This window comes from Crinia signifera, chromosome 3 (genome assembly GCF_055691185.1).
Source record: "Crinia signifera chromosome 3, ASM5569118v1, whole genome shotgun sequence".
Lineage (NCBI taxonomy): Eukaryota > Metazoa > Chordata > Amphibia > Anura > Myobatrachidae > Crinia > Crinia signifera.
Window position 1 is genome coordinate 50,433,831 of NC_139219.1, and position 114,697 is coordinate 50,548,527.

Below are 114,697 nucleotides of genomic sequence, written 5' to 3' on the forward strand. Positions count from 1 at the left end.
GCCAGGCAGGCAGCGCTGGTGTATAATGCTGGACTCAGGATACCTGCAAGTATGTGTATGTGTCTTTTAAACATAAATGTACGCATACACATAGATGCATAGAGTAAGTAATGCTAAGTACAGCTATGCGTTGCTAAGCTATAGCACGCGTTGCTTGGCGGAGCGAGGCGTCATTGGATTTGCTAAGTGCATACACACTGTGTTTTATATATATCAGATTTGTTCATTGCCATACATCAGCACTACTGTTTTGAAGGCATGCGAATTTGTCACCATTTGTGTTGGCGCAGAGACGCTGTTCATGTAAAGATGAACAATAAAGTTATTAACACAAATAACTGTGATAAACCAATGCCACCACCTGATTGGTTGATTGATGCCATTGTTAACATGGCGGAGACACGAAGGGCAGACCCGTTTTCTCCTGCGGAGCTGAGGGTTCTGGTCTCCGTCATGGAGACAAGGCTGGGCCGTGCGGGGCCCTTTATCAGCAACAGACATAAGCGGCGGGCCTATGCTGCGGCAGGGCGCTGTATTTACGCCCGCACCCGGGTGCGGAGGAGCATCGGGCAATTAGAGAGGCGCTGGTCAGACCTCCGCAGGCGCCAGCCCCAGCTGTTACAGCAAATTAGGGGCGAAATAGCTGATTGTGAGTATTTTAGCTATGAAATTTCGCACTTACAACATAGCATATAGAAACAATAAAATGTGTCTCATGATAAGTGGGTGTCCATGGGTTTAAAAGTCCATAGACTGTTATGTGTGCTTCTTCCTGGTTAACATGCAGTCATGTGGCTTTTATATTTAATGACATAGCATTGATGATTCTGATGCATACAATGTGCCAGATCTAATATGTGTTACACATTGATAAATGCCAGGGTTGTAATGTTTGAACAAATTACTAACAATCACTTAATATTTTAAATGTCACATTTTGGAGTCCATTAACAGTAAGGAGCTACTTTCCAGCATCGTTTGCCATCATTATCACCCTTCCATGTATGTCTTGTTATGGATTAATACATGTGCCCCAATGACCCGACATTGACCATGATTTTTTTTTCAACCACACAGCACGAGCCCGACAGGCACGTGAAGAGGTCGAGGCAGCCCTGGCCGAGGAGGAGGGCCAAGAGCCTGAGGAGGAGGTGGCGGCAAGGGTGGAGGAGGAGCAAGTGGAGGAGGAGGAGGAAATGTTGGAGGAGCAAGTGGAGGAGATGGTGGAGGAGATGGTGGAGAAGGTGGTGGAGGAGGAGGAGGTGCCTGAGGAGGTGGTGGTGGAGGAGGTGGAAGAGGAGTTGGTGGCAGAGGAGGAGGTGTTGGTGGCGGAGGAGGAGGTGGAGGAGGAGGTGGTGGTGGTGGAGGAGGAGGTGGAGGAGGAGGTGGTGGTGGTGGAGGAGGTGGTTGTGGCGGAGGAGGTGGACGAGGTGATGGTGGCGGAGGAGCTGGCGGAGGAGGGGGCTGAGGAGGCCACGGTTGCCCCAGAGGTGTCAGAATCCGAGGGGGAGGAGGCGTGTCAGGCCCCGGAGTCCCATCAGATCGGTATGTTTACATAATGCATCATTCATGAAGTAGTTGTACTGGTATTTGTTATGTAGCACTGGTGATTAAAAATTTTGTTACAATACTATTAATACAGACCCCAAAGTGGGTAGCTACAGATACAGGTACGGGTTAGATGGGGTGTCCAAGGCATCCCTTTCATCCAGGACACCTCTGAATTACACAGGTTTGTGGGATGGCTTGGAGCTCCATTTTGACTGCCACATAACCGTTGTAGTTAAACAGGATCCTGGAGTAAAGGGATGAGTGGATCATTTGTGGATTAAATTCACCTGCTGCAAGCGTTGATTATGACCCATCAAATAGTGGAATCTATATTGTTGGTGAATGTTATTTATAAACTATAGGATGTATGCTATAAATGGAGTATGGCCCGGCCTACCTTGGAATGGAGTCACAAGTTGCCAGTGTCCCAGGAGCCTCCTCTACCTAAACACCCCCTGTAGGTCAGATTGTTTTTTTGCCCTCCCAGAATTGGAGGTTGGTTTAGACAGAATTATGATTTTGAGGATGTGTACTGTGCATTCCTGACATTTGCATAACTCCCATGCCACGAACCATCACTGAACTTAGACTGAGGAGATTGTGACAAGTTCTTATTGACGGAGGCCATGACGTGCTTGTCATTGGTTAGTCATGGGTGGGTTGTGACTGAGAAGAAACACTATGACTGTTATGTCTTCTGCAGAGTAAAGGGTAGAGGGAAAAAAAACAGTATGTAGTAAATAAGTTTGCATGTATGTATATATGTATGTGTCATATCTATTTATCTATGTGTGTCTCTATCTCTCTACATAGATAGATATATATATATATATATATATATATATATATATATACACACACATGTCACCTAGCATTTGTGCAATTTATGTCGCAGTATGTGAAATGTATGCATGAATATCATGACTAATTTTTGCCCCTTTGACATGCCCACAGATGACACCACACCGGCAGATGAGGGGGTTCGTGGGGCCCTCCTGCGGGCGGAGCACCATTTGCGGCTATTACTAGCCGATCTGCAGGACCTGCGAGATCTACTTATGTAATTTTTTATTTTATATTTTTTTATTTAAATGTTAATTTTGGAATCTAATAAATGGTTTATGCAAGTTAACAGTTGTTGGTTTTATTTGCACATTAAACAGTATATGTGTAGATTGTTTATAATCTTTTACACAGGGTCTAATACAAACCATTGCACTTAAATTGCTGTAAGGGTTAATGTGTGCAATGCATGTGTTAGGCATGCTTGTAAGGATATATTGGCATCTAATTGATTCCAATTCAAAATAAGCAGTTTTTTATGAGGATAGGTAATTGAATAAGTGGGTCATGTGATGTATTGCAGAAGAAACATAATAGTGGGTTGTTTGGCGTAAATACTCCGCTTACGGGCGGTAGCACCGCTTGGCTCCCGTTCGGATGCGGTATTCCCGAGCATACTCTGTAATACTCTGTAATACCGTGCCGAATCTGAGTGTTTCTCCCGCACACGCATGGTTTGTATGTCGTCCGTAAACACGCCCTGTTCTTAAAGAGTGAGTCCGTCCGAATGCGGAGGACACGTGGGCGTTTCTACGGACGATGGCCGCACGCGGCAGAACACCGTGGCGTGCGGACCGCTCCGTAAGAATGCGGGAATATCCGCACCGATCAGAATAAGGGCCCTTGTGATCTCCAACTTGAGTTTATTGACCTGCAATGTGATGCTTTGCCTAAAGAGCAATTCAAATCAGATCCTCTTCCCCGGTTTTATGCCTCTCTCAATGGAAGAAACTTTCCAAAGATAAAGACTCATGCACGGAAGATGCTTGTTCTATGTGGCTCAACCTACATATGCGATCAGGCATTTTCAGTGATGAAATTTAACAAGTCAAAACTCAGATCTTCCATGAATGATGACCACCTTGCAGATGTGCTCCGTATTGCAACAACAGAGATGTTCCCCTTCTCCTCCTCCTCCTCCATTCCGGATCCTTGTACTCCGACATAGACATATACTGATTTTTTCATAATCAGTGTTAATTTTATTATTCGGTATGTTTTGTAACATGTTTATTAAAAATAATAGTGATAAAAATATTACAGCATTTTTCGTGATGCATATTGCATATACAAGATATTTTGTGTGCGGCCCTTCGAATATTTACTGGAAGTGTTAAGCGGCCCCCCAGCCAAAATAGTTGCCCACCCCTGCCCTATATGGTTAATAAACTTTATGATAAAGCTAGGGTTACCAACTCATCCCTTTTATCCGGGCCACATTTCTGTGGCTGGCTTTCACCTGGTTTTAAACTGCCACACCTCAAGACTCCATTTCACCTGGTTTTAAACTGCCACAGAACCTGTGTAATTAATATGTGTCCCGGATTACAGGGATGAGTTGGTAACCCTAGATAAAGCACAGAAATCATTACATTCCGTGGAAGAAACCAGGCAGGGTGATGCTGATGATGTCACAGACAGCCTTTGTGATGTCACAGCAGGAGTGAAAGAAAAGGCCCTGCTTGGGACAGGACAATCACTCATTGGATGAGAGTGAGCAGTGTTGGTAGCTATAACCTGTTTTAGCTGTATACACGTGTTTTCTCATTGCTTTAAAATTCAAGTTAATTCTTGGAACATTTACAGAAAATGTGGCGTAGCTGTATAAACGCATTTTCTCAGTTCTTTAAATTTAAGGTTACTCCTAAACCGGTTACTCCTAAACCGGCTACTCCTAAACTGGTTACTCTTAGACCTCCACATAAAATGTGGCTGCCTCATTTTGGGCTGACACAACAACACAGACTCAATATTCTGCAGGGCCACGGTCTGACTTTCAGCGATGTTGAAGCTGCTCAGCAAATACTGCGCCAGCAATTTGATGTACAGGGACTGCAACCTTTTATGAAAGGTGCGTATGGCTCCTTTGATGCCGTCTCTGGGCTTGCAGTACAATTACACCCAATTACAGATATCCGCCACTGCTTTATGTCTTGTTTTCGTAATGGACAGATAGAAGTTGCAGACAGTGCTACATGGTGGCTTACCCCAATGGCTAGCAGACAACTGAAAGATCTCTATGGGGCTGTCGTTCCAAATGACACCCTGAAAAACATCAAACTCCTGGATGTGGAGATACAGGACCCATACTCAGAAGACTGTGGAGTATTTGCTATAGCGAATGCTGTAGAGTTGCTCTTCACCGGGGACATACCCATCTACAGATACAGCCGTCCATTCATGAGGCTACATCTCGTACAGTGCCTGGAGGATGGAGAGTTCAAACCTTTTCCAAAAATCAGGAAAAGAAGACGACAAGAAGAGTATGGAATTAATAAGCGAGTGAGACTCAATCCGGCTTTTACTAACAGTATCGAAGAAACTGAAAAAGTGAGACCACCTAAAAAAGCCTGTAGAAGAAGATGAGTCATTCAGTAAGGACATAATAAATGGAGTAACCTGATGTGGCAGTTATTAGCTGCAGCTCCACATCAAATCCCACGTGGCATCATATTATAGAACTGAGCAAAAGGAAAAACTGGGGATTAGGGCTACTGGCGACACCCCAAAAACAAAAACGACACACAGCAGCCACCTCATGGGTGTGTTGGAAGAGCTGCTAATTATTATTTCAATGCTGTCAGTCGCATCAAACCCGGAAGCAAGCCTCAGGAGGAAATGACAGGCGGCGGAAATCCTTTCTGTGGAGTGCAATCTGGAGCGCACGCACCCGGTCTCCTCCTGAGGCTTGCTTCCGGGTCCCCGGCTCCAGCACGCCAAACGGCGTGATTCGTCCTCCTAACTCACATTTGCTATTTAGGTAAGCACGCTGCACTGTGTTTTTTTTTATTGCACATTCCACCTTGGCAAAGGGGTGACATACCCCAAAACGTTGGTATGCTGTTTTGCTAAAATATACGTTTCGTCATTTAAGACTTCATGAAGTCTTAAATGACGAAACGCGTTGGTTACTGCCTGCTGGCTCCTCCAAAATAGATACTGTAAGTTCAGCTTTTACACTTTATCTTAAAATTTTTATATATCCCCTCCTTATTTTTTAGCGATATCATATGTAGGCAATTTTTTACTGAGCTTCGCATTTTCGCTTCACAACAGCAGCTTGCAAATGCCACACTGGGAATCAACTCAGACCGTTTTCTTGCTTAAATGATTAAGAAACAACAAAAAATAATTGCTCATTCCTGTGCATGAAACAGCTTTTGAGTCAACTGTCCAATTATTTTTGGTCCCTTGAAAACAACTGGGCAACATATTAAGCAATTGTATGTCCTAAACCCTTTCTCTAATTTGGATGTAAGCATCCTAGAATTAATGTTGATTGGAGCAGATTCAAATGTTGCTTGTGCCTCCTGCTGGAGGACTATATTAATGAGCACCTATCACAGCATCAAAGTCAGAGTCATCATTTAAAAGCACTTCGCCATCGTAGCGTATCTGAGTCGCATGTCACAGCTCCAATGAGTGTGGCTTCTGCTGTATTCGATTGTAGCTCCTATCAGATGCCACTTACCTACGGCACACTTTTTTCCGCAGTGCAAAACCATGGCTTGTAAATGACTGCATCTTTAAAAGAAAAAAGTTCAGCCAGCAACCCGCATGGCTGTCAGACTCATACCACAACACATCTAAAAATTTGAGTCTCTGTGTCCAAATACATATCGGGCCTATCTGGTGAAGCGCGTCTATCGATTCAGTCTATCCCCAAGCTAAGCGCTTTAAGCAGTTGAGACTTCAATTCTGCCAGCAGACCACTCCCCTATGACCAATCCGGGAACACCACCATTAAGGAGGAACACTGCACTGGCAGCAAGTGAGGAACCAGCATTGTATGGTAACCGTACACTGTAGCACTAATACAGCACATATTGGTCCGCTGTATACCAGTTAGCTGTTTAATAGTAAACCCCCTGCCTGCAAATACATACACACAGTGTGATTCATTTTCTATTTAATCCCGATTCAATCAGGATCGTAACACATGTCGCAGTGACACATCTGACTTAGATTATATAGTACAGATCTGTACTATATAGTCTAGCCTGCAGTGTCTATTTTTCTATTCGATTTTGATGCTGCGGGGCCAGGCATCGCGTTCAAATGCGGCTGAAACTGTTTTATTTTGATTCATTATAAAAAGCAAAAATTTTTACATTTCGAATAGAAAAAGTTAGTCAATATCGAACCGTGTGTACGGGGCTGAAGATATGCACACATTAGGCTTATGTGGTGTGCGATATCGGCGTCGGCCGGTGTGCAATGAATGATGGCAGGGGAAACAGGGGTCATGCTGCATTGTGCAGCAATAGCCTGCAGAGTCTATTTCTACTTGCAACACCGATGCCGCGGATCGATTCGGCATCGGATGCAGCTAAAACGTTGCGATTTTGGCTAACTTGCTAACGATTTTGACTAAATAGTCAAAATCAATAGCCAAAATTGCACTGTGTGTACACAGGGCTGGCAACAGAAATCTTGGGGCCCTGTACAATTATATTTCTGGGGCCCCCACCTAATCCAAATCCACACAACCCTCTTCCGTACGAGTCTCATTTAAACTTTCGCTGCTCCAGATCCTGATTTCAGGTGTGGACTTCTCTCTGGCTCCTGGCTGCTGCCTTCTGCTGCCCTGCCTGTATCTACTTTGCCTGTTAATGACATCCCGGCAAATAATGTAATGTATATTTGATTGATCAAATACACTGTTTTACCAAATCCGTGGAGGCAGGAGTGAAGTGGCAGCCGTTTATCTGGACCAGCCCAAGGAAACACCAGGACTTTACCCGGGACCAGACTGGTGACTATTATACCATACCTCCCAACTTTTGACCTGAAGAAATAGGGACACTCGCGCGGCGGGGCGTATGCAAATGAGGGCGCGGCTTATGCTAATTAGCCGCGACCTCATTTTCATACGAGAATAGACGCTGTGCGCATGCGCACAGCGTCTATTCTACTAGATTGGGGGGTCTCCCAACTGCCACCCCCTGCAGCGGGACAATGCCTGCCGCGGGTTTGACAGCGGGACAGGACCCGAAAATCGGGACTGTCCCTCTAAAATCGTGACAGTTGGGAGGTATGTTATACCATGCGAATGAATTGATTAACACCCAGTTCTGATACATTTTTTGGTAAATGCACCTATGTACCTTGGCAACTGGACCTTTTATTCAAATTACATTGCTGGATTCATTATTGTATTTTTTATGTTTATGTCTGCATATGTATATTAAAAAACTGGCTTCACTATTTTAAGCCATTCCCTCTTTTGCATATACTGGAGTACATCACCTGACAGGGATACTCCACATATGGGATGTGATCATACTACACTAAGGAAGTATACTTTTGTATTATCCCTCACTGTGTCACTCATTGTTGTTTTATGATCACACTGACTCACTGGCGCCATCTGGAGTTACAAAACTTTTGTTGTATTTTGAAGGTGCATTTGGATACCCTTCTTTGTAATTTCTGTGGCAGCCTAGCGCAGAACTGAAATAGACACTCTTTGTTTCTTGTGCCATCTGTTATGTTCATCTACAACTGTGGTAAATATTTATGATTTTTCAGCAAGGTATAATGTGAATTTTGGCTTATTCTGCGTGGCATAATGTGAATTTTGGGCCTAATGCATTGGGAAGGGAATATTTTGCATAGAGTGAGATGCTGGTAGATTACCAGGAAATATGTGTACAGAGGGCCTCATTCAGATGTGATCGCAGTGCAAATTTGTTCTCAAAATGGGCAAAACCATGTGCACTGCAGGGGGGGTGGGCAGATGTAACATGTATAGAGAGAGTAAAGGTGGCCATACACACGCAGATTTATCTTCAGATCTGGCTGGTTGGAACAAAATCCTGGTTATGGATGAGAGCAAATGACAGTTGACCATTTGCTTGGAAATGCTGGAAAACTGTCAAACTGTCACTCATCCATAACCATGTTTTTGTTCCAACCAGCCAGATCTGAAGATAAATCTTACTAGTGTATGGGTACCTTTAGATTTGTGTGAGTTAATTTGTTTCTGTGCAGGGTAAATACTGGCTGCATTATTATTACACTGGCATTTAGATTTCAGTTCCCACACATCCCACCCAAATTTTAACTCTCTGCACATGTTACATCTGCCCCACCTGCAGTGCACATAGTTGTGCCCATTTTGAGAACACCTTTGTACTGCAATCAGATCTGATTAAAGGTGCCCATACACGTGCCGATATGTGTGCTGTGCAATTTGTACTTCATTTGTGCCGTTCAATTTTGGCACTTGAAAGGGGATGCGATGTGATGCGGTACTGTGCGGGTGCAATGTGATGCGATTTTAGCCTCTTTTTATTGAGTTTATAGTTAAGTAATGTACATTGCATCGCATCACATATACTAAGTGATGCGATGCAATGCAATGTAGCACAAAAAGTACTGCCGGCAGATCATTTTCGTGCTATACAATATTGTACCCGCGGGGACGTGCAACGCATCCCCGCAGGTACACGGTGCGATTCTATCCAATGCGATGCGTTTTGAACTTTAAAAGTTCAAAACGCATGCGATAATCGCAGCGTGTATGGGCACCTTAAGGGCCAAAGAGAAGATTCCGGGTTACAAATGTCACCCCTGCGGTAGGATACTGTTTTTATAGGGGATGTGTTGTAGAGGTGAGGGCAATTCTGTAGGCAACTGGGGATGAAGGCTGACTTTTTCAGTCTTTTGGATATTTTTTGCACTAATCTTGATTTTAATTTACAATATCAACAGGCCGAAAAATGAGTTCCATAAAGAAAAGAAAGGTGGACAGTGAACGCAGAAAATTCAACAAAGAATGGACTCCTAAATATTTCTTTTACCTTGTGGGTGAAAAAGCTGAGTGCTTAATCTGTAAGGAATCTGTGGCAGTAATCAAAGAATATCATTTAAATCGACATTTTGAGACAAAACATGCTTTAATGTATAAAGCGTAGAAAGCCAATGAGATGTTTGCTCGAAAAAAAATGTCACTAAATTATCATCTGCACAGGATGGAATTACTAGAGTGAGCTATATAAAAGCACACAAAATCGCCAAAAACAGTAAAACCATTCAATGAATGTATAAAGGAATGTATGGTTGACGCTGCTGCAATATTGTGCCCTGGCAAGAAAAAACAGTTTGAAAACCTAAGCTTGTCACGGCGAACTGTTGTGAGGCGCATCAAGGACATATCCGAGAATATTGAAGTGCAATAAAAAAAAAAAAAAAAAGACAACAAGATGTCATTTTTTGCATTAGCACTGGATGAAAGTTGTGATGTCAAAGACACAGCCCAGTTGATGATTTTCATACGAGGTATCAATGAAAAATTTGACCTTACAGAAGATTTGGCATCAATGCAGCCCATGAAAGATACAACAACTGGAAAGGATTTATTGGATCAGTAAATCAGTGTATGACCAAAATTGGAGTGGACTGGAAAAAATTGGCTGGTGTGACAACAGATGGAAGCCCCAATCTAACAGGAAAAAATGTTGGATTGCTAAAAAGAATTCAAGACCAAGTCACAGAAAAGAATCCAGAACACAAAATTGTCTTTCTACATTACATTATACATCAAGAGGCCCTTTGTAAAAGCATTTTAAAATTAAGCAATGTTGTGGACACTGTTACAAAAGTGGTCAACACTATCCGTGCAAGAGGATTAAATCAATTTACATCTCAAAATCAGAAAGATCATTGGTCTCATCACCTTCCAGATTTGATGCCGATGACGCTCCTTGTGATCTCCAACTTGAGTTTATTGACCTGCAATGTGATGCTTTGCCTAAAGAGCAATTCAAATCAGATCCTCTTCCCCGGTTTTATGCCTCTCTCAATGGAAGAAACTTTCCAAAGATAAAGACTCATGCACGGAAGATGCTTGTTCTATGTGGCTCAACCTACATATGCGATCAGGCATTTTCAGTGATGAAATTTAACAAGTCAAAACTCAGATCTTCCATGAATGATGACCACCTTGCAGATGTGCTCCGTATTGCAACAACAGAGATGTTCCCCTTCTCCTCCTCCATTCCGGATCCTTGTACTCCGACATAGACATATACTGATTTTTTCATAATCAGTGTTAATTTTATTATTCGGTATGTTTTGTAACATGTTTATTAAAAATATTTGTGATAAAAATATTACAGCATTTTTTGGGATGCATATTGCATATACAAGATATTTTGTGTGCGGCCCTGGAATATTTACTGGAAGTGTTAAGCGGCCCCCCAGCCAAAATAGTTGCCCACCCCTGCCCTATTTGGTTAATAAACTTTATGATAAAGCTAGGGTTACCAACTCATCCCTTTAATCCGGGACACATTTCTGTGGCTGGCTTTCACCTGGTTTTAAACTGCCACACCTCAAGACTCCATTTCACCTGGTTTTAAACTGCCACAGAACCTGTGTAATTAATATGTGTCCCGGATTAAAATAATGAGTTGGTAACCCCAGATAAAGCACAGAAATCATTACATTCAGTGGAAGAAACCAGGCAGGGTGATGCTGATGATGTCACAGACAGCCTTTGTGATGTCACAGCAGGAGTGAAAGAAAAGGCCCTGCTTGGGACAGGACAATCACTCATTAGATGAGAGTGAGCAGTGTTGGTAGCTATAACCTGTTTTAGCTGTATACACGTGTTTTCTCATTGCTTTAAAATTCAAGTTAATTCTTGGAACATTTACAGAAAATGTGGCGTAGCTGTATAAACGCATTTTCTCAGTTCTTTAAATTTAAGGTTACTCCTAAACCGGTTACTCCTAAACTGGTTACTCTTAGACCTCCACATAAAATGTGGCTGCCTCATTTTGGGCTGACACAACAACACAGACTCAATATTCTGCAGGGCCACGGTCTGACTTTCAGCGATGTTGAAGCTGCTCAGCAAATACTGCGCCAGCAATTTGATGTACAGGGACTGCAACCTTTTATGAAAGGTGCGTATGGCTCCTTTGATGCCGTCTCTGGGCTTGCAGTACAATTACACCCAATTACAGATATCCGCCACTGCTTTATGTCTTGTTTTCGTAATGGACAGATAGAAGTTGCAGACAGTGCTACATGGTGGCTTACCCCCATGGCTAGCAGACAACTGAAAGATCTCTATGGGGCTGTCGTTCCAAATGACACCCTGAAAAACATCAAACTCCTGGATGTGGAGATACAGGACCCAAACTCAGAAGACTGTGGAGTATTTGCTATAGCGAATGCTGTGGAGTTCCTCTTCACCGGTGACATACCCATCTACAGATACAGCCGTCCATTCATGAGGCTACATCTCGTACAGTGCCTGGAGAATGGAGAGTTCACACCTTTTCCAAAAATCAGGAAAAGAAGACGACAAGAAGAGTATGGAAGTAATAAGCGAGTGAGACTCAATCCGGCTTTTACTAACAGTATCGAAGAAACTGAAAAAGTGAGACCACCTAAAAAAGCCTGTAGAAGAAGATGCGTCATTCAGTAAGGACATAATAAATGGAGTAACCTGATGTGGCAGTTATTAGCTGCAGCTCCACATCAAATCCCACGTGGCATCATATTATAGAACTGAGCAAAAGGAAAAACTGGGGATTAGGGCTACTGGCGACACCCCAAAAACAAAAACGACACACAGCAGCCACCTCATGGGTGTGTTGGAAGAGCTGCTAATTATTATTTCAATGCTGTCAGTCGCATCAAACCCGGAAGCAAGCCTCAGGAGGAAATGACAGGCGGCGGAAATCCTTTCTGTGGAGTGCAATCTGAAGCGCACGCACCCGGTCTCCTCCTGAGGCTTGCTTCTGGGTCCCCGGCTCCAGCACGCCAAACGGCGTGATTCGTCCTCCTAACTCACATTTGCTATTTAGGTAAGCACGCTGCACTGTGTTTTTTGTTATTGCACATTTCACCTTGGCAAAGGGGTGACATACCCCAAAACGTTGGTATGCTGTTTTGCTAAAATATACGTTTCGTCATTTAAGACTTCATGAAGTCTTAAATGACGAAACGCGTTGGTTACTGCCTGCTGGCTCCTCCAAAATAGATACTGTAAGTTCAGCTTTTACACTTTATCTTAAAATTTTTATATATCCCCTCATTTTTTAGCGATATCATATGTAGGCAATTTTTTACTGAGCTTCGCATTTTTTAGATTGCTGTTTTTTCTATGCAATTTCCTTGTACGGTTTGTTCTTATATTCAATGCTACTGTGCATTTTTTTATATATATATATATATATATATATATATATATATATATATATATATATATATATATATATATATATATATATATAATAAATTCTTATTTGTTTAAAAAAAGAAACACGTTTCTTGTACAGGTATTCGTAGTCGCTGAGACCTCTATCCAATCCATTGATATTAATAGTGGAGATTTGGTTCATGAATTGATCAATGCATTTAAGCCTGCAGCCCCCTTCACACATTGATGTGATAGCTATGTGCATTGTAGCCATTTTGAGCAATAGTGTTAGGACCTGCAGAAAATGGTACAAACAAACCGTATTCTTGGGTGTAAAGTCCTCAGTCCAGTGAAGTAGAGATAAAGTAGTTCTACCAAATAAAAGTAGATACAGGCAATGCTAATTTTTTTCCATACTATTGCATTGTCTTTATGATACACACCTTTAGGTTGGCATTTCAAGAACCACCTGTATTGACTAAATATTTACCTTATTGTAAATGCCGTAGTTAATCCATCAACCAAACACAGAAATGAAAATAAATAAAAAGTTCAAAATGGCGAAACAAAAAGAACTACAAAGTAAAAACAAACCCAAGACAATTTAAAGTTTTTTTTTTATTCTTGTGTAAGCTAAAAGAGAATGTACACGCTTACATTTCAGAAGAACTTGGGCATGCACATGGACCTTGTTGCTACAGATCAAATTTGTATTTTTTTTTCCATAGGAATTTTCCCATTAATTTACATCCCAAAGTCTTCAATGTATGTACAGCCTAAACCATAGCAACCTATGATTATGTTCATTTTTATTTTTACACTGTGCAAATCAGAAGAAGGATAGTGGTACGACAACAGACAAACAAACTAAACAAAAACAGTAATCAAATTCTTCATAGTCACAATCATGTTAATTTTGGTCCTTCTTAACCCAAAATCTAGTCGATTAAGCCCCCAAATCACCTGCAATTTTACGGTCCACGGACAGAATGGTTACGGAGTAGGAAAGACAACCCCGGATGGACGTGAACTGATGATATGATTGTAAAATCCCTGCAAGTCCAACCTGACCTGGCTGCGCTTCCCTAACCCGTTCCACTGCCAGCAACGCGGACGCAATCGGGAAATGGATTTAACAGATTCCGCTCAACATAGGTTAGTTTTAAATTAACACAAAATGAACAAACACTTAACATTCAAATGTAACAGTACAATAACAACTTCAATGCAACTGGGAGGAAGAAGAAGAAGAAGAAAAAAAAAAGTCACCGGGACAGGCTCACAGGCAGTGAAGGTTTTGCATGTTCACTTTTGTCTCAACTTTTTTTTTTTAACGTTTTGTAAGAAAGGATCCACCAGTGTATGTACCCCCAGCACATCAAAGACAAAAAAAAAAGTTCCCGTCGCCATTATATACAAATTAAGATTTCTCATATAAATGGAGTATTCAGTGTTGAAATATACATTAGAATGTATTTACGCTTTATAGTGTTGCTCACCAACAAATCAGCTGAAGTGATTTTTGTGTGACAGCAAGAACACTTTAATCCGCTTTAAAAAGATTGGATATAAAACACCCATTGCAATTTGGATTACTCCTCGTTTTCGTGTAATCAGTCTACCTTGTGTCGAGCACTTGTTGAAGGTGTTAATGAGACTGGAAACATCAACACCTTTGCATGCATGAACGATAAGTCGGGGAGGCTGGCGATGACTTTCGCTGCCTCTTCACTAAGGTTCTCGTCCCTTCTAGGTTTCCTGTGAAGACAAAGTAAACGTAGAATGAGTGTTCATCAAAATAGAATATGCATTGCGTCTTTATAGATGGAACTAAAACAAATACATTGGGCGGGATGCTCTAACATCGCTGACATAATTATCACATATGCGCTAACATATGCGATAATTATGGCAAAGGACAGCTCTTGCTTTAAGAGCTTTCATTTGCAGTGAGGAGTCAGAGGGTCCCGGCGGCTCCCCCTCCCCTCCCTTACCGGGCACAGCCACAAACATGAGCGATGTATCGGGTCCTCATGGCCCGCTAAGTCGCAGGAGATTGTGATGATTATTTTGTGAAACTTGTATATTGTGTGTGTGACTGAGTGTCTAAAATCTGTACGCTAAGTGCTACAATTAGCGGAGGAAGCTTCTTTTCCAAAACAAGATCTGTTCTGCTCCGTATACAGACTCAGCCACACGCAATATACAAGTGTCATATAGCAAAATTAACCAGCAGTCTAGATGTGCATGCTAATTGTGTCGTGATTAAGACACACTTAACAAAACAAAAAAAGATGCCCAATGTATTGAGGTTAGATGTATAAGGTTTTACACAGCAATGGTGGTGGTATGTTATTGCACTAGGAGGAACCACATCTCTTTATTTCTTGTTTGTACAGGTTGAGTATCCCGTATCCAAACTGCTAAGGGCCAGAAGCATTTAGGATAACAGATAATTCTGTATTTCGGAATATTCTTATATTTCAATGGGGTATGTTAATGACTGGAAGCATGTACAAACACAAAATGCATTTATGTTGTATCAAACACATAATAAAATATATTTGTGCTTGAAACAAAGTTTGGGTGAAATGTAATAGGATGAGAGAATCAGAAAGTGAGAGATTTGGTAAGAAGTCTCCAGGTTTTTTTTTAAGCGGCAATCATTTACACTGCAAAACCAGGTGATTTTATCACTTTTGATAAAGCCACCATGAGTGGCGAAACGAGTCAGTGAGCTGCTGGGATACCCCCTCTTCTATGCTTTTAACCCCGGATTGCCGTCCGAACCAACCCCTGGATTTACAAAATGTATTTCCATCAAGGACTCTACCTCAGCGTGTTTTACCCAAGTGACACTCCTCTAGTACTACGCCACCTGTCTTCTACTCTTGTGGACCAACCAAGCACTACACTAAGCGAACAGTCGGTAATTTGTGCCATCTTGGACCGACCCAGTGGAAACTCGGTGGAGGACACACATACCCTATTATATACCTATTCGCTATACAAAGCCGTCCTCCCCCCGCCATCGGTGCCGGGCAGGAGGACAGCCGCTCAGTGTGTATGCACTGAGTGGCTTCCCCCCCCCAGAGATGAACGCGATCATCGCTGTCCACACACGCTGGGCATAGTCACCCAGTGTGGATGTAGATAAATCTTTTGTCAAAATGTGCTCTTGCTTAAAATCTTTTGTCCAGAACAAAAGAATTTAAGGGAAATGTATGCACACATCTGAAGATCGCAGATCAGTGTGTGTGCAACTTTATTGTGCTGCTGAGCTCACCAGTACATTCTTTTTATCTCAGAACGTACCAAACTGTTAAGGTGCGTACCCACGGTACGATTTATGTTCCGTATAATATTGTATACGATTTCCCAGGAAAGTCCCAGTGGTCAAAAGCATAAGATTTGTGCTTAAAATAACGTACAATGTGCATAAGATATCATATACGATATGACGTCACAGCTGTACTACACTATACTATCTTATGCTTTGTAGACAGATTGAGTTGCATGCTCACCCGAGCAGCTCCCTGACAGACGACCGGCGGGAGCGCGCATCGTACGTCGGATAGTGCGTACACACGGTAAGATATAGTGCACTATCTAGCATGCTATTCGAAACTAGCTAGATAGTGTGCTAGATTTTGCACTATATCTTACCGTGGGTACGCACCTTTACTCTAAAGTTCCTGCTATTGCTCAGATAAATTTATTTTGTTTTTGCAGCCTTAAAGGATGGCCTGTTTCACTTACATTGAAAGTTCCGCTGGTTATATGTTGTGGGTTCACAACAGCAGCTTGCAAATGCCACACTGGAAATCAACTCAGACCGTTTTCTTGCTTAAATGATTAAGAAACAACAAAAAATAATCGCTCATTCCTGTGCATGAAACAGCTTTTGAGTCAACTGTCCAATTATTTTTGGTCCCTTGAAAACAACTGGGCAACATATTAAGCAATTGTATGTCCTAAACCCTTTCTCTAATTTGTATGTAAGCATCCTCGAATTAATGTTGATTGGAGCAGATTCAAATGTTGCTTGTGCCTCCTGCTGGAGGACTATATTAATGAGCACCTATCACAGCATCAAAGTCAGAGTCATCATTTAAAAGCACTTCGCCATCGTAGCGTATCTGAGTCGCAGGTCACAGCTCCAATGAGTGTGGCTTCTGCTGTATTCGATTGTAGCTCCCATCAGATGCCACTTACATACGGCACACTTTTTTCCGCGGTGCAAAACCATGGCTTGTAAATGACTGAATCTTTAAAAGAAAAAAGTTCAGCCAGCAACCCGCATAGCTGTCAGTCTCATACCACAACACATCTAAAAATTTGAGTCTCTGTGTCCAAATACATATCGGGCCTATCTGGTGAAGGGCGTCTATCGATTCAGTCTATCCCCAAGCTAAGCGCTTTAAGCAGTTGAGACTTCAATTCTGCCAGCAGACCCCTCCCCTATGACCAATCCGGGAACACCACCATTAAGGAGGAACACTTCACTGGCAGCAAGTGAGGAACCAGCATTGAATGGTAACCGTACACTGTAGTACTCATACAGCACATATTTGTCCGCTGTATACCAGTTAGCTGTTTTATAGTAAACCCCCTGCCTGCAAATACATACACACAGTGAGATTCATTTTCTATTTAATCCCGATTCAATCAGGATCGTATCACGTGTCGCAGTGACACATCTGACTTAGATTATATAGTACAGATCTGTACTATATAGTCTAGCCTGCAGTGTCTATTTTTCTATTCAATTTTGATGCTGCGGGGCCAGGCATCGCGTTCAAATGCGGCTGAAACTGTTTTATTTTGATTCATTATAAAAAGCAAAAATTTTTACATTTCAAATAGAAAAAGTTAGTCACTATCGAACCGTGTGTACTGGGCTGAAGATATGCACACATTAGGCTTATGTGGTGTGCGATATCGGCGTCGGCCGGTATGCAACGAATGATAGCAGGGGAAACGGGTCATGCTGCATTGTGCAGCAATAGCCTGCAGAGTCTATTTCTACTTGCAATACCGATGCCGCGGATCGGTTCGGCATCGGATGCAGCTAAAACGTTGCAATTTTGGCTAACTTGCTAACGATTTTGACTAAATAGTCAAAATCAATAGCCAAAATTGCACTGTGTGTACACAGGGCTGGCAACAGAAATCTTGGGGCCCTGTACAATTATATTTCTGGGGCCCCCACCTAATCCCTAATCCCAAATCCACACAACCATCTTCCATACGAGTCTCATTTAAACTTTCGCTGCTCCAGATCCTGCTTTCAGGTGCGGACTTCTCTCTGGCTCCTGGCTGCTGCCTTCTGCTGCCCTGCCTGTATCTACTTTGCCTGTTAATGACATCCCGGCAAATAATGTAATGTATATTTGATTGATTGATTGATCAAATACACTGTTTTACCAAATCCGTGGAGGCAGGAGTGAAGTGGCAGCCGTTTATCTGGACCAGCCCAAGGAAACACCAGGACTTTACCCATTGGTATTCTATCCCCAGGACTGCTACCTGGGACCAGAATGGTGACTATTATACCATGCAAATGAACTGATTAACACCCAGTTCTGATACATTTTTTGGTAATTGCACCTATGTACCTTGGCAACTGGACCTTTTATTCAAATTACATTGCTGGATTCATTATTGTATTTTTCATGTTTATGTCTGTATATGTATATTAAAAAACTGGCTTCACTATTTTAAGCCTTTCCCTCTTTTGCATATACTGGAGTACATCACCTGACAGGGATACTCCACATATGGGATGTGATCATCCTACACTAAGGAAGTATACTTTTGTATTATCCCTCACTGTGTCACTCATTGTTGTTATATGATCACACTGACTCACTGGCGCCATCTGGAGTTACAAAACTTTTGTTGTTACGCTGTTCTGTATTTTGAAGGTGCATTTGGATACCCTTCTTTGTAATTTCTGTGGCAGCCTAGCGCAGAACTGAAATAGACACTCTTTGTTTCTTGTGCCATCTGTTATGTTCATCTAAAACTGTGGTAAATATTTATGATATTTCAGCAAGGTATAATGTGAATTTTGGCTTATTCTGCGTGGCATAATGTGAATTTTGGGCCTAATGCATTGGGAAGGGAATATTTTGCATAGAGTGAGATGCTGGTAGATTACCAGGAAATATGTGTCCAGAGGGCCTCATTCAGATGTGATCGCAGTGCAAATTTGTTCTCAAAATGGGCAAAAGCATGTGCACTGCAGGGGGGGGTGGGCAGATGTAACATGTATAGAGAGAGTTAGATTTGTGTGAGTTAATTTGTTTCTGTGCAGGGTAAATACTGGCTGCATTATTATTACACTGGCATTTAGATTTCAGTTCCCACACATCCCACCCAAATTTTAACTCTCTGCACATGTTACATCTGCCCCACCTGCAGTGCACATAGTTGTGCCCATTTTGAGAACACATTTGTACTGCAATCAGATCTGATTAAAGGTGCCCATACACGTGCCGATATGTGTGCTGTGCAATTTGTACTTCATTTGTGCCGTGCAATTTTGGCACTTGAAAGGGGATGCGATGTGATGCGATCTACTGTACTGTGCAGGTGCAATGTGATGCGATTTTAGCCTCTTTTTATTGAGTTTATAGTTAAGTAATGTACATTGCATCGCATAACATATACTAAGTGATGCGATGCAATGCAATGTAGCACAAAAAGTACTGCCTGCAGATCATTTTCGTGCTATACAATATTGTACCCGCGGGGACGTGCAACGCATCCCCGCAGGTACACGGTGCGATTCTATCCAATGCGATGCGTTTTGAACTTTAAAAGTTCAAAACGCATGCGATAATCGCAGCGTGTATGGGCACCTTAAGGGCCATAGAGAAGATTCCGGGTTACAAATGTCACCCCTGCGGTAGGATACTGTTTTTATAGGGGATGTGTTGTAGAGGTGAGGGCAATTCTGTAGGCAACTGGGGATGAAGGCTGACTTTTTCAGTCTTTTGTATATTTTTGCACTAATCTTGATTTTAATTTACAATATCAACAGGCCGAAAAATGAGTTCCATAAAGAAAAGAAAGGTGGACAGTGAATGCAGAAAATTCAACAAAGAATGGACTAAATATTTTTTTTACTTTGTGGGTAAAAAAGCTGTGTGCTTAATCTGTAAGGAATCTGTGGCAGTATTCAAAGAATATCATTTAAATCAGGCATGTCCAACCTGCGGCCCTCCAGATGTGCTAAAACTACACATCCCAGAATCCCTTGCCACAATTTGGCTATTAGGGAATGCTAGAATGATGGCAATGCATGCTGGGATGTGTAGTTTTAGCACATCTGGAGGGCCGCAGGTTGGACATGCCTGATTTAAATCGACATTTTGAGACAAAACATGCTTTAAAGTATAAAGCGGAGAAAGCCAATGAGATGTTTGCTCGAAAAAAAATGTCACTAAATTATCATCTGCACAGGATGGAATTACTAGAGTGAGCTATATAAAAGCACACAAAATCGCCAAAAACAGTAAAACCATTCAATGAATGTATAAAGGAATGTATGGTTGACGCTGCTGCAATATTGTGCCCTGGCAAGAAAAAACAGTTTGAAAACCTAAGCTTGTCACGGCGAACTGTTGTGAGGCGCATCAAGGACATATCCGAGAATATTGAAGTGCAATTAAAAAAAAAAAAGACAACAAGATGTCATTTTTTGCATTAGCACTGGATGAAAGTTGTGATGTCAAAGACACAGCCCAGTTGATGATTTTCATTCAAGGTATCAATGAAAAATTTGACCTTACAGAAGAATTGGCATCAATGCAGCCCATGAAAGATACAACAACTGGAAAGGATTTATTGGATCAGTAAATCAGTGTATGACCAAAATTGGAGTGGACTGGAAAAAATTGGCTGGTGTGACAACAGATGGAAGCCCCAATCTAACAGGAAAAAAATGTTGGATTGCTAAAAATAATTCAAGACCAAGTCACAGAAAAGAATCCAGAACACAAAATTGTCTTTCTACATTACATTATACATCAAGAGGCCCTTTGTAAAAGCATTTTAAAATTAAGCAATGTTGTGGACACTGTTACAAAAGTGGTCAACACTATCCGTGCAAGAGGATTAAATCAATTTACATCTCAAAATCAGAAAGATCATTGGTCTCATCACCTTCCAGATTTGATGCAGATGACGCTCCTTGTGATCTCCAACTTGAGTTTATTGACCTGCAATGTGATGCTTTGCCTAAAGACAATGTAAAGGTTAAGTGGCAGACACCAAAAGGTATCTGTCACTTTAAGAAGCGCGGTCCTGCTCAGTAATTAAATGTCCATACGTTTGTAATGAAAAAGTATAAATCAATTTATTAAAACAATATAATATATAATAATAATAATATTATTTTCCCCCCAAAACACAATTCATGAATTGCAATCACACAAAACAAATAGACAAAGACATACAACATACAACATATAGTATAAAAGCTGGATAATAGCTGGGATTGGCCGATTGGTTCAGTCACTGGATGAATGAGGCTTTATGCAGAATATATCTAGAGGCAATTTTAGAATTTTAAGTATAGTTACCAGTCCTGTACATTTAGTTCCAAGGCAATGCGCTGATAGTAGTGGTATTTAACCCTCAGGTCAGTCTCTCCATCCGATTATTTACCAGAGATTAATCCGGAATTACTGCAATGGGGACCTTTCTTGCTGGACCAGGTGGTTAAAGGTATTTGTAATCCACATATAATCGCGTGAACAGGAACACTGCACATATACGACCAGCGGTGGGTATGGGCTCAAAAACGCGTTTCTCCGCCTGTCACTGGAGTCGGCGGCTTCCTCAGTCTGAGCCCACAGTCATGAAGTAAGCAGTTATATAGCGGCGACTTTCGCGCCTTTTATTACACCCGCATTTCCGGGTTGCCTAAAGAGCAATTCAAATCAGATCCTCTTCCCCGGTTTTATGCCTCTCTCAATGGAAGAAACTTTCCAAAGATAAAGACTCATGCACGGAAGATGCTTGTTCTATGTGGCTCAACCTACATATGCGATCAGGCATTTTCAGTGATGAAATTTAACAAGTCAAAACTCAGATCTTCCATGAATGATGACCACCTTGCAGATGTGCTCCGTATTGCAACAACAGAGATGTTCCCCTTCTCCTCCTCCATTCCGGATCCTTGTACTCCGACATAGACATATACTGATTTTTTCATAATCAGTGTTAATTTTATTATTCGGTATGTTTTGTAACATGTTTATTAAAAATAATAGTGATAAAAATATTACAGCATTTTTCGTGATGCATATTGCATATACAAGATATTTTGTGTGCGGCCCTTCGAATATTTACTGGAAGTGTTAAGCGGCCCCCCAGCCAAAATAGTTGCCCACCCCTGCCCTATATGGTTAATAAACTTTATGATAAAGCTAGGGTTACCAACTCATCCCTTTTATCCGGGCCACATTTCTGTGGCTGGCTTTCACCTGGTTTTAAACTGCCACACCTCAAGACTCCATTTCACCTGGTTTTAAACTGCCACAGAACCTGTGTAATTAATATGTATCCCGGATTACAGGGATGAGTTGGTAACCCTAGATAAAGCACAGAAATCATTACATTCCGTGGAAGAAACCAGGCAGGGTGATGCTGATGATGTCACAGACAGCCTTTGTGATGTCACAGCAGGAGTGAAAGAAAAGGCCCTGCTTGGGACAGGACAATCACTCATTGGATGAGAGTGAGCAGTGTTGGTAGCTATAACCTGTTTTAGCTGTATACACGTGTTTTCTCATTGCTTTAAAATTCAAGTTAATTCTTGGAACATTTACAGAAAATGTGGCGTAGCTGTATAAACGCATTTTCTCAGTTCTTTAAATTTAAGGTTACTCCTAAACCGGTTACTCCTAAACCGGCTACTCCTAAACTGGTTACTCTTAGACCTCCACATAAAATGTGGCTGCCTCATTTTGGGCTGACACAACAAGACAGACTCAATATTCTGCAGGGCCACGGTCTGACTTTCAGCGCTGTTGAAGCTGCTCAGCAAATACTGCGCCAGCAATTTGATGTACAGGGACTGCAACCTTTTATGAAAGGTGCGTATGGCTCCTTTGATGCCGTCTCTGGGCTTGCAGTACAATTACACCCAATTACAGATATCCGCCACTGCTTTATGTCTTGTTTTCGTAATGGACAGATAGAAGTTGCAGACAGTGCTACATGGTGGCTTACCCCCATGGCTAGCAGACAACTGAAAGATCTCTATGGGGCTGTCGTTCCAAATGACACCCTGAAAAACATCAAACTCCTGGATGTGGAGATACAGGACCCATACTCAGAAGACTGTGGAGTATTTGCTATAGCGAATGCTGTAGAGTTGCTCTTCACCGGGGACATACCCATCTACAGATACAGCCGTCCATTCATGAGGCTACATCTCGTACAGTGCCTGGAGGATGGAGAGTTCAAACCTTTTCCAAAAATCAGGAAAAGAAGACGACAAGAAGAGTATGGAAGTAATAAGCGAGTGAGACTCAATCCGGCTTTTACTAACAGTATTGAAGAAACTGAAAAAGTGAGACCACCTAAAAAAGCCTGTAGAAGAAGATGCGTCATTCAGTAAGGACATAATAAATGGAGTAACCTGATGTGGCAGTTATTAGCTGCAGCTCCACATCAAATCCCACGTGGTGTCATATTATAGAACTGAGCAAAAGGAAAAACTGGGGATTAGGGCTACTGGCGACACCCCAAAAACAAAAACGACACACAGCAGCCACCTCATGGGTGTGTTGGAAGAGCTGCTAATTATTATTTCAATGCTGTCAGTCGCATCAAACTCATTGATAACTTAATAACATGAAGAGATGAACCCTGGGTACTTTAGCTAGTAAACAAATAATAAATTATATTAACATAGGATGCTAGTCGCTGCCTGTGACCTTATCATTTTGAGTGACCTTAATTATCCCAACCTTAACTAAAATTGCAATCTTTATCTTGCAACTGGTATTTTTCCTTCTCTGCTCAAACATGCCATGAATACTCCCATTCTGAAGACCCTAAAACCCCCATACATGAGCCTGAGTTGTCCTAATGAGATTTACCTGCCAGTACCTGCACATGTGTGTGCCAGCGGTGCTTCACCGCTGGCACACACCTACGGATCGGACCCAACACATCATAGGTGCTAAAAAAAAACCTGCGATGTGCCGCTGATGCGTCTGATCTGATAGACCAGAGGTGGGCAACAGCACTGACGCTCAGGGCTGGCCCACCGCACTGACCTCTATTAGTATGACAAGCGGCACGACTAGTATTAGCCGCTTGTCATTTAACCGGCATTTTTTAGAGTCACGTAAGCAAACAGCTGATAGCGGCAGCCAGAATGAGGCTTGGAACCCCGGAAGTCCAGAGCGCAGTGCGGGGCAGGGGGATGACATCAGAGGAAGGAGCCGGAAGAGACGGTGTCCTCCGGCTGGCATCCCTTCGATGCGGCACGGTGCCTCTATGACAGAAGGGGAGATACAGGCCTGGAGGCCGTGGGTAAGTGTTTGCGGGCGGGACTTCACCGGATGGGGGTGTTTCTTTTCTGGTGTAGTGCACAGTATCAATTTTGATCACAGTGTGTGTAGAGTTGATCCCTGAGGACAGGCAATAGCCCGAAACATGTTGGAGCAATAAACCACGTTTTTTTTTTCCACTAAAGAATCCGCGAGTGCCGCCTGATCAATTCTCTCTGCATACAGGGACCTGCGTGATCTACAGTGGAGTGCCGGGAAACAGCATACCAACGTTTCGGGGTATAAGTCACCCCTTTGCCAAGGTGAAATGTGCAATAACAAAAAACACAGTGCAGCGTGCTTACCTAAATGGCAAATGTGAGTTAGGAGGACAAATCACGCCGTTTGGCGTGCTGGAGTCGGGGACCCAGAAGCAAGCCTCAGCAAGCCCCCTGCCTGCAAATACATACACACAGTGTGATTCATTTTCTATTTAATCCCGATTCAATCAGGATCGTATCACGTGTCGCAGTGACACATCTGACTTAGATTATATAGTACAGATCAGTACTATATAATCTAGCCTGCAGTGTCTATTTTTCTATTCGATTTTGATGCTGCGGGGCCAGGCATCGCGTTCAAATGCGGCTGAAACTGTTTTATTTTGATTCATTATAAAAAGCAAAAATGTTTACATTTCAAATAGAAAAAGTTAGTCAATATCGAACCGTGTGTACGGGGCTGAAGATATGCACACATTAGGCTTATGTGGTGTGCGATATCGGCGTCGGCCGGTATGCAACGAATGATAGCAGGGGAAACGGGTCATGCTGCATTGTGCAGCAATAGCCTGCAGAGTCTATTTCTACTTGCAATACCGATGCCGCGGATCGGTTCGGCATCGGATGCAGCTAAAACGTTGCGATTTTGGCTAACTTGCTAACGATTTTGACTAAATAGTCAAAATCAATAGCCAAAATTGCACTGTGTGTACACAGGGCTGGCAACAGAAATCTTGGGTCCCTGTACAATTATATTTCTGGGGCCCCCACCTAATCCCTAATCCACACAACCATCTTCCATACGAGTCTCATTTAAACTTTCGCTGCTCCAGATCCTGCTTTCAGGTGCGGACTTCTCTCTGGCTCCTGGCTGCTGCCTTCTGCTGCCCTGCCTGTATCTACTTTGCCTGTTAATGACATCCCGGCAAATAATGTAATGTATATTTGATTGATTGATCAAATACACTGTTTTACCAAATTCGTGGAGGCAGGAGTGAAGTGGCAGCCGTTTATCTGGACCAGCCCAAGGAAACACCAGGACTTTACCCATTGGTATTCTACCCCCAGGACTGCTACCTGGGACCAGAATGGTGACTATTATACCATGCGAATGAACTGATTAACACCCAGTTCTGATACATTTTTTGGTAATTGCACCTATGTACCTTGGCAACTGGACCTTTTATTCAAATTACATTGCTGGATTCATTATTGTATTTTTTATGTTTATGTCTGTATATGTATATTAAAAAACTGGCTTCACTATTTTAAGCCTTTCCCTCTTTTGCATATACTGGAGTACATCACCTGACAGGGATACTCCACATATGGGATGTGATCATCCTACACTAAGGAAGTATACTTTTGTATTATCCCTCACTGTGTCACTCATTGTTGTTATATGATCACACTGACTCACTGGCGCCATCTGGAGTTACAAAACTTTTGTTGTTACGCTGTTCTGTATTTTGAAGGTGCATTTGGATACCCTTCTTTGTAATTTCTGTGGCAGCCTAGCGCAGAACTGAAATAGACACGCTTTGTTTCTTGTGCCATCTGTTATGTTCATCTAAAACTGTGGTAAATATTTATGATATTTCAGCAAGGTATAATGTGAATTTTGGCTTATTCTGCGTGGCATAATGTGAATTTTGGGCCTAATGCATTGGGAAGGGAATATTTTGCATAGAGTGAGATGCTGGTAGATTACCAGGAAATATGTGTCCAGAGGGCCTCATTCAGATGTGATCGCAGTGCAAATTTGTTCTCAAAATGGGCAAAAGCATGTGCACTGCAGGGGGGGGGGGGGCAGATGTAACATGTATAGAGAGAGTTAGATTTGTGTGAGTTATTTTGTTTCTGTGCAGGGTAAATACTGGCTGCATTATTATTACACTGGCATTTAGATTTCAGTTCCCACACATCCCACCCAAATTTTAACTCTCTGCACATGTTACATCTGCCCCACCTGCAGTGCACACAGTTGTGCCCATTTTGAGAACACATTTGTACTGCAATCAGATCTGATTAAAGGTGCCCATACACGTGCCGATATGTGTGCTGTGCAATTTGTACTTCATTTGTGCAGTGCAATTTTGGCACTTGAAAGGGGATGCGATGTGATGCGATCTACTGTACTGTGCGGGTGCAATGTGATGCGATTTTAGCCTCTTTTTATTGAGTTTATAGTTAAGTAATGTACATTGCATCGCATCACATATACTAAGTGATGTGATGCAATGCAATGTAGCACAAAAAGTACTGCCTGCAGATCATTTTCGTGCTATACAATATTGTACCCGCGGGGACGTGCATCGCATCCCCGCAGGTACACGGTGCGATTCTATCCAATGCGATGCGTTTTGAACTTTAAAAGTTCAAAACGCATGCGATAATCGCAGCGTGTATGGGCACCTTAAGGGCCATAGAGAAGATTCCGGGTTACAAATGTCACCCCTGTGGTAGGATACTGTTTTTATAGGGGATGTGTTGTAGAGGTGAGGGCAATTCTGTAGGCAACTGGGGATGAAGGCTGACTTTTTCAGTCTTTTGTATATTTTTGCACTAATCTTGATTTTAACCCCTTCCCGCCGCAGCCTGTTTTTGCCTTCCTGACAGAGCCCTTTTTTTCAAATTTGACAGGTATCACTTAAGTGGGGATAACTTTTTTTTGCTTTTACTTATCCCAGTGATTTTGAGATTGTTTTCTCGTGACACATTGTACTTCAAGTTAGTGGTAAATTTTGGTCGATACAGTCTGTGTTTTTTTGTGAAAAATACCAAAATGTCGTAAAAAAATGGAAAATTTAGCAATTTTCAAAATGTTAAATTTTCTGCTTGTGAGACAAATAATCAAACCACTCAAAATAGTTAATAACTAACATAGACCATATGTCTACTTTATGTTTCCATCATTATTTCAGCCTCCTTTTAATTTTTTTGGATACTAGGAGGCTTAAAATATGAATAGCAAATTCTCAAATTTTCAAGAAAATTTCAAACACTGATTTTTTTAGGGACCAGTTCAGTTCTGATGTGACTTTGAGGGACTTGTATGTGAGACACCCCCATAAATGATGCCATTTCAAAAACTGCACCCCTCACAGTATTCAAAACAGCATTTTGGAAGTTTGTTAACCCTTTAGGTGTTTCACAGGAATTAAAACAAAGTGTAGGTGATATTTCAAAATTTCATTTTTTTTGCAGATTTGCAATTTTAATACATTTTTCTAAGGAACACAGTAGATTTTACTAGAGAAATGTGACTAAAAATTGATTCCCCCAATTCTTTTGTTTTCATAAATATCCTATATGTGGCCCTAGTGTGCACGTTGACCAAACCATAGGCTTCATAATAGAAGGAGCACCTACTTGATTTTGGAGCCTCCTTTTTATGAGATTATTTTTTAGGCACCATGTAGGTTTCTAGGCACCATAAGATGCTAAAAGTTAGGAACCCCCCCACAAGTGACCCCATTTTGCAAACTACACCCATCAGGGAATTCATCTAGGGGTATAGTGTACATTTCAAACCCCCAGGGGTTTCACCAATTGTGGTACACTGGGCAGTGAAAATGAAAAATTGATTTTTTTACACAAAAATGCAGTTCTGGTTCCAAATTTTTCATTTTCACAAGGAATGAAGGAGACAAAGCACCCCAAAATCTGTGCCCCAATTTCTCCCGAGTACGGCAATGCCTCACATGTGACCAAAAAATACCATTTGGGTGCATGGCAGGACTCAGAAGGGAAGGAGTGATTTTTGGATTTTGCAGCTCAGATTCTGGTGGAATGTTGGTGGGTGCTATGTCGCATTAGCAAGACCCCCGAAGCACCAATACAGTGGAACCCCCCCACAAGTGACCCCATTTTGCAAACTACACCCCTCAGGGAATTCAACTAGGGGTATAGTGTACATTTCAAACCCCCAGGGGTTTCACCAATTTTGATACAACTGGGCTGTGCAAATGAAAAATTAAATTTTTTACACAAAAATGCAGTTCTGGCTCAAAATTTTTCATTTTCACAAGGTATGAAGGAAAAAAAAAAAAGCACCCCAAAATCTGTGCCCCAATTTCTCCCGAGTACGGCAATGCCTCATGTGTGACCAAAAAATGGCAGGACTCAGAAGGGAAGGAGTGATATTTGGGGTTTGCAGCACAGATTCTGGTGGAATGTTGGTGGGTGCTATGTCGCATTAGCAAGACCCCCGAAGCACCAATACAGTGGAACCCCCCCACAAGTGACCCCATTTTGCAAACTACACCCCCTCAGGGAATTCAACTAGGAGTATAGTGTACATTTCAAACCCCCAGGGGTTTCACCAATTTTGATACAACCGGGCTGTGCAAATGAAAAATTACATTTTTTACACAAAAATGCAGTTCTGGCTCAAAATTTTTCATTTTCACAAGGTATGAAGGAGAAAAAGAACCTCAAAATCTGTGCCCCAATTTCTCCCGAGTACGGCAATGCCTCATGTGTGACCAAAAAATTGCAGGAATTGAGAAGGGAAGGAGTGATATTTGGGGTTTGCAGCACAGATTCTGGTGGAATGTTGGTGGGTGCTATGTCGCATTAGCAAGACCCCCGAAGCACCAATACAGTGGAACCCCCCCACAAGTGACCCCATTTTGCAAACTACACCCCTCAGGGAATTCAACTAGGGGTATAGTGTACATTTCAAACCCCCAGGGGTTTCACCAATTTTGATACAACTGGGCTGTGCAAATAAAAAATTACATTTTTTACACAAAAATGCAGTTCTGGCTCAAAATTTTTCATTTTCACAAGGTATGAAGGAGAAAAAGCACCCCAAAATCTGTGCCCCAATTTTTTCCGAGTATGGCAATGCCTCATATGTGACCAAAAAATACCAGTTGGGTGCATGGCAGGACTCAGAAGGGAAGGAGTGATTTTTGGATTTTGCAGCTCAGATTCTGGTGGAATGAATGGTGGGTGCACCCCCAAAAAGTTGCTGATCAGTTAATTTATACTGATCAGCACAAAAGGGGGGGCAGCAGGGGGGGCAGCAGTCAGTTGCACAGGCAGCACAACCTTTGGTGCAACTGACAGGTATATATATATAAAAAAAAAAAAACCTGCACCCCCAAAAAGTTGCTGATCAGCACAGATATACTGATCAGCACAAAAGGGGGGGGAGCAGACACAAAATATAGCACTCTCTGTCACTATCTGTCACTATCTGTCACTCTATGACACTGCAGCAGCAGCACACAGGAAGTGACAAGATCCAGGAAGCATCCAGCTGCTGGCAGCACGCTACCAGCGGTGATCAGGTAAGTATCAGGCAAGGATCAGGTATGTATATCATGACAGATTGGTCGGTGACCGCTCTGCACGCAATTCCAGACCAGAATTGCGTCTGCAGCGCAGTCACCGTTAGTTTAAATCACGCGCCATGGCTGTGATTGGTCCGTCGGACCAATCACAGCCTTGGGGGCAGGTGGGGTGAGGTGTGGTCATCACCGGTGACCCCCTCACGCCCCCTCACACCCGGCGGTGATTGATCCCTGTGTTACCGAGCGTCAGATTCGCCGGTAACACAGGAAAACGCTGCGATTGGTTGTTCACATTGAACAGCCAATCGCAGCGATCGCCGACGGGGGGGAGGCATCGCCGCCCCCCCTGGGCATGCTGGGACATGTCTGCTGTCAGGGACAGCAGACATCGTCCCTCTGTCACCGCGTCCCTAGACGCGGTGACAGTTTAAAGTCATGACGTATATATACGTCATGTGTCGGGAAGTACATCCCGGCCATGACGTATATATACGTCAAATGTCGGGAAGGGGTTAATTTACAATATCAACAGGCCGAAAAATGAGTTCCATAAAGAAAAGAAAGGTGGACAGTGAATGCAGAAAATTCAACAAAGAATGGACTAAATATTTCTTTTACTTTGTGGGTGAAAAAGCTGTGTGCTTAATCTGTAAGGAATCTGTGGCAGTATTCAAAGAATATCATTTAAATCAGGCATGTCCAACCTGCGGCCCTCCAGATGTGCTAAAACTACACATCCCAGAATCCCTTGCCACAATTTGGCTATTAGGGAATGCTAGAATGATGGCAATGCATGCTGGGATGTGTAGTTTTAGCACATCTGGAGGGCCGCAGGTTGGACATGCCTGATTTAAATCGACATTTTGAGACAAAACATGCTTTAAAGTATAAAGCGGAGAAAGCCAATGAGATGTTTGCTCGAAAAAAAATGTCACTAAATTATCATCTGCACAGGATGGAATTACTAGAGTGAGCTATATAAAAGCACACAAAATCGCCAAAAATAGTAAAACCATTCAATGAATGTATAAAGGAATGTATGGTTGACGCTGCTGCAATATTGTGCCCTGGCAAGAAAAAACAGTTTGAAAACCTAAGCTTGTCACGGCGAACTGTTGTGAGGCGCATCAAGGACATATCCGAGAATATTGAAGTGCAATTAAAAAAAAAAAAAGACAACAAGATGTCATTTTTTGCATTAGCACTGGATGAAAGTTGTGATGTCAAAGACACAGCCCAGTTGATGATTTTCATTCAAGGTATCAATGAAAAATTTGACCTTACAGAAGAATTGGCATCAATGCAGCCCATGAAAGATACAACAACTGGAAAGGATTTATTGGATCAGTAAATCAGTGTATGACCAAAATTGGAGTGGACTGGAAAAAATTGGCTGGTGTGACAACAGATGGAAGCCCCAATCTAACAGGAAAAAATGTTGGATTGCTAAAAATAATTCAAGACCAAGTCACAGAAAAGAATCCAGAACACAAAATTGTCTTTCTACATTACATTATACATCAAGAGGCCCTTTGTAAAAGCATTTTAAAATTAAGCAATGTTGTGGACACTGTTACAAAAGTGGTCAACACTATCCGTGCAAGAGGATTAAATCAATTTACATCTCAAAATCAGAAAGATCATTGGTCTCATCACCTTCCAGATTTGATGCAGATGACGCTCCTTGTGATCTCCAACTTGAGTTTATTGACCTGCAATGTGATGCTTTGCCTAAAGAGCACTTCAAATCAGATCCTCTTCCCCGGTTTTATGCCTCTCTCAATGGAAGAAACTTTCCAAAGATAAAGACTCATGCACGGAAGATGCTTGTTCTATGTGGCTCAACCTACATATGCGATCAGGCATTTTCAGTGATGAAATTTAACAAGTCAAAACTCAGATCTTCCATGAATGATGACCACCTTGCAGATGTGCTCCGTATTGCAACAACAGAGATGTTCCCCTTCTCCTCCTCCATTCCGGGTCCTTGTACTCCGACATAGACATATACTGATTTTTTCATAATCAGTGTTAATTTTATTATTCGGTATGTTTTGTAACATGTTTATTAAAAATAATAGTGATAAAAATATTACAGCATTTTTCGTGATGCATATTGCATATACAAGATATTTTGTGTGCGGCCCTTCGAATATTTACTGGAAGTGTTAAGCGGCCCCCCAGCCAAAATAGTTGCCCACCCCTGCCCTATATGGTTAATAAACTTTATGATAAAGCTAGGGTTACCAACTCATCCCTTTTATCCGGGCCACATTTCTGTGGCTGGCTTTCACCTGGTTTTAAACTGCCACACCTCAAGACTCCATTTCACCTGGTTTTAAACTGCCACAGAACCTGTGTAATTAATATGTGTCCCGGATTACAGGGATGAGTTGGTAACCCTAGATAAAGCACAGAAATCATTACATTCCGTGGAAGAAACCAGGCAGGGTGATGCTGATGATGTCACAGACAGCCTTTGTGATGTCACAGCAGGAGTGAAAGAAAAGGCCCTGCTTGGGACAGGACAATCACTCATTGGATGAGAGTGAGCAGTGTTGGTAGCTATAACCTGTTTTAGCTGTATACACGTGTTTTCTCATTGCTTTAAAATTCAAGTTAATTCTTGGAACATTTACAGAAAATGTGGCGTAGCTGTATAAACGCATTTTCTCAGTTCTTTAAATTTAAGGTTACTCCTAAACCGGTTACTCCTAAACCGGCTACTCCTAAACTGGTTACTCTTAGACCTCCACATAAAATGTGGCTGCCTCATTTTGGGCTGACACAACAACACAGACTCAATATTCTGCAGGGCCACGGTCTGACTTTCAGCGCTGTTGAAGCTGCTCAGCAAATACTGCGCCAGCAATTTGATGTACAGGGACTGCAACCTTTTATGAAAGGTGCGTATGGCTCCTTTGATGCCGTCTCTGGGCTTGCAGTACAATTACACCCAATTACAGATATCCGCCACTGCTTTATGTCTTGTTTTCGTAATGGACAGATAGAAGTTGCAGACAGTGCTACATGGTGGCTTACCCCCATGGCTAGCAGACAACTGAAAGATCTCTATGGGGCTGTCGTTCCAAATGACACCCTGAAAAACATCAAACTCCTGGATGTGGAGATACAGGACCCATACTCAGAAGACTGTGGAGTATTTGCTATAGCGAATGCTGTAGAGTTGCTCTTCACCGGGGACATACCCATCTACAGATACAGCCGTCCATTCATGAGGCTACATCTCGTACAGTGCCTGGAGGATGGAGAGTTCAAACCTTTTCCAAAAATCAGGAAAAGAAGACGACAAGAAGAGTATGGAAGTAATAAGCGAGTGAGACTCAATCCGGCTTTTACTAACAGTATCGAAGAAACTGAAAAAGTGAGACCACCTAAAAAAGCCTGTAGAAGAAGATGCGTCATTCAGTAAGGACATAATAAATGGAGTAACCTGATGTGGCAGTTATTAGCTGCAGCTCCACATCAAATCCCACGTGGCATCATATTATAGAACTGAGCAAAAGGAAAAACTGGGGATTAGGGCTACTGGCGACACCCCAAAAACAAAAACGACACACAGCAGCCACCTCATGGGTGTGTTGGAAGAGCTGCTAATTATTATTTCAATGCTGTCAGTCGCATCAAACTCATTGATAACTTAATAACATGAAGAGATAAACCCTGGGTACTTTAGCTAGTAAACAAATAATAAATTATATTAACATAGGATGCTAGTCGCTGCCTGTGACCTTATCATTTTCAGTGACCTTAATTATCCCAACCTTAACTAAATTTGCAATCTTTATCTTGCAACTGGTATTTTTCCTTCTCTGCTCAAACATGCCATGAATACTCCCATTCTGAAGACCCTAAAGCCCCCCATACATGAGCCTGAGTTGTCCTAATGAGATTTACCTGCCAGTACCTGCACATGTGTGTGCCAGCGGTGCTTCACCGCTGGCACACACCTACGGATCTGACCCAACACATCATAGGTGCTAAAAAAAAACCTGCGATGTGCCGCTGATGCGTCTGATCTGATAGACCAGAGGTGGGCAACAGCACTGACGCTCAGGGCTGGCCCACCGCACTGACCTCTATTAGTATGACAAGCGGCACGACTAGTATTAGCCGCTTGTCATTTAACCGGCATTTTTTAGAGTCACGTAAGCAAACAGCTGATAGCGGCAGCCAGAATGAGGCTTGGAACCCCGGAAGTCCAGAGCGCAGTGCGGGGCAGGAGGATGACATTAGAGGAAGGAGCCGGAAGAGACGGTGTCCTCCGGCTAGCATCCCTTCGATGCGGCACGGTGCCTCTATGACAGAAGGGGAGATACAGGCCTGGAGGCCGTGGGTAAGTGTTTGCGGGCGGGACTTCACCGGATAAGGGTGTTTCTTTTCTGGTGTAGTGCACAGTATAAATTTTGATCACAGTGACCTGCGTGATCTACAGTGGAGTGCCGGGAAACAGCATACCAACGTTTCGGGGTATAAGTCACCCCTTTGCCAAGGTGAAATGTGCAATAACAAAAAACACAGTGCAGCGTGCTTACCTAAATGGCAAATGTGAGTTAGGAGGACAAATCACGCCGTTTGGCGTGCTGGAGTCGGGGACCCGGAAACAAGCCTCAGGAGGAAATGACAGGCGGCGGAAATCCTTTCTGTGGAGTGCAATCTGGAGCGCACGCACCCCGTCTCCTCCTGAGGCTTGCTTCCGGGTCCCCGGCTCCAGCACGCCAAACGGCGTGATTCGTCCTCCTAACTCACATTTGCTATTTAGGTAAGCACGCTGCAATGTGTTTTTTGTTATTGCACATTTCACCTTGGCAAAGGGGTGACATACCCCAAAACGTTGGTATGCTGTTTTGCTAAAATATAAGTTTCGTCATTTAAGACTTCATCAAGTCTTCATGAAGTCTTAAATGATGAAACGCGTTGGTTACTGCCTGCTGACTCCTCCAAAATAGATACTGTAAGTTCAGCTTTTACACTATCTTAAAATTTTTATATATCCCCTCCTTATTTTATAGCGATATCATATGTAGGCAATTTTTTACTGAGCTTCGCATTTTTTATATTGCTGTTTTTTCTATGTAATTTCGTTGTACGGTTTGTTCTTATATTCAATGCTACTGTGCATTTTTTTATATATATAAAATAAATTCTTATTTGTTTAAAAAAAGAAAACACGTTTCTTGTACAGGTATTCGTAGTCGCTGAGACCTCTATCCAATCCATTGATATTAATAGTGGAGATTTGGTTCATGAATTGATCAATGCATTTAAGCCTGCAGCCCCCTTCACTGGACAGCCCCCTTCACACATTGATGTGATAGCTATGTGTATTGTAGCCATTTTGAGCAATAGTGTTAGGACCTGCAGAAAATGGTACAAACAAACCGTATTCTTGGGTGTAAAGTCCTCAGTCCAGTGAAGTAGAGATAAAGTAGTTCTACCAAATAAAAGTGTTTATTTAATCTTTCAACCAGTAGATACAGGCAATGCTAATTTTTTTCCATACTATTGCATTGTCTTTATGATACACACCTTTAGGTTGGCATTTCAAGAACCACCTGTATTGACTAAATATTTACCTTATTGTAAATGCCGTAGTTAATCCATCAACCAAACACAGAAATGAAAATAAATAAAAAGTTCAAAATGGCGAAACAAAAAGAACTACAAAGTAAAAACAAACCCAAGACAATTTAAAGTTTTTTTTTTATTCTTGTGTAAGCTAAAAGAGAATGTACACGCTTACATTTCAGAAGAACTTGGGCATGCACATGGACCTTGTTGCTACAGATCAAATTTGTATTTTTTTTTCCATAGGAATTTTCCCATTAATTTACATCCCAAAGTCTTCAATGTATGTACAGCCTAAACCATAGCAACCTATGATTATGTTCATTTTTATTTTTACACTGTGCAAATCAGAAGAAGGATAGTGGTACGACAACAGACAAACAAACTAAACAAAAACAGTAATCAAATTCTTCATAGTCACAATCATGTTAATTTTGGTCCTTCTTAACCCAAAATCTAGTCGATTAAGCCCCCAAATCACCTGCAATTTTACTGTCCATGGACAGAATGGTTACGGAGTAGGAAAGACAACCCCGGATGGACGTGAACTGATGATATGATTGTAAAATCCCTGCAAGTCCAACCTGACCTGGCTGCGCTTCCCTAACCCGTTCCACTGCCAGCAACGCGGACGCAATCGGGAAATGGATTTAACAGATTCCGCTCAACATAGGTTAGTTTTAAATTAACACAAAATGAACAAACACTTAACATTTAAATGTAACAGTACAATAACAACTTCAATGCAACTGGGAGGAAGAAGAAGAAAAAAAAAAAGTCACCGGGACAGGCTCACAGGCAGTGAAGGTTTTGCATGTTCACTTTTGTCTCAACTTTTTTTTTTTAACGTTTTGTAAGAAAGGATCCACCAGTGTATGTACCCCCAGCACATCAAAGACAAAAAAAAAGTTCCCGTCGCCATTATATACAAATTAAGATTTCTCATATAAATGGAGTATTCAGTGTTGAAATATACATTAGAATGTATATACGCTTTATAGTGTTGCTCACCAACAAATCAGCTGAAGTGATTTTTGTGTGACAGCAAGAACACTTTAATCCGCTTTAAAAAGATTGGATATAAAACACCCATTGCAATTTGGATTACTCCTCGTTTTCGTGTAATCAGTCTACCTTGTGTCGAGCACTTGTTGAAGGTGTTAATGAGACTGGAAACATCAACACCTTTGCATGCATGAACGATAAGTCGGGGAGGCTGGCGATGACTTTCGCTGCCTCTTCACTAAGGTTCTCGTCCCTTCTAGGTTTCCTGTGAAGACAAAGTAAACGTAGAATGAGTGTTCATCAAAATAGAATATGCATTGCGTCTTTGTAGATGGAACTAAAACAAATACATTGGGCGGGATGCTCTAACATCGCTGACATAATTATCACATATGCTCTAACATATGCGATAATTATGGCAAAGGACAGCTCTTGCTTTAAGAGCTGTCCTTTGCAGTGAGGAGTCAGAGGGTCCCGGCGGCTCCCCCTCCCTCCCTTACCGGGCACAGCCACAAACATGAGCGATGTATCGGGTCCTCATGGCACGCTAAGTCGCGTGAGAATTTTTTTAGCATTGAGTATTTTTTCTTTCTATGGCATCTTCGTCACAACATAATGCAATTAGGATGTACCAGGAGATTGTGATGCTTATTTTGTGAAACTTGTATATTGTGTGTGTGACTGAGTGTCTAAAATCTGTACGCTAAGTGCTACGATTAGCGGAGGAAGCTTCTTTTCCAAAACAAGATCTGTTCTGCTCCTTATACAGACTCAGCCACACGCAATATACAAGTGTCATATAGCAAAATTAACCAGCAGTCTAGATGTGCATGCTAATTGTGTCGTGATTAAGACACACTTAACAAAACAAAAAAAGATGCTGGAGTCGGGGACCCGGAAGCAAGCCTCAGCAAGCCCCCTGCCTGCAAATACATACACACAGTGTGATTCATTTTCTATTTAATCCCGATTCAATCAGGATCGTATCACGTGTCGCAGTGACACATCTGACTTAGATTATATAGTACAGATCTGTACTATATAGTCTAGCCTGCAGTGTCTATTTTTCTATTCGATTTTGATGCTGCGGGGCCAGGCATCGCGTTCAAATGCGGCTGAAACTGTTTTATTTTGATTCATCATAAAAAGCAAAAATTTTTACATTTCAAATAGAAAAAGTTAGTCAATATCGAACCGTGTGTACGGGGCTGAAGATATGCACACATTAGGCTTATGTGGTGTGCGATATCGGCGTCGGCCGGTATGCAACGAATGATAGCAGGGGAAACGGGTCATGCTGCATTGTGCAGCAATAGCCTGCAGAGTCTATTTCTACTTGCAATACCGATGCCGCGGATCGGTTCGGCATCGGATGCAGCTAAAACGTTGCGATTTTGGCTAACTTGCTAACGATTTTGACTAAATAGTCAAAATCAATAGCCAAAATTGCACTGTGTGTACACAGGGCTGGCAACAGAAATCTTGGGGCCCTGTACAATTATATTTCTGGGGCCCCCACCTAATCCCTAATCCCAAATCCACACAACCATCTTCCATACGAGTCTCATTTAAACTTTCGCTGCTCCAGATCCTGCTTTCAGGTGCGGACTTCTCTCTGGCTCCTGGCTGCTGCCTTCTGCTGCCCTGCCTGTATCTACTTTGCCTGTTAATGACATCCCGGCAAATAATGTAATGTATATTTGATTGATTGATTGATCAAATACACTGTTTTACCAAATCCGTGGAGGCAGGAGTGAAGTGGCAGCCGTTTATCTGGACCAGCCCAAGGAAACACCAGGACTTTACCCATTGGTATTCTACCCCCAGGACTGCTACCTGGGACCAGAATGGTGACTATTATACCATGCAAATGAACTGATTAACACCCAGTTCTGATACATTTTTTGGTAATTGCACCTATGTACCTTGGCAACTGGACCTTTTATTCAAATTACATTGCTGGATTCATTATTGTATTTTTTATGTTTATGTCTGTATATGTATATTAAAAAACTGGCTTCACTATTTTAAGCCTTTCCCTCTTTTGCATATACTGGAGTACATCACCTGACAGGGATACTCCACATATGGGATGTGATCATCCTACACTAAGGAAGTATACTTTTGTATTATCCCTCACTGTGTCACTCATTGTTGTTATATGATCACACTGACTCACTGGCGCCATCTGGAGTTACAAAACTTTTGTTGTTACGCTGTTCTGTATTTTGAAGGTGCATTTGGATACCCTTCTTTGTAATTTCTGTGGCAGCCTAGCGCAGAACTGAAATAGACACTCTTTGGGTGACATTCTATGATATGCGCCAAATGCGCATGTTTAATTCGCACCCTGTATCGCCGCAATTCGCCTATTTAGAAATCGCATTTTTCAGCCTAAATGCGCATATTTAATGTGATGCGCATTGGAGGCTGAAAAGTGCGAATAGGGGCGATTTACGGCGATGTGGTGCGCTGGTTTTAGTCCTGAAAATGTGCGATTTTCATGTGTGAAAATCGCACATTTGCAGGACAGCGCAAGGTGTAAAAAAAAGAACCGAGCGCGGGGTCCCCCGCCCGAGTGTAACCAGCCCCGGGCTCACTGAGCCGGTGCTGGTGACATAAAATCAGGGTCCCCGACAAATAGGGGTCCCCTTGATTTTATGAAACCAGCACCAGACTCAAGGTCCGGCGCTGGTTCCCAAAATACGGGGGACAAAGTGACTAGGGGTCCCCCGTATTTTAAGAACCAGCACCGGACACAACCAGCCAGCAGGCTAATGCCACAGCCGGGGGGAGACTTTTTATACAAGTCCCCCCGGCCAAAGCATTAACCCCCTGGCTGGTCAGCATGGGCAGGGGTCCTGGGGAAGTGGGGACCCCCCCAATGAAGGGGTCCCCCCCCTCCAGGACTTACCAGCCCATGCTGATAGTCCGGGGCTGTCCTCCATGCCCCTGGGCTGTGGGCATGGAGCTGATGCTTTGTGTAAAAAAAAGAATGATAACTATTGTTTTACACTGGCGAACTATCAGTCCCAGCAAGCCTACCCCGCATGCTGGGACTTGGGGAACCACAAGTCCCAGCATGCGTTGCATTAAAGGGCCCGCTGGCACTTGTAGTTCTGCAGTGTAAAAAATAGTGCACAAAATCACACTGACACCCTGAAAAATAAAACTTTAATACACACAAAACACACTGATACTTACCTACCTTGAGCCCGTAGGTCGGTCCCTGGATCCTGGATTCTTCCTCCGGGGCTCCAGGGCAGAAGAGTCCAGTTCCGGGGCCTTGGTCCTGGTTCCGGGGCTGGTCCTGGGGTTCCGGGGCTCCTGGCGTGAAGAATCCGGGGTCCGGGATCCGTGGTAGTCCAGAGGGGTACCTAAGGAGGAAAATCCTACTCACCTGCTCCCCGGCGGCGACCTCCGGTGACAGCGCTGCTCCCGACTGGTACCCGGCTTCAAGGAGTTGGTCCGGCGCTGAGATGTTGCTCCCTCGACGTCTCTGAACAGAATGATTTCTCGGCCAATCAGGAGCCGAGAAACTCGGCTCCTGATTGGCCAGAAATCATTCTGAATATAGACGCCGACGGAGTAACAACTCAGCGCATCCAGAGCAGAGATGTTACTCCGTCGGCGTCTATATTCAGAATGATTTCTGGCCAATCAGGAGCCGAGTTTCTCGGCTCCTGATTGGCCGAGAAATCATTCTGTTCAGAGACGTCGAGGGAGCAACATCTCAGCGCCGGACCAACTCCTTGAAGCCGGGTACCAGTCGGGAGCAGCGCTGTCACCGGAGGTCGCCGCCGGGGAGCAGGTGAGTAGGATTTTCCTCCTTAGGTACCCCTCTGGACTACCACGGATCCCGGACCCCGGATTCTTCACGCCAGGAGCCCCGGAACCCCAGGACCAGCCCCGGAACCAGGACCAAGGCCCCGGAACTGGACTCTTCTGCCCTGGAGCCCCGGAGGAAGAATCCAGGATCCAGGGACCGACCTACGGGCTCAAGGTAGGTAAGTATCAGTGTGTTTTGTGTGTATTAAAGTTTTATTTTTCAGGGTGTCAGTGTGATTTTTTGCACTATTTTTTACACTGCAGAACTACAAGTGCCAGCGGGCCCTTTAATGCAACGCATGCTGGGACTTGTGGTTCCCCAAGTCCCAGCATGCGGGGTAGGCTTGCTGGGACTGATAGGTCGCCAGTGTAAAACAATAGTTATCATTCTTTTTTTTACACAAAGCATCAGCTCCATGCCCACAGCCCAGGGGCATGGAGGACAGCCCCGGACTATCAGCATGGGCTGGTAAGTCCTGGAGGGGGGGGACCCCTTCATTGGGGGGGTCCCCACTTCCCCAGGACCCCTGCCCATGCTGACCAGCCAGGGGGTTAATGCTTTGGCCGGGGGGACTTGTATAAAAAGTCTCCCCCCGGCTGTGGCATTAGCCTGCTGGCTGGTTGTGTCCGGTGCTGGTTCTTAAAATACGGGGGACCCCTAGTCACTTTGTCCCCCGTATTTTGGGAACCAGCGCCGGACCTAGAGTCTGGTGCTGGTTTCATAAAATCAAGGGGACCCCTATTTGTCGGGGACCCTGATTTTATGTCACCAGCACCGGCTCAGTGAGCCCGGGGCTGGTTACACTCGGGCGGGGGACCCCGCGGTCGTTTTTTTTTTTATTTAACCCTTTGTTTTATTTTTTACAGCAGAACCCTGCACGGAACATTGCGATCTGTGCAGGGTTCTGCCTAATTCGCCTAACAGACCCAGGTCTGAAATTAGTGCGAAAATTAGTCACTTAAATAATGCGATGTGCAAATGCGCATAGCATTAAATAAGCGACTTGTATACTTTTCTGTGCGCAAACATCTGGATGCGATAAAAATGCGAATTAATTTCGCATTTTTATTCACCAGACATTTACGCACAAAATATGCGATTTCAGCCCCTGTGCGCATCCCATTAAATCGGCGATTTAATGGGAAAATGCGATAGCGCCATTTTGTGGTCTAATTACCGCAAAATAGCGCTAATCGCATATCATAGAATGTCACCCTTTGTTTCTTGTGCCATCTGTTATGTTCATCTAAAACTGTGGTAAATATTTATGATATTTCAGCAAGGTATAATGTGAATTTTGGCTTATTCTGCGTGGCATAGTGTGAATTTTGGGCCTAATGCATTGGGAAGGGAATATTTTGCATAGAGAGAGATGCTGGTAGATTACCAGGAAATATGTGTCCAGAGGGCCTCATTCAGATGTGATCGCAGTGCAAATTTGTTCTCAAAATGGGCAAAAGCATGTGCACTGCAGGGGGGGGGGGTGATCAGATGTAACATGTATAGAGAGAGTTAGATTTGTGTGAGTTAATTTGTTTCTGTGCAGGGTAAATACTGGCTGCATTATTATTACACTGGCATTTAGATTTCAGTTCCCACACATCCCACCCAAATTTTAACTCTCTGCACATGTTACATCTGCCCCACCTGCAGTGCACATAGTTGTGCCCATTTTGAGAACACATTTGTACTGCAATCAGATCTGATTAAAGGTGCCCATACACGTGCCGATATGTGTGCTGTGCAATTTGTACTTCATTTGTGCCGTGCAATTTTGGCACTTGAAAGGGGATGCGATGTGATGCGATCTACTGTACTGTGCGGGTGCAATGTGATGCGATTTTAGCCTCTTTTTATTGAGTTTATAGTTAAGTAATGTACATTGCATCGCATCACATATACTAAGTGATGTGATGCAATGCAATGTAGCACAAAAAGTACTGCCGGCAGATCATTTTCATGCTATACAATATTGTACCCGCGGGGACGTGCAACGCATCCCCGCAGGTACACGGTGCGATTCTATCCAATGTGATGCGTTTTGAACTTTAAAAGTTCAAAACGCATGCGATAATCGCAGCGTGTATGGGCACCTTAAGGGCCATAGAGAAGATTCCGGGTTACAAATGTCACCCCTGCGGTAGGATACTGTTTTTATAGGGGATGTGTTGTAGAGGGCAATTCTGTAGGCAACTGGGGATGAAGGCTGACTTTTTCAGTGTTTTGTATATTTTTTGCACTAATCTTGATTTTAATTTACAGTATCAACAGGCCGGAATATGAGTTCCATAAAGAAAAGAAAGGTGGACAGTGAATGCAGAAAATTCAACAAAGAATGGACTCCTAAATATTTCTTTTACCTTGTGGTTGAAAAAGCTGTGTGCTTAATCTGTAAGGAATCTGTGGCAGTATTCAAAGAATATCATTTAAATCAACATTTTGAGACAAATCATGCTTTAAAGTATAAAGCCGAGAAAGCCAAATGAGATGTTTGCTCAAATGCAAAAAAATTTCACTAAATTATCATCTGCACAGGATGGAATTACTAGAGTGAGCTATATAAAAGCACACAAAATCGCCAAAAACAGTAAAACCATTCAATGAATGTATAAAGGAATGTATGGTTGACGCTGCTGCAATATTGTGCCCTGGCAAGAAAAAAACAGTTTGAAAACCTTCAAAGCTTGTCACGGCGAACTGTTGTGAGGCGCATCAAGGACATATCCGAGAATATTGAAGTGCAATAAAAAAAAAAAAAAAAAAGACAACAAGATGTCATTTTTTGCATTAGCACTGGATGAAAGTTGTGATGTCAAAGACACAGCCCAGTTGATGATTTTCATACGAGGTATCAATGAAAAATTTGACCTTACAGAAGATTTGGCATCAATGCAGCCCATGAAAGATACAACTGGAAAGGATTTATTGGATCAGTAAATCAGTGTATGACCAAAATTGGAGTGGACTGGAAAAAATTGGCTGGTGTGACAACAGATGGAAGCCCCAATCTAACAGGAAAAAATGTTGGATTGCTAAAAAGAATTCAAGACCAAGTCACAGAAAAGAATCCAGAACACAAAATTGTCTTTCTACATTACATTATACATCAAGAGGCCCTTTGTAAAAGCATTTTAAAATTAAGCAATGTTGTGGACACTGTTACAAAAGTGGTCAACACTATCCGTGCAAGAGGATTAAATCAATTTACATCTCAAAATCAGAAAGATCATTGGTCTCATCACCTTCCAGATTTGATGCCGATGACGCTCCTTGTGATCTCCAACTTGAGTTTATTGACCTGCAATGTGATGCTTTGCCTAAAGAGCAATTCAAATCAGATCCTCTTCCCCGGTTTTATGCCTCTCTCAATGGAAGAAACTTTCCAAAGATAAAGACTCATGCACGGAAGATGCTTGTTCTATGTGGCTCAACCTACATATGCGATCAGGCATTTTCAGTGATGACATTTAACAAGTCAAAACTCAGATCTTCCATGAATGATGACCACCTTGCAGATGTGCTCCGTATTGCAACAACAGAGATGTTCCCCTTCTCCTCCTCCATTCTGGATCCTTGTACTCCGACATAGACATATACTGATTTTTTCATAATCAGTGTTAATTTTATTATTCGGTATGTTTTGTAACATGTTTATTAAAAATAATAGTGATAAAAATATTACAGCATTTTTCGTGATGCATATTGCATATACAAGATATTTTGTGTGCGGCCCTGGAATATTTACTGGAAGTGTTAAGCGGCCCCCCAGCCAAAATAGTTGCCCACCCCTGCCCTATATGGTTAATAAACTTTATGATAAAGCTAGGGTTACCAACTCATCCCTTTTATCCGGGCCACATTTCTGTGGCTGGCTTTCACCTGGTTTTAAACTGCCACACCTCAAGACTCCATTTCACCTGGTTTTAAACTGACACAGAACCTGTGTAATTAATATGTGTCCCGGATTACAGGGATGAGTTGGTAACCCTAGATAAAGCACAGAAATCATTACATTCCGTGGAAGAAACCAGGCAGGGTGATGCTGATGATGTCACAGACAGCCTTTGTGATGTCACAGCAGGAGTGAAAGAAAAGGCCCTGCTTGGGACAGGACAATCACTCATTGGATGAGAGTGAGCAGTGTTGGTAGCTATAACCTGTTTTAGCTGTATACACGTGTTTTCTCATTGCTTTAAAATTCAAGTTAATTCTTGGAACATTTACAGAAAATGTGGCGTAGCTGTATAAACGCATTTTCTCAGTTCTTTAAATTTAAGGTTACTCCTAAACCGGTTACTCCTAAACTGGTTACTCTTAGACCTCCACATAAAATGTGGCTGCCTCATTTTGGGCTGACACAACAACACAGACTCAATATTCTGCAGGGCCACGGTCTGACTTTCAGCGATGTTGAAGCTGCTCAGCAAATACTGCGCCAGCAATTTGATGTACAGGGACTGCAACCTTTTATGAAAGGTGCGTATGGCTCCTTTGATGCCGTCTCTGGGCTTGCAGTACAATTACACCCAATTACAGATATCCGCCACTGCTTTATGTCTTGTTTTCGTAATGGACAGATAGAAGTTGCAGACAGTGCTACATGGTGGCTTACCCCCATGGCTAGCAGACAACTGAAAGATCTCTATGGGGCTGTCGTTCCAAATGACACCCTGAAAAACATCAAACTCCTGGATGTGGAGATACAGGACCCAAACTCAGAAGACTGTGGAGTATTTGCTATAGCGAATGCTGTGGAGTTCCTCTTCACCGGTGACATACCCATCTACAGATACAGCCGTCCATTCATGAGGCTACATCTCGTACAGTGCCTGGAGAATGGAGAGTTCACACCTTTTCCAAAAATCAGGAAAAGAAGACGACAAGAAGAGTATGGAAGTAATAAGCGAGTGAGACTCAATCCGGCTTTTACTAACAGTATCGAAGAAACTGAAAAAGTGAGACCACCTAAAAAAGCCTGTAGAAGAAGATGAGTCATTCAGTAAGGACATAATAAATGGAGTAACCTGATGTGGCAGTTATTAGCTGCAGCTCCACATCAAATCCCACGTGGCATCATATTATAGAACTGAGCAAAAGGAAAAACTGGGGATTAGGGCTACTGGCGACACCCCAAAAACAAAAACGACACACAGCAGCCACCTCATGGGTGTGTTGGAAGAGCTGCTAATTATTATTTCAATGCTGTCCGTCGCATCAAACCCGGAAGCAAGCCTCAGGAGGAAATGACAGGCGGCGGAAATCCTTTCTGTGGAGTGCAATCTGGAGCGCACGCACCCGGTCTCCTCCTGAGGCTTGCTTCCGGGTCCCCGGCTCCAGCACGCCAAACGGTGTGATTCGTCCTCCTAACTCACATTTGCTATTTAGGTAAGCACGCTGCACTGTGTTTTTTGTTATTGCACATTTCACCTTGGCAAAGGGGTGACATACCCCAAAACGTTGGTATGCTGTTTTGCTAAAATATACGTTTCGTCATTTAAGACTTCATGAAGTCTTAAATGACGAAACGCGTTGGTTACTGCCTGCTGGCTCCTCCAAAATAGATACTGTAAGTTCAGCTTTTACACTTTATCTTAAAATTTTTATATATCCCCTCATTTTTTAGCGATATCATATGTAGGCAATTTTTTACTGAGCTTCGCATTTTTTAGATTGCTGTTTTTTCTATGCAATTTCCTTGTACGGTTTGTTCTTATATTCAATGCTACTGTGCATTTTTATATATATATATATATATATATATATATATATATATATATATATATATATATATATATATATATATATATATATATATATATATATATATATATATATATATAATAAATTCTTATTTGTTTAAAAAAAGAAACACGTTTCTTGTACAGGTATTCGTAGTCGCTGAGACCTCTATCCAATCCATTGATATTAATAGTGGAGATTTGGTTCATGAATTGATCAATGCATTTAAGCCTGCAGCCCCCTTCACACATTGATGTGATAGCTATGTGCATTGTAGCCATTTTGAGCAATAGTGTTAGGACCTGCAGAAAATGGTACAAACAAACCGTATTCTTGGGTGTAAAAGTCCTCAGTCCAGTGAAGTAGAGATAAAGTAGTTCTACCAAATAAAAGTGTTTATTTAATCTTTCAACCAGTAGATACAGGCAATGCTAATTTTTTTCCATACTATTGCATTGTCTTTATGATACACACCTTTAGGTTGGCATTTCAAGAACCACCTGTATTGACTAAATATTTACCTTATTGTAAATGCCGTAGTTAATCCATTAACCAAACACAGAAATGAAAATAAATAAAAAGTTCAAAATGGCGAAACAAAAAGAACTACAAAGTAAAAACAAACCCAAGACAATTTAAAGTTTTTTTTTTATTCTTGTGTAAGCTAAAAGAGAATGTACACGCTTACATTTCAGAAGAACTTGGGCATGCACATGGACCTTGTTGCTACAGATCAAATTTGTATTTTTTTTTCCATAGGAATTTTCCCATTAATTTACATCCCAAAGTCTTCAATGTATGTACAGCCTAAACCATAGCAACCTATGATTATGTTCATTTTTATTTTTACACTGTGCAAATCAGAAGAAGGATAGTGGTACGACAACAGACAAACAAACTAAACAAAAACAGTAATCAAATTCTTCATAGTCACAATCATGTTAATTTTGGTCCTTCTTAACCCAAAATCTAGTCGATTAAGCCCCCAAATCACCTGCAATTTTACGGTCCACGGACAGAATGGTTACGGAGTAGGAAAGACAACCCCGGATGGACGTGAACTGATGATATGATTGTAAAATCCCTGCAAGTCCAACCTGACCTGGCTGCGCTTCCCTAACCCGTTCCACTGCCAGCAACGCGGACGCAATCGGGAAATGGATTTAACAGATTCCGCTCAACATAGGTTAGTTTTAAATTAACACAAAATGAACAAACACTTAACATTCAAATGTAACAGTACAATAACAACTTCAATGCAACTGGGAGGAAGAAGAAGAAGAAAAAAAAAAAAGTCACCGGGACAGGCTCACAGGCAGTGAAGGTTTTGCATGTTCACTTTTTGTCTCAACTTTTTTTTTTTAACGTTTTGTAAGAAAGGATCCACCAGTGTATGTACCCCCAGCACATCAAAGACAAAAAAAAAAGTTCCCGTCGCCATTATATACAAATTAAGATTTCTCATATAAATGGAGTATTCAGTGTTGAAATATACATTAGAATGTATTTACGCTTTATAGTGTTGCTCACCAACAAATCAGCTGAAGTGATTTTTGTGTGACAGCAAGAACACTTTAATCCGCTTTAAAAAGATTGGATATAAAACACCCATTGCAATTTGGATTACTCCTCGTTTTCGTGTAATCAGTCTACCTTGTGTCGAGCACTTGTTGAAGGTGTTAATGAGACTGGAAACATCAACACCTTTGCATGCATGAACGATAAGTCGGGGAGGCTGGCGATGACTTTCGCTGCCTCTTCACTAAGGTTCTCGTCCCTTCTAGGTTTCCTGTGAAGACAAAGTAAACGTAGAATGAGTGTTCATCAAAATAGAATATGCATTGCGTCTTTATAGATGGAACTAAAACAAATACATTGGGCGGGATGCTCTAACATCGCTGACATAATTATCACATATGCTCTAACATATGCGATAATTATGGCAAAGGACAGCTCTTGCTTTAAGAGCTGTCCTTTGCAGTGAGGAGTCAGAGGGTCCCGGCGGCTCCCCCTCCCTCCCTTACCGGGCACAGCCACAAACATGAGCGATGTATCGGGTACTCATGGCCCGCTAAGTCGCAGGAGATTGTGATGATTATTTTGTGAAACTTGTATATTGTGTGTGTGACTGAGTGTCTAAAATCTGTACGCTAAGTGCTACAATTAACGGAGGAAGCTTCTTTTCCAAAAAAAGATCTGTTCTGCTCCGTATACAGACTCAGCCACATATATATACAAGTGTCATAGCAAAATTAACCAGCAGTCTAGATGTGCATGCTAATTGTGTCGTGATTAAGACACACTTAACAACAAAACAAAAAAAGATGCCCAATGTATTGAGGTTAGATGTATAAGGATTTACACAGCAATGGTGGTGGTATGTTATTGCACTAGGAGGAACCACATCTCTTTATTTCTTGTTTGTACAGGTTGAGTATCCCGTATCCAAACTGCTAAGGGCCAGAAGCATTTAGGATAACAGATAATTCTGTATTTCGGAATATTCTTATATTTCAATGGGGTATGTTAATGACTGGAAGCATGTACAAACATAAAATGCATTTATGTTGTATCAAACACATAATAAAATATATTTGTGCTTGAAACAAAGTTTGGGTGAAATGTAATAGGATGAGAGAATCAGAAAGTGAGAGATTTGGTAAGAAGTCTCCAGGTTTTTTTTTAAGCGGCGATCATTTACACTGCAAAACCAGGTGATTTTATCACTTTTGATAAAGCCACCATGAGTGGCGAAACGCGTCAGTGAGCTGCTGGGATACCCCCTCTTCTATGCTTTTAACCCCGGATTGCCGTCCGAACCAACCCCTGGATTTACAAAATTTATTTCCATCAAGGACTCTACCTCAGCGTGTTTTACCCAAGTGACACTCCTCTGGTACTACGCCACCTGTCATCTACTCTTGTGGGCCAACCCGAGCATTACACTAAGCGAACAGTCGGTAATTTGTGCCATCTTGGACCGACCCAGTGGAAACTCGGTGGAGGACACACATACCCTATTAAGGGTGGTAATTATTCTACTTATATTGGGATTTCCTAGGGGTAATAGAGGAACGGACTCTCCGGCACACTTGGAACCCAAAGGGGGTTCCCCTCAATTGTTTCTATTTTATATATTCTTTGCTATTTTATATGTACAGTTTTAATGGTTATTAATTAAAATTGTGTCAAAGATCATCCAATCAATTATTATTTTTCATTGGTTCTCATCACTTTTTTTTTCCTTTTTTACTACTTGAATATAACCCCTTATGTTAAATGGAGCAAAATGAAAAGTGAAGGCTTTATATCAAATTGTCATCGGAAATGAATCTCAAACAGATGTCATGAGCGAACAAGAGATTGAACAGCCAAAATCAGAGTCGCACTGGTCTGAAAACATCCAACATTGTACTGGGTCTAGAATAAAGACTAAGTAAACCGTACAATATAAATTATCTATATATCTATCACTCAAGGACTTTGATTTGGAAATTGTACTTTTAATGTAAAAATAACAGTTTTATTTTCATTTACTCTTCGTCTTTTTATGCATTGGAGAGGGAACAAAATAAAACGGTGTAGCTATTAAAACGCTACCCAAACATGCTAAACCATCTGTGATTGGATCATGTCTGTCTCATACGGTATCTTGTCCTATGTAGTCACCGATGTCCCAACAGTGCTCTGAATCCTGCTGTTTAAGCAACAGGAATGCTCTGATTTTAGCAGTTACTACAAATTAAGTCCTTAAACTTGTCATTTTATGTTGCAGACTGAAGACTTAAGGTCCATACACACTGGGCGATTTTGGGAAATCTCGCTGGGAGAAAAATCTCTCAGTGCATACACACTGAGCAATGTTCGCCCTTCTAAACGATTTTCCGAGTGAGGACGACTCATTACCAGTAGATGAGCGACAGGGTGGACGGCATTCCATAGAGTGCAGCTATGGAAAGCCATCCACTCTACTCACAGCGCATCAGCGCTCATCGCTGCCCGGTACACACTTCGCGGCTTTTGAGCCGAAAGCAGCCCAAATGACTAAACTAAGCCAATTTGAGCTCAACATTTCCCAGTGTGTATGGGCCTTAAGAGCCAATTTTCTTAACCAATTTCAACCAGATTAGATATTTTACGACACTTGAAAGATTAGTTGCACATCAGCTACTACCAATCTAGAGCGCTCTGTTTTACCTTGCAGATGTGCTTGTGGCTTCCGCTGTAGACATGAGTCTTGCAAACGCGTCCGTCACCTTGTTGCTGGCACTGGAGGACTCCACTTTTGACGTTGTCAATGCGTAAAGCTCGGGATCCACACCTTGTAGTATAAAATGATAATTAGTGATGGCAAGGATTAGCCCACTCAACTAACCACACATACACCTCACAGTTTAAATATCAGAATGCTTTCAGTACCAAGTATCAGGGATGGCCAGGAATCCTATCCATCAGTTATAGAGACTTAATGCATAGCTGTAGCTATACTGCGCACGGTAAGCCCCAGTGGGTGGCGATTGTTCCTCACAGCCTCAGAAGCAGTGTGGAAAAACCCATATTAAGAACATTATATTTGGATAGAGTATATCTCCAACACCAGAGGCTGATCAGGCATGACTACTTTATAATTGCATGCATACCAAGTGCAAGTGTTACACTCATCAAATAAAACAGGATAGCTTTGAGCCTTTGTTAGGAGGATGCTATTGTGAAGGGTTTATGATTTTTAATATCGACCAACCAAGGAACGCCCCAATACACAGGAACTTATAACACTCTGATATTTACAGAGGAACAGTATACAATAAAACACAAACTAAACCACTCCATTACTATGTAAGAATAGCCACTACATAAGCTTGCTGAAGCATTAAGGACACCAACAAATTAACACAGACAGACTGGTAAATCAGGTGTTTTTTGAAAAGAGGTTTCTCCAGAAAATAAAAAACAATTGACGATTGTGTTTTACTAAAGGACCACTAAATACTATGTACACCCAGGTTCCGATTCCATATGGTGGTTGAGTCCGTGGAGAAGTTGCTCGTTAGTACAGCAGGAAAGTGACTAAACATGGAAAAAGGAATTACTAGGCGAGTCTAACAATTAACCAATGGTGTGATCTTTATCTAGGTGTACTGTGGTCTATTCTTTCTGCTGTACTTAATAGGTTATAATCCAAGCACCTGTACAATTACCGCATCTATAGGAAGTTCTATTACCAGATAGCACAGAGATCCCGTTTTGAGCAAGTTCCTAGATTACTTTTGTTTGCATACTCTGGTTTACGCACTCAGAGCAGTTGCCATTCCGATGGTCCTGGTTCTAGAGGAGTAGGGCGAGGATGTTAATAGATTAAGAGACCCTTCACCAGCAAAGCCATTAAAACCCAGCTGTACGCAGCACTGTGAGATCAGCCAGACTTCAAACATAGAAGTATGCTGGACAGCAACCAAAGCACCGCTACCCTGCTACTGTTGCATGCCTGGGAATTTCCATAACAAGCTGAGGAGCGTCAACAGATTCCCACTTGTGTAGGTATTACCGGCTGGCGGAGATCCTCATTAAGCAGTTTATACGGATGCTTTTGTAATGTATCTGCTTCTGCGAGACTATCCTGTGTGTAAGTACACAATTCCCTCTGCTGCATCTACTACAATCAGAGAGTGATCCGGCATTTTATTGTGCTGTATATGGACCAACATACAATGGGAATTGTCGGTCAACCTGTGAGTTCCCAGGCATGGTCATTAGTACACCAAAACAAAAACAAACAAAAACAGAAAACCAAAAACAAGCTGCAACACATGACTTTCCCAGAAACAAGTGGTGTGTTATAGGGTTAGTGTGGAAGCCTCTGCCTTATAATCTATATGCCTGGATACATCAACATCGCATCTTTCATTAAAAATGTTTTTTTTTTTTTATATCTATAAAGGGCAAAAAGCATGCAACTGGGCAAAACCATGTGCACTGCAGAGGGGACAAATGTAAAATTTGTGTGGGTTATAATTTTTCTGTGCAGGATAAATACGGACTGCTTCAATTTTACACTGCAATTTAGATTTCAGTTTGAACACACACCACCCAAACAGAACGTGTGTAGAGAGAGTAAGATCTGCCCCACCTGCAGTGCAGCAAGGGTTTGCCCAGTTGTGTGCTTTTCTAACAAAAGGCTCTAAAACAGAAGGTTTTTATTTTTTTAGGAAGTGTCAAATGGACAATGCATTAGTTAGCATGTTAGTAATGGGAGACTCAGGAAAGCGTGCCAGCTGGGCAACGCTTATATCAGAAATACCACTACAGCCACTAACAATTTTTCTTTTACCCAATGTGATCAATTTGCATGTTTGGAAACGGACAGAGAGGGGGAAATTTAATAGGATGAGAGATTCAGAAAATGAGAGATTTGGTAAGAAATCTCCAGTTTTAGTAAAGCAGCAATCATTTACACTGCAAACACAGTGTGATTTTGCAGTGTAAATGATTGCCGCTTTAAAAAAAAAATTGGAGATTTCTTACCAAATCCCTCACTTTTGGATTCTCTCATCCTATTACATTTCACGCAGGGTTTATAAGAGGGTGTTGTAGGAAATAATTGGCACACTGTAGTACATACTGTACAGAGCATGCCCAAGGCATCTTTGGTCAAATTCACACTGGCAATAGGGATTAATGGATCCCTATAAGGTGCAGCATTTAGAACATAAAAGTATAATCAAATGTATAAAACCAAAAGTACAACCCCAAAGGTCTTATAACTCATACTAGTAAGCCCGTTCAGAGCAAATGCTTTCAAAGCTAGTAGATGTAGTTTCACTTGCTGCCAACAGATGGCAGTGTTTCGGAGCCGCTCGGACACTAGACATATATACACGCACATGATAGTTGATTTAAGCGTGGTTGATTTATCTGATAATCCTGTGAGCGCCACCGTAATAACAAATTGGTGTGAGATTTCAACAGTGTTGACAGGACTCATCCAGTGACTGACTACTTGCACTTTTAGTTTGGACTGGAAGCCCTACTCCATTCCCACCTCCCCCCACCATTACAGACTACACAGAATTACTCTTCAAGACGCAATGTGCAAACTGGGATTACCAACTGCAGAGGGAACATTAATGTTTAATAGAGAAATCTCTGAAATGTACTGTAAGTTATAAAACTTGTGTTTATAGCGGAGATTTATATACACAGAGTGAACTGGGTTCAGGGAACTGTAACAGACCAAAGGGGGGATACCGGTGTTTGTCCATAAGATTACTAATTTTACATTCAATGAATCTTTTGTTTATACTGTATATCCAGTGATGTCACAAGAGATTATTAATTATACATATGGGAAATGTTATAATCCAGGTGAATATTTTCTCTCACACTTCCAAGATTCTGGTGTGTTGTTAAAATGCATTTAGATTAACATTTGCATGCTCAGATTATAGTATATAATTAATATTCTCAGATTATCTCAATCGTCAGATTATTGGACACTAGTGTAAAACGGGCTCTACAATGATAGCAAATGTAAAAGTGTAGTTGCACCTCTAAAAAGTTCACCCCCCCCCCCCAAAAAAAAAAGACACACACAAGGTAACTGCACAGCTTTTGTAGTGCAACAAAAATAAGCCCCCCACCCATCTTTCCCTAATACAGTTTTCCATAAAATGTAATGAAAAAAAAATCTGGAACATGCAAAACCACAGTCACTGTCTGATAGCAATGAAGTACAGTATGGCAACCAGGGTAATTTGTTTGCATGACTTTATTTATGGTTCCGTTAAAATGTATTAAAACAGGTGGACGGCATATAATAAGCATTTTCTGCAGACATCATGAACGATCCTTGCTGCTGGATTTTATACCCCCCCCCCCCCCATTATTTTCCCCAAAAGAAAAAAAGGATCATTACTCCTTTATACATGACGATAGCCATGATTTTTTTATTTGCTCGGCTGCATAAAAAGAAGAAGGGCAGGACAGGCGCTGGCGACATACAGAGATCATATTTACAACACACGAGAGAGAATCGTGAGCAGGTGTCTTGTTTGTAGGAAAGCCACAGTGATGTGCTCATGCTTTCTAAGGCAACCACTCTGACACTCAGCTGACCTGGCATGGTGGCGGTGCTGCTATAGCCACTGTCATCCACGGGCCCAAAGAAATCAAGATTCAGAAGAGTGGAACCTCCACTAGCTTGAAATTCAGCCGTAAAGAAGGTAAAGCCAAGGGATGGGGGGAGTTGTGTGTAAAAAGGGGGTAAGACACACACACTTAAACATGCATGTTATCACTAATATATACTGTAGTCCACAGTGAGAACATACCTATAGCATACAAGCTTACTGGAAAGAATAACTGAAAACATTGAGGAAATTCACAGTATAGAATTCAAAATCCTAGCACACAGTTATCCAGGCGGATACAAAGCGCTTATTGGGAAACATTTTATAAGAGAAAACAAAAATACTGTTTACGAGGAAACAAGCCAGCTTTTGTGCACAATTTACTTTATATACGGAGAAATATTCAGGGTTTGTAACCGGTGCTTACTTTAGCTTACTATGTGCTAGTTATTCTCCTGTAGCCTGTAAATCCACTACAAGTGACATCACCAAGCCAGTGACATCGCTGCAGCGTGAAGTTATGATGTCACCTGTTCCTAGTAAATAATCGGCTTAATTCTTATAAAAATGCTATCAAATGACTATCTTGTACTGCTCATAACCAGCAGAGGCTCTTTATATGGATAAAATACTGTAGACCCAACTGCGGGCAAGTGGCTATTTTACATACACAGATCTCTGAGAACTGCTCTGGTGCCAACTAATTGTTCTGTAAACGATCCAAAAAAAAAAAAAAAATATGTGTACCAATTTTTCTATTGAGCCATTTAATTGGTTTGCAATTGTTGTTTTAATATACAAATCTGATTTGAACTTTTCAAAAGAAATACTGCGCTTCAATTTATTTAACAAATGTAATAATATCGGTTTTCTATAGCACAACCGAGCCCGAATAGTCAAATAAACTGAACTGTTTCCCGACAACATCCTAAAATAAGGTGGAAGGACAAAATCAATTTTGAGAAGAGGAGCAAGATGGATTGGCTGAAAGATAAGACACCAGATAACAGAGATAGAAACATCTGTGCATTCAGGCTTTCCTTCAGTGACGGACACACAGCAGACTGTGTCCTACAGAGAACTGTACGGGGAGGAGACCAATAACAAACACAGTTACGAGCACTGTTAAGTACAATAGAAAACAGATTATTTTTCCTACTATTCTAGTTCTATTAGGATATAGCACTACGGGCCTGCGAACTGTAGTTCCGGAACGTCTGAGCTCGGCAACATTGCAAGTTGCAACATCGTATTCAATGCTTTCTGCGAGCTGTGACAGCTCACAGGACTTTCTGCTCACTGTCACAGGTCGCAGGATCAGTATTCAACCGACCCCCTGCACATGCCATTTCCCCCCTCGCTAGGTTTCTGGAGCGAGGGAGAAATGGCATGTGCGGCGCTAAAACACGGCTGTTTGGGGGAATCCTCGCTGTCCTCCAACACCGAGGACTCCCCCCCCAGAACGTTGAATACGGTGAGCGACCGGCGCGGGGGTTAAACAGCGAGGACCGAGTGTTTTTGGCGATCCCCACCGTTTAACCCCCTCACCAGCCGCATTGAATACACCCCACTGATGCCTATCTTAATAAGCAAGATAAAATGAATGAGCCCCTACGTGTTCTATTTGAGATATGCAGTCCAGGAAAGGGTGCCGTACAGTTTCCCAACAGTCGGGATCCCGACAGTCAATACTCCGACGTCCGGACCCCGACAGTCAAACCCCCAAAACTCGGGGTCCCGACGGCCACCGGCTATTCTCCCTCGTGGGGGTCGAGAATAGAATAGGTGGCAAGCCCGGAAGGGGCTTTGTTGTGCTCGCCATGCTGTCTGAGTCCGGCCAGTTTGTATCCCGACGTTGGCTAATGACTGTCGGGACCATATACCGCACCCTCCATGAAACCGGACTACAGTATACCATTATTAGGTGAATGAATTGAGGTAACTGGTGGAAAGTTATATGGTCTCCTTAAACACATGGACGGCACAGGCTGCTGCGGACACAGTCATATCACTTCGTGGCACTCAGTCTGAATGAACCAGAAGATGCCAAACAATTTGGCCCTACTGAGTAAATGAGACCTCCAGCAGTAAATAGAGTAACAGAGAAAATTTAGGACAGCGTCAGATATATAGCAAACAGAATCTACTGAAAATAATCAAACTAAACAAAAAAACGTACCTTGTTCTTCAACTGGTACTAAGTCAATAAATAAATAAATAAACATTGTAAATAGGAACTAAAGGGTTAATTTAGCTGCCAGAACATAGATTAGGTTATTAATGGACTAATGTTAATATTTCATAGGAAATAAACAGGAACATTTACACTAAGCTACGTAAAACCTACATATTGTAAAAAACAAAACAAAAAAAAACACAGTACTATATCCCACATCGATGCAGTTTTGTCATTACTATTAGTAAATCACTATTCCGGCCAAACTGCTCTTGCTCAGAAATGTAAGAGGAAAGAAAGCCTGAATTTTCCAAGAAAACACGAGTAAGACAGAGAAGGTCAGCAGAGAGAAGGCGGGTTGGACTCTGAAGCTTTCTTATGCCTAGCTCTGTTGCTAGAGGCTCTAGGGAGAGACGTACCATCTAAGGGGTTGGTAAGGCCACTGCTACTCCAGTCAAACTGGACAGGTGGGAGGGAATCCTGGAAAAGGAATAAAGAACGCATTAAATTTATTCCACAGACAATAGATTTAACTGCAGCATAGATGTTAAAAAGGAGCAGTCTACTTTGGATGACCCCATCTTATTTTTACCTGCCTTCTCCCCCACATAGCAAACCAGGGGGTCAGCCCAGGCCTCAAATCCTCCCCATCGTTATCCACAGCTGATAACCCTTGTATACATAGCTCACAAGTGGGGGGAGGAGGACAAGATAGATCCTGTCCTATTCAATCTACAGATTTGGAGCAGTTAAAAATAAGGCTGGTTGCACAATGTATCTATTATATGCACACACGCTCTCTGCCATAATCTCTCAGCGCCAGATGACCTTTGTTTAAATTTAAAAATTTCCCCACTTTTTTTCTGACAGCAGTGGATCACACCCCTTGACTCCCCCCCCCCTTTTTTGTCAAGACCAATCCAGACCACTAAACCCAAAAAACTCCGCCCACACCAACAGTTACAAATAGCCTAAAGATGGAACCATGCACACTTCCTTGAAAAATGCCAACGGAAGGCGTTGGAAAGGACATTAAGGGGGGTATGCAATGTCAGGGGCACGGCTGTCGAGCAAGCTCGACAGCCGCGCCACTGTCCCGTTCTCGTTTTGCTCGCCTGGAGCTCGGCAGTCGGGATTCAATGTCCCGGCCGCCGAGAAGGGGGCGTGGCCGCGAGTTGATGACGAAAATAGACGAGGTCCTGGCCAGGAGCTCGCCTATTTCCGGGTTTTCTTGGCAGAACGAGCCCGACAGCTTGTGCTGTCGGGCTCATTCTGCGCAAAACCCCTGTTCAATGCTGTCAGGGAAGACAGCATTGAATAGGGCCCCGCAGCCATCTCCCCCATCGGGAGATGGCTGCAGGTGCACGACAACGATTGAATACCCCCTAAGACATTTCCACACAATCATCTTTAGAAACCGAGACCCGCACCCATTACATCATCCCGAGTGGCACAGTCTCCTCATACAGAGAGTTGAGCGCACGGACACAGCTGATACATCACTCTGGGAAAGCTGGCGTCTCGTGAGACCGGCTACCCGGAAGTAGCACTAACAGCGAGGTGACCGTGGAGCCGGGCACTAGCTGACAGGTGGACACTGCAGCCGCGCCAGACGGACTCCTCCATCTGCTCACAAAAAGAACATCCCTCCTGCAGCAACGGACAGACCAGCCTGGGACACGGACGGGCACCGCCATCAGTGCCACGAGCGGCACCACATCGCATTTGAACAGGGTAAGAGGCAAGGTTGCGGGATGCCTAACCCCCAACCAGCACTAGATCAGCTCTCCCTCCGCTAGTGCAAGTGACTGGCCCACTGCATTGAACTTAACCATGTAAGTGCACACCAGCCACAGCACTCCAACCCCTCACCAAGTGTAGAGACCTAAATCACACAGGTGATTTATGGTAGAAAGGGTCCGTTGGCACCCTCATCCCCCCCCCACCCCCAGGGGGCGCTACACACACACTGCTTTCATTTGATTTCCATCCTTATTATTTTTATATCCTTATTTTTATTTTGACTTCAGACGTATATACCTCAGTGTATTATGAATTAAAATAAAAACACATTTGTTTACAACAACTCTCTCACATTCCTTCATTGCCACATATACACTCCATTAGGACAGAGCGCAGAACCAGATCTTCCTATATTCTCTGCCATAACCTGGCTCAGCATAGCAAAGAGTTTATTTTGGGAAACTGATCAGGTGGCCAGACGCAGACGCTTAGGAAGGGGGAGGGGTGTTTCAAATGTTTTCCCCTATGGCTCCCACTAGATCAGGGCTGGGCAACACCGGCCCTCCAGATGTTAATGAACTACACATCCCAGGATGCTTGGCATTAGTTTTGCTATGTGGCCATGCTGAAACTGATGCAAGGCATGCTGGGATCTGGAGGGCCGGTGTTGCCCAGCCCTGCACTAGATGGTGTCTAAGAGAGCAATTCAATTACTACTTTTTTAGATGGTGAGCGGAAATGTGCAAAAACGTAAATGTCTGGGTACCATAAAGGCTTTTTGGGCACTGCTGACCGGTTTAGACAGGTTTAGCCACTATGGGGGGGTAAATGTATGAAGCAGTGATAAGGGTGAAGTAGTAAGCCAGTGGAGAAGTTGCCCATGGCAACCAAATCGTATTGAAGTAACATTTATAATTTGCATAATATAAAATTATACAGAGCAGCTGATTGGTTGCCATGGGCAACGTCTCCAAATAGCATAATTCTCCACTCTTACCACTGCTTATTGCGATATATGTGCTGTGCGTTTTGAACTTCATTTGTGCCGTGCGATTTTGGCACTTGTAGGGGGATGCAATGCAATGCAATCTACTGTACTGTGCGGGTGCGTTTTTAGCCTCTTTTTTTTTTATGCGTTTATAGTTACCTAATGGACATCGCATTGCATCGCATGTACTACAAAACTGATGTGACGTAGCACAAAAATTACTGGAGAACAGTTCTTTTTTCTTTTGTACTGTTGTTGTTAGGTGTTATTGAATGGCACCTTAAGAATTGTATATCTAGCTGCTTCACGGTGTTATTATAAGTGCACCAATTCACAAAGTCACTCTATTTTTCACAAAAATTACTGCCTGCAAGACTTTTTGTGCTATACAATATTGTACCCGCAGGGACGCGCATCGCATCCCTGCAGGTACACGGTGCGATTTGAACTTTAAAAGTTCAAAACGCATGTTAAAATCGCAACGTGTATGGGCACCTTTACCCCTATGTGCAGCTAAACCTTGTCTAACTGTGTGGGATGTGCATGATAAGTAATGGGCACCTGATGGAACTAGTTCACCAGTCGTCCAGTAATTATTGCAGCTGTTATAACAATTAGGCCTTTCTCCTTTGCAGACATGGAAATGATACCATTTTCTGCTTTTAATCATTTAAGAATGATTGAATAATTTAAATTACAATCTAATTGTAACAGGAAAAAAAAATGGCAAAGTTCTATTTCCCGGACAATGGCTCTGAGCAGAGACACTTCCCTAATATGACATATAATGGTAAAAGGCCTTATTCTGTCTGTTCAAGACACTTCTTACTGCAAGTTTATTACAATTAGTTTAAAGCGATCAGATAGCTGCCACTGCGGTTTTGGGTCATTTCCCTTCAAATTTGCAGTGACATCTCTGGCCGTGTGTGATGCTGATGATTCAATAATGCTTTCCTGTTACGCAGGTCTTCCACTGGCAAATTACTCCATTGGACTTCTACATAGTCTGTATTTAATGTGGGTTAATCTTTCTTTTCCTGAACTTTTAAATGATTTAAATCAAGTAGATAAATATTTATCTAACAGAAGCTCTGCAAGGTCTGCCTGAGAGTGACGCCAGATAGAGGGGAACTGCCCCCATTTATACACAAACCTTACACACAGATGACACTTACAACCCTGTCGACCTATTTCAGGTGTCGACAAAAGCCCTGTCAAACTAAATGGGGTCAACCCAAAGACCCATACCCGTCCTGAATACCTATTCTCCGGAGCACAGTCTACGATTCTGTGTCTCCTAGTTCCCGTCATTCCTGTCTAGCACCTGCAGTGAAGGTTGGCACAAGCTTGGCCATTGTGTTGCTATCAGAGGAGTAAGGGGAAGACTTGCATAATGACGTACCTGCAACTGATCAGGAGAACAAACACCATCATCTGGAGGAACAGGAGAAGACAGCCCTATTGATGCTATTTTTTCAGCAGCAGATAAAGGCTTTAGAGGTTCCTTGGTTGGTTCCAGCATACCCTATACATCCAGAAAACAGAAAAAAAAAAGAAAGAAAAAAAAACATCCATAATTACTAAAACATCACATCAAGACACACCGATATGTTAGTATTACTACACAGGAGCATTTTGTGAAAGAAGACTCAACACCCCCTTGTGGCCAACAGCACAAGCAGCATCACAGGCAGAAAACACTGTAGTAACAGTTTTCCATTGTCCATTGTAGGAATTACAGGACAGACCTTTCTAACAGCTAAAGTGTTATAGGGGGAAGGGGGAGACGACACTGGGGAGAGCGAGAGATGGGATGCAGTCAAAATACCGGCATGGACAAAATCCTGACATTTAAAATCCCGACATATAGAATGTACAAGTGAAACAGTCTACATGATGCAGGTTGCAGGTGCGAGGTTGACATGGGTTTTTTCACTGTTTTTTAAACAGACATGTGCCGACAGGAGGTATTTCATGCCCTACCATCCACTACGGCGTGGTGGGAGAATAAAATAGTGTGACGAGCGCAGTTGCTGCGGTTCACTTGCAACTGTGTCCATGTCGACTTTCGGGTCAAAAAACAGTGAAAAAAACCATGTCGACCTCGCACCTGTCGACCGAAAGGCATGTAGACCGTTTCACTTGTACATTCTATATGTCGGGATTTTGTCCATGTCGGGATTTTGTCCATGTCGGGATTTTGTCCATGTCGGGATTTTGTCCATGTCGGGATTTTGTCCATGTCGGGATTTTGTCCATGTCGGGATTTTGTCCATGTCGGGATTTCATACCGAATCCCGAGAGACACTGACTATATAGCTAGGTATCGTCAGAAACGGTTTGGTTTCAAAGATATCCTGACAAAAGTTTGAAATAAAACTGAAACGTTAGTACTTATTAGAGTACATCACCTTACTTGAGATTGGAATTGAAGACTGAGTGCCGCAGTTACCTTGCTATATCAGTGGTATACTATGTGGAGTTCACTGGAGGGCAACTGAGCACTATTCAAAACTCAGAGAGGCCGTGTGCCAAATACACACACACACGCACACACACTACTAAGCCCGCTTCAAGCAAAAGCTTTGAAAGCTAGTCTGCTACCTTCTGTGTCTGTGCGGAATGGGACCATTGGATAGACAGCAACTAGGTCATCAAGCATTAGGTCGACACAAGCATTAGGGAGATATGGAGAATGTTGACAGTCAAAAGGTCAAAATGGGGTTCATGGGTTTTTTTTTGTCCCGAATGTCGACACAGTATACCCATTACAGGGATGCACAGTGGATGCAATGGGGCACTCGTACCTCAAATACATCACCACAACAGGGTACGATTCTTCAACGTTTCAATCAAAGGATTGTCATCAGGAAGTACATGATGACAATCCTTTGATTGAAACGTTGAAGAATCTTACCCTGTTGTGGTGGTGTATTATTTGAGCTACAAGTGCCCCATTGGATCGTGTGTGTGTGTGTGTGTGTGTGTGCATATTTATCCTCCAGAACGTTCCGCGGGTTAACTCCAGGAGGACACGTCTGTTATTGGCAGCCTATGGAATTGCTGACGGGATCAGTCTACCATAATGGGCAAAACCTGTTGGGTCTGCAGTGCTTATATGCAGACAAGCTCTGTATGCCCATAGCACTATAATACATATACAAGGGGTACATTTGGGACTTTAGCACCTGCTATTTGTGCACTCTTCTGTAACCTGCATGTGTCGCTGGTCTAAGCCTGGTGGGGCTCGCACAGCATCATAGAGGTCCTCTACCGGTTACAGAGGGGTACAGGCGAACAGCGGATAACCGGCTGCTCCCCTCTTATCCTCAATGCAAAATGAACCAGTAGCTAGAACACCTATGAAAAAATGGGGTAAACGAGCAGAGCTTACCAGGCCAGCTGCATACATGGGAACAATGACAGGCTGCTTCTTGTTGCCTGTAAAAAGCTATAGAAAGAATAAAGTGATTAATGTACACATCGCTGCATAGCACATGCAAGCAAATACACTTAATTATAGAACCAAGCTGTGATACAGCGAGCAGTAAATGTAACGAAGATCAAGCTGCAGAAAATCAATTAACTCTGTATTTTAAGCACATTACATCCAGAGATTCTGTTTATGGTCACTTGTGCCTGCAATATATTGTTTGCTACAGAGCTGGTGCCAACATTAAACAGAGGTGAAGTTTATTCTTTAAGACAGTGTCTGCAGTTACAGAACCCAACTGGGAACAAAGAAGCCGCCTTCATCCAAGTATAAACGCAGACAGCTAGGAGTGGGGTTCTACAGCCACACAGCAGGTCTGAGAAACACTCTGGGCCAAGCCTCAGGGAAAGATAAAGTACAAACCATCAGCTGCTGTCATTTTACTGGCTGTGCTAGAAAAATGAGAGAAGCTGATTGGTTGGTACTTTACCTCCAGGGCTTGATACATCTCCCCCGCTATTTTCTAGAATTCCTGAACCAGAACGCGGCCTCTAAGCACGTGCGGTCTGCCAGGAACTGCTAGTTTACAGGGTCACTGAAGAGGCTTGTTCCTCTCCTGCAGCGTCTTTATCCTGTCCTGTGGCTTTCACAAACAGACAATAGCGCTGGAAGAACGGACATACTATGTTCCTTGTGTCGATTCCAAGGCTGCACAGGAGCTTTTTGTTGCTATGCGATCCTCCCCATTGGTACTTCAGTCCGTAAGCATCGTGAATATCCTGCAGCTCAGTCCATATGGCCACCACTTCTGCGTGCAAGCTGTGGAAAATGAATGTGTTAGCGAGCTCCCACTGCTTGTCCAGCTCTAATCGCTGTATACATCGCTTGCCAACTACACCACTGACCGTGTCCTGACCAGAGAACACTCTAATCTGCCATTGCGCATAATAATACCGGTCAACACAAATTTTGAGTACGATCTTTATTTCTTCTACATTACGAATTAAATTTTTTTTTTAAATAGATTTACCCGAAATAGTTTGCTCTTGTAGCTATCAAAAAAATTTTGTTATGAATTTGAATGATTTTTTTTTTTTTAAGAAAAAATTAAAAAAATATATATATATATATAAAAAAAAAAAAGTTTGAACTTTTTTCATATTTCTTCTGTGGGGAAATACTGGCACTCGCCTATTAAATGCTGTAGCATTGAAGGCTGTCAGATCTGACTTTTTTAATCCCTTAAGTGGTACGCCCGGATATTTTCCGTGCTGAGCTGCGCTGCTGGCTAGACCGGATTTCCAGCCTACATCACTTTCTGATCTCCTGGGGACCACAGTTCTGATTGTGGTGGCCTGCGAATCAGTATAATGCATTACATGCTTAAGCCAGCCCCAAACTCATTGGCTGGGGGGGCGGGCTTAACTGTATATTGCATTATGCCGATTCCTGAGCGCAGCAGGACGGCCGGGAATCCGTGGTAATGCTGGGGATTGTAACGATCGTCCCGTGCAATCCCCACTGTACTCCCGTCCCCGCACTCAGCCACAGACCCCCCGGCCAAATTTAAAAAAAATCAACCAATCAACAACAAATTTGCGGCTGTTTTCTGACAAGTCGCAGCAGTTTTCGATGATTTCAGGACTTTTACACTCAACTGTTGGTACTTTGAATACCAGTTGACTTAGCATTGAAAGCCGTCAAAAATGGACGGGATTCTGACATCAGAACGCTCCGACAGTTAGAATCCCAGATTGAATACACCCCAATGTGTTTAATGTATTTGCAGTATGCCCACCTCTGCATAATTTATCGCATACCATAACCATGGCAAACACCCTGCAGAACTACATTTTGTATAGAATCTTGGTAAAGCATCATCCTTACACACAGGCAGCTATGAGGGACTACATGGAGGTATTACAGAAGGTGTAATGGGACACACTGCGTTTTAATCCCAAAATGTCCCAAACTGTGTGAAGTGCAAATATTCTCTTCGTGTTAGCGTACGTTTCCTCCGTGGTACCCAGATTTCCTCTCACAATTAAAAAATAATTACCTATAAATATTCCTATCGACTGTAAGCTTGCGAGCAGGGCCCTTCTACCTCTATGTCGGGTTGTTTCTACTCAGTTTGTTTTATCTCTGTTTCCAATTGTGTAGCGCAACGGAATATGCCAATTGGTTCTTATCTGCCATCACCGTCTAGGTTTCTATGTTATGTAAAAATCTTCCATTATCTATATTAAATTATCAGAACAGGACAGACCAAATGTAACAGGCTGTGTCGTATCATCCCCGAAATTACGAAGACTCAACCGATACAAATTTACTGCCATCATAATCATAGTTAATGTGCCCACTTGGGATTACGCACAGTTATATTTAGGGTGGCCAATCCCGGGATCGGTGGGATCCCGGGATTTGGCCCCAAAATTAACGGGATTTGAATCCCAGGATTTTGTGATTAAAATGCCGGGCAGCGTCTGGGCACTCGCTCAGACGCTGGCTGCCTGTTACCGTCCCGGCTGTGCAGCTCTACGCAGCGTAACCCGGTCAAAGGTCATGCTGAGCAGCCCACTGGCCGCACCCCCAAACTGCTGCTGTACAGCTTCCAGCCTCACTGAGGGGGAATCCCAGAACCGATGCCGCTCCCTCCCGACCTGCTCTACAGTTTACGGCCACACCACTGGGGAATCCCTGACCCTCCCCGGGCACCCGTCCACCTGCACAAGTAGATGGGGCAATGGGGGAGGGGGGGGGGGGGGGGAAATAGTATAAATACTTTAAATTCTTTACCAACTGAAGATACAATATATAGTCCAGACACAAAATAGATTTCACTTAATTAAACCATCTCTCCACATCTATTTTATTTTTAGGATTAAAGCTGGAATTCAACTCGCCTATTCAATCCCAGTGTTGATTTCTCGACCGTGGCGAAAACCGCGTGTATCAGCGAAATTGCCACAAATTCACAGAATTTTGGCGAATTTGCAGGTGTTTTCAGCCCGGAAAAAAAAGGTGAAAAGGCATGAGTGAAAATGTACTAAAAAACGGGCGAAAAAAGGGCCATGATTGCATACTGAAAAGGCGACTACTGAAAATATTGAATAACGCCCTAAATCTCAGGAGTGAAACAGATTGTGCTAAATATACAGGATTACCTTGGCCAATTATATCATCCCTCCAGCTGGATAAACATCCAATCACTTCCACGCATACAAGATGGTTATTTTAATGTCACAAACATATTTGGCTGAACAAACACCATACATTATCCACATAGCAAAAAATGATAATATGTGTATGCAATTCACAGGAGAAAACTATAAATACAAATCCATCACAGAAGGGACACCATGAAATGCAGCCATGGTTCCCCTACCTGGCATGAGGCAGGGAGTGTGTGGTTTGCTCCTGTTGATCTGGGCTTAGCAGAATATCCAATGAACATATCTCTTCTTCTATATCAGTAACAGGAGGAGGAGGAAAACAGGCCTGGACAATTCGCTCTAGACGGCTCAGCAATGAATGCTGCAGGAGAGAAAAACACTTATTTAGAGAATAATATACATTTACTGTATATAAAGGTTCATTGAATACACCGAGTTTTCCTGCGACAGACATGATTTGGGTGCCGGACGGCTCCCCAACAGTCGGGATTCCGACAGTCAGTACTCAGACTGCTCCCTTGTGGGGGTCCAGGACCCCCATAGAGGGAGAATAAAATAGGTGGCGAGCGCAGCGAGCCCGCAAGGGGCTTCATTGCGCTCCCCACGCTGTGCAGTCGGGATTCCGACGTCTGACTAATGACTGTTGGAATCCCGACTGTCGGAGTAGTATACCACACCCCATGATTTCTATGCTGTTAGCAATATCCAAGACTAATGTCACTGAGAGGAATTCAATCCTTTCGTCCGGCCCCAAAGTGTAGGGTTTTGTGCAAAGCTAGCATTCCACCAGGTTGGGAGAACAAGACGGGGTGCTATTGCTGGTGTGTAGATGCCCAAAAATCATATATTGCGATTTTTGGACAGTGTACATGCGCAATCGCCTCGCAGAGGCAGTTTAAGTTCTGATGCAGTGGGGCGGCAGCGATGACATGATACGGCATTGCGTAGTTGGGGCGCAGCATTTTCAGGTGTGTCTGGGCCGCAGCAGGTGCGCAACATCACAGGCAGCTGCTGCAATCCAGAACATGGCTGGCCCGCAACATCACAGGCAGCTGCTGCAATCCAGAACATGGCTGGCCCGCAACATCACAGGCAGCTGCTGCAATTCAGAACATGGCTGGCCCGCAACATCACAGGCAGCTGCTGCAATTCAGAACATGGCTGGCCCGCACCTGGTTTCGCAGCAAGGCTGTGCAGTCAGGGAGCTGAAGGTTATGTGCTGGCGCTTCGCTGAGGAATGAACCGCTCACACTTTAGCGATGTGATCGCAAAATTTTGTGGGCACATCGCTGGGTGGGGTGGTTTTACCCTGTGGTTCTTAAATTGTGTACCAAAGCACCCTGGGGTGTCACAAGGCTCATGGAGAGCTGCTTTGGTTTGGTGGCCCAGGACCAATAAAAATTATGTCTGGTCAAAGAGATAGGCAAAACTAGCGCTAGTGGCAGCCAATCATAAAACGTGTGGGCAACTAAAAACACATCTGTACAACACAACATAACGGAGCCTATATAAAAATGTATACAATCTAAATCAAATTACAATACTGTACATTGTGTATAAACTGGTCAAATAAGCATACTTTGTTTTTGTGCTATTTATGTGGAGATCCAATTTAACAGACCCCGTGTTCAAATGGAGGGAGCCACAGCCCTACTTACCTATACAGGGGCTCATACCAGAAAGTGGTGCAATACTACATCTGGCTTTAAGTAGAAACCAACTATGTGCCGTAGGGGAGTCTCCCAATAGTGGACAACACATGTAACCACATAACGGCTCTGTTGCAAATGGTTTGTTATTGTACTTACAAATGTGAAGAGGCGATTTGCCTGAAATAAGCACCATTTTCATGGAAATGTAGTATAGGGTTGTTTGGCACCTGCACTTGATGTGTATTTTATGTACTTGCTCCTAGTAGATATACAATTATCTCCATCACCCACTGGGAGACCAATGCCTTCAATATGGCGCGGCCTGTACTGACCAAGTTAGCAGCCAACTTTAATCAACTAAAACCCTTTATTCTCAACAGTCTCTAGCTAAAGCCATATACACGGGATATCATTAAGTTGACAGCATCTAGGTCAGTGGTAGCCAACCCTAGCCCTCGAGAGCTACCAACAGTTCACATTTTCCAGACAACCTAGCTGCTGCACAGCTGCACTCATTAATCACCGACACATTTAAAAGATCCACAGATGGAGCTAATTAGCTCACTTGTGATTCTGTGAGGAGACCTGCAAAACATGCACTGTTGGTCGCTCTCAAGGATTAGGGTTGGCTACCCCAGGTCTAGGTCGACCACTATTGGTCGACAGTCAAAAGGTTAACACATAAAAAAGGTAGACATGAAAAAGGTCAATGTGAGTTTTCCCCGATTGTTTTTTTTTTTTTTTTTTTAACTGACTTGTTCATACTTTACCATCCCGGTGGGCAACGGTTCACTTTACCATAGGCTACCCCTGCACCAAATAGCATAGCGGTACTTGTTTCGGTACTTGTGTACTAGCACGGCGCCCACGATATTTGGTCGCACAACATATAATCGCATTGCATCGCATGGCATACGATGCGATTTAAAATTGTATAAGCCCCCTTTACGATGTTTAATTGTATAAGCACCCTAATGGGGGCTTACAATGTTAAATGCACCCCCACTATGAACGTGAACCCGAAGCGTGGCGAGCGCATTACTTTACATGTATTCCGCATCCCCTCATGGGGCTCGCCACGCTTTGGGCTCAGTGGCTCGCTGCGCTCGCCACACTATATAAAATCAACTCGCCGACGTGGATAGTGGGGGGTATGAAAAGGTCGGAGGGCACGTACAGCCGCCGCTCACCACGCTTCGGGTTGGCGTTTATACTAGGGGTGGCTTTTAACATTGTAACTTATACAATTAATAATCTTATATGGGGGCCAATTAACATTGAAAACACCCATTAGGGTGCTTATACAATTTAAAATCGTATACCATTGTATATGACATACAATGCGATGGTATACGATTTTAAATTGTATAACATCGGGTGCCATCGCGTAACATTGCATCGCATACCATACCATTGTAAGGCTTATGGTATACGATGCGATGGGCGCCGTGCTAGGAAACAAGTACCAGCATAGCTTGCCATGAGTATGTCCAACTGTGACAATTCCCTAATAACGGACTACGCTCTATAAAAAATAAAAACCATTTCCAGCTCCGGCAGTGAAATTAAGCAGCACCATCCCCTTTCTGAGTTGCTCGCTATCCCACACAAGCCGGGATGTCAGCACTATACTAGACAGGACAGCAGAGAACTTTGTAAGCACAGAGACTTTTGATCTATGCCGAACGAAAACACGGACCTTATTTCGTTTTGTACCATATGTCATCAGTCTATGCGTAGATGACAGGAGCTACACAAAGGCCCTTATTCTGGTTTACTAGCAAAGGCAAATTCCTTCTCAAATGGACAAAACCATGTGCACTGCAGGTGTGTGTGTGTGTGTGTGTGGGGGGGGGGTGCAGATGTAACATGTGCAGAGAGAGAGCGTTAAATTTGAGTGAGTTATTTTGTTTCTGTGCAGGGAAAATACTGACTGCTTTATTTTTACACTGCAAAATAGATCTCACTTTGAAGTAAAACCCCACCCAAATCTAATTCTCCATGCACAGGTTACATCTGCCCCACCTGCAGTGCACATGGTTTTGCCCATTTGAGAAGGAATTTGTCTTTGCGAGTGAACCAGAATAAAGGCCAAAATACAGGCCAGTGTATAAACTCACTAGAGCGACATTATGGGCCTTATTCTAGTTCACTCTGACAAATCCCTTCTTAGATGGACAAAACCATGTGCACTGCAGGTGGGGCAGATGTAACATGTGCAGAGAGAGTTAGGCTTGGGTGTGTTATTTTGTTTCTGTGCAGGGAAAATACCGGCTGCTTTATTTTTACACTGCAATATAGATCTCACTTTGAATTAAACCCCACCCGGGGACCCGATGCATAGGTGGCACAACCGGGGACCCGATGCATAGGTGGCACAACCGGGGACCCGATGCATAGGTGGCACAACCGGGGACCCGATGCATAGGTGGCACAACCGGGGACCCGATGCATAGGTGGCACAACCAGGGGCCCAATCCATAAGTGGCACAACCAGGGGCCCAATCCATAAGTGGCACAACCAGGGGCCCCTGGTGCAGTAGCTCCAGCATCTTATTTGTGGTCCTTGCGGCCATGTAACATTCTGAAACTGTCGACATGTCTCATGACATGAACCGGTCAAGAGTTTGAGGATGGCGATCTAGAGCCTTTCGATAGTGTGAACCATGGCGACCTTGTGGTGTAAATGGCTCCAATACATACTCTGATGGCAGTCATTTATGAGTAAAGCAATCAGCCTAGCTATCGTTACCCTCCTGCAGTATAAACAGCTCCATTTGCCTGAGCTTCCCTCTGATTGTGGACACAACCTTCATGATACTGAGCAGCCAGAGCCAGATACCACTATACAACATTACAAAGTGCGGTACCAGGGCTTTCTGCTCACTACAGTCGGAACCTACACAGCAGCTACATCGGTCTGTACACAAGTCATTTTGGGTGTTCATGTATTTTTATTAAGACTGACATTTTAATTCAAGAGAAGCGTTGACCTATTTGAAGCAGTGCAGCCCTTTCCTATATCCGCAAGATACCGACACTACTATAACCACAAATGATCTCCTCCCTGCCAAGTTCTGGGGTCACTTAATTTTGCTCATCCTACTAGAAGTCTATGCAGAGGTCAACATTGTGCCCCAGCCTCTTCTCCTGCACCTACAGATGTGTCCTCATATCTTTGCTGCAGTCACACACGCCTGGTCGTGTGACAATTTTCTAGCATCTTATGCACAATGCAAGGATGCACAAGGAGACTGATCAATATATGACACTTGTATATTGCGAGTGACTGGGTCACTAGGCCGTATTCAAACGTTTTAGCATCCAGGGGTTGGCAAGCTAAAAAATAACCTGTTTAAACTCTCAAACGGGACTTTCGGTAGTGTGGCTAGACCCGACCTTCAGCGCAAAACAAAAGATCAATTGCACATAGCTCGGCAATCTTCTGCAGGAGATTGGGTGCGATATGACAATTAAATACGGCCCTCTGAATCTGATGCAATGAAGCCCGAGTTCGGAGGCCGGCTGGATTGCTGGGCAAAGTCAATTTATTTACTTTTGGAAGGGGCAATCATTTACAAGGCATAGGTTTGCCTTTTAAATGATTGCTCCTTTAAAAATGTCAGAGTTCTGCCAGCATCTCACACATCACCTAACTCAGAACTCAGACTTCCTTTCATGTTGGCTCTCAGTCACACACAGTGTATCAAATAAGTCACCCCGTGCATCCTAGTCACATATTTCATTTAAAAAAATGACCCCCAATGTTAGCAAAGCAAGCAGGGGACCTTGCTGATCATGCACATCAGGAATCTTGCACTCCATGGTGTACTGAGGCTAGATGAAGGATGACAGACAGAGACACCACAAAAACATGAAAAACGCATGTCGTTCTTTTCCACGTCGACCTTTTGACCCTGTCAATCTAATATACCGTAACCCATGTTACTTAGTAACTGATCCATTAGTAATCTGTGCTACACAGTTATTACCCATAAGCCCAGGGCCTGCTGAGTGCATGGAGGATGTCTCCACCTATATGTGCGTTACAATTATCCTTAGAAAAACAAGTAAATTAAAAAAGATAAACTTATTATGTATGGCTAATTACATATTGGAGCAGATGTATTATGACTGGCAAAGAGATAAACTGGAGATAAAGTGGAAGGAGATAAAGCACCAGCCAATGAACTGTGTTTCAAATAGGATAGTTAAGGCCACCATACACTATGCGATTTGAGCCCAATTCAGATGGATCGGGCCGTGAAATCGTCCCAAATCGCATGTGTACACATCCCGTCCAACCCATGCGCGGTCCCAAGCATATCAGATCGAAGTCGGGAAGTTGGACCGGCAGGGCATAAGATTTGCTAAATCTTAAGGCCCCCATACACTAGGGCGACTTGTCCTTAGGACAAGTCGCCCCCGACTTCCCCCTGAGCTTCCCCGGCTGCTCCCCGGGGGAGCTTGATTAGACTGGCACTTGATGTGCCATTTTTTACATGTGATAAATCGTCTCGATTTATCACATGTAAAAAAAACCGGGGAGCAGGGGGGGGGGGGGGGGGGCTGGGGACTCTGTGTCCCCCGCTGCTGGGGACGCTGCGGGGGACAGCGTCTGTGTCCCCCCAGCGTCTGTGCGGCGAGGCGGTAGAGGGAGCAGGGGGGCTGGGGACGCTGCGGGTGACACGTCTGTGTCCCCCCAGCGTCTGTGCAGCGAGGCGGTAGAGGGAGCAGGGGGGGCTGGGGACGCTGCGGGGGACACGTCTGTGTCCCCCCAGCGTCTGTGCGGCGAGGCGGGAGCAGGGGGGCTGGGGACGCTGCGAGTGACACGTCTGTGTCCCCCCAGCGTCTGTGCGGCGAGGCGGTAGAGGGAGCGGGGGTGGCTGGGGACGCTGCGGGGGACACAGGCGGCATAGAGCCGGGCAGGGGGAGCCGGCGGGAGCTGTCAATGGTAGAAAAAAAAAGCCTATACAATGAATGGGCTGCCTGTGATTGGCTGAGCGCTCTCTCAGCCAATTGCTGACTGGCTGAGAGAGCGCTCAGCCAATCACAGGCCGCCCATGCATTGTATGGGCTTTTTTTTTTTTTATTCAATACTGACAGCTCCCGCCGTCTCCCCCTGCGCGGCTCTATGCCGCCTGTGTCCCCCGCAGCGTCCCCAGCCCCCCCTGCTCCCTCTACCGCCGCACTAGGTCCCAAGTCGGGTGGTCGGACGTGCAGCAGGTCCGACCACCCGACGCAGATCCGATGCGCACGGGACCGCGCATCGGATCTGAGGGGACATCCAAACTAGCCGATTTTGGTCCGATTTCTGCCAGATCCGACTGATCTGGCAGAAATCTGACCAAAATCGGCTAGTGTATGGGGGCCTTTATGTGCAGCCTCTGGGCGGGAGATGCAGAGAAGCGGCGGGCGGGGGATGCTGTGAATTGACCAGAGAGGCGGGCAACAAATAGAGAGGTGGCGGGCAGGGGACACCCTAAGGGGAATGGAGAGCTGGGCAGGAGCTCACACAAAATACACACAATACAAAATGAATGGGCAGCCAGTGATTGGTTGAGAGCTCTTCTCAGCCAATTGCTGATTGGCTGAGAGAGTTCTCAGCCAATCAGTGGCTTCCCATTCATTTGTATTGTGTTTTTTTTTTATTGCAGCTCCCTGCTTGGCTCACTGGCGTCCCCACCCACTGCCTTTATGGGCAGTATTCAATGAGAATTTTGACGATGTGCAGCGAATCCTGTTTAGGATTCGCTGCACATTCGCCACTGCCCGCCGCGTTCTGGAGCCTCGCCGGCTCCAGTATTCAACGAGTCAGGGGCTCACTGCCCCTGACCGGCGAATTTTAACTCCTGCGGCAATCCCGCAGGGAGCCTGAGGACGGCGGCAGGCAGGGAGATGGAAGTCTCCCTGCCTGCCCCAGAACGTTTGTGGGGGGGGGGAGGTGGGCTCCCCGGGAGCCAGGCAGAACAGGCTGCCCCCCGGGATAGCCAACAGGGGACCGGGTATTCACTACACCCGATCGTGCATATGTAATGATCGGGTGCAGTGAATATATGAATATCTAATGAGCGGTTCGGCTCCCGGCCCCCTGCTGGCTGCTCTGTGTAAAAAAAAAAAATAATAAAATAAATATTTTTTTTTAAATTAAATATATATTCATGTGCTTACAGCACATGAATAAAAATAGCATGCCCCTCCTCAGAATAAAATTCCTGATTTTTTGACACCAAATGTAAAAAACAAAACACTTTATTTTAAAAGTTCACATTCCACTTCACCATAAAAAGATTCACCGTTTTAGTAAAAAAATAAATAAAAAAATCGCCGTACAGCACGAAAATAGCCATAAAACATGGCGAATCAGCCTCATTGAATACTGCCCTATGTCTGCCACCCCCTGCTCCTTCCACCTGCAGCTCCCCAGGAGATGCATGCGATTTATCAAAAGCAAAACTTTGCACATCAAGTGCCTAACCGTGTGGTGGCCATACATCAGAAAGATATTGTACCCAATCATACAATCTCAATTGATTGTAAGATGGATTGTATGCAGATTGTGTAAACATCTTGTGTACACAATCATGCAGCAGATGGATTGTATGACTGATTGTATGATGGATTGTGAGTAGATTGTGTGTCCAAAAACCACCAAGGACTGCCGGGGATTTCAAGGGAAATTGTACACAATCATGAGCGCAATCAATCTTAAGATCGATCTTTCTGATGTATGGCCAGCTTTACCTCACCCGGGCAGCTGCCAGGGAAATCAGGTCCGACTTGTACTTAGGACAAGTATGACCGTATTAGGAGTTGACTGGCTAGTGCTTTATCTCCTTCCACTTCACACTAGCTCAACTTTATCTCCAGTTTATATCTTCGCCTTTCATGAGTCTAAAGGTGCCCACACAGTAGAAAGAGCTGTGATCATAAGATGTGCGCATAAATTAGCCTTCAAATCTTTTGTCTGTCCTGGACAAAAGATTTCACTATGGATCTTTTGTTAAATCTTCTGATCTTTCTGCAGCATGTAAGATCAGAAGATTTAGCAAAAGATCCACGGCAGCATGCATCGGATCAATACCGGCCGATTATCGGTAAACTTCGGCCGATATATCGGAAATCGGCCAATCTGCAAAAAAAAGCGTTCTAGTGTGTGGGCACCTTAAGGGATGTTGTTCCCTAAGTATCACATTCTGGTAGATAGGAACGTGCCAAGCTAATTGGAAGATAGATCAGTATTATTTCATCAACACCCTTAAATCCTGTTCTTCACACATTTCTCATGCACGTCTCAAAGTTATCTGCAGGCGTTGTGACATTGGTGTTTACAGAATAAACAGTCTTCTGTTATTTCAATTGTGGCCAGACAGAAACAAAAGAGGAAATCTACTAAATTGGCAGTACTATTTCACATGGGATGTTGCTATCAGAATTATGTAGCACCTTGTAGAAGATAATAGATAGTATTTAACTGGTTGCCCATAGCAACATAGCATGTGGAAAAAAAAAATTCTAGGACTCTGCAAGATCATTGTAAAATCTGGACATTATAGGGGATTAACCCATTGAGTGCCAACATGTGTAAGAGATGCGAAAAACATCCGCTAAGAATGCCGGTGTCACTCCCATTTGTTATATAAATTGAAATTTTAAAAAAATGATGATATTTCCTATATAGGGCAAACATTACAGGTCATTATGATGAAAACAACTGTTTGCTTGCCAATTTTTACACCTATTTTGACAAATATAATTATTATACAAGTAGCATTTAGGTAAGGAAAATATATGAAGTATTTATAAAATAGGATTACAATTGGAAGATCAGGTTTAGATACTTTTTTTCTTTGAACATTCAGCTTATGTATTGTTAAGAAATTTTAACAAATTTTTACTTCGCCAACCATTTACAATGTTATCTTTTCCAGAATGCCAGTAACTGAATGTAATTATTAATAATCGCAGGTGGCGATTAGGCCCAAGGTTGGGACATTGGAAGTTGGCACTAAGATTATGTGATGAGCAGACTGTCAATTTGCAGGAAAGGTGAAACCCCGAACGCCAATCACAAAAAGGCTGCTTTACATAATGAGTCCTTACAGACAATCAAAATGAAAACTGTCCCCTTTACAGACAGATTGTTTTCTGCAAATTGAAGTGACATGCTATGATTAATTATGAATATGTATTAGCTTAGTTAGTTTGAAGGGAATAACTATCAAGTAAACTAAGCGGTGTGTAGGTTTTTGGATGGAAACCACCAGGATTTGGTTGCCTGAGCTGTGATTCCAAAAAGCTGGTTCTGTAACCACTTTTGTTTTTCATAATGTATATTACTACTTGAAGCATCTGTGTGGACAGTCAGTTATTATCAATTTAAATTTTTTATTTTTTTTGAAGACAACAAATCAAGAACGAAACTTCTCTCCTTGCATGCCTTCTAGAATTTCGTTTTTGATTTGTTGATTTTTAAAAACATAGACACATCATGCTATCTTCCGTTCCTCAAGTCCGCACCCGGGACATCATCCTTGATTTCTCCCCCTCCTTCAATCCCAATATCCAGTCCTACAATTATATTATTATACAATTTAGCATCTCATCCACCATCTTATTATCCCACAGTATTTTGCCTTCTTTATGCCTATTTTTTTTATGATATAATTAATTTATTGCTCCTTCCTTATTGTACAGCATTGCACAGTATATCCACCTATAAGCAAATACTAATAAGAATTTTCAAGAGTGAACATAAACTTTTAACCATTACCTGAAAGGCAAAAGTTGGATCTTCACAAATTAACGGGGATCCAGATTCGTGAAACGCGGGCAACTCAACGCTGTGTGTGTTTAAAACCTTGTTGTCACTGTCAGAGGGCACATCTGTCCTAAATGACTGCCAGTCAGACTCTGTAGGAGAGTCTGTCTTCTGTTCTCCAAAGGCAGCCCAGGAAGGACTTTCTCCCTCGTCATCGTCAAAGGCATTCCATTCTGCAGGCTGCTCGACATTGCCTGCCGTACTGAAGTCTGCAAAATCATCTGAGTCTTGCACAACGTTACACTCTCCAGTTGTCCTCAAGGACGGTTCCTCGCAAGGCCTCAGCTGAGTATGTTGATCAGTCCCATCATGCAACGTTGGCCTCTCTGATGGGTCTGCCGGCTTCTCCTGAAAAGAATGGTTGTTTGTATCCTTAAAATCACCAAAATTACTCAACTCTGTTACATTTGAACGCAGTTCTAATGGTTCAGTATCCAACTTGCTGTAGTCTGTAAGAGCTTGAGGTGTCTTTTCACTAGCAGAATCTAAATCTCCAACTGTACTATCATATTGTGGCTGATCAGGAGAAACATTCAAACTGCTTGTATGTCCACATTGTGAATCAAGTTCTACCTTCTCAACCTTTTCCAAAATTTCCAGTGACTTCTCAGGTGTAGAACGCGTTTCGCCAACCGTCTCTAAAACTTCCTCTGTATTACTTTGAGTAAAATCAGGACTTCTTTTGGTATCCACAGCTTGCATACTATCAGATATATTGGTTTGTAATGTCGATGTGATGTCCTCATGAGGAGGAACACTGTCAACTGCTAGTGTATCACTTTCTGAAGGGACAGAATGTGTTTCTTCTACGGCTTGAGGGACTAGGTCTTTAATTACTTCTGTAGAAGAGCTGCCGCCTTCTTCATATCTACTTAATCCAGTGATAAGTTTAACACTTTGAGCCTGTCCTTCAGGCACCACCTTGTGTGGTTGCTGGTCTGCGTCATCCAAGTGTACAGAATCTTTCCTTGAAAACGTGGCAAAGTCAGCAAATTCATCACCGGGGCTTGGTGGTGAAAAGTCTATGCTTAAATCTGTACTGTGAGAACTGATGGATTTAAATCCCTTTGAATGTCCCATACTGTCCAATTCTTGTAATCCCTGAGGGCTGTCAGAATCGTTCACCACAAACCCGTTAGTTAAGTTTTCCAGACTATGTGTTTTCTCCCCATTACAAGTGCTACCAATACCGTCCTGGCTCCTGCATATTACATCAGCATTGTCAACACAACTATGATGGGTTTCAGAGTTTAAATATTGTGTGTTCTCCCCTGAGGTCCCTTTATTATCAAGTGCAGCATCATTAAAATGGGTGTTGTTTGTCTCGAACACAGAACAATGTCCCTTCTTAGAGCTACCGATCTCAGAAAGGTTTTCATTGGCTTTAATAGAGGTAAGGCTAGTGAAGTTATTTACATTATCCGAGTAATCATGTATCGGTAAAAAGTGGTTTGACGGGATGAACTCCTCTCGAGACTTAGGGTAACCGACAGTGTCGAATTCAGAAAAACTAATTCCAGAGTTGCTGACTTCAGCAAAGCCACCAAACTCTCCGAATTCATCTTCTTCATCATCGTCCGCAACATTGTCGAGAGGAGGTGGGGATGAAGAATACATTCGAATAATTTCAGGTTCCATACTGTATATTCTTGAGTAAAGAAGGAAAAGTACACCTACAAAGCAAAGAGACAAATAAAGCTCATTAGCTGTTAGAGACATAACTGTTTATACACACGCACACAGGTAAAAAGTAACAATAATTAGACTGAAAGTACAACAGAGCTTGGAATTAATGTCATGATATAAAAGGGTGACCACAACTGTGTGGCTTTGCTAGACTGTCTACATGGAATGGGCAAAGTACATGGTCAAACAAATAATCCATTGAAATGCAAATTGAAGCAAACTGTCCTTTTAAATTGGAATTGCACTAGGTACAATGGAAAAAATCCCTAGTAGTTGTAGTATATATATATATATATATATATATATATATATATATATATATATATATATATATATATATATATATATATATATATATATATATATATATATCCGCTAAAAATGCTAGCGTTGCTCACATTTGTTATATAAATTAAAATTTAAAACAAATGTGTAAAAAAAAAAAGATTGTATTTGTTATATAAAAAGGTAAACATTACAGGTCATTAGGATGAATAAATATGTTTATTTGGCAATTTTCAAACCTATTTTGATAAATTCACTTGGCACTCAAAGGGCATGCAATGAAAAAAAAAAAAACAGCAAAAGTGCAATTTGTACCTAGGAAGCATTATTGCATATTCCAGGAGTTCCCAAATTTCACAGCACCCCAAAGCATAAAAAATGTTTTTGCGGCACCCTTAGGCTAAAGGTTTCTCATTGAGAAAGTCAGAAACAAATTTTAAGTTATATAAATTGTGTTTATACCTCATCCTTAGGATCAGTATGTGGTAATGGGCAGGATTCCCTTCTGTTTGTCCACAATTTGACTATTATAGATATTATGGACATAAACTTGAATTGGTCCTGGACCACCAACCCAGCACACCCCTGCAAGTCCGCCACGGCACACAGTTTGGGAACCACTGGCATATTCTATGCTGTGGTGTACACTGCTCGATTCCTTACTAGACACGCTGTCAATATAAATTCACAGCCGTGTGTGTGTGTGTGTGTGTACTTTTCCCCTGCCTCTGAGTGCTATGGAAAGTAGAGCCTGAAACAGTCCAGTCGCTGACAGAAACGAGCAGGTAGATCTGCATTCACAGTGGTATTGCAGGTTACACTTCGCCGGCTCACACAAAGGAACTACGTGTAACAGCGGCTTGGCAAGCTTAATTGTTTAAACCAAGCAGTGGAAAATTGGCAGATGTTTTATCAACAGCAAATCATAAAAAAAACCAGGCAGCTAGAAGTGCAAAGAATCCCCATGAATTTGTAACTCGTTCACGGACAAACCGTAGACGTAGCAAGATGTAACTTTAATTATTCACTTAACATAGTAACTGGTTCTATCAAAACAGCTATTGTACTACTCAAAACAAAACTCTACTGTAGCTGCCAAAAAAACATAAAAAAGCGGAAATGTAGAACGTATTTCCTTCTCTTACAGGATTAACCTGGGGAATATTGCGGTGCTGCTCACTACTTGGTTTACTTATGTTTTGAACCTTAATGATATCATGGGGATGTATGCTGGGAAGTTTCTGGAAAAGATGTGAGCAGCAGGGAGGGATGTGACCCAATGCACAGACCATGAATGGTCTTTTATCTGCTTTTATCTGTCAGACAAATATATCTCTCCATTAGATGGTGTTCACTTTACTGTTCAGTAATCGTATAATCTATACAGGCATCCACACTACCTGATCAGAAGACTGTAATAACTATGACTCCGCCATGCAGATTAAACATTACATATTGTGTTATGGGCCCTACACACATAGCGATGTGTGCAGGGCTACCTAGCTGCGCTATGTCGGGCTGTGCTGCGCCGCTATCGCCTAGCACACAGAGCTGACAGCCCACACACAGAGCGAGCTGTCAGCTCTGTGTGCTAAGCGAGCGGACAGCACCAGTGTTCTCCGGTGGGAGAACACTGCCGATGCCGAGATTGATGGACACTGTCCGTCAATCTCGGCCACCGATAAAGACGCGCGGGGACGCAGATACAGCCCCCACACATACACCGATGTGAGGGCATTTGCTAAGCGACTTTGCAAAACTAAGCAAAATCGCTTAGAAAATGCCTTAATATCGGCATGTGTGTAGGCCGTATTACTTATGTCTAAATAAATCTTGAATGGAAAGCACTTCTTGTTGCACACAGGAAAGATGGCCACTGGGGTGAGCACTAGAACCATTGCCCAATGGTGCAAAAGGTGCTGGGTGCTAAATAGACATTCAACGCTTGGGCAGAGAAACCAGAGCTCGTTTCAGCCAAATAGGTTCTGTACAGACTGACCGTAGTCATTGTTTCAAAAACAGTGCTATACCGGAAAGGGGCTGCCACATTCCCAAACCACCATGGAAAACTGAGGGGGCCACAGCAGTAGACGCCATCCCACCTCCTATTCCAGCAAAGGCATACAGCTGCCACCCAGAGAGACCCCTTCTAGTGGTACCTAAAGCCAGTCAGCTTCTGAAAGGATTTAAAACATGCAATCTCCCAAGTATGAATTATCTAAGGAGGCGAGTCACAGACTGCAGATTACTATTCTAGAGGTCAGGAGGGATGTGGAACAGCAGCCAGGGATAACTGACCAAAGATTCAGCTAGAGCAGTGGTTCCAAACCTCTGTCCCAACTCCCCCCTAATAGGTCTCCACACAAGAGAAATAATTAGCTCCACCTGTGGATATTTTAAAATGTTTCAATGAATAATTAGTGCACCTGTCGGGTGACCTTGAAACGTGAACTACTGGGGTACTTGAGGTCTGAGGTTGGGAATCGCTGGGCTAGAGGAAGATTGATGAGAGAAGTGTTGATTATACATCTAAAAGGGGGAGGATCATATCTTTAGGTTATAGATAAGACCCTCTCCACTTTTGAGATGCCTGGCAAAAATGTAAAAAATATGCCAATCCTCTTTAGATGGACACACAGCACAATGCACATGTCCACCTGGGTTTAAAGCAGGCACAGCCAAACGTGACCTGCCCTCTACTGAAATAGGTTCCCTACCCAGGTCTGGATTCCTCTAGTACTGTAGGCAGCTGGGCAACTTCACGGACTGACTCCCCCGCTCTGCCATCCAGTCTGCTTTCTGTGATTACCCCGTGGATGTGACTAGAGATAGCGGTATGGAGTGGCCTGTGCAGACTCAGCAGTGAGATAGAAAGACTGCACTGGCTGATAGAGTAGGAGAAATGTCTTTCACAGCATAGTTTAATACAAGATTTGCTTATCTGTTGATAAAAGGAACGTGACATCTATAGTTTATGTCCACATACTTCAAATACTTTTCATCACATTTCAGTAACACTGTGTTCCCAGCCCTATAAAAGGGGGAGGGGAAAAAATAAATACTGTTCTTTATAAAACATCTCCAATCCACTAAAAACTGACCCCATTTCATGAAGTCATAAAAACAAAATTAAAAAAAGAAGGTCTTATCTTCTAGGTTGCCATTTCAAATGGAGTGTTAAGCTAGGTACACACCTACAGATTTATCTGCCCAATCCATCTGGTGGAAACAAAAATATATGCGAGCAGAGAACATTAAAAAATTTAGCTCCCAAACACTGGAAAAACAGACATTGGTCAGTCAAAGGGTTTAAATCAATCTGATCTAAAAAAATATTGCCGAGCAATTGTTTGTCTTTTATTCAGCATTTGGGAGTAGGGATCCTGGAATTTGGCCCCAAAACTGCAAGAATTAGACTGCGCATGCGCAGTCTAATGGCGGCACTGTCCGAGCACCCGCTCAAACGCTGCACGGCTGTTCCCGATGCCTGGAATGCGGCTTTACGCAGCGTGATGGTCAGAGGTCATGCTGGGCAGGCCGCGTCATTGCCATCCGCCCACTTCCGCCGTGCACCAGGCCACCCACTTTCAGAGGTATCCCAGCTAAGCCACACACCCCTGCCTCTAGCTCCGCTCCGGCCACCGAACTGATAATTTTTTTAAATTAGGGATGCCAATCCCAGGATTGAGCATTTTTCAATCCAAATCCCGAGATTTAAAAAAATGCCCTGCGACTGGCATCCTTATTTGGGAGCAAATGTTGATTGTCATTTGCTGATATACATTTCAATATTTGGTACTTGTGTACTAGCACGGCGCCCACGATATTAGGTTGCACAACATATAATCGCATACACCCGATGCACTGCGATGCGATTTTAAATTGTATAAGCCCCCTATACAATGTTTAATTGTATAAGTTCCCTAACAGGGGCTTACAATGTTAAATGCACCCCCACGCCACCCCCACTATGAACACCATAGTGGGGGTGGTGTGGGACGTGGCGGTACGCATCCTACCACCTTTTCATACCCCCACTATCCACGTCGGAGTGGAGTTGATTCTATATAGTGTGGCGAGTGCAGCGAGCCCTGCAAGGGGAAGTGTATTACTTTACATGTATTCCGCGGGGCTCGCTGCGCTCGCCACGCTTCGGGCTCGGTGGCTCACCACACTATATAAAATCAACTTCACGCCGACTTGGATAGTGGGGGTATGAAAAGGTAGTAGGACGCGTACTGCTGCACTCGCCACGCTTCGGGTTGGCGTTGATAGTGGGGGTGCCGTTTGGGGTGCTTTTAACATAGTAAGCACCCAACACGTTTAATTAACTTATAGGGGCCACTTTTAACATGGGAAAACCCTTTAGGGTGCTTATACAAATTTAAATTGCATACCATTGTATATGCGATAGAACGGCATACAATGCCATACAATTCGATGGTATACAATTTACAATTGTATAACATCGAGTGACATCGCGTAACATCGCATCGCATACCTTATGGTCTGCGATGCGATAGGCGCCGTGCTAGTACACAAGTGCCCAATATTTTTATTCCCACCAGACCAGATTAAACCAATAAATCTTTGTGCGTGTACCCAGCTTTAGACGGACAATATAATGAATTTGTGCAGGATAAATGCAAGGTTGCGTTGAGGTGTGCTGACATAATCCCTGTGGTTAGACCACAGCATTGCACTACATCAATGTGCTGCTGGGCGACACTCAAACCTTTACCGCAGATGGAATTTTATTCCCCTGTTTCCCATCTTGCTGCATCCTACATTATCTGCACACTCCTAACAGTACTTCTTGGGGGAACAGCAAACTGTCTGGAAGCGACCCATTTGATTCAGGTGGAAATCTCCCCCACTACAGAATGAGTTCTTGGGTGTAAGATACAGTTCGGTCATTTTTTAATTCCCTTTTATTTCTGAGTTGTATTTCTTTTGTGTGCACTTTTAAAATCTGTGTAACCATTTTTATCATTGAAGCTCTGTAGTATTAAGGTCTGACCTGCTGAGGGCAATCTGGTCACCTGACCGTCAAATTTCTGCAGGAAGGATCTGACATTTGCTATTGTAATGGGAGGTAACCCTGTTATCTCCACTAAACCAGGTTTCAATCAGTGAATTACTATTTGCCTTCATGCCTACCCATCATGCCACTGCATCTGTTCCTTGCAGACCTGCCTTGCACAATCCCCACCCCTCTGAAATCTGCTGTATTAAGTTGAACTTGGGTGACGTCTGGAGCAATAACACACCAGACTGACCATGCGTTCTACAAACTGCATGCAGGGTTGATGCGCCAGTTGATAACACTTGTTAATGATAACAGCACCTGTTGTAGTGATTAATCGGTTATACTAACAAGCACCCAAGCAGTCATAGCCTTCATGTGAATACAACGCAGCACGCCATAGCTTCAGGGGAAGAAAAAAAAAAACTTTCCTCAGCATTTCATATGCGTCTTACATTAACGTGGATAAAAGAAGAAAGCACAGGTTGCCACGGTGACCAACCACCACAATAACACATTTTTTACATCATGTATTTATTTAAAATGACTGCAGCCTTCCGGTGCACCAACAGCATCCTCACATTCAGAGATGTGATGTTCAAGCACCATCTTTTCTGTCAACACTTAATACAAGGTCTGTTTAATTAAAAAAAAAAAAAAAAACTGCAGGTTATTACAGGTCACAAGAAAAACATAATTGTTCTTAGGTGCCAACGACTACATCTGAAGAATGCCATCCAGTCATGACCACTTGGCAGACTGTAAATATGCCCACCTTCTGTGCGGTGACTGGAAGGAGACCGGCTCGGCACTTACATTTGTTTGTAATAAAAGAGAAGGCTCCGCAGTGCCATTGATGCTGTGGCGGTGCAGCTGCGCCTTTCAGCTTGCGTGTCGGGGAACAGCACTGCTGCTTAAATCCTAGTCTCTGTGTTATTACACCAATAACTATTAGCTTTATGCAGACAGAAAGCCATCGCTCACAAGGGCTTTTATATCAGATTTTAGTATGGACCGCTTGGTCAATTCAAGGCAACAGCGAAGAAGAAAAAAAACAAATTGTTCCTGCCAAAATTGCGTGTGGAGCATTTTTCGTTATGCTTCCATTGTAACAGTTGCTAGCAGGGATTCTGGACAACTGTTTCTGTGTATGAATGTGTTAGCAGGACAATGATTCAGCTATGCAGCACATAGGCCCATCTCTGCCACCTATACAGGGGTTAAGCCCCGTACACACGGGCCGATGTGGCCTCTGTGCTGAGTAAGGCGCTTGCTCAGCACACATCATGGCACACAAGTGATGTACCTGAAATGTGTACAGAGTGATCTGTGCTGAGCAGTGTTTTGCTAGGTAAAACACTGCAATCTAGTAGGATAGATGGTCCATCTATGTGGGCAATGGCAAGCGCATCACCGCAGAAAGGTAAAGTGAAATAATTTTTCACTTACCTTTCCCCTGCTCTAGGGAGCGGGTCCGGGTGCCGGGCGCGCGCGCGCACGCTGGTCACGTGCACGCGCGCGCTCTCCTGAGCCCGGGATCCCGCCCCCTAGCTTTAGTTTTTTCTTCAGCGCGACAGAGATGGAGGACTCTGTGTCTGTCTCAGCAACAGACACACTGTACAAGTCCCCATCTGTCAGCAAATGGGCAAAAATGCCTAGAAAGAGGAGGCAACAACTGTCTGAGGACAGTTCCTCCTCAGAAGATAATATTATTATTAAAAGAAAAAAGTGCACAGTCCCTGTCAGCTCTGAGGGGAGCAGGGACAGCTCCCAGTCTGAGAGGGAGACACCTGGTGGTCAGCAACAGTCTCCCTCAGTGTTTCCTCAGAAAAAGGTGAGGAAACACACCACAAAAAAGAAACATACAATGTTTCTCACAGAGACGCCCGTACGGGAGAATACGTCTCTTTCCCGGGTATTGCCCGTAGCCGGAATACCCAAATGGTGCGTGATATACCACCATCTTCTGCCCACGGCCGGCAAAAACACACTGCCTCTGAACGGCAGCAATTGCTAACCCAGTCCCATAAGGGTTCTAGCAAGCAGCATGCGCTGCCTAAACCTCACGACTATAGTGAGACAGTAACCCCTCAGGTAGACTGGGAGTCAGAGGAGGTGACTAGAACGTCCGCATCCACTAAAAGGGGCGAGTACAGCGACCTGCAGATGGCCAGGGTACAATTGGCAGGCAGAACGCCACCCAATAAATTATACGCCTCTCATTGGGCACTTAATGAACGCTCAGAGGTTTATAATTTTGCCCAGTTAGCATTCAGAACTGCTCTGGTAAAAGAGGACGAAATGGTTCTAAGAAGCCATACGGGCATACCAGATATACCAGCCCTATTCGCTCCCGAAATCGACCCGGCACTCAGCTCACTAATAGGGGAAAAAACCCAAAGTGACGCTAATGATAAGCTATTAAGGAAAATACAGCTGAAAGTGGCAGATGCAGCTGGTCCCCTCCTCTTTGTACTCGATAAGGCAGAAAAAGAGGGAGAATGTGGGGGTTCTCTAGATTCCCTAATAGCATCTAAGAACGCCCTCCTTAAGGCCATTAGCAGAGCCACTTTAATGATTGGCCAAACTTTTGATTATATATCAAATACCCGCAGAGTACGCTGGCTCACAAAGGCGGGTTTATCTAACCTCGCACCTAAGCCCGTGGAGGTACCCAACCTGGCAGATGGAGACCTGTTCGGTCCAGACTTCATTAATGAGGTTAAGATAAGATACAAAGCCCGTAGATCCTTCTCAGATCTCAAAGGCCCCCAATCCTCCAGAAGACCCTTTTCCCAAGAGGGTCGAGCTGCGTCAGCCAGTGGTTCGGCCCGAGACTACAGTGGCGCCACCAGAGGATCGAGAGGAGGCTCCTACAGGACAAGACCCATGAGAGGTGGAACGTCCTACAACAGGAACCCCTCAAGGAGAGATACAGGTTATGGTAAGTCCCGTACACATAACCCCCCACCTTGGCCTCTCACAAGCTGTAACAGTTTGGAAAACAATCTCCACAGACAAGTGGATTATGAAAATTATAGAGAAAGGGCTATCCCTACCTCTTATCCATTTTCCACGCCAAGCATTTCCCTGTACAAGGAATTGCAGCCCACTGCTAGACGAAGTGTTGTCCATAGCACTATCCCAGGGCAAGATAGAATTAGCGGACAAAACCAAAAAAGGTTGGATCAGCCACCTTTTCCCTATAAGAAAAACAGATGGCACTTACAGACCCGTCCTGAATGTAAAAAACCTAAATCGCTTCATAAGAAGACGCACATTCGGGATGGAGGGCTTACCAGAAGTCCCATTCCTACTTGCCCAAAACGACTACTGTATCAAAGTAGACCTCAAAGAGGCCTTCCATTCGATACGGGTCTGCAAAAACCACAGAAGATTCCTAAGATTCTTCTGGAAGGACACACTATATCAATGGACGGTGATGGTCTTCGGGCTGTCAAACGCACCGTACACTTTTACTCGCCTGATGAAGGCGGTAGTGTCTCACCTCCGTCAGAAGGGCATCCGTTGCCTAATATATCTGGACGATCTACTTGTAGTTCACCCAGACAGAGAGACTCTCCTCTCACAACGGGATCTAACCACGACCCTTCTCCTAGATTTGGGCTTCACCATAAACTACCCCAAATCAATCCTGGTCCCATGTCAGTCAATAATATTCCTGGGATTCCTGATAGACTCCACTTCCTTCTCGATATCAGTCCCACCAGAGAAATGGACAGAAGTACAGACATTAATTTCTCGTACCCTCCATCGCCAGCTGTCGATGAGGGACTTAGCCAAACTCATAGGGAAAATGAGAGCTCTGGGTCCCGGATTTCTGCAAGTCCCTCTCCTTTGCAGATTTTCCCAATTCCTCCTAGGGAACCTACTCAGGAAGGGTTTTTCCTGGAGAGAGAAAATCCAATTAACCCCCCCAGTTCGAACAGAAATAGAGAACTGGACAATTCTTCCCTTACCAACACCCAGACCTCTATTGGACCCAATACCAAACATAATACTTTCCTCAGACGCTTCCCTGACGGGTTGGGGGGCATGCACACAGAACAAAGCAATAAGGGGAGTTTGGTCCACCCAGGAAACCAGGTTCCACATAAATCTATTAGAGCTGAGGGCGGCCAAACTAGCACTACACTCCCTCATTCCTCCCCAATCTCAAGGGATTTCGGTACAGATCTGCTTAGACAACAGGACGGCAGTTTCGTACCTGAACAGGATGGGAGGCACCAAATCTCTCCATCTCTGTCTAGAAGCAGTAGAGATTTGGAATTGGGCAGTCCAGAGGAACATTCTCCTCACAGCCGTTTATATACCGGGGGAATTAAACGAACTGGCAGACTCTTTATCCAGGGACCATCTTTCTTTAGACAGAGTAACCCTCAGACCACAGGTTTTCCAGAACATTATCAAAACGTTCGGAATCCCGGGGATAGACCTGTTTGCGACCCCATCCAATGCACAAGTTCCTACCTTTGTCTCCAGGGTATGGACGAAGGGAGCATCACACATGGATGCTATGTCCTTCCCATGGACAGACCTTTCCCTTCCATATGCATTTCCCCCTCCAGCCTTACTGCTAAAAGTCCTACACAAGATCAGGATAGACAGAGTACCCCACATAATCCTGGTCTACCCAGTCTGGCCCTCCAGGATCTGGTTCCCTTTAGTCAATCAGTTGCGCAAGGGACCCAAGATCCCCCTAGGTCTCCCCAGAGAATGTTTTCAGGGGACCCCAGACCTCCTCCAGAAACTGCCACAATCCATGTGGATAGCGACATTACTCGGCTATTAGCAAACGCCAACTTATCTTCGGCATCAGTAACACTAATCAATGCCTCTCTGAGACCCAGAACTAGGGCCAGATACCGAGCTATCATTAACGAATACAGTACATGGGTAGCTACTCGGTCTCAAGCCCTTTCTTCCAATACCCTCAACTTAGCCTTAGACTTCTTAGCAGCTAAGTTCGAAGCTGGCCTGGCATCTACTACCATACGCTCTTACGGCTCGGCCTTAGCATTATTGGTCCCCGGTCTTACAGAGAACAAGCTCTACCTACGTCTTCTGAAGGGAGCTTTCCTCTCCAGACCATGTGGTCCCCGCTACTCTAGCACATGGGACACCGAACCATTTTTACAATTCCTGGCCTCCATAGGCTCTACATCGGATTTGGGTATGTTATCCAGGAAGCTAGCATCCCTACTAGCCTTAGCCTTTGCTGCGAGAGGCGCTGAACTCAGCCTCATACACATGTCAGACCCATGGCTGACACAAACCCCATTAGGCTTTCACATAATCCTAAAGGGTCACACAAAAACCAGCTCTCTAAGCAACCCGCTGGTAGAGTTTGACATACTGAAAGACCATTCAGATGAGGACCTGTGTCTAGTTACATGCTTGACACATTACCTCCAAATGACATCCCCTATTCGAGGCGTCCATTCCCAGTTATTCATTACATGCCGGAAACCCTTCCGTCCTGCCAGACCATCTACTATCCGTGGATGGATAGTAGCCGCAATGAACTTGGCCGGAATAGACACATCAACCTTCAAATGTCACTCAATTAGGGGCGCAGCGGTAACTTCCGCTGCAGCCAAGGGCTTACCTCTGCAATCGATAATGCAAGCTGCCCGTTGGTCATCCAGCCATACGTTTGTAAAACACTACTGGAGACCCACTGATCCTCAAAGGATCGAGTTCATTAGAGCAACCACCAGGTATGTGGTAGTCTACCCACCAGCTGTTGCTAGGTGGCAAGCCTCCCGACGAACAAACAGTAGTTTGCAGGAATCTATGACCTGCAAACTTCCTTTGTTCTAGGGAATAGGATTGCCACCTAGCAACAGCTCCCACCCAACCCACCCTAGACCTTGCTAGGTCCGTTGGTTACTCTAACTCAATTCTATAATCCTGTAATTCTCTTCTGCCCTTCCAGGCGCACCAAAAGGCCAGAAGAAGCCGCAGGCACAACCAGCTAAGGAGAACAAGTAGATCCGTCTGGCTCATCCGCCCACAGTTTCAAGTCGACCACTTGGTCTTTCTTATTGGACTCTACCTTCTATAGACCGTATTGCTGGTCCTAGTTAGTCCTTACTAGTTCTTGTTTCACTTACGTGATTATGTTCAGTAAAATCCTTCGTTGCACCTAATTCTCTTTGTCATTATTCCCTAATAGTTTGACTAAGGTGTTCCATCCAGATTGTTCTAATTGGGATTGCCATCGGCGACCTTCCGAAAAAACTAAAGCTAGGGGGCGGGATCCCGGGCTCAGGAGAGCGTGCACGTGACCAGCGTGCGCGCGCGCGCCCGGCACCCGGACCCGCTCCCTAGAGCAGGGGAAAGGTAAGTGAAAAATTATTTCACTTTACCTTTCTGCGCATTCGGGAGGCTTGCCACCCTAACCCACCAGCTGTTGCTAGGTGGCAATCCTATTCCCTAGAACAAAGGAAGTTTGCAGGTCATAGATTCCTGCAAACTACTGTTTCTCCTTGCCTTTTTAAAAACATTTAACGGTGTTTATCCATGGTTACATTTTGAACACCTATAGGACAAATAGGGGCAGATTGAATTATTGCACGCCCCCCCAGCTGGGCATCTATCGGAGCTATTGAATTGTTTCTTCGATTATACCTAATGGTCTAGAAGGGCGAAGAAAAAGGTGTGGAAAAAAAAAAAGTCTGTAGTTTGGGCACCCCAAACCTGGACTCCCAATCAAGATCTTTAGGTGGGTTAAACCCCTTTGTGTGGTTAAACGCAAAGCTGGCAGACATGTTAAACTACTAATGGGCATCTGATCAGATAAACAATTGAATACCTCCCATTCGTACAAACGCCCTAGCAGTGGGCTTGCAGGCACAAATGAATGGTCTCCACAGAGTGTGCAATATAAAATAACATTCGAAAAAGGGAACCTAGGGTCGAAGAAGATTCGTGAACCGCACATGTTAATTTTATATAAATTACTGGAAGGACAGGAAACATTTACACAGAGTTTCTATAAGGTCACAGCTTAGTGAGCGCAGAACAGTTTCTTTTCAATTCAGTGGTAACGGAACGGCATATTGTGTGTGGAAAACTTGCGATGACAGTCCTACTGTATATGGCAGTCGTGTGTGCAGCTGGGCATTTTGACGATGCCTGGCAGGACAATACATATCCACAGTATGACCACATGCGGGGTGAATAAAAAATTTTTTTTTTTTTTTTTTCATGACCATAGAACCGGTCTAAACTGATTTAATAGTCTGTGCTGATGGCAGCAGGTTGTCAATTGTGCATGTTTCCCATATGCATAAATCGGCTAAACTAATGCATGATCACGGGGGCCTTGCATTTGGGCACCCATATATTGTATTTGACTTTGGAGGATGCAAGCAAAAATAATGGGCACCAGCTACATAAACAACGAAATAGCACTACAGGAGATGTGGCCGTAACAAAGCTGAATTTCCACCAATACTTTTTTTTAAGAAAACAGTATTCATACAGCAGCATCTTAACCATATGTGCGGAATACTTACTGAAAGGGCTATATAGAAATGTTTTCCCCACTGTCATTTCAGATCAAATCCCCTGATGAAGGCAGCGAAATTAAATGTGCTTAAGGTCACCAATTTGAGAGCTGAAACGGGACTTTTCGTGGTGTGGCCATTAGTTTGGTCAAGTTCAGCCATTACAGAAAAGAGTAACCTAACCATAACAAGTGTGTGTGTTTTGATAAGAGATCAGGTATGCTATATCAATTGAATACTGCCCAAAGTCTCCCATCATCCTCCAGAGGTGCAAGTAGGGTTTCAGGGTTGTGACCCTGCGGCTAAATCCAGGCATTATCACAGGAAAGATCTACACTCGCGGCTAAAGGGCCAGAACTGGGCGGCAGTGGGGTATGCAAAAGAAATGGTGAGCTTTGAAGTATAATATGCAACAGGAACAGCACAGACACACATGTGCACCGACAGGGGCTGACCTATCACAAAGATGCATAACAGTTCTGTATATGAAAAAAAAAAAAAAAAAACATACACATTTAGTTCTGTCATAGAAATTACTGCTAACATGTGAATTTAAAGCTGCTTCGGCCTTTATGTCCTCTATATACTGTAGGATCCAACCCTAACTGTTCCCAGTAGACACAGAGGAGAGAAATCCTACTGCTTTCAGTTTACAAGCTAAAAGCAGAACAGAATGCACTGAAAGGGTGATCTATTGATGCATCGATAAGATAGGTGAAATCAGGTTGGGTTTGAAATGTCAACAGCTGCGACATGGACGAAATGGTGTCCCTTCAAGGACAAACTTTTATTCCTATGGTGTTCTGGTGAGTATGTCGCAGTTATCCCTTAACCCCACACCTAACAGACCCCCCCCCCCCCCCACCACCACCACCACCAAACACACAGCCTTCCGCCTGCAGTCTAAACATAATGTTGACATTTTAACTCATACGTTGTATTAACTACTCTATCTTCTGTTCCAACAATTTCACCGTTTGTCTACATTGTATAACCTTAGGGGGCATACACATGGGGCGATCGTGTGCTTAGCAATCCGTGCTTAGCAATCTAGCCAATTTTATCTGAGGTTATATCTGAGGTTACGACAGCGACGCTCGGGAGCGCGCATCCCTATCACTATGGCCTGTACACATGGAGCAATTTGTGCTTCATGTCTTAGCAATCTTGACAGATCACTTAGAAAATAGCCATACAGTGAGATGCAAAGATTTAGTTATACGGCCTGTTACATAACGGTGTCACTATATAGGCCATTTCATGTCTATGCGCTGCAGCCGGAGAACAAGACTTCAGAATGATGTTGATCTGGGGTCTCACCAGATTATACAAGGAAAATCAGTGTTCCTGAACTAGGACTTGTGGTTTCTCTCCCTCAAAAGGATAGGAATGCAATTTTATGATGTGTTTTTGATCTGTATAACAGGTTGAATTTGGACACTATTCTGTAGAAATCTGTAATAATGTTAACAAAGTATCTATTGTTTGTTTGTGATCTTGGCTGGACCTTGGGGAGATATGAAATATAAGGGAAAACTATTGCAGTATATGTAGAATAAAAGGGGGAATGAGGCCTGATAATACAGGAATGTAATCATGTTGTCCTGATTGGTCCATTCAAGGTCTAAAAGAAATGATACATTTACAGCGAAACTGCACTTCATTAATCGTGCCCAGAGCTGGGTACACACTAGAGCGATGTGTACATACTGTATCTGTGGCACACATAAAAATGATGTAATGAAGGATAAGAACCTTAAGGCAGTGGTGAGCTGAAATTACATCTTTTTTATTTGCCATACAGAATTATATACACTATGGGCCTTATTCTGGTTGACTCGCTCTTGCGTGAAGTCGCAAGGGGGACCGATGTTTTGCGTATGCACAGATGCATTTGCTGGGAGCGTGCGAACTCGCCACTTAATCTGTTCGCTGATTGCACGCTCCCTGCCTTGTGAGTGGGGGGCGGAGGATGCTGGCCAGGGGCATTAGCATATGCATACGCCAAGGGTTCCATGGGCATTCCTTAGAAAACGCTGGGCGTACATATGGTAATGCAGTCGTGACGCATGTGCGGTGGGCAGCGGCCCGCCTATATCACTGCATTTCTTCGTTCATATGTACGAGTGGTCTGGACCACCCGGACATATGCGTGTGTCTTTCTGATCACTCGATGGTTGACCATTGAAAAATGGGGGGGGGTTCCCACTGGCATGCGAATGGTTGTCTATGTAAAACATCCATTTGCGTGCCAGACGAACAAACTCGGTGTGCGAATGGAGGCGGGCGGGCGTTCCACCATTCGGCGGGTGGGTTCTGGATGACTCAAAAGGGTGCGAATTGGGGCACGAGCAAGTCAACCAGAATAAGGGTTTATGTGCCTAATACAGACCACTTAGCAAGACTGCAATGGAGAAGACTATGTGCACTGCAGGTGGGGCAGATGTAACATGTGCAGAGAGAGTAATGGGGCCTACACACGCAGCAACAGCCTCGCCAACATGTGTAAATTAGGCCCTATGCGTGCCAAGATGTGAAATAATTACCATATAACTTCCTCAAATATACAAGAAATAAGAAAAAAGGAAATAAGAAAAAACAACAACAACAACGCCTTTTTCTTCCCAAGTACTTACTGTAGACTACAGTGAATACAGACACGAGACACCACAGAGCCACTTTAAATGAAGCTCCGCTGATCTCGGGATACTGTTCTTAACTTCCTAACGTATGAGAGATGTCCCAAGAACAAAAAGCGCATCCAAGCCATGTTCACCAGGAAAACCTCTGGGATTCACGTTCGAAGATCCGTCTCTGAGTAGCCAAATCTGTAGTCTCGATAACGGCCACTGAAATCGCGGATTAACGGCCATTTTCGGGGAAACCGTTTACTTCAAGCATGGAAGCTGCTTTGTTCTTCTATTCATTCCTATGACCGTCTGCTATGGACATGTCATTGGAACTTCAATAGGAGGAGTTTTATTTTTTTACTCCACAATGTACAAGGATGCCTACATAGCGGTCGATTCAATTCAGTATGCTGTAAATGGCGCTGGGAGGGAACTCTCAGATATACAAAGCAGAGCGCTGTTATGTCTAAGAACTCCAGCACTTGTGAGAACCTGCATTTTCTGACTTAAGAGCCCCACCGCAATACGGTTTGTGCCGCTGCAGAACACAAAACAGCATTGTCTACCTAGTTCTGACGGATTTCTGCTCGCACCGCAGGAGGGGTACGAACATAAATCCAATAGTCAGATTTAACAGCTCCTTGATTTGAATAGCTCTGGGAGCTCCCTCCTTACGCAATTCACAGAATGGAATTAGCCACTCCCTAAGGGATAAGCCAAATAGAAAATGGTGAATTAGGTGTTATTTTAGTTCTGTGAGTCGCCCCATTCAGTCTGTGCACTGTCTATGATGTTACATTTTTTGACATGTGCACTACAGGTGCCAGTGGATTAGTCCTAGTTGCCAGAGCATGCTGGACATTGTGGCTCTTCATATGGACAAAGTTAGCAGGGACTGTATTGCACCAGTAAATAAGACTATTAAATATATTATTAACCCTCTCACGAACATTATGGACTCAAGCCATTTCATACACACTCATTTGTACTTGTACAGTATGTGCACAACACATGTGTTTCAGAACTGGCACTAGTTTTTTTCATGAGAAAGTCCACTTTGTCAAGTTTTGGATACTGATTAAATCAGTTGGTAATGTGGTAGGTAGGGATGCCAATCCCGGGGCATTTTTTCAATCCCGGGAATCGGGATTGAAAAATGCTCAATCCCGGGATTGGCATCTCTAAGTCAGTTTAGGCCAAAAAAACAATAAAATAAGAAGCCCAGTCCCTGTCCCCCCCCCCCCCCTCCCCCACATTCATTTACTTACACCAGCGGCCGGGAGCAGGGCAGACAGGAGCGGGAGGCGTCGGCGGTGGTAGCAGCAGAGCCGACAGCTGATGCTGCCAGGTCCGGTCCAGCGGGCGGCCGACGCTGCCAGGTCCGATCCAGCGGGCGGGCAGCAGAGCGGGCGGCTGACGCTGTCCAGGTCAGAGATGATTCTGGAGCAGGTATAGGCAATCCGACCTGCGCAGCGTGATGGTCAGAGGTCACGCTGTGCAGGTCGGACTGCCCATACCAGCTCCAGACTGCAGTCTGGGGATCAGGAACTCCTGGGTAGCGTCTGAACACTCGCTCAGACGCTGCCCGGCATTAGATATGCGCATGCGCATATAATCCCGAAATCCCGGGATTGGAAGATCCAATCCCGGGATTCAAATCCCGGCGTTTTTTAGGCCAAATCCCGGGATCCCGCCGATCCCGATCCCGGGATTGGCCACCCTAGTGGTAGGGAAGCACTTGTGTGGCCATTATGGATAATTGTTAATTTTTAATTTTGGGGTTACATAGGGGTAGATTTATTAAGCTCTGTGAAGTGATAAAGTGTCTGTTTTTTAATCAGAGGCCAATCAGCTCCTAACTGTTATTTTTCAAGCTAAGCTGGGTAACTTCACAGTTAGGAGCTTATTGGCCAGTAATAAAAACCAGACACTTTATCACTTCACCGAGCTTAATAAATCTGCTATTTAGTGAGAAATAATGTTGTATTGATTTAAAGGAAGTTGTGAGAAATTTGGAATTGCAGGGTACAGATGTGGTGTAAATTGTCAGTGACAATTTGGGGGGGGGGGGGGGAACACATTTCAGTTAGCAGCCCCCCAGGGGAGGAGAGCTGAAACAAGCTAAAAGAGACCTGTTTGGGTACCCCTGCAGCACTTTTCTCGGAATAAAAATAAAACACAGGGGAATACCATCCTCCAATTTCCCATCTCTTTAAACAGAAGATGGGATGTGATGAAACAGCTGAATTTCCCCCTTTCTGTGTGCATTCTGGTGTTGCAGTATAAGGTGAACAAGAGTTCAGAAGTTTTATTTAGGTAAATTGTTCATTGAAGGTGGCAGGGATATTAAAAATAATTATACACAAAAAAGGGAGAACTCATTTTCCTGTGTCGACCATTTACATGTTGACCTAAAGCTTAGGTCAACAGTGACCTACCGCATGTCGACCTTTTCACCGTCAACCTAATGCGTGTTGACTTAATACTCCATACCCAAGTGGCAAAGAAGGTAAAATTCAATTCTGACTTCAGAATGCGGTCATCCAAATAGCTCTGGGCAGGTAACACGGGCGCTATATCCCTGCAATCAGAGTGTTAGGATAACAAATAAGCTGTAAAACAAGGCTTTCGGGAATATGTATACAACAATAAAAAGGTGAGAAGCGAATGATACACATCTCACTTTGTTAAAGGCTACCAACATTATCCAGCACAGGAAATCTAATCTGTTAGTATCCAGTTTGGATGCAACTGAAGTGCATTTGATGTCCCATTCAAACATTCTAGGCCAGGGCTGGGCAATTGCGGCCCTCCAGATGTTGAGGAACTACACATCCCAGCATGCTTTGCATCAGTTTCAACATGGCCACATAGCAAAACTAATGCAAAGCATGCTGGGATGTGTAGTTCCTCAACATCTGGAGGGCCGCAATTGCCCAGCCCTGTTCTAGGCAATAACTAAGTTTGTTTCCTTTATCATATGTAAAAGTAAACAAAAAGGGGCATACACACAGCCCAATTTCTAAGCGATCTGACTAAATCCCTTATGGGCCCTACACATATAGCTATTTAAGGCCACATCGCGGGGTGTGGTGTCGATGCTCGTCGCCATTGCCCGGCGATAAATATATAGCATGTAGTGTTCATTATAGCACCCGCCATCTTTGAAAACCCATGCAGTTTATTTCCCATGCCTGGGGTGTCGCTGTCTGCGGTGGTGTTTCTAGCACAGGTCTGGTTTGCATATCAGTTCTGATATACAGACCACACTGTGCTAAAAGCACTACAGCAGACAGCGACACCCCAGGCAGGGAAGAGGAACGGCATGGGTTTTCAAAGATAGCGGGTGCTAGAATGAATACTAGCATGCTCACCGGAGAACACTGGCCCTGACAGATCGCTTAGTGGCAGCGTGGTGTGCTGAGCGTTCTATCATCACACAAGTCGCCATCGCCCACAGGGAAAGCCAGTGCTTGCAGTGCTGCTAAAACGTGGGGCTTTGCCTATAAAAAATAGGCAAAGCCCCGCTCAGCACACAGCATCGCGGGTGCACCGCCATGTGTGCTGAGCGATCGTGCTTAAGCACGTCGCTCAGCAAAACAGCTAAGGGCTTAAGTCAAGGGAAATACATGAGACAAATTAAACGCATCTTTCATTGTGTTTTACATGATAATTTCAGCAATTTGTAAAAAAAAACCACCATGAAAACAAACAGGACTACAATAAAATGCAACAGACACTTATCCGCAAAGACAACATCTCCCTTTGAAACCAAGCACAGAAACTAAACAGTAATTTCCATCACGTCACGCAAATGATCTGGGTAAGCCGATAGGCAGAGAAATACAACCCCCACTGCATTTTTTATAAGTATTACAACTCTCACCCAACCATATTACCGTCTAGTGATGAGAGAGGTTTCCATCCATACCAGAGGACAAGAGTCGTTGTCTAGACTCAGAAAGAGGTGTTGTTATAATGCAGTAAACTAAAGCATAAATAAACTTACTGAACTACAACTCTCAGCAGTTGTCACCTAATAGGTCACATTATGGAACAAGTGCTGTTTTCTGTGTCAACTTTGACCAGCAGATAATGCAGGAGAATTACTGAGCGGCTGCAAGGCCGATTCAATGGCTGCTCTGTTTACACACCTGATCTCTTGAGACGTTAAGGGTAGTGGTATGTTTTCTGTAGTATAGTGATGACTCAACATACAGATCAATAGTATGCCATTCTCCCACAAAGCCAGGCCAGTGTCTACTCTAAAGGGGAAATTCCTCATATCAATAGTAAAAGCTGTTGTTTAGGGGTGCAAGCCTTTAGTTCCAATGCCCCCCCCCCCCCCCCCCAATATGTGCATTTACACACAAGACGTTCAAACCATGGGAAATAAGCAATCTCTGCCCTTCTGTGCTTAGTGATGGAGATTAATTTAGGAATAACCCCAAGTTATTTTCAAATGAAATGTATGTATGTATGTATGTATGTATGTATGTATGAAACCAGAACCCCAATAGAAATGGTCATGATGTAAGCACATATAGGAGGTCGGGGATCCTGCTGCTTTTAATGATAAAACTTGCGTACACTGAATAGGGAGGTGCAGTTGGTAAGAGGGACCACTGATTCCAGCATCTGACTCAGAGACTATCTCCTGCTGTGAAGAAGCAGCACTCGTGACCTAGAACTCTGCCCCCGCAGCACCCATGGCAGTCTGGCTTCAGTCAGCGAGGCACTGCATGCCCCGGCAAACTGCCACAGAGACAGTTGAGGCGAGGGTCAGTTGACAACAGTGGGCTTGGCCTCAATCCTGCAGATGCCATGACCCTAGGGCTCGGGGGTATGGCGTGGGACAGCATATAGAGAGACACTTGTAATCGGCCTAATGATAGGTCACAAATAATAGCAGCAAAATGTGGCTTCCCTTGGATATGGGTCAACCTATATTTGTCGACATGCATTGGATTGACATGAATTAGGTTGACACATGCAATTGACATGGCTAAGGTCAACATGGTTAACCTTAGTCAAAAGGGTAACATGAGTTTTTCCCCGAATGTCAACATGGACACCCTCAAAGTGTACCGCTGCGCTTGCCATGCTCTGGGCACGGTGCCTCGCTGTCTTTGGCACACCACTCTAGTATCCCTCCATGCCCTAGTGGACGGTAGGGCATGAAATACAGTACCACCTGTCGGCACATACCGGTTGAAAAAAAACACACATGAAAAACGCAATCTTCCCGTCGTAGACCTAATGCTTGTGTCGACCATAGCTATGTCAACCTATTTCATGTGTCCTGCCGCCAGTGGTCAACGCAATGCTTGCCGCCCTAATGACTGTATCCCTAAGAAATCCCAGCATCAGTTCATGCTAAAGTATTTATACCCCTGTATATACACCAGAGGAGGGGGGGGGGGGGGGGGGGTCACACACACAATGAAGACATATTTATATTTATAAGGATTTCCTAAATGATTCTCACCACACAAACCAAGTGTCATTATACAACAAAGCTGGACAACTTCCAGTAGCCAAGACACCAAAATTCCTAAAACAATGACAGCTGAATTCACATTTTGGGAGTCACCTTTATGTCAGTCATGTATTCAATGCTGTGGGCGAGTGGTGACAGTGAGCAGAGCTTCCTGCTCGCTGTCACCACTCACCCTGTCAGTATTCAACGCACCCACCTCATACGCCAATTCCCCCTCGCTCCGTCTTTTGAGCGAGGGGGAATTGGCGTATGCGCTCCAGAAGCAGCGAGACTCATGGCTAAATACAGCGGGTTTTCTGCATTAGCCGCGAGTCTCGCTGTTTTGGGGAATTCTCGCCGTCCTGTGACTACAAGGATTTCCCCAGAACATTGAATAGGGCGAGCAGCTGGCAAGGGGGTTAAACAGTGAGGATCGCCGTTTTTCTGCAATCCTCACTGTTTAACCCCCTCGCCGGCCGCATTGAATACTACCCAATGTTTGCACACCCGGGCTCCTTAACGGATACTGCTGGCTCTGCACTTTCACAGACAAGCTCCTGAATGCTACTGTATCTATATGCACACACAGAAGTATATGCACAGACAAATTGCATTTCCTTTTCCCATGACAGACTTGGACATACTGTACAGCACAGTAGCATTAGCCTCCAGCAATTAGTGAGCCAGCCTTCCAATGGCAGCCAGCTTTCTTTCCAATCATTAACCATCTAGAAGCCCACACAGTTACCTTCCCTTAAAAACTTGTTTATATAGGATCAGCACATAAGTGGAACCTGACTTTCGCAGAAAACAAGTACAATTGTTAGTAAGCTCCCAGTACACATTGGAGTCAGGGGCGTGAAAAGAAATACCCCACAGAAGAGTCAGAGCTGGAAAATGTCAATAGATCCCATGACGGGTGAATTTACTGCAGTCATCTACCTGCACAAAGCTCCTGTGCACATGGAATGCAACAGATCAAGTTCTTGTACTTTTCCAGAGTCAGACACTGGAGAACGAGTACAGATCTACTGAATGTAGTGTAAGGAAAGATCAGGTGTCACCTGCTAGTCATACCTCTCCTACTGAGCAAGTGTAATCCCACTCAGACAAACACTGCAGTACTACATGCGCTACTCATACCCACATAGATACAGGTAGAGCAACAATGCATGTATACACACACTCACACATACACATACAGCAGTAGTTCGTACTGTAACCACATACATACAGGTACAGCAGCAGTGCATGTATATACACAAGTACAGCAGCACTGCATTCTCTACACACAGATACAGATGAGCAGCTATACATATATTAGTATACCAGAGGAAATCTAACCCCCTATGTTGGCGGATGATTCCAACACGGCACTCCAAGGACTGGATACAGATGGTGGGCAAAATCTATTACTCTATATTACTCTATTTAATAGCATTATTCACTAGGTTGACCGCTATAGGTCAACAGTCCCTAGGTCGACATGGAAAGGTCAACATGGTTTTTGGTGTGCGTCGGCTTGGAGACCGTATAAGTGTACCGCTGTGATCGCCATGCTTCGGACACAGCACACCATCATATGCCACTTGGATAGTAAAGTATGAAAAAACACCTTCAGAAAAAAATAAAATAAACATCTCACAGCAACACAGGATATACACACACACACACACAGCTACAGCAACACTGGATAGATTATATATATATATATATATATATATATATATATATATATATATATATATATATATATATACATACATACATACATATACACACACACACACACACACACACACACCCCACAATCATAAAAATAAAAATAAGATCTTTTGCACGCATTATTTTTGCATTAATAGGAGATACAAGTGTACCAAGTGCTGTATATAGCCCGATAACATCAAAATGGGCTCTGTATAGTTAATTATAACTCACAACATGCTATTTTTAAAGGTAACCGGTACTTATGTAATATCTGGGCTTCCGTTTTTCTTATGAGACCGCGTCCGCTCGCCACGCTTCGGGCACGGTGGCTCGCCACACTATATAAAATGAACTCCATGCGTAGTTGGATAGTAGGGGTATGAAAAAATGGGGTGCATTTAACATGGGAGTCCAGATAATACATAAGTACCGGTAATCCTACCATCGACATCCATGTCAAGCTCGTAACACACAACGTCAGCTGTCTATGTTGATCTTGTTGACAAGACAAACTCATACCCATCAAAACAAATAAAGTCGGGTATATACTGTAAAAAGCTTACAGGTGTACGCCATGGCATGCGTGCCAACCTAAACGCACCCCCAACTCTCTGCTAAAGAGTGGACACAAATTGGTCTATTATTTTGTAGCTAATGCTTTGGTCTTCCTCCCAACACCAGAATGTGCCCCCAATAACCCTACTTGCCCCGCTTATGTATTTTTGCACTTGGGCATAAAACCTAGTGAGTGGGTGATCAGACACAGAAGTTAATCAGCAGGAGAATAATAAAACTTGACAGTATAAGGAAATGGTGTGGATACACAATGACACAACAGAGCAAGTGCATGCAGAAGGTGGCACACATACATGGTGCGGGTGGCACACATACATGGTGCAGGTTACATGCAATAGACATATAAATGGAGAATGCGCAGTACAGGGAGGGTGACAGCCAGGCGGTGGTGATGGGGCAGCAGCTCCCCGGGCACAGCAGGGATAGGAAGCAGCTGGTAAGTACATACAGCCCGGTGACGGAGTGAAGTGATGCCTGTGTGCAGGGGGGAAGTGTGGCCGGCCATAGGCGAGAACTGACAGACAGGCAGGGGGCCGGCTCTCCTCACCTCGTCCCCTTATCCCGGGCCGCAGAGCTCGGGTGTGCCGTTCATGTCGTTCCCCGGTACGGTTCCGCCCCTAGCTCAGGTGTCTCCGCCCGGGGCGCACTCCTCCGCCGGTCACTCCTGTGGACACCGCGCCCCAACTGTGCTTCTTGCACCTCCCGCTAACCCCGGGCTGAGAGGACGGCTCTGACACACAGCCTGCTGCCCCGGCTCAATCTCCCGGATTCACCTTCCCGTCAGCCACCGCGCCGTCCGGCCGTCAGAAGGCGGATGATGGAACTAGTCGCTGCGCAGGCGATGGGCGGAAATGAAAGCGCAGTGAGGGCGGAAAGGAAAGCGCAGTGAGGGCGGAAGTGACAGCGCAGTGAGGGCGGAAGTGACAGCGCAGTGAGGGCAAAAAATCCGCACTTGCCAGTAGCTGCCTGCTGGTCTCTCGGCTACGTTCTGCAGGCGAGTCCCGTACCGTGGCCGGCTGTGTGTTTGTGTGTCGCATGACACAAGAACCGCAGGACGTCACCAGCGGTGTGTGATGTGTACAGATGTGGCGTAACTTCCGCCACGGCCGCTATGTGTAGGAAGTGACGCAGCGCTGGGGCGGCCGGTGTGATGATGGCTGCTGGAGACTGCGGAGGTCGGGGCTGTTGCTGACAGGAGACGCGAAGCCTGTGCGCGGTGACCATGCGGTAAGATGCGCTGTGCCTTTAAACTCATGTAGGTTCTGGGGATCAGACTATGGCTGAAAGAGCATGCTGTGACTTGTTGTGCCACCAGTGCTGGTGAAACCCCGACCTCCCTCCCGTTACCTGTGGCGCTATATAAGTAACTGTGTTACTGACATTCATCATCCCTTTAGACTGAGTGTCATTTTTGTCAAAGCGTGGAGAGAGAGAGAGAGATAAAGTACCAACCAGCTAGTTTCTGACAGTCACAGCCTGTAACATGGCAGATAGGAGTGGACTGACTGCTACATTGTTTCTCTCCATGGGCCAGACGCACTGAGCTTCAAAAGTGATAAAATGGAGAGTGATAAACAGCCAGCCAATCAGCTGTGCAATGTTCGACAGTAGCTGATTGGCTGGCTGATTATCACTCTCCATTTTATCACTTTTGAAGCTTAGTACTCGTAAAGCTGGGTAGACATTGGGCAGTATGTAGCTTGTTGTGTATATAGGTGATATTCAGGCGGTCTCATGCAACGGCATCATATCTGACGACAACGCTAGCATCCTAATAAATGTTATTGTGGGACAGAACAGTGATCACTCCATCCTTCATTAACATCACACCAGTGTGTACCCAGCTTAATACATCTGCCCCATAGCATTAAACTAGAATGACTAGTCCGATTGCACGGCAGGGCTATCTATCTATGCACGCTTACCAATGGGTAGCTCGATCTGTCTGCCCTCACATTGCAGCTAGACTGGCATCTCCGTTTAGGCTCAAGTCTTATTTTACTTTCTCCCAGTGTTCCCCTGTCTTGACAGGAGGTGGCATGTGTGACCTGGTACACTGTGGAGTTAATTCAGTTCACCTCACAGTGAATAGCGCCTGGAAGGAGGTCCTGGAGCTATTCAAATCAGCATGCTGACAAGTCAGAGAATGCAGTTACTCATGACTTAAGTGATGCTGTTTGTACCATGCTAATAGCCGAAAACAGCGCTGCAGCAATTGTTTGGTTGAGTTGCTGCTCGCATTCCAGCAGGGGTATGAGAAGAAATCCTTCTGTCTGGCATAGCAGAATGCTGAATTGAATAGGTTTGGGGCCTCCTTTTGGGCACTACTCACAGTGCGCTGAATGCAGTTGACCCTTATGAAGTGCAAATTATTGTGTATTATTTCTTATTATTGTGTACATTTTGCACACTTTACTGGCAGAAGCCTTCATTATTTAGCTTAAATGTAAGCGCCACAGGTGATATTACCCTTTCACATTATTATCATTAATGTACGCCCAGAGAAGGGTAGTTTGGCACAACTGAAGCCACAGTGTATAAGGCCACATCTCCTGAGGTGTGCGAAAAGTACGGCCTTTGCAGACAGCGGACTCGTAATTTATTAGGTTAAATGGTAAAAAGTTTTTTATGCTAAACCCATAGACAAAACCGCCACTCTCTGTTTCTAAACCATTTTCATTTCCTATGTGTGAATGTTATTTCTCCAATAAAATGCAAATTGTGTTTATAGCCTCTTAAATCCTGCCTCGTGTATTGATAAATTCTAGAAGAATTATAACTAGTGTAGTATGGCTAATGGGCAAGTGTTAAGCAATGTTACTATGATTTTGGATGTCTTTTAAATTAACTATGCCATTTGTCAATGCTTAGCGGCTTTGCACAATGGTTTTAAGTCAAAACCGGTGATCAACAGGCAGTACATTTGCCACACAGTGTTTGGTAGGTTGCTGTTGACATATGCTTGGAGATTCAATTGTTTTTTGGGGTTACTTCAATTCAGTTGTTCTACAATTCAGGAGTGATCATCGCTGGAGCTGGCATTTCTGCTGTCAGCCTCCTGTGGTGTTTTGGTGCCCAAACAGAACTTTTTTTGCCTTGCAGGGAGTACTTTATATGGGATAACCCCTTCTATTCGCTATATCCTGTCTATTTGGTCACTTAAAATGTAATGGGCTCTTGATCAGAGCAAAGACTGAATTACTTAGATGGGTGCCCATTACTTTGCGTGTCCCTCCAAAAAACAATTGAATTGCCCCCATAGCGTTTGGTATGTTGCTTATTACAGCATACTGCAGTGTTTGGATAACTTCTGCCTATCCACTTAGTTTTTCGTGTGCCCCTGTTGACATTTACTCACATGTCTTCTTTCTTTTAGGTCTGTTACATATCAGATGGATGTTTTAAAAGTTAATGACAGGTAAGAGACCCTCAATCATTTTTCAATGCACATATTCACCTAATTACTGTATCAGGGCTCAACACATTTCTCCAATAGGTAGGAGCCAAAGTTCCCCATGTGTGCTGCCTAGGAGTTGGCCCGCAAAGGGAGCCAAATAACAGCCCGACTGTTGTAATGCTAAGTTGAGGCTGTGGATCATGTCTACCTTGCTCTAGGAGTGAGTGCCTGGAAGTGAATCAGAAGCAGCTGATTCATTCTGAATCACTGCCATACAGTTTCTCACCAGTGACATCATCACCTCAGTGAGAGGCTTGTGGCCTAGTAAATACAAGAACAACTGTGTGCCTCTTGTAGAAGGCGGCATCAGTTGCTGTGGAGACAAGGTGCCATACCGACTATATTTATAACTAGTAAGCCCTCTCGAAGCAATAGCTTCAAAAGCTAGTCTGTTACCTTCTGTGTTTGTGCATGTGTGAGAAAGAGATGTAGTTTCAATCGCTGCCAGCAGATGGCAGTGTTTCGGAGACTCACGGGCGCTAGACATATACTATATAGATGATGTTTGTACATTGAGCTTCTTCACACACCTAGGTTGTTTTCTCCCATGGTTACCACTAGGGGGAGACATTTCTTCTCGCAGCCACCTAAGTTGTGAGAAAAAATGTTTGCCACGTCTGTGGTTTGGGTGCCATAACCAGTGTTTCAGACTGGTTAAGCCGCCACCCACAGCCTAGGGGTAGCAGGATTGCCCTGAACAGTCTGACCAGCCAGGGTAGTCATGTTTCGGCCGGGGGGAACCTTGTATATAAAGTGTCCCCCGGCTGTGGCATGATACCACTTGCTGTTGGAGCCTGGTGCTGGTTCCAAAATACAGGGGACCCATACTCTTGGATTGGTCCAAGAGAACTGTTGCTGCTTTCTTAATACGGGGGATCCCAACTTTTTTTTGTCCCCCCATATTTGGGGAACCAGGTCCTGCTCAATGAGGCCTGGGTTGTTTATGATCAAGAGGAGGGGGACCCCGTTTTTTTAATTTATTTATTTTTAACACTTTTTTTTTTTTTTTGACAGAACCATGCACAGATCTCACTGTGCATGGTTCTGACAAATTTGCCAGGCCTGACCGTGTCTATTTGAAAATTCGCACCCTATTACACTTACGATTTTGGATGCGATGTTTGAATGTAGAATTTTACCACATTTTACCCCAGGTATGTTTGCACATTGTATAATTGTGGTTTTAAATCCTGTTTCAAAAAGTGGCGATGACCCACCATTTAGTAAAAAGCCTTTAGGTCTCATGTGTTTCTTTTTTTGTGTTCAGCGTATGCATGGTGCACAAGACAATTGATAATTTCTACTCCTAGTACGTACTTCATGCAAGCAGTTAATGGCTGTGGTATATGGGAAATTGTTTATCCGTTTCACTACAAGGGATTTAGAGGTATAATTTACAAATTATATGTTCAGTTCATTGATAGAACCTTAATCACATGATTTTTTTCCCCCCCCATTTCCTCTACAGCACTGTCTGCCCGTAGGTCTTCACCTGTGTTTGTATCTGAGAGACTCTACCATGATTATGGCCGGACAGTTCCGTAGCTATGTATGGGATCCAGTTCTGATCATTTCCCAGATAGCATTGATGCAGTTCATCTTCTACAGCTCGCTGGGCCTCTGGATTGCATTACTGGACATGCTGATTCACTACAGTCCTTCTCTCGACCAGATATTTAATTATGAGATATTGGGGTTTTCTTCTGTACACGGGAGAGTCACCATGGTGGCTTTTATCTTGAACTCTTTAACCTGTTCTCTGGGCTTACTCCACTTTATACGCAGAGGAAAACAGTGCTTAGATTTCACTGTAACAGTCCATCTTTTTCAGCTGCTCGGATGTTGGATTTATAACTCCCAGTTCCCCAGCACAATCACTTGGTGGCTGCTGCTTGTGGTCTGCATTGGTTTAATGGCAGTGACCGGGGAGTATCTCTGCTTGCGGACTGAACTCAATGAGATCCCCCTCAACTCTGCACCCAAATCTAATGTGTAGACTGTTTAAACCCAGCATACCTCTCACATGTTCCCAACACCAGTATTTATGCTCCACGCTGTTAGAATGGCTAATGGTCTCTGGAGTCTGGCAAAAAATTGCTTCTAGAGTGAAGACTCGAAGAGAAGAACGGAGAATATAGACTGTAAGCAAGTACGACTACGTCCTTTTAAACATTCAACACTTCCATTGCACACTTAATATTTTGTTTTTATTATCTGCTATATGTAATAACTACTGATGTCTTGGGTTTGAAATTACTATTGGTTAGTGGACAAAAGGGCAATTTCTGCAAGTTGAGCATTACGTTGGATTGTAGCATTACTGAGCACATTTAATTATCAGTAAGCTGGAACAGTGCACTGGTGAGTCACATGACAGCATTATTTTGAGTAGTCCTTTCCTATTAGAGCCATCAAATTTACATATCCCCGCCCCCTTTTTTTTTTTTTCTTGTCTATATTAATATTCAAAGTCTAAGCCATTCTAATTCGGCATAATATTTATTAAATGGTACTCCACAGATTGACAGCCCAATTCCCCACGATAAAACCCACTAAAACAATAAAGTGTCTCAATTATGTACACAAAATACATCACCAGCTGCTTTGTCAAATTTTGTACCTATTTTTATTTTTTTCAAAATAATATTCTGGCATTTATTATGTAGTCATTTCACAAAATTAAAAGTCAAATACACTTAATTTTTTATAAAATTTACGAATACTTTTTTTTAATTGTTATTAGGTGGTGTTCCTCCCCTTGTACCCCCATTACTCTACTATAGATATGAAAGCCCCTAGCTTAATCAAATTTTTTTTTTTTTTAATCCACAAACAGTTAATAAGTCAATTTTATAAACAAAAAGTGTTGTCCTTTTAATTTTTTTTTTTATATATACAAAAGCAAAACCACTTTTGGATTCATTAATCCAGTCTTACCAAACCATTTCTCTGCACAGTGATGAAGCCAGACACGACTACGAAATTGAATCTGTTTTTGTATTTTTTTTCCCCTTTCTTGCACCATCGTCTTTAAAACAAATAGCTGCTGTCATTCTGCTTGTTACTGTCATTAAGTGGATTGTACAAACCCTTTTACAGTTCGTTGTTTTATAATACATTTTCATAAATGCAAGGTTCATCAGACTAGATTTGAAGAGAATGCAAACATATTTAGTTGTATATTGTCAATAACCTGCATAAAGTTTATTCTTGATATGCATTTTGTACCACTTCCATTGTAGTATTCGTTATACAGTGCTTACTAACATTCTATTTACATTTTCCAAAATTATTATTGTTCCAGCTAACAGGATTTTTTTTTTTCTTCATATACTTTTTTTTTTTTTTTTACTGCTCCTGACCCTTTATTTGGCTCTGAATAAATTTGGTTTGTGTCCTGTCTCATGTTTCTGTGATGTGTTTAATGTGTTCATCTGAACTTCAGTCACTTTAATAAATTGAGAAAGCATGCTAACAGCCAAGTGTCAGTGCTTTGGCGTAAATTGGGGTATTAGAGTCTTTTGATCCATTGTTTTTACATTTTTGAAGGGACTATGGGCCTTATTCTAGTTCACTCTTTCTGACAAAATCCTTCTTAGATGGACAAAACCATGTGCACCGCAGGTGGGGCAGATGTTACTTGTGCAGAGAGAACATCGCAGACTGTTAAATAAACTTGAAAGCTTGGGATTGGATTCTAAGATAGTTGAATGGATAAGAGCGTGGTTGCAGGACAGAAAACAGATCTGTAGTCAACTGAGTACAGTCAAAGGAGGGAAAGGTTACAAGTGGAGTACCCCAGGGATCTGTACTTGGACCAGTGCTTTTTAATATCTTTATTGGTGATATTGCAAATGGAATTGAGGGTAAAATGTGCCTTTTTGCAGATGACACAAAGGTATGCAACAGGGTAGACACACCAGGAGGGGTAAAACAAATGATTGAGGATCTAGGTAGATTAGAGAAATGGTCAAGAGCATGGCAACTACAGTTTAATACCAAAAAATGCAAAATCATGCACTTGGATCTCAAATATCCAAAGACTAAATATAGTATAAATGGCACTAAAATGGAAACTACTGAGGAAGAGAGGGATCTAGGTGTCACTATTTCAGGGGACTTAAAAGCAGGTAGGCAATGTAACAAAGCAATGAAGAAGGCAAGTAATGCAGGGTACACACCAGGACGACCCGCTCTCGTCCGACCCGCTCACGATGTGCACCGTGAGCGGGTCCGATCCGATGGCGACCCGCACCCGGCTGTATGGTCGTCATTGAGATCCTACCTGCAGCAGGTAGGATCTCAATAACGACCGACCGACCCGCGGGACCACGCATTGGATCGGTATCGGTCCACACCAGGTCAGAAAAGGGCCCAATCAGCACACAATCTACATCCAATTGGTCGGAATTGGATCGAGATTGTGGGGATCGGGCCCTAGTCGTCCTGGTGTGTACCCAGCATAAGATGCTTGGTTGCATAGGGAGAGGTATCAGCAGTAGAAAGAAAGAAGTAATAATGCCACTGTATAGGTCATTGGTACGACCTCACCTAGAGTATTGTGTTCAGTTCTGGAGGCCATATCTCCAGAAGGATATAAATACATTAGAGACTGTACAAAGAAGAGCAACTAAAATGGTGCATGGCCTACATCACAAAACGTACCAGGAAAGACTAAAAGATCTTAATATGTATACTTTAGAGCAGAGAAGGGAAAGGGGGGACATGATAGAAACTTTCAAATATATCAATGGTGTTAACAAGGTACAGGTGGGAGACATTCTTCACAGGAAGAGGAGCAGCAGAACAAGAGAACATGCACTGACACTAGAGGGAGGAAGATTCAGGGGAAATGTGAGGAAGAATTACTTCACAGAAAGAGTAGTAGATAAGTGGAATAGCCTCCCATCAGAGGTGGTAGACGCAAATACAGTAGTACAATTGAAACATGCTTGGGATAGGCATATTGATATCCTTACAAAAAAATAAGGATCAAATATGGTTTGAGGTAACATGTTTAAAAAAAGGGGCAGACTAGGGGCGGGATGTATTCATACTCGCATTTCTGCAGTGAAGTGGAGTCCTTTTTTTCGTGGTCTTTTCGCGGGCTTTTTGCGGAGTTTTCCGCATTATGTATCATTTTTTCCCTCTGTTCCTAGGTCTGCGGTAATGCAGACCTCCGTCGGAATCTTTTCGTTGTTTTTTTTTTTTTGCGCATGCGCAATAAAGTGTATTTTTCCTCTCATGCGCAGATCTGTTGATTTTTTTTTTTTTCTATGCACTGGACATGGGGCAGCAGACATTATAGGAACTTTCCAAACACACAGCCAGCATAGCACTATTTAGCATGATGATAACATGATTACCTGAATGCTATACATAGCGCTATATAGCGCTATGCTGGCGGTGTATATATGGGTGATGTGTTTGTGAAGTTCCTCTAATGCCCGCTGGCCAAAAGTCCCTGCCGCTGATGCTTGTGTTAATGTTTTTTATATGTATATCGCCTGCAATACTAGGCGAATATTTCCAAGGCATAGCTGAGCGCTGCGAATGTTAATACATTACACAGCGCGTCAGCTTACATACAAATGAATGACAGTTACTACCGCGCCGGAAACGCCGCGATAGTACAAGCCGGCGGAGTTTTTTTACTAACAGCAATGCGAAACTTTATTGATACATCATGAGAAGACACTGCGGATGCGTAAAGGGGATGTCAGCGCTGCGGTAAGCGTTAGTACATCCCGCCCTAGATGAGCCAAGTGGTTCTTATCTGCCGTCAAATTCTATGTTTCTATAATTAGATTTGGGTGGAGTTTTACTTCAAAGTGAGATCTATATTCCAGTGTAAAAATAAAGCAGTCAGTATTTACCCTGCACAGAAACAAAATAACTCACTCAAATCGAATTCACATTTTACATCTACCCCCCTGCAGTGCACATGGTTTTGTCCATCTAAGAAGGATTTTGACAGAAAGAGAACTAGAATAAGGCCCTATATGCTGTCCCAGGCTTCCTGCCCCAGCTGCTGCATCAATTAATTACTGTGAGGGTGGTCCCTGTATTGGTCCTGGGTGCCTTAAAAAGCCACTCTAGTGCCTGTAATACCCCTTTCACACTTGCAAAAATATCCCGGGTTTTTGCACATGAACGCGCATCAACCCGGGATTTAGCTCAGTGTGAAAGGGTCTAGGACGAATATCCCATGTTCAGCATTCTGGGATCTCTACTCAGGTCCTGACCTGGGTAGAACCCGGAATCGACACGGGATGTGGTCAGTGTGAACGGGTATTCCGGGTCACTGCAGTGAAAATGCCTCCCAGCGCCGCCCCGGCCAAGCCTCCACATGACGCCACCCGCCCGACTTCATTCCGGGTCGGGTGACCAGTGTGAAAGGGTACATTCCCGGGTAGTGTCCCAGGAAGCATCCGGGAACACATTCCCGGGTATGACCCGGGTGTGCGAATGTGAAAGGGGTATTACTTTGCCTTCCTCGACCTGCTTTACTATATTGAGTAACCTGTTGCTGATTCAAATTGTATTTGTCCCTGTTGTTTTCTCTAACCCTTAACCACAGTATTTCTTGATACTCTGTTGTTGGTCCTGACCGAACGAGTATAAAGTCTGATAAGATCAGCTACGTAAGGCAAAATAGCATTGCAGTGAGCTGGCACCTGCAGAAGCCAGCTGGTCTCTCGCACAGGAAGAGAGAGGTGGAGTGCCAAGTGTGTCTTGTTACATCAGGGTTCATCTCAGTATAAAAGGTTAAATGGTTTCATATTCTGTTCAATGATTCCAAAGAAGATAAATTTAGTTTCTGTTTTAAGTCAACTTTGTGACTTATCAATAGGGCATAGTTTATTAAATCTCCTATTACTATGCAAAGTCATCAATAAAAGTCAACAGAGCTGCATTTTATTAGGAACATTGTGAAAGCGAATAAAACAATGTGGTTCTTTGGACTGTAAGTAAAATCATACTTGCCTACTTTTGATAACTAGTTTCAGGGAGATTATAGTTGGTAATAGAATTTTGCACAGTGCCCCATTGAGGGGGCGTGTCATGCTCCACCCAAAGGGCGTGTCTAGTTCCAAATATGGGAGAGATTTTGAAAAGAGATTGTGAATGTGGCACCTAGAAGCGTGGGTGCGCACTGCTACATCGGAGAGGAATCTTGTAAAATGACTTATATCCAAATGTAGATGAGCGCCAAAGCAGTTAGTAAGAGCTACTATACTTGGTAAAGTGCTGGGAAATGGCGCTGATGATTCAATGTAACTGTATCTATCTCTCATTCCTTTTTCCCCCAAAAATGTAACAGTGTAATGTGGGCTAGGTGAAATGAGGGAGATTGTTAGACTAATGAGGGAGAGAGGGAGATTGCTGCTATTTTAGGGAGTCTCCTGCAGAATGCATTCGGGTAGGCAGCTATGAGTAAAATTGTTATTCTATTCAATATCTTTATTTTCTCTCTGTTTATCCATTTCTAAGAAGTAAAGGTTCATACACACCGGGCGATTATGCCCAGTGTGTATGGTGCACGATGATGGGGAAAATAGCTGGGCTGAATAACACTTCGTACATACAAACCGAGCGGATTTTCCCCGGGGGTGGACGGCTTACCATAGCAGGACGCTATAGAAAACTGTCCACTGTTAATAGCAGCAGATGAGGGGCAGCTGGCAGCAGCGCTCATCGCTGCCCCGCACACACTCACATGAGAAAACTGAGCGGCTTTCACATGAAGATGTAGCGTGTGATTTACTTTGCTACATTTATTATTTCTTCTCAGAAAGAAGCAGGCAGAGAACATGCATGTGGTAGTGATGGGGCAGGACCAATTCTGCTAAAATGAAAGGGGTCAGAAAGATAACCGCATTATTTATCCCATCCTGTCTTCTTTACTAGATAGTGGGATGTGGGAGAATTGGCCACTTTTTTCTGGAGTGTGGGGGAAATACATGGGAAACCCCAGCATCTCCTGCAGGTACTGGGGGAGAATGTAAGTAAGGTCTGTGAGAGACAAGCTGGTGGGCAGTGGGAAAGTTCTTGATTTCTTCTGCCCTTCTGTGACTGGATACACCCCTCATATGGCGGATGGATAACGTCAGCAGCCCTCCCAACAGCCAGGCAAGCCTGTGTTTTATGGGGCACTCCCAGCAAATGTTGGTGGCATGCCCGCAGGGTGTCAATCACCCTGTGAGCAGCCAGCAAAGGCTAGCCTTTGCTGGCTGCCTTCAGAAGGGTGGCTTGTGCACTGCGTACCTTACACATGCTGTGTCGTTCTATCTATATATATCTATACACTGCTCAAAAAAATAAAGGAAACATTTAAACAACACAATGTAACTCCAAGTCAATCACACTTCTGTGAAATCAAACTGTCCACTTAGGAAGCAACACTGATTGACAATCAATTTCACATGCTGTTGTGCAAATGGAATAGACAACAGGTGGAAATTATAGGCAATTAGCAAGACACCCCCAATAAAGGAGTTGTTCTGCAGGTGGTGACCACAGACCACTTCTCAGATCCTATGCTTTCTGGCTGATGTTTTGGTCACTTTTGAAAGCTGGCGGTGCTTTCACTCTAGTGAAAATCAATGCGAGCTGTGGCAAGAAGGTTTGCTGTGTCTGTCAGCGTAGTGTCCAGAGAATGGAGGCGCTACCAGGAGACAGGCCCGTACATCAGGAGACCGTGGAGGAGGCCGTAGGAGGGCAGGTCTGGGTGGAGATCCCTCAGGAGACCATCTGCCACCTCATCAGGAGCATGCCGAGGAATTGTAGGGAGGTCATACAGGCACGTGGAGGCCAAACACACTACTGAGCCTCATTTTGACTTGTTTTAAGGGGATTGGTACTAAATCCCGGCGTTCAAAATCCTGACACCGAAATCCCGACAAGGGGGGATGTGGATCACCCCCCACATTGCGGGCTCGCTGCACTCGCCACGCAGCGGGCCCGGTGCCTCGCTACGCTCGGCACACTTATTTATTCTCCCTCTGTGGGTGTCATGGACACCCATAGAGGGAAAAAGTGTCAGGATTTCGGCAGTCGAGATTTTGAACGACGGGATTCCGACTGCCGGGATTGTAACTGCATCACGTTTTAAGGACATTACATCAAAGTTGGATCAGCCTGTAGTGTGTTTTTCCACTTTAATTTTGAGTGTGACTCCAAATCCAGACCTCCATGGGTTAATAAATTTGATTTCCATTGATAATTTTTGTGTGATTTTGTTGTCAGTACATTCAATTATTTCAGCAGTGTATATATATATATATATATATATAGTGATACGATGCAACAGGGGGAAACGTTTACTTCAAATTGAGAACAAATGGATCCATAGGCTGGGTACCATAGCCCCAGGGGGACTTAATGAATGTTATAGTTTAGGATGTTTTTTATAAACTCCAGATCCCCCGCATAACAGATCTTTTCAAAATGTTTTGGGCATATAAAATGTAGTTTATGAGTTATTGTGGACATTTTATACTTAACATTATAAAATAATTTTGTGATGATACTTTCTCATTAATGACTGCTTCCACTCATCAAATAAATTTTTTTACATATTCATTCAGTCTGGCCATATAAGCATAGAAACTACGGCACCAGACTGACATCTAGTGGACGCTCTCATTAATGTATATACTGTGTTTGAATGAAACAACCCGTAACACATTTTGCTGGTTTTTAACTTTTTTATTTCTTCACCATTTTATTAATCATTACTGTGTATCACATATTGCACATTATCACAAATGTTTATCAGTCACCATTGTAATATTTTGCTGCACTTTTGTTGTTGCAGCAGTATGGGCATCTTCCGCTGCCAGTACTTCGTGGCAGGACACCTCCTGATGACGTCAGGTAGATGTCATCGGCGGAGGCCGTTCGGAGGAAGGTTCCACGCTGCGGCATCTGACTCTGTAAGTATAAAATGCACTTTATTTGTTATTTCACATTGTATGGTCCTGATGACGGTTTATCCGAAACGGCGTTGACCGTGACACCGCTTTTTCATATAAAATTTGGTTGACACTAAGCCCCGGAGTGACGCCTATCATTTACCGACGTTATATATATATATATATATATATATATATATATATATATATATATATATATATTATGTGCCAGAGGACAATTGGGTGATTT

At 43.5% G+C, this 114,697-nt stretch overlaps 3 protein-coding genes across 4 annotated transcripts; 2 read left to right on the forward strand and 1 right to left on the reverse strand.

Annotated features, from left to right (window-relative positions):
• Nucleotides 1-35,578: 35,578 nt before the first annotated feature.
• On the reverse strand, nt 35,579-101,935 carry AFTPH (aftiphilin). 2 transcript variants are annotated; one of them, XM_083175765.1, is made up of 11 exons: nt 101,621-101,935; nt 76,102-77,822; nt 65,889-66,037; nt 63,184-63,319; nt 62,462-62,518; nt 60,470-60,592; nt 56,756-56,816; nt 54,147-54,230; nt 50,232-50,355; nt 47,688-47,823; nt 35,579-36,731 (listed from the first exon to the last, which is right to left on the reverse strand). In XM_083175765.1, the coding sequence occupies exons 2-11, from the start codon at nt 77,785-77,787 to the stop codon at nt 36,723-36,725; spliced, it is 2,565 nt and encodes an 854-aa protein (XP_083031891.1). In that variant the 5' UTR covers nt 77,788-77,822; nt 101,621-101,935; the 3' UTR covers nt 35,579-36,722. The 2 variants fall into 2 exon arrangements, with proteins under 2 accessions (XP_083031891.1, XP_083031892.1); XM_083175766.1 differs by lacking the exons at nt 35,579-36,731; nt 54,147-54,230 and having other exon boundaries at nt 46,665-47,823; nt 101,621-101,934.
• LOC146062865 (uncharacterized) lies at nt 85,088-89,309 on the forward strand. The gene is made up of 2 exons (XM_083174874.1): nt 85,088-86,090; nt 89,106-89,309. Exons 1-2 carry the CDS (start codon nt 85,088-85,090, stop codon nt 89,159-89,161), a joined length of 1,059 nt encoding a protein of 352 aa, XP_083031000.1. The 3' UTR covers nt 89,162-89,309.
• An 89-nt stretch (nt 101,936-102,024) lies between the features above and the next one.
• SYS1 (SYS1 golgi trafficking protein) lies at nt 102,025-107,930 on the forward strand. Its single transcript, XM_083175767.1, has 3 exons — nt 102,025-102,300; nt 104,450-104,491; nt 105,999-107,930. The coding sequence occupies exon 3, from the start codon at nt 106,050-106,052 to the stop codon at nt 106,524-106,526; it is 477 nt and encodes a 158-aa protein (XP_083031893.1). The 5' UTR covers nt 102,025-102,300; nt 104,450-104,491; nt 105,999-106,049; the 3' UTR covers nt 106,527-107,930.
• Nucleotides 107,931-114,697: the final 6,767 nt, after the last annotated feature.

Excerpts from the sequence above, each read along its gene's own strand:
- AFTPH (XM_083175765.1), bottom strand. The coding sequence starts at position 77,787 with ATGGAACCTGAAATTATTCGAATGTATTCTTCATCCCCACCTCCTCTC. Across the intron at positions 54,231-56,755 it reads CCTTACCAACCCCTTAGATG|CTAGTGGAGGTTCCACTCTT; the intron begins GTACGTCTCTCC and ends CTGAATTTCAAG. Across the intron at positions 47,824-50,231 it reads GCCACAAGCACATCTGCAAG|GAAACCTAGAAGGGACGAGA; the intron begins GTAAAACAGAGC and ends TTGTCTTCACAG.
- LOC146062865 (XM_083174874.1), top strand. The coding sequence starts at position 85,088 with ATGGTGCGTGATATACCACCATCTTCTGCCCACGGCCGGCAAAAACAC. Across the intron at positions 86,091-89,105 it reads AAGGAGAGATACAGGTTATG|GCGCACCAAAAGGCCAGAAG; the intron begins GTAAGTCCCGTA and ends CTGCCCTTCCAG.
- SYS1 (XM_083175767.1), top strand. The coding sequence starts at position 106,050 with ATGATTATGGCCGGACAGTTCCGTAGCTATGTATGGGATCCAGTTCTG.